Source organism: Phocoena sinus, chromosome 8, assembly GCF_008692025.1.
Source record: "Phocoena sinus isolate mPhoSin1 chromosome 8, mPhoSin1.pri, whole genome shotgun sequence".
Taxonomy (NCBI): domain Eukaryota; kingdom Metazoa; phylum Chordata; class Mammalia; order Artiodactyla; family Phocoenidae; genus Phocoena; species Phocoena sinus.
In genome coordinates, this window is record NC_045770.1 from 84,218,578 (window position 1) to 84,351,946 (window position 133,369).

At 44.3% G+C, this 133,369-nt stretch overlaps 1 protein-coding gene, 1 long non-coding RNA gene and 1 other non-coding gene across 11 annotated transcripts; 1 reads left to right on the forward strand and 2 right to left on the reverse strand.

The window, feature by feature from the left end:
* Window positions 1-15,955: 15,955 nt before the first annotated feature.
* On the reverse strand, window positions 15,956-68,229 carry WT1 (WT1 transcription factor). 7 transcript variants are annotated; one of them, XM_032639525.1, is made up of 10 exons: window positions 67,290-68,185; window positions 61,483-61,605; window positions 60,936-61,038; window positions 50,966-51,043; window positions 42,858-42,932; window positions 29,986-30,082; window positions 27,431-27,581; window positions 23,609-23,698; window positions 22,903-22,995; window positions 15,956-20,339 (listed from the first exon to the last, which is right to left on the reverse strand). In XM_032639525.1, the coding sequence occupies exons 1-10, from the start codon at window positions 67,732-67,734 to the stop codon at window positions 20,218-20,220; spliced, it is 1,377 nt and encodes a 458-aa protein (XP_032495416.1). In that variant the 5' UTR covers window positions 67,735-68,185; the 3' UTR covers window positions 15,956-20,217. The 7 variants fall into 7 exon arrangements, with proteins under 7 accessions (XP_032495416.1, XP_032495419.1, XP_032495418.1 ...); XM_032639528.1 differs by lacking the exons at window positions 42,858-42,932; window positions 67,290-68,185 and adding exons at window positions 49,866-49,916; window positions 63,379-63,608 and having other exon boundaries at window positions 22,912-22,995; XM_032639527.1 differs by lacking the exons at window positions 42,858-42,932; window positions 67,290-68,185 and adding exons at window positions 49,866-49,916; window positions 63,379-63,602.
* LOC116757606 lies at window positions 68,110-120,051 on the forward strand. Of its 3 annotated transcripts, none has more exons than XR_004351031.1 (5): window positions 68,110-68,432; window positions 74,839-74,881; window positions 98,575-98,692; window positions 109,385-109,547; window positions 118,525-120,051. It is a non-coding gene; the product is annotated as an uncharacterized LOC116757606 (long non-coding RNA). The 3 variants fall into 3 exon arrangements; XR_004351030.1 differs by lacking the exon at window positions 118,525-120,051 and adding an exon at window positions 94,615-94,741 and having other exon boundaries at window positions 109,385-109,514; XR_004351032.1 differs by lacking the exons at window positions 74,839-74,881; window positions 118,525-120,051 and having other exon boundaries at window positions 109,385-109,514.
* Window positions 94,609-94,712, reverse strand: LOC116758895. The gene has a single exon (XR_004351279.1). It is a non-coding gene; the product is annotated as a small nucleolar RNA U13 (small nucleolar RNA).
* Window positions 120,052-133,369: the final 13,318 nt, after the last annotated feature.

Here is a 133,369-nt window from a genome sequence, read left to right on the forward strand (position 1 = left end):
AGAGGGTATTGGGACTATTATCCAATAGCTCATTCATGACTGCCCCCATCTTCCATCCCTAGAGTGCTTTCCAGCCTACACAGTACAGCCCCATGAATTAGTTATCTAATTTGAACCTCACAGTATATCAGTGAGCACCAGATGAGTGTCCCCACTTGACAAATTAGGAAACTGAGGCTTGGAGAGACTAAGGAATTTTCACCAAGTGCGCTCATCTCATTAGTGGAAGAGAAGGCACTTGAAACCAAGTTTTCTGACCCCAAGTCCAATGTTCTTTCCCCTCCACTAGGTGAAATCAGGCAAGTCACCACAAACAAAGCACAGTCCAGCACTGAACCGGAAAGCATCCCTGGGCATGATCTGTGTTTTTCCTGGACACAGCAAAGGAAGCAATCCTTTGCCCCCCAGACAAGGATAATAATAGCTAGCTACATGGTTCTTACTCTGTATCAGACACTTCATGAATATTACCTCTCCTGATTCTCAAAACTATCCTAAATAGAAAGTACCATTACTCACTTTATTAATGAAGAGACTGAGGCTCAGAGACATCAGATGACTTGTCCATAGTCACAGACTAAAAGTGGCGGCGTCAGGACTTCATCCAAGCTATGGGACTCTTAACCACACACTTGCCTCCCGCTCCCAGTGGGCTTGTTCCTCAGTTCATTTGTCAGGCCACCCACCCCAGGCCTGACGCCCTCAGGACCTTTGCTTGGTAGCAGTTTACTTGATTGAATCGAGCAGAATGCTTCCACCTCATCTGTTAACACCCCTTCAGCAGTGGCGCGTTAGGGCCCTTAAACCAGCAACACAAAATCCTCTCTTTCTGCAGAATTGGTCTTTCAGATCAGTCCATGAGGACACAGAGACAGATTCCTCAAACAGAGTCTCACTCGGCAGCATAATAAATAAATGTCCTGAAAAGGGTCAGGGGAAAAGATTTGCTGCCGTTTTGCTGGGCATCTGGGGAGTGAAACACAAGCAATTCAAATACATTTTTTATTTCCACTCATTGCCTTTGTCAAGAACCTCCATATTGCATAACGCCAGATGGATTAGGGTTGTTTTTTTTTAATAGTTCCATGTTTAAGTGAAATAAGACACCTCCTCCCACCTCCCCCTGATAAAAAGAAACACCACATACAAAGAAAGAGGAAAGGCAACAACCTAAGCCTCTGCTGTTGACAAATGCCACGGAAGAAAACTTCCTTTTGTCCGATACACTGTTTCAGAAAAGAAACATTTTTTCTGAAGGAAATAAATGCAAAGTTGATACAATTTTGGTGGAGAGAAGTAAACTTGCAATGGATTGCCCCCAGAAAAATGTGCTGATAGTGAAGGCGGGATTTAAGATTTTGGAGAGGGTTTATGCCAAAAAGAGAAAGCAGTCCCTTTGCCTGTGACCTGGAAGTCTCAGCTCTTCGAGCCCGGGAGTTCAGCTTCGGGTTTTGGTGTTCTCCTTGAAGACTCGGGATGATAGCTGGTGTCTCTGAGGATACAACTTGAATGAATTCCCGGGATAATGACCCGGCCTCCTGTGATTTACTAACATCACCGCTGCACAGCCGCCCCATCAGGGCCCGTTAATCCTTTAATGGTCCCTGCAGTGTGTCCAGGGCTGCGCCGAAAATTCCACAGCCCTCCCTGGAACACTGAGGGGAACTGAATGCCCTCTCCCCTCCCCTCCACATCTCCCCAGCCTCACCCCTTATCTTATCAGGTAGCTAATTCCCACAAATTATTGTGTGATTCAGGCAGAAAAATGAAACTGCTCTCAAATCATAAATTTGTCACTTTCTGGACAGCTGCTAAGTCAAGAAAATCTTGACCAAGTGGCGCTTAGTCGTTGTTCTGGACAATTAAGACCCATCAGTGCATTTGGTAAGCTCTCTCTCAAAGCAATGTTTATTGATGGGTTGGAAGAAAACCGTTTATATAGAGATTTAACATGGTATCCACTCTTGAGTGGAGTGTAATCCTTCATCACGGGCAATGGGACTCCAGCATATTGACCCAGGTAGAAAGGTCTCTGTGGCCCACAGCATCCCATCACTGTGGCCATCCTCGGGCCCAGTACTTGCCTTGAGATGAGCAATACCCAGGCTTCCTAGATCTGCTCAGTGTTGAGAGTAACTAACCGGGACTCTCAGAGAAAGCCCGTGGGGTCCCACGAGAACTGAGCCTCAGAGAGAACACCGAGGAACTTTTCTTCTAGGTTGTATATACAAATCTGCCTATTTCTCACCAGCTCCACCACTACCAGCCTGTCCAAGCCACCTCTCTCGGGCTGTGGCAGGAGCCTCCTTACAGATCTTCATCCTTACCCCACTTTGGTCTGTTCCCCATACAGAAGAGTGAGGGATCTTTTAAATTTTTTTTTTATCGAGTTAAAATTCACATAAAATGAAATTAAACATTTAAAAGTGCAGAATGCAGTGGCTTTTAGTGCATTTACCATGTTGTACAACCATCACCTCTATCTAGTTCTAAAACATTTCATCATCCCCAAAGGAAACCCGTACCTAGTAGGCAGGCACTCCGCATTCTCTCCTCCCCCCACCCCTGGCAGCTGCTAACCTGCTTTCTTTTTCTATATATTTGCCCATGCTGGACATTTCGTTTAAATGGAATCATACAATATGTGACCTTTTTTGTCCTACTTCTTTCACTTAGCATGCTTTCATGTCCCACTCATGTTACACCGTGTGTTCTTTTTAATAGTTGAATAATATTATATTTTCTGGATAGACCACATTTTGTTTATCCATTGATTAGTTGATGGACATTTGGTTGTTTCCACCCTTTGACTACTGTGAACAGTGCTGCTGTGAACATTCTCCTACAAGTTTTTGTTTGAACACCTGTTTCCAATATTTTTGGTATATACCTTGGATTGGAATTGCTGGGTCACGATCCTTTTAGTTTTTAAGTCAGATCATGTTACTCTTCTGCTCAAAACTCTCCAATGGCTTCCCGGCCAGAATGAAAACAAAAATCTTTACAATTCCCTGCAAGCTCCCTCCGTGATCTGGCTCCTGCAACTTCTCATCCATTAGTTGCCCACTTGGCCCCAACAAACTGGCCTCCTTACCGGCCCTCAAGTACATGATGATGCCCCACCCCAGGCCTCTGCACTTGGCTGTTTTGCCTGGAACACTCTCTTCCCTCACCTCCCTCGGATCTCTTTCCAAATAACGACCCTATTTAAAATGGAACACCTATCCCCTTTACCCTGATTTGCTCTTCTTCACCTGACCTAGGAAATATGCATTTGGGTTAGTTGTTGATGTTTTTTCTATTTCCCCCAATAGAATGTAAGCGCCATAGGAGCAGAATTTTTTGTTTTGTTCACTGACATTCCTGGTGTCTGGAACAGAGCCTGCACGGGCTAAAATCAACTAGCCTGACCCACCAGCAGAGTGCTTTTCATATCAAGCTGTCGTGTCTCTTTATCTCCAATTACAGCACGTGACATCAGTTCAATCTTTATGCACGTATCAGATTTTTTTAAAGGTCCAACACAAGTAAATTAGGCAGCGCATGCAAACAGAAGTATTCTACATACATTAGCTCAAATGATCTTGACAAGAAGCCCACGTGTTAGCCTAGTTCATAGGCTTCTTGTAAAGAGGTTAAGTAACTTGCTCGGGGTTACACAGCTAGCAAGAGAAAGAGCAACGATTTACACCCAGCAGAGTGCTTGCTCTTAAGCACTACCTATATAATCTTGCTATTTGAATGCATTGAACTAATGAATGAACACACAAAAAATATTAGGCTTAGCGATCCAAATTTTCATTTCAAAAATCAAAAAAATAGGCTTAAATCACTTGCTGTGGTATGGGATATTAAAATATATTTTCTTTGACAGCTAAGAAAGAGTTTTGCATTGTGGCGGGATAGTTACTTAAGCCATAACAGAGTTGACTTTTGCAGATATGTGAAAGCAAGAAGCACAGACATCAAGCCATGGAGTGGTTCATTCATTTGATGGATGCATGTGGTGGGTTTGAATTTCAACCCACACATTCAAGAGCATAAGAAATATAACTTTCTTTTCTTAGAATGGAACTTAATTCCTATACGTCAAACTCCCACATCACTGAGGTCTAATCTTGGTCAACGTTAAAAGTTCTAGCCTATGTTTCAGGGGACTCACTGCCAAAGCATGGAAGGTGGTCTTTCTGCTGTTCCAGGAATCTGTGTGTGTAGGTACCCGCTGAGACGCTTCTCCTGTCTGCCTGGCCCCTCCAGGCCTGGAGGGCATCGGATCTTCAGCTGGGCTGCCTAGGGTGCTCCTCTACCCTGACTACCTAAGACACATCACTCAGCCACGCCCTCCTGGGGGCTTGCCTTCTCCCTTCTCAAGCCGCATTTTCTTTTTCCACCTCCTCCTACCTCAAGGGATGCTTTTCTGGTCTTCAAGAGAAATCTCTCCTTCTTTTAAATCTTGGTAATTTCTTCTTAGAGTCATTCCCTTCATGACTTTTTGGCAAATACAAATATAAAAATACATAAAAATTCAAAAGCAGGACGAGCTGGCCACTTCTTCTTGTCATACCTATTTCCCGAGGAAAAGAGCCCAGGGACTAGTTGCTACAGTAGGAAGAGGGAGAGCAGAAGGCTAGGAGAAAAATAAAGAGGATAATATTCCCAAAATGGCATCCTGCCACATGTTACTGAGTACATACCATGAGCCAGTCACTGTTCTAGGTGCTAGTGATATAGAGGGAACAAAATCTGCACAGAGGTTGTGTTTGTTTTCTATTGCTGTTACAGGAAATTACCACAAACGTAGTGGCTTAAAACAGCATAAATATTTTTATATTATACTTCTGAAGATCAGCTGTCCAAAATGGTCCTCACTAGGCTAAAATCAAGGCATCCTCAGGGCTGCATTCCTTCTGGGAGCTCTAGGGGAAAATCTGCTTCTGTGCCATTCACAGCTTCTAGAGGCTGCCCCTTGGCTCATGGCCCTACATCGCTCTGAGCTTTGCTTCCTTTATCGTATCTCCTTTTCTGATTCAGACTCTCCCGTCTCTTTTCCTATTTATATGTAAGGTTCACCTCAAAAATCCATTTTAATCTCCTCATTTAAAAATCCTGGGCTTCCCTGGTGGCGCAGTGGTTAAGAATCCGCCTGCCAATGCAGGAGACACGGGTTCGAGCCCTGGTCCAGGAAGATCCCACATGCCGCGGAGCAACTGAGCCTGTGCACCACAACTACTGAGCCTGCACTCTAGAGCCCGCCAGCCACAACTACTGAAGGCTGCACGCCTAGAGCCCATGCCCCGCAACAAGAGAAGCCACCGCAGTGAAAAGCACGTGCACCGCAATGAAGAGTAGACCCCGCTCGGCGCAACTACAGAATGCCTGCGCACAGCAACGAAGACCCAACGCAACCAATAATAAATACATACATACATACATAAAAAAAAAAAAAAAAAAAAATCCTTAACTTAGAGCTTCCCCGGTGGTGCAGTGGTTGAGAGTCCGCCTGCCGATGCAGGGGACATGGGTTCGTACCCCGGTCCGGGAAGATCCCACATGCCGCGGAGCGGCTGGTCCCGTGAGCCATGGCCGCTGAGCCTGTGCCTCCGGAGCCTGTGCTCCGCAACGGGAGAGGCCACAACAGTGAGAGGCCCGCGTACCACACACACACAAAAATCCTTAACTTAATCACATCAGCAAAATGCCTTTTGCAAGGAAACGTATTCATAGGTTCTAGGGATTGAGACATCTTTGGGGAGCCATTATTCTGCCTACCATAGGACGTTTAAAGTCTAGCATGGCATGGTAAGTGCAATAATAGGAGAAATGTGGGATTGTGTGAGGGGTCACAGGGGTAGCAGGCTTGGGGATCAGGGAATGCTTCTCTGTTTAGGCTGAGACCTGGAGGATGAATAAGAGGGGTTTGGGAGAAATGGGAAGAGGAAGCTATAGAGGGAGGGATTCAAACAAAATTTAGAACAAAAGCTCAAAGGTGAGAGAGAATAAAGTAGATTGTTGGAGCTATGAGTTTTGGGGCAAGGTAAGGTTCAGGTGTTCAAAGCCCTGGTAAACCCCTGGGAAGTTTAGGCTTTATCCTAAGGGAACCAGGTGATGAGGTGAGATGACTTGCATTTTACACAAGTCCCTCTTGGCTGCTGAGCCAGTAGAGATTACAGGGAGCAAGACTGATGACGGAGAGAACAATTATGAGGTTGTTTTGCTAATCCAGAGACAGATGATGGGGTTGGGGGCTGGGGACAAGTGGGAGCAGTGGAGAGAGGTTTAGATTTAGATTTAGGGCATCATGATTGATTGGATGTCGGATGGGGGCATAAAGAAGGAGGAGTCCAGGATGACCCCCAGGTTTCTGGCTGGAGCCACGTTGGAGCCACTGAGGGGGAGAAGGAGGAGGGTTGGGGAGGAAGGTGATGGGTTGCATTGTGAACATGTTGATTTGCTGATACCTGTGGGAGATCCAAGTGGAGATGCCTCGGAATCAGCTGTGTCATTGGATGGTGGGGACTAAACGATCTATGGAAAGCACTTAGCCCAGTGCCTGGCACATAGTTAAGTGCTTAATAAATATGAAGTGTTGTTACTATTTTTTAGTTTTATATTCCGGTCTGGGCTATGCTTCAATAAACCATGCTCTGGGAGCCATCAGAGGGTGGGGTGGGGGGGACAAAAAGAAGGCAAATAAATGAGAGGAGAGCAAGGAAAAGGGTTATTCCATAGCTGTATCCGTGTCCATGCTCTTATTCCGAATCCCTTGGATTAACAGATAAAGGATGGCAGTTTGCCTGCTGAAGTGGGGTTATCCATTAGCACTAGCCAAATACAGAGAAAGCAAAACTACCCTGAGTGCACTTTCAGGAATTTGCTGATATCCCCTGGAGGAGGCAGGAGGGAAACTTGGGTCCATTGCTAGGATTAACTCCAGGCTGGTTTGTTTTTGATGGGGAGCTGGGTGGGCGTCAGAGGTGGGGTGGCCCTTTCTCGGCAATATCATCAGCAGTGACAAAAGCAATGAGTTGATTCTTTTCTTCACTCTGATTTCAATCTCATGTCGTCATCAGAGAGAGTTCTCCGTCTACACATGTGGGCACACAAGTACTTGTAAGAACACTGGGGCAAATTCTCCTAGGGTTTTAATATGAATACTTGCCCCTCAGAGAGAGGAATTAATTTTCCTGGGCAAAAGTACCATTTGGTACAAGGGAAAGTTTTGATTTATGAGGCACCAGAGGCAATTTATTTCCTTTAAATATTATCATTATGAACATAGCTACTTCATAAGAGAAAAATGGAATGCAAGGGACATTTACCTCTAAATAGTTACAGCATTTCAAATTCCTGTCCTGTCTTCATTGTCAATAGGATAACTTTGAAAGTTGTGAGCACAAGGTCAGACAATGCAATGAGAAATGTCCAGGATCCAGCTGGGTGTTGTTTCAATATCTTTTATTTGTTGTTGGACTCCAACACTGGAAAAATATTAAAAGAATGCAGGATTCTACCAAGTTTAGAGGTCTTTAAAACTAGACCAGAGACATTTAAATATCTTAAGAATCAAAGAAATGCAAAATCCAGTCAAGTGAAGTAACAGATTGGGAGGTATACAGACTTCTGAAAGTAGAGACAAGGGTTAGGCATTGTGTGACCTGAATCCAGGGGAGCCTGAGATACAGGACCAAAAATAAAGCTCACTGGGTCCTATCGGTCTCATGGAAAGTTCTGTAGTGAGCATCCAGGCTCAAACATACCAAAGGCAACCCCAAAAGTGTTTGGGATAATGAAATTGTTTCCTTGGAGGGTAAAAGCTTCCTTAATTCAAAAACTAGGGGGACTTTGAATACTTAAGTATAGACATGGCAAGAGAATCAAACAAAAAATACCAATATTTTTGGGTTAAGACATCTGTATGTATTTGGTGTTTAAAGTGTAATGCTTAAGAGAATTTGTTCTATCAAATTTGTATTTCAGATACAAGGCACAAATAAAATCCATTCTAGTGAATTTTCTTATATTTTCAGCTGCTGGACTCATTTTCTCTCACTAATCTTTCTTGGGTGCTTTCCTGAGATCAACGAGCTATATAATTATGTAATCTACAAATAAGTGATATTTTGGATATATTTTCCTGTGCATCTTCCTCGATGAAGTATCTGTTCAAAACTTTTCTATTTTTGTATTTTGTGTTATGCCATTATCTCTTGTCTCTATATATCCTTGAATAGTCATCGCCAGTGTTGCCAATTCCTGTTAAATAGCAGTGGTAACAAGGGACGTCCTTCATTATGAAAGAGAATTTCTTGGGTTCTTCTACTTTGGCTTTTGCATTTAATTTTTTAAAAATATTATGGAAATTTTCAGCATGTACAACGGTAGAGAGAGAAGTACACTAAACCGCCATGTACTCAACAACCAGCCTCAACAATCTTTACCACATCTCCATTCTTATTTTATCTACTGACCCTACTCCAAACATTCTTTTCCCTTCCTGCTCCAAAAAGATGATGGGGCAAACTGGAGTATTTTTTTAACTGAGGTAAAATCAATGAAATGTATTGATTTTAAGTGTACAATTTGCTGACTTTTGATAAATGTATAACCCACATAATCAAAAGCTCAATAAAGATATAGAACATTCCTATCACCCTAGAATTTCCCTTATGCCCTCTTCCCCACTCTCCATAGGCAACCACAGTTCTGGTTTCTATCTATGAGTAATTTTGCCTTTTCTTGAACTTCATATAAAAGGAATCATGCAGTACATTCTCTTTTATTTCTGGCTTCTTTCATTCAAAATTTTTTGAGATTCATCCATTTTGCTGCACTGATCATTCATTCTTTTTTTAATTACCAAATAGCATTCCACTGTATGAATGTACCCAATTTATCTATTTATCCCTTCTCCTATTGATGAATCAACAGGAATCAAGAGGACAGATTCCATTTACTGAAAGTTACCAGGCATTGTGAGAAAGTTACCAGGCATTGTGAGACCATTGTCCTTCCATGGTCTCTTTCATTTAATTTCTCAAACAACTCTTTGAAGTCTTGTTCCAATTTACTTCCTCTCAGCTCCAAATTCACCCTTCAGTACCTGCTTTGCAATGATAGACGGGATTCTTGATGTATTTCTTCTTCACACTGAGCACAGTGTTAAGCTTTGTCAGTAGAGGGCAGTGGAGAGACATTACGGGAGGAAGAAGTTTTCCTGGTTTTGATGTGCTGTTTTGCCTTGCTTGTCGCTCTGTGCACCTGCCCATGCACGTGTGGAGACGTCTAGTGGTGTTCTAGCCCACCCAGGGTGCCTAGCTCCTCCGCAACCTTGAGCCCTGTCCGGAGCCCAGTGACCACCTTGCTCTGGCCTTCCTGATGCAAGCACTCCAAGTGTTCCCCAGGCTCCCCAATCCCCTGTACATCTGCCCACCAGCCTCTGCTGGCCTGTGCCCTGGACGACTGTTTACCATGGCCTCCCAACATCAACACCATGAATTCCAGGCCAAGTGTCACCTGCCAGGAAGTAGACTCCCAACACCCTACTTCTCTTTGCCCACCCACCTTGGCTCACCTGTACGTGTGCTGTTTCCTACTGCCTGGCCACTGGAACAGCTCTGGGCCAAACAACCCAGCAGACCAGGTGGGCTCCACTCATACCTCCTCCAACGGAGTCTGAACCTCAGCCACAGGAAGGCCGTGTTTGTCTTTCCTTGGGTGGTTGCCCTCAGCCCTGGGGTCCCCTTTAGGATTCTCTTTATATCTTTGTAATTAAGCACCTATCTGAGTTTAATACGTCTTTAGATTAAACCACCCCTGTTCAAATCACTACGTGGTTTCTGTCTCCTGATTGGACCCAGACTGATACAGGCCAGTTCTATTATTATTTCCTTTTGGAAGATAAGAGAATGAGATTGAGAGAAGCTGCGTGATTGCTCAGGATCACATGAGGAGTACAGCGGCAGAGCTGGATACAAACTCGGGACTGTGGGCTCTAAAGCCTTGGATTTTCACCAGTCTGCTCCACTAACTAGGAGTCAGTGTAAAGATACCACACGAGACAGAGCGATGGGCTCACCTCCCCTCACCCCCTCCTTTCCCAGGCTTATATGTCCTGGGTGTTTCAGATTAAAACAAGGGCGAAAAATGCAAAAACGAGACCAGCTCCTAGAGGAAGATTTTCAAGAGTCAAGAATGTCATCTCGAGCTAATGGCCAAAATAAACACACAAGAATAGAAAAGGGAAAAAAAAATCTACTTAAAAATCACTTTTACACACTTTACACATGGTCAATATTCTTCTCCAAATACATTTGTTTTGAGGCTATTTGATTTTTGCCAATTTCCCCAGCTTTGTCTTATCTGCTAAAATGCCTCATTTTGCTAAAGAGAGCTGAAACCTCAGTTTCAGGTCTCGTCTGTATTTGTATTTGGCTCAAGGCAGCCAGATTCCTGGATGATGTATGTCCCATAAGCTCTCAGGGACTCTGGTCCCCACTGGGGTTGTGCTCAGAGGCAGTGTGCAACAGCTTCCATATTCCTGGAAATGAAGCCTCAGCACTTGCCAATTTCCACGGTATAAACACTCCCAATTCAAGCTACTAATGTTTTGACAACCAGCTTGCAAAAGTCCTACATATGTTAACAGCTGGCTCTCACAAGGCAGTGGAAGCCAGCTCCATGCACCACTGGGTAGCCAGCTCTGAGGATATACCATCTTGAAAAAGCAGGAGTCTTCTTGGACATGGCCCACTGCCTTCCTTCCCCACTATGGTTCCAGGTGTACCAAGATATTCCCAGTCCTTTTAATTCTTACAGTTCCTTCTGCCTGCGGTGTTCTTCCCCTTCTTTTCCTTCTAAGAAAGGAAGGAATGCATCCTTCACGTCCAGGCTGAAAAATATTGTCTGGTAAGCCTTCCCTAGCCTCTTCAGGCAAAGCTCATTCTCGATCCTTTGCCCACACCTGCATTATTTGCTTAAATTTCTGCTTCTCCTACTAGACTGTGAGGTCCCTTGGGGAGACGGCCATGCTTGCTTCATCTCTGAACTAGGAGCCAGACACATAGGAGGCTCACGATATATGACTGCTAAATGAATGAAGTTGTTGAAATGTCCCTGTCTCCGGAAGGCCCATAAAAGCAGTTCTACTGGTAGTGGTTGGACAACAGTGGCTAGCAGGGCATGTCTTTTCTCTAGCTGTGGGCAGGAAGTGCCCACTGCAGGGTAAGAGCTCCTTCTGACCAATGTCAGCTCCGAAGGGATGTTCTGGGAAGACCCAAGCCACTACAGTTGGCCTTAAACTTTTTGGCAATCACAAAAAGGCGGCGGATGAGGTAGATGTGAAGGCAAGAACTTGATCCTTCTCTTAAGCTCCCCCCAAACCTATAAGCCTTCCACAAGGATGGACTGTGTCCTCTAAGATGTCCCCTCAGGACTGACACAAGAACCCCAGAGTCAGAAGGAAGAGCTAGACCGACCCTCTCAAACTGGGAATTTCCAACCTGCAAGAGAGAAGTGGAGGGAGGGAATGAAGAGGGAGAGAGTGAGAGGGGAAGGATAAAGAATAAGAATGACCACAGAGAGTAGTAACATTCCCTATATACACAGGTGATAAGAGCGGATAACAGCAATGACAACATTAAGAAAATAAAAACACTGCTGTCAAAATTTTAGACCAACTAACACAGAACTAAATAGGCAATAACTCGGGCTGATAAAAAGCAACAGGGCATCAACCACATAAACACCCGGCCACTTCAATGCTTCTGTCTGTATTATGATGACACTGGTTTGTTGACACCACACCCGTCCCCATGACCCCAGGCACCAGGAGTGGTGCCTGACTCACGGAGGAGGGAAGTTGTGCGGGGTTGATGCTGACGAGGAGCTTTTTGGGAAAGACAAGTTATCCTTGACTGGTTGCAGATGGCCCAGTGAAAAATGAAGTCTGCCAGCGGAGGCTGCCTTTATCAGCTGGAGAGGTTCAGCAGGGACGAGACTTCCCCATCCCCGGTCTGCCTGAACGAGCCTCCGGTTTCAGCACCATATCACAGGCTGTCCTAATGAATTCTTCTGACGGGCTGGAGCCTGCACGTATCTGCTTCTAGGACTGCATCCTGGCAGGCTGGGGCGTGGTACGGAACTCGCCTGGTGTTTGCATTCCGCCTCATGGAGTTGGCAAGGAATGCTTGCCACGGGGAAAGAGCTGTCAGATTCACCAGGACTGAATGCCCTGCCTAAACCGGCCATCCTGCCACTATCCTGGGCTCCCCTCACTGACTTTCAGTGGGCAGGGGGGTGCCCAGGAAAGGCCAAGAGGCTGCCCAGGGCATGCCAAGCCAGACACCCAGTGGGTGCCCACAGTGTCAAAGACAAAATTATAAGAACAAGCTGCTGTTTATTAACTAACTTCCCATTATGTGCCGAGCCCCACACCAAGGCACTTTGCCACGTTTATCCTGTACAACTGTCCCATGAGGTCAGTGTTACATTCCCACCTTAGAGATGAGCAAACTAAGGTTTCAGTCCAGCTGTCCAGAGTCATGGGGCTGGTTAAGTGGCAGATCTGGGGAATGAAACTGAGTTTCATCTATCCACACAGCCTGTAGTCCTAAAAGGACTAGTGTGGAGGAAAATAGGCAAAATGAAACAAATACCTGGAGATTCTGCAATAGCAGGTCAGATAAACCTGTCCTTTTTCATCCAGGTTTAGTAGCACCGTGATGACCATAGTAAAATATTGATAAAATATGAATCTATCATTGGGGTTTGAAAAAACCCACACACTATAAATTCGTCTCAGAACCCAAAACCAGGAGTTTTTAATTGCCGCTGCTTTTGGTTATTTGAGCTATTGTCCTCCTCATTCAGTATACCAACCAAGGAGTGCGGAGCCAGCAAGGTGTTTCCGAAGACCCTCAGTCCCGCCCCCAGACTGAGACCCACAGCTCTCCCAGTTCCTCGATACTGTACCTCTTGCTGACACACTCCATGTTTCGTACCTGAGCCAAGGCCTCTGAATACTTTCTTCCTCTCCTCTCACTTGGGAAGTTGAAACCAGCAGCAGGCATTTTGATGGGTTCAGAGAGGACCTTTATACGAAAGATGCCTCACGACACCTGGGCATGAGCCTGACGTCTGATGAGGGGGGGTCCCAGCTATCCCTGTTTGATAGCCGCCAGCTGGCCAGGGTGACTGACAGGTGGCGAGGTGACCTTGTGTCCCAGTCCCTTCAGTCTCCTGGAGGATCACAGAGACAACTGTGGGGCAAGTGCAGCTGGGCAGTTGCTGACTACCTGCCCCTCCTGGCTTTGCCCAGCGCGGCCCATGTCTCCTCTCTGCAGTGCAGCGGGCCACGGCTTGCTGGTGGGGTGGCCCAGGGCCAGTGCGGGCGAGAACCCAGGGACAGGCTCTGCCTCAGTCCTCCTTGAATGGCTTTGCCCTGCTCGATGCACAACTGGCTACCCTACCTGAGCGTGTGGACTAAGCCCCTGCGGCATCCCCTTCCGTGGAGGTGAACAGTGGTGTTAATCTGAGCAAAAGCTGAGGTCCAAGTGTTTCAGGCCTCATGGTCAGCCTGTATCCCGTTGCTGGGATGCTCTCGCCTCCTGGAGGGCATGCCCACCCCAAGGCCTCTTTCAACAATCCTCATGCTTTGCTTTGGGCCCTTCTAGACCGCTCCTGTTAGAGGTGAATGGAGGGACTCGCCAGGGGCAGGATCAGCAAGCTGAACCATTGTATCTTGCCACTAGCGGTCGAAATTTACTAGACACTTACAGGTGGGGGGAGGATCTTCCAAGATTCACAGCTCCTCAGCTGCTTCTCCCAGGGCCCAGGAGTCTCTGTCTAAAAAAGTGGCAGCTTGTCTCCATGTGACAGCATCAGGAATCTTCCTCAGAACGTGCTTTGTGCTGCGCACCCAGCGAACTCAAAGGTGTCTTCATCAGGAGTCTACGAGAAGGGATGAACTCTGCCTCACTCGGCCTGCTGCTAGGAGGAGGGCAGGTGCGGCCTCCCTGGATTTCTTCCCCCATGAGACCTTTGTAACCCTTACCAAGGATCACTGTGCCCCTTCTCCCCTGCCAGGGGAGAAGGTCTGCCGCAGTGGGGACTGGAAGGGAGGCTGTGCCCATGGTGAGTGATAAAGGCCACTGAGATGGATCATTATATTTTTAGACCTCAGAAAAATTAGGACAAGAGACATCTGTGACAGGCTCCCTGGCCTTCTTCCTTTGGATGGTGAGGGCCCAGAGACATCTTAGAAAAATGGAGGCTGCCCGCGGAGACAAGGGGATAATCCTACCCATGGGACCCGTCGGGAGCTTCCCTCACCTCCACCGTCACTAGACACCAGTAGCTTTCTCCTGCACCCGCTCCCTCTGACACCGAGCTCCTGGGAAAGCAGGATGCTGCTTTTAAAAAGTATTTGTTGACCTTGAACTTTTAGATGTGTTTCTCAATTTTCCCCTTTTATCACTGTCCAGCTAACATTATACTAGGTCATTTAAGTTCTGGTGTTTAATATAAAATATTGAATGAAAACATACTTTACGGGCTTCCCTGGTGGCGCAGTGGTTGGGAGTCCGCCTGCCGATGCAGGGGACACGGGTTCGTGCCCTGGTCCGGGAAGATCCCACGTGCCGCAGAGCAGCTGGGCCCGTGAGCCATGGCCGCTGAGCCTGCACGTCTGGAGCCTGTGCTCCGCAACGGGAGGGGCTGCAACAGTGAGAGGCCCGCATACCGCAAAAAGAAACAAAAACCATACTTTACGAACAGGCTCTGCAACTGGAAACGGGAGGAGGGAACATTTTGCCAATCATGCCTATTCTTCCTCTGGACACCTGGCAAACACTCCTAGTATCCGAACAAGCTGGTGGGCAAGAAGGCGCCACTGTTGCCTTCTCTCGGCATTCCTGTTCCTCCTCCAGACCAACATGCCCTGAGACGAGGAGGATAAATACTGTAAAATGAAGGGGTTGAGAGTGTGGGCTCTGAGTCAGAGCTGGGTTTGAATCTCTGCCATACGTGAGCTGTGAGACCCTGTGTGAGCTACTGTGTAGGGCCTCAGTTTCTTTATCTGTAAACTGGGAACATTCTCAATAAGAGAATGCATGTACAATGGCACTGGTCTGTACATAAAGGTCCGATAAATGGCCCCATTATTATCATTTGCATGTTAGCCCTTGAGCATCTCCCATTTGGGAAGGCCCTGGGTGCGTGTTAACAGAGCTGGGGTGGGTTCACATGGGGCGCCGGGCCCTGTCAGACAGAAGCCCCCTCTTCCTGACAGACCTCCCTGATATCCGCACTCCATCCCTCATCTGTCTCATCTTTCTTCGCAGAGTTGTCCCCGTCTTTCTACCCCTCCTTTCTGTCTCCTGGAGTCCAACTGCCTCCTCAGTGGCCCTCAGAATCCCTGCCGTGTCAGGCAATCCTTCTTGCCCACTGTCAACGTCAGTGCTCCCAGGATGCCGAGAAGGGGAGAAGCCACCTGCTTCAGCCAACCCACCTTCTACACTAATCTTAGCCCCTCCTCCTGGACCATCTCTCAATCCTCCCTGCTCCATAAAAATATCTTGTTAACTCCTAAACTCACATTTGCTAATTTGGTCTGCCTTAGCTGCTTGTATCTGAGATCTGTCTGAGACTCCCACCCATAGCTAGCTGATTTTCACAGTGTGCTTAAAGGCACTGACTTTCCTGCATCTACAACCTCAAAAGTTTGTGCTCATCCCCTCACGAGTCTCTGAAACAAAACTTTATTCAGGAGGTCCTGACTGCATATGGCTGTCTGCTGGCTGGTCGGGTGGATCTCCAGCCCTCTGAGAGATGACCCTTCCGATGCTGCCTGGCTCACTCTTTCCTTCTCAAGGCTGCTTGAAAGATGGAGAAAAGCCCAGAGCCCTCCACTGAAGCAGCTACTTTCTCAGTGTAAGAAATCAGACCATGTGGTCATCAACATTGTATCACTTACATTTATTTATTAAGTTTTGTGCGGATTTCAATCATTTGAAATACAATAAAATAGTCACTAGAAGCAAAGATCTGAATAAAAACGGCCAAGACCTTCATATTTTCTTGGGGATTTGTTTCCCTTACTGTAGTTCTTATACATTCACCCGTGAGAAGTTTCTATGAGCCACTCTGCCTGCTGCAAGCTTTTGAAGAAAAGTGCCCCTAGCTGGGAACTACTGTTCCATTTACACACACACACACACACACACACACACACACACACACACCACTACACCTGTTCCTGACATATCTGTTAGTCCAAAATCAGCGATGCAAACACCCTGCAGGGAGGACAGGGCTCTGGAAGACATTGCCTTTTTCCTTTTCCCTTTTCCCTTTGGTACCCAAAGAGCTAAGCAAGTGGCTCCTCGTAGGGATGAGACGTGGGGAATTCCTGCCTGGCTCACAGGGAGTACATCCGCTCCAAAGCCACGAGGTTTCAGTTTGTGGGTGCTGGAAAGCACGCCTCAGGGAGGGAGAGGCCTGCTGTGGAGATGTGACCTGAGTGAGGTGTGAGGACTGGATATGCAGGTGGGACCGTGTACCACCTTCTCCTTACCTGGGGGAGGGGGTCTCCCTTGCTTGGGGAAAGTCACTGACAGAGGACGGTCAGGCTGTTTTGGAAACAAAGCTCCTCATGGATGGACTCTCCTGCATACAGCTCTTCTGACTGCGTTCAGCGCCAATGTCCTGTCCCACAGCCCCGGGGCTCATCGCAGTGGGCCCCGGGCCATCTTCACGGCCGCTCTCTACAGGCGAAAAAGGTTCAGGACAGTCTCAGGAGTGTTAGGTGCAAAACTCATCAGTCACCTTATAGCAAGTATTTCTCGAGCTCAGCCGTTAGGTCTTTGTAAAGTGTCATCCACAGACCAGCAGGGTGGGCATCACCTGGGAGCTTGTTAGGAATGCAGTCTCAGGCCCCACCCCAGAACTTCAGAATAGGAGTCTGTGATTCAACAGACTCAGGGAATGTCTATCGATATTAAAGGTTGAGAAGTCCTCAAGGAAGTAACACAGGAAAGGAGACGATCCACTCCTCTAGAAGCTCACACATGGTTAGGAAGATACGACTTGTAGATATGAAACCATGGAGCAGAGCGCATGTCTATATCACCGAGCACGTTTTGGAAGAAAACTTGGATACAGAACACCTAGACCAAGTCCTGCCTCAGCCACTACTTTCACTGAGCCTCAGCTTCCTCATCTGTACAGTGGGAATAATACTTGTCCTGTCTACCTTATAGGTAGATGGTCCTAGGTGGGAAAGCATGATACCCATAAAAAATACTATTGAATGTTATGTACTCTAAGTGCTACAGAGGTGCCGGGGTGAGACAGCCTGGGAAGACCCACTGGGGGGCTGAAGGTGGCCTTTTAAAGATATTGGACCATACACTTTACTAAAGCAAGATGGAAAAATGTACATTTTGACCTTTGCACCTCATATAGACTCTAGCCTGAGCTACAGAGAGCTCCCTCTGACCAGCTTTCGTCCTGACAATCTGCTCGTGGTCAACTCCACGGGTCTCAAAACACACACTCAATGCCACTGGGTGTGTTACAAAAGGCACAAAGCAAATAGATGTGGTCTCTGTGGGGAGGCTGACAAGAGCCCTATTGCTGCAAACCTTAACCCTGGTTTGTAGTATATGGAAACGGATTTGTTTGTCATTTTGCATGAAGATGTCTGGACACTGCAAGAGGATGCGGGGGGGAGGGGGGAGGTAAAGGAAATTAGCATGAGTTCTCAGGTAATCATTTTCCTAGATGATGCCTATGAAGCCTTGGCGATGTATTAGATGCTTTCATGCTTTTCCCCCCACCATTTAATCCTCACTACGACCCTATCAGACAGATAGGGACAAAAAGTCCCCACTTCACAGATAAGGAAACTGAGGACTTAGGATCTGAATCCAGGTTGGTCTGCTTTCCAAAGCCCGTGACCTTAACTGCAAGCTAACCTGCTAAAGTAGCGTGAGAATCTCTGGGCTTCCTAGCGCAGATGAAACAATGTGACTGCTTTTGTTGTGAAACCTGGCTCGCTCTGACTCGCTGACGTTTGCCATGCTCGTCCTGAGCTTCTCCAGAGAAATGCCGTCTTCTGGCAGGAAAAGATAAAAACTGCTGATACAAATGAGTCACTACACTGGCTATAATTAACAGTGATGCAAGAGCCAGATGCTAACCAAGAGGGGCCTCAGGACCTGACTTTTAGGCAGCCCAAACTTTGAGCTGCACTTCAACGCAGAAAAGTCTCTGTTGTGAGCTGCTGTCTGCTGAAGATACATTTTAAATGAAGAAATGAAGCCTGGAATGCACGCAAGCTCCCAGATAACGGAGTTGAGAGGGGCGGCACCAAATTAATCTCCTTATTTACAACTGAAAAACCATCCACCAGAACCAGAAAGAGAGTTTATAGTTTATAGATAACGTAGATCTTTGCCTTTCACACTCGGCTGCCCTGGAAAGTCTTAAGCAGTTTCCAACCTGCTGAGCTAATTTATAGCAACGACGATTGTAAATTGGGTTGTCCTAGGTGTTCAGTTTATACTCTCCTGATTGCAGTGTATAGCAGTGAACTTTTCAAAAAAGACCAGTTATCATTTGCATCTCTCCGCTCTCTTTTGCTGACCTGGAGTAAGCAGTGATGCAATGAGAGCCCGATGAAAATGACTCTGAAAATACAATTCCCCCCGTGCCATCCACATGGCATGATGACAGGTGAAGGCGGTACTCCCTGGCTGCTTCTATGACCAGTAATTACCACCTGAGGTTCAACGGAGAGAAAGAACGAGTGGTCAGGACCTGGACAGACTTAAGCGGTCATTGATGTCAGCGTCAGCATCTTACCTGTTTAAAAGAGGCTCAACTGTCCTCAAGATTTGTACGCAATACAGCTGATAGAATCTTACCACTTTCCTTTTGAATAGACTTTAATTGAGAGCGAAGTGAAAAATGCAGGTTACATTTTTAGTGTTACTTAGTGTTATATGTTGGAAGATCAACACCAAAACAGTGATGCATCTAACATTTATACATTTCCTAACTTTAGTTGTCAAAGAGCAAATCATTATCAGATATATATATTTACACAATAATTTCAAGCAACAGTAAATAATAAACTCCCTCCCTTAAAAAACAGAAACAAAACACACACATACACCCAACCACCTTTAAACAATGGATTTCCTCACACTAGTAAGTCTCATTTTTTTTCACATATACGTGTAGACCCAAAGTTACTTAAGTTACTAAAGAACAGTCTTATCAGTGGAGATCCCGGACCAGCCCTTATTTTCTTTTAGAGTCACTTTAATTTTTTACAACTTGAAGCCACATAACCAGTGTGGTCTGTATACTCTTAAGGACACCCCAAATGATAAAAATGAATTCCACTTCCTTTGTGTGAGGAGATAAGTACATCTCTGAAGATGCATACGATTACAACTCAGAAAAGTCAAAAAGAAACACGAAAACAAAATCTCAGATCCTCAAGCACGGTTTCTTAAGAGCATTGTGCTAATGTTACACTGAATTAACTGAATGATAAAAGATTCTTTTAGATATCTCTGCAGAGGTACTGGTTAGCTCTGATTCTTTTTTCAGCGGCTTGAAATGCTTGAGTTTTAAAAGTTGCCTGGTGGCGCTACATCCTGCTTTCCAGGTTAGCGGCCTGCCTAAGCTCCGGAATGTCGGACGGGACTCACCCCCAGTGCCTCGCCCTCTGATTTATTTCTTGCTGTTGCTGTTAGTAAATGGAAACCATGACAAAGTTTACATTAGCAGACACATCCACATGCCCTGGCCTATAAATACTCTATGATGGAAAAAGGTACAACGACGCCATTCCCCATGAAAATGAGCATAAAGGGAGAAGGGGCAGGGGGGAACATTACCATCAACGGCTCTTCTTAACAGTGGAAAATCCAGACCAAATGGCAATGGGCTTTTCACTAACTGGACGCTGACAGCCACTTCTCCAGAGCCTTATGAGTCAACTAAAAGTCGGCTAAGTAGAGACCAACTCCTCTGGGCAAACCTGGTAGGATCCAGTAGTACAGGCATCTTTCTCAGAGGCTGGATGAAGAAGATCAGCCTCCATTTCCTTCTTAGAGAGGCGAGTGAGGAGGACTGCTAAAGTCAGCTTTGAAAGTAGTTCACACACTGTCCTGCCCGAGACACAGAGCGGTGCCTGGCGTGGACCCCTCAAAGCGCCAGCTGGAGTTTGCTTATGTTTCTCTGGTGCATGTTGTGATGGCGGACTAATTCGTCTGACCGGGCAAACTTTTTCTGACAACTGGGCCACCGACAGCTGAAGGGCTTTTCACCTGTTGACACAATGGCCAGTCAGAGACACTTGCGGTGGAGAGATGGGGCGCAAGTTCAAGCATCAAAGGCCCAAATTAAATCATCACGAGACACCCACTCCAGATTCTCTCTAACTCTTTCCCTAAGCTAACAAATCGGGCCCATCTCACAGGCAGCCTTGAAGTGGCAGCACCTCTGGGGCCTTAAGGATTAAAATACTGTGACAATTATAAAGTGTCATTGAGTCAGAAGACTTGGGAAATGGGAGAGAAAGAAGGAGTCTAGTTAATGGAAATGTCTGGGCAATTCATATTTAATTAAGGGGGAAAAACATTTGGTAAAACCCCTGCCATTAGACTGTTTTGTGAACTGTGTAAATGTTTCCCCTTTGCTGTTTAAGGAGGGAATTGAGCTTAATTGGGAGGCAAGGGCCTCAGGATCATCACCCTGGATATTGTTGATTGACGGCCACCCAGTAGCAGAGCTGTGACTGTAGCTTTAATATCTCTGTCTGTAGAGATATTCTGGATGGGCTGGGTGTTTTTTAAATAAATCACTGACATCAGTGCACACGGTATTTGCTTCTTTCACCTTAAAGGGTTACTCAGCATAATACCCATTATACAGAAGATTCTAACTGAGGCACGGTTTTGAGATTTTTAACAAGCTTGCCAAAAAATTGAGGCTTCTCCACCTAAGGAGGCCTCAGAAGATCCTTCCAAGCCTCATTTTGGATAGGGAAGATAACCAGCATTTATGAATGCCTAATACGTGCCAAGCCTTGTGCTGGGATATCACACACACACATATATACATACATATATATTCAAATATATATATATACATACATATATACACACACACACACACATATATATATAATTTCATGTACTCCTTACAGCAGCCTGTAAGGCTGGCATTATTATCCCCACTCTACAGATGAAGCTGGACCTCTGGTGAGGGCAGACCCAGGCAAGACTTAAATCCAGGTCTGTCTGATTCCAAAGCCCACACATGTTGCTGCAACATACCTCAATGCATTGGACCTCGACATAATGGAAATACAGCCATAGCTTTATCCTAAGTAAAAACGTTGCAGGAGCCTATTCCCGTACCACCTGGGGATGTTCTCAGGATATGGCTAGTCCCACGTTGCTTTCTCTGAGAACTAGTGGATGGGGCAAGCACTGAGAAATGTCCCAGGAGAGGCGCTGTTCCAGGGTCAGAACTGGAAGCCAGTCAAATAGAGCATTAAACAATCTGCTGGTGACATAGATCACTTTGTACATATACAGATATGCACCGGGTAGGGGGCAGGGTACAAGCGATGATAACTCTTTCCCACCAAGTTATGAGCTCAGGACGAAGGCAAAGAAGTGACACCAAAGGCACGTGAGTAACGGAATGAGATGCCCATCCCACCAACTCTGGGGCACAGGTGCCTTGACTGTCAGTACGTACAGCCTGTTGGGGCTGAGAATCCAGGACTCCACAGGGGCTCATGACCTCCCATTTCCCTCACCTCCTACTCACTGTTCCTCTGCTCTTTCTGATCTGGTTCCTGTCCGCCCCCCCACCTCCAACTGCCAGCCATGCTGTCAAAGAACACCTCCTGATGGACAAATCCTAACCTCTCCTCCTGCCAGTCATCATTCTCCTCAGTCTCTCAATGGAATTCAACTCTGCTGACCTTGGGTCTCTTCTTTATTCTCTATCCTCCCTGGGCTGCAAGGTGAACCCAGGCTCTTTCCCCAACAAAGAAGGCAGTGGGTAGGTGGGCTGGGAGAAAACAGAACTGGGTTTGCTACTTACTAGCTTTGGGACTTTAGACAAAGTCATTTTATCACGTGCTTCAGCCTCCTCATCTGTAAAATGGGGATAAAACGTGCCTACCCTCCTCTTCTTCCAAGGATGTTGCGAAGATAAAATGAGATAACCTAAGCATTGGCCCTCCCTCCAAAGCTAGAAAACACACAACAAAGATGGTGTTATTTTCATTACAAATCACACCAGCCTTGTGGAGAAGCAAAAACTTCCAGCAGCCAGTGAATTAATGTCCTATTCCCCTCTCTATTCTAGTACAAAGGAAATAATACCCACACGCTGATATGGGTCTGGCAGAAACCATGACTGCTCCTGCAACACTAACTTTTAGCAGAGCAAAGATTCAGTCCTCTGAAAATAGTGCTGTGAAACGCAAACTTTCAGGAAAATAAGTGTTTGGCTTGCTAGAATTTTTGCTGTTTTTCTGTAAGGTTGATTATCCTATCAAACTGAGTTGATAAAAATGTGATGCAACAAATTGGGAACAGCAGGGACCTAGCTTATCTCTTCACTTCATTCTGGACACTCAAGAAAAGAGTTCTTTTCACATCTCTTATGCTCTGTGTCCCCGACCCTCATTCCTTCTTAAACAATGTTGCTATTTAAAGATAGCCATGCGCTGTGCTTTCTCTCCACTGAATCTAAACCTGCTTAGAACTTTTACACTTGTTTCCTCCAGTCTCTCTCATCACAAGCAACTCCATTCAACAGTAGTTTAAAAAAATAATGAAAAATAAATGTGAAGAAAAGTTTACGCACTTGTTTTACCTGTATGAGTCCTGGTGTGGGTCTTCAGATGGTCAGACCGGGAGAACTTTCGCTGACAAGTTTTACACTGGAATGGTTTCACACCTAAACGGACAGAGAAGGTCTAGCCGTGGCCCTAACCATGTGGGGCAAAGCAAGGCCCACGAGTCCTGCTTCCCGGTGGCCCGAGGAGCCAGGCATCTCCAGCCACGCCTATAGTATCTGCCTCGCCCTCAGATTTCCCCAGTACCCCAGGCCCAGCAGGAACCACCTGATTCTACACAGTAATCTTTGAAGACCTGTGGTCTTGGGAACAACTACGGTTTAACCACAAACGTCCAGCTTCTCACCAAGTTCTCAGCTGTGTCTGAGACTGAAAAAGTGAATCACACACTACAAATGGGATTTTGCTCTCCACCACCCATGTTCTTTACTGACACTCAGTGTATCAACAGCAAATTGCTAATGGGAATATCATGGCTCTGTGGTTTTCAGGGGAAATATGGGATGTTTCTTTTTCTTTCCTTTCTTCTTCTTCTTTCCCCCACCCTTTAAGGGAAGGTAAATCCCCAGAGATTAGGGGGGGAAAAATTATTGGAGAAACTAAACAAACAAATGGCTGACCCTCTCACATCCATATTGAACAATAAAGAGAATCACAAAATCAACCATGACCCGAGGGAACACACTGCCAGCAACGAGAAGGGAGCCTACAAACCTGTGTGTCTCCTTTGGTGTCTTTTGAGCTGGTCTGAACGAGAAAACCTTCGCTCACAGTCCTTGAAGTCACACTGGTATGGCTTCTCACCTGGGGGAAGACACATATTCCGTTTGAAAATGATACTGGAAATGAAGATCTCATTAGAGGCAACTTCTCTTACTGGGACTGAAGGGATCCCAAAATGCTGAAGGCACTTGGGTGGAAGGTTTCAGGGATGGGCTGCCAACCGCAGTGTGAGATTAAAGGCCCGCCTACACATACACTCATGGGCAGGAGGCATAGAAGGGGGTTGCGTGAATAAGGATGCGTTAGAAGTGAACGGAGGGGGACTTCCCTGGTGGCGCAGTGGTTAAGAATCTACCTGCCAATGCAGGGGACGTGGGTTCGATCCCTGGTTCGGGAAAATCCCACATGCCGCGGAGCAACTAAGCCCGGGTGCCATAACTACTGAGCTCGCGTGCTACAACTACTGAAGCCTGAGCACCTAGAGCCCATGCTCCGCAACAAGAGAATCCACGGCAGTGAGAAACCCGCGTACCGCAACAAAGAGTAGCCCCCACTCACTGCAGCTAGAGAAAGCCTGCGCACGGCAACACAAGACCCAACGCAGCCAAAAATAAATAAATTTAAAAAAAGAAGTGAAGGGAATTCAGGTTCTGGAGTCTGACACTGGGGTCACATCCAGCTCTTCCACTTAAAGTGCTGGTTGAAGTACCATTTCCTCACTGTGAAGTGGAGCCAATAATCCGACAACTTCCAAGGATTTATAAGCAGATTACAGCAGACCCTCCACATAAGGGTCTTAGGCCAGTGCCTAGCACAGAGACAGTGCTCAGAAAGTACTGGTAGAGAATATTTCAACAAATAATAGACCAAAGCAGTCTTAAGTCCTAGGCTGAGTCTGAGGCAGAATTCTGGGATAGATGTGCCTCGGAGCCAGCCCCGTGAAGTAAGTGTTTTATGTTTTATGGCCTGAAGATGTGGTGTTCTCTGCTACTGACTTCCCATTCCTGAGTCAGGCATAAACAGCTGCATGGTTGTGAGGTGCTCAAGTTAAACCAGGAGCCAGAGCCTTTAGAGTTTTCGGTATCCCTTTACCCAAGAGAAGTCAGGAGTGGGATTACACAACCTCCTGCCTCAGAATGGAGAAGCCTCACCCCTGTCGTCACTGGAGAAAGTTCAGCCAAATCCTGGGGACTGCGCCCTCTGAATGCACTGAGTGACCCTGGGCCATCCCACCTTCTTATGAGAATTCTGAGTCACCAGCATTCTGGGATGGAGAGCAAGCCCTCCCAGGATCAGCCGGCTCTTTCTGTTGCTGGGCAGTGCCTGGTTACCCTTCTGGCCTCATGACCCCCTCTGTTTCCCTGATTAATCTATATTCCTGCTATACAGAGCTCACCATTCCCAAAAACTGCCTTGTACTTTGCTCACACTAAACATCCTCCATCCCTATCTCCGGATTCCTAACCCATCAAAAACTCTACTGCACGTCCCTCACAAACGCCGCTTTCTCTGCGATGCCTTCTTGGAAACTTCATGTTCACACAGAAAGCCCTTCCTTCCCTCATCACAGAACTTATTACAGAATGTCTAACATGGGGCCGTGTCCAGGTCGAGTTCTGCCGCGAGCTGGAAAATCCTGAGGGCAGGAGCCTTTCCTTAACTTTCTATTGATATCCAGCCCAGCAACTTAAGCTTCACCTCTTCAACCTGGGAAAAGCAACACTCCTGTTCAGTCTCATGTCTTTTCTCTGCCTTTCTGCTTCTGCTCATCCTTTACTTCCTCTGCCCAACCTTGCCAACCCTTTGATGGTTAACCCAAGCCCTTCCTCCTCCAAGAAACGAACGACGCTCACTCGAGCAAGTCTTCTCAGCACCTCCAGATTCACACACTCTGTGTCCCTTTTCATTTGTGTATGTCTTGGCTCCAAAACAGACCACAGACTCTTTGAGAAGAGGGCCTGTGACTTGGAGTTGAAAGTCATGAGTTTAAGTCCCGCTTCCCTATATCCTACCACCGGATAATTGTGCGTGAGGATTAAATGAAATAATGCATGTAGAGAATTTGGCACATAGAAAGTATTTAATATAAAAATACTTAACATAATAGTCTGTACTATTATTATAAATAAATACAAAAAGATGGCACTCTTTTAAGAAGGGGACTTCAGCGTTGTTAAATACCCCGCCCTTTTTGCGGTACGTGGGCCTCTCACTGTTGTGGCCTCTCCCGTTGCAGAGCACAGGCTCCAGACGCGCAGGCTCAGCGGCCATGGCTCACGGGCCCAGCTGCTCCGCGGCATGTGGGAATCTTCCCGGACCGGGGCACGAACCCGCATCCCCTGCAACGGCAGGCGGACTCTCAACCACTGTGCCACCAGGGAAGCCCAAGGAAGCGTTTCTTAAAGGTTCCAGCGGGTCTGGGGGTCATGATTATCTTTTTCTTAAAGGTTCCAGCGGGTCTGGGTCATGACTATCTTGCCCACTGCCTTCCCTTCCCACAGACATCTAACCCTCACTGTTTTCTAAGTGCCTCTTTCCCATTAAAATTTCTACAACCACATTAACTTCAATGTATTACATCCGTCTAGGCAGAACTTTACCTTATCATTTGCCTTATAATCTTAACAGATAGTTTTCAAATGATCCCATTTGGGGAAGTATGTAAAAATATAACATGCAACTAGTTCTCTCATCTTCAGCTCCAAAGCAAGTGGTTTACTGAGGGCAAACTCAGGTCTATGCCAGAATTGCATCCTCCAGACGCAATGGCTTAGCAAAGACCAATGGTCTAAAGAGATCTGAATGCAGCTCACTTTCTTCTCCAGCTTCTCCAAAGCAAAGTCCACAGTAACAATAAAATAATAATGGTAATCATAACAATGTAGCTTCCCTTCTGTCATGGAAAGAATGGTAGCAACTCCCCAGCAGGAAAGCCTGTGCTTTGCCCGGCTTTTCTGTAGGGGAGACCTAGCCACACTCCTACCTAGTGCCCACAAGGCCAGGAGCAGACATTTGTGAAATGGCTGTTCACATTCAAGGCAGCCAACAACAGCACATGGCCAATTCTCTCTTTCCCAGAGGCAGACCCCTTGACCTGTGGGAAAATCCAGTTTTCTTTAAAACATCATCAAAAATCATCATCCCTTTTTTTAAAGATTAAAAACAAAAATTAAACCTACAAGCCATTTTCCCATTCCTATCTGGTTGGTTATTACTAACCCAAGCAGTTAAGTTCTTCTTTGGACTATCTTTTCCTAAGTCTCGTGATGACCTTGCATATCAAGTTCTCAGAATCATCTGATTACCAAGCTCCCAGGCTAGCTCCTCTCCCTTAAAAGATACTAATAGAATTATAAAAGTAACACTATCATCTATTCAGACCTATTAACATAGGAACTGTATGTTTCACATCTCTAACTCCTATAATTCAATTTGATTTTAGAAGTTAATCTAGTCTCAACCATTGTATAAGGTAGGTGAGGTAAGTGAAATTTGAAGAACAGTTAGGTAACTTGCTCAAGGTCACACCACCTGGTGGTGAAGCCAGAATTCAAACACAGGTCTCTTTAATTCTGTGGGATTCTCTCTCCACCTACTCTGCTCTACCCTTCTTTAATAAAGGATGGACAATCAGGATACAAAATGACCTGGCATCCTTTTCCCATCACCTGGGCCAGATCTTTGAAAGCAGCACCTACTTTCCATCCCAGAAATCACCTGTGTCCCAGCAGCGCAGGAGCCAGGAGCAGGGGCTCCTGGGCCACCGCTGCCCAAAGGCCACCAGAGCCAAGGCTGGACAGTGGACGCACTTACCAGTGTGCTTCCGGCTGTGCATCTGTAAGTGAGACAGCTTAAAATATCTCTTATTGCAGCCCGGGTAAGCACACATGAAGGGGCGTTTCTCACTGGTCTCAGATGCCGACCGAACAAGAGTCGGGGCTACTCCGGGCACTCGCCGCACGTCCTGCAAGCAGAGTGTAAGAGAAACGGAGGTTTTAAGGCACATGTGAACATTCACGTTGGTCCCAAGGAAAGTGAGCGTTGAAGTATTCCCAAAGAAGGGATGGCGGATGTGAGGCCTAAGCCACTCCCCGCCACACCCGAGGCGCCCGCAGCAGATGTCACTAATGGGTGAGAGAGCAGTATATTCTACAATGCAGTGCTCTAACATCATCATGGCTATCAACCAGAACGGGAACTTGAAATAAAATCTGTTTGGTGCTGCTGATCTGGAGCATCTGGAAAAGAAACGCTGGTGACTGGAAGAGCTCCCAATCCATCCTGTCTCTCAGCTTCTCCTCTTGAGGCAGTGAGGTCTGGAAGTCCAAAGCTCCAGGTTCTATTCTATTCCCTCCCTGGCCACATGACCTTGGGTCCAATCTGCAATGGGTTGGGAAGTCCTTAGTAGAGAAAAACAAAGGATGTTAAATGAACCCCCAACTAAGCAGACCTTCCACATATGAGTAAATGACAAGGAAGAAGGAGCTCCTGGGATATGGAGGTTCTGTCTGCGAGGGGAGCTGAAACTCCAGGAGGGCCATGGTGTAGCCAGGGCAATCCTTTACTAGAGACACTCAGAAACCCTGTGTCCGCCTTGCATCCACTCCACGTGTCCATCTCAGGGCATTCTTCTGATCCCCCTTACCTTGTGTGAGTGAGTGTGTGCATGGCCGGTCCTCCATGAAAAGGAGCTACAGGGAAACAGTGAGGCAAAAGCCCCTTAGGCTCCTGGGACCAATGAGTCATAGACAGGAACAGTGTTAAGTGCCTGAGGGATCACTGTATCCCTTGTGCTCTCACAGATGTGCAGTCAAGGCCCAAGAGCACGGCCATAGTTTGTGTTAAGACCTGGAAACACTTCTGAGCTTAACGCACTCCTGCCCTGTGCACTTCCCACACCACCCCCAAGCTCCTGTTTGCGTTCCTATTTCACACTGCCTTGCACCGTGAGATCTTTTTGAAGAAAACGTACAGTAGTCTCATATAGCTCTGCTATTGATGGGCGACACAGTGCCTAAAGGCAAAATGTGGCCTAAGTTTAAACGGTGAGCCAGCTGTGTCCGATTGGTCTACTCTAGCAGAAAATGAACACCCGACTGGTCTGGAGTGTATCAGAGGCCATGACAGCGAGTCTGACAAACTGCGCTTGGTGGAAAGGAAGGCAAAAGGAGCTTTTTACATTTCCTTTAATTCATCCTGAAGGCAGCACACACGGCAATAGGCTATAAATCTGAGTTGTCAATGTCAGTCCTGGTGGAAGAGAGTCTGACGGTACTTGTCTAATTTCCATCTGATTTCCATCATATTTCTGTAACCCTTGCCTTTATTCCCACCATTGGAAGGCCTGAGATGAGGGAGCACGCTGTTCTATCACCATGATGCTTCTGGAAACATTAATCAGGACATCTCAGAGCGCTTGCCCCACACATCACGTGAGGACTTGGCCCACACACAATTTGTTTCTAGTGTGCTGACTAGGCCGGTGAAAGTATCTCAGCCGTTCCTCATGTTGCAGACACGGAGTCACATGCCACAGTCACAAACACAGACCCTTGGTAGCTGCGCGTGGTTCTGAGCAACGAAAAGAGGCTCCCTGGAGGTGGCCTTCCCTCGAGTTTCCTGAATTCTCAGAAAACGTCAGCCTTTTTACTTTACTTTCTTTACTCTCCCTTAGAACCGCACAACACACAAAGTGAACCCTAATGTAAACTATGGACTTCAGTTAATAATGGATCAATATTGGCTCATCATTGTAACAAATGTACCACCAATACAAGATGTTAATAACAGGGGAGACCAAGGGATGGGGTGAGGGGTGGATATGGGAACTCTCTGTACTTTCTGTTTTTCCTTAAACCTAAAAACTGCTCGAAAAAAATGAATCCTATCTTTAAAAGAAAGCCCACGTATAAAACTTAGCACAATGCCTGGCATATAGAAAGTGTCCAGCCATACATGGTGCTGTTATTATTGTTATTATTAGCAATGATAGACTCTAACTTTGGGCACTTTACGTTGCAGACCAAGTCTCCTTACAAGTCAAGAGTCCAGGTCATTAATTCAAGCTCATTTACCCCCCGATACAAGATGTGCGCGGCCCACCCGGGAGAAGGTGAGTTAAGGCAGTGAAGGAGGAAGGTAAGGGGTTCTGCAGGAAGCATCCTGGTCTGAGTCAGGGAGGCGGCCACGTCCAAACTGGCCTCTGGAGAGGAGGAGGCCCCTAACCTGCCCCAGTGGAAGAGGAGGGGGTCCCTGCTGTCACAGGAGCCTACAATTAGGAACAGACTTACCAGGGCCAAACGGCCTTCAGCAAGGAAGTGAAAGACTGTTGGGAAGGAAAGAGGCATCTGGGGCCCCTGCATACTCACCTGAATGCCCCTGAAGACGCCGTGGGTGTGTATCCTGTACTGGGCACCACAGAGGATGGGAGTGGTGTGGTTATCACTATCGTACCCCGTGCCGTGGCTGCAAACACAAAGAAGGGAGAACAAGACTCAGGCTGGTTCACAGGCACCCTTTGGAAACGCACATCTGCAGCGGAAGGAATGTTCTTTAAAAGCTCCTGGGACGATATGGTTGGTTTCTGTCTTCCTCCACTGGGGCTGCTTTGGCAACAGGGCTCTGTGAAAGGCGGGGTTGCTCAATCCTCGGGTCACCCTCACACTCAGATTCTCAAGGGCACACCACCTGGGTCTATGCCTCTCTCAAACAAGCGGGGGAAAGTCACAGTGCAGGATTTCATCCGCAGCAAATTGTTTACCATCAAAACGGGGCTGACAGCTGTGAATATCTCAGGAATGAGCAGATGCCTCAAGTTTCACATTGAGTGCAAGGAATTTTTGTCGGCACCTCATGACTCAGTTTTTACCAGATAGCACCAACTAAGTGATGACACTTACAAGAAGAGATGTCACATCCTCAGAAGTGGGGATTACACATCTGTGGCTCTGCTCCACTTAACCCACAGATCAGTTTTCCAGATCAGCTTAACTCTTTGCAGCCAACCCGTACCTAGGTGGACAGTGCATAGGTTATCTTCCTCCTTCCTTCCTCTGACCAGTCCTCTAGTCAGAGCTCATTTGACCTTGGACTACTATCAAGAGCTGAGGGATGGAGAAGGTTGAAAAGAACACCTTGGAAGGGGCGGATGTTCTGCTCTAAAAGTATTCTCCCCTTCGGGTACAAGCTGATCTTTGTTCTGCAGTTATCTTACTTCCAGATGAGGCAGAGAGAGGGTTCCAGCCCACATGAGCAGCACAGTATAATCGTATCTAGACTCACCACGGGGAGCTTTTATGAAACGCCTCTGTAAAATGGTACAGCTGCTTGGACAATGTCTGGAAGTTCCTCAAAAGGTTAGACATAAAGTTATCATATGGCCCAAAAATTCTACTTCTAGGTATATTCCCAGAAGAAATGAAGATATATTTCTCCACAAAAACTTGTATACATTGTTTATTGGCGGCATTATTCACAACAGCCAAAAAGTGGAATCAACCCAAACGTCCATTGGCTGACGGTGGATAAAGAAAATATAGTATATTCCTAAAATGGAATATTATTTGACAATAAAAGGAATGAAGTACTGGTACACGACAAGGACAAACCTTGAAAACATTATGCTAAGAGAAAGAAGTCCGTCACAAAGGACCACCTGTTGTGTGACTCTCTTTATAAGAAGCGTACAGAACAGGCAAATTTATAGAGACAGAAAGTAGATGGGTGGTTGGTTGCCTAGGACTGAGGATTTTGAGGGGAAATGGAGAGTGACTGGTAAAAATGTCCTCAAATTGTGGTACTGGTCATACAACTGTGTGAATATACTAAAACCATTGAACTGTACACTGCAAATGGGTGAATGGTATAGTATGTGAAATATATAAAGCCGCTTAAAAAATTACCTTGGGGGTGGGGGAGGGATAAATTGAGAGACTGAGACTGACATATACACACTACTATATATAAAACAGATAACTGATAAGGACCTACAGTGTAACACAGCGAACTCTTCCCAGTTTTCTGTAATGACCTGTATGGGAAAAGAATCTAAAAAAGATTATATACGTATATGCATAACTGATACACTTTGCTGTACAGCAGAAAGTAACGCAACGTTGTAAATCAACTATACTCTAGGGCTTCCCTGGGGAGCAGTGGTTGAGAGTCCGCCTGCCGATGCAGGGGACGCGGGTTCGTGCCCCGGTCCGGGAGGATCCCACATGCCACGGAGCGGCTGGGCCCGTGAGCCATGGCCGCTGAGCCTGCGCGTCCAGAGCCTGTGCTCCGCAACGGGAGAGGCCGCAACAGTGGGAGGCCCATGAACTGCAAAAAAAATAAAGAATGGTGCTGCCAGATTTTGCCTCAGAGGCTGTGAAGAGATGCTGCCTTTGCTTGGTTTAGCCTTCTGCATGGAGCCAAAACGTGACTCACATGTTTTGTAGGGCTGAGGGATTTTTAGGCACCCGACGATAGAAGTCTGACTTATTTAAAGTTCCACCATCAAAGAGGAAGAACTTGGAATCTCCTGTATTGGGAGCTAATCTCTGGATGTTATCTGGATTCTTGGAGCGGGGTGGGGACAGGACATAGGAAATAGACTTCTCTCAGGATACTTGTCCCAGTAAATGAGGTGTTGCACCGCTCAAAGGGGATGTCATAATCCTCACAGCCAGATGCAACCAACAAACAAAAGAAGCAACAAGACTGTACCTACCAAATACGCCACTAGATTCTTCTACCAGGTCCGTGAACAAGAAAACCAGCCAGGTCCCTGCTTATCGGCTCTTGTGTCTCCATAAGACAAACTCACCAGTGCAATTCCACCCAGTAGAAACCCTGCAACAGCACACTCTTCCCAGCGTGGTCTGCCTAAAACACTGAGTACAACCCGTGGGCATTCAGTATGGTAATAACTCTCTTTGGGTAAGTAAAGGAAAGCAAGTCAGGGGACTCGGAACCATAGATTAATAAAGGCAGAAAAATCATCTACCCTGACCCCCATTCAACGCTTCTCCAGCTCATCCTCATGAGCTGGACAACAGGACTGGTGACTAGTTTTGAAGGCAGCCCACTCCACTTGGGGAGAGCTCTAATTGTTAGGAAAGGGCTTTCTAAACTGAGCAGAAATCTGCCTCCTCATTTCTGTCTTCTGGAGAACCAGAGAGTATTACTAATTTACAGCCGTCTCTGTGTATCTCCTCCACTGTATGGTAAACTTGGCCTTGAAGACAGACAGACTGACTTGCTCCCCTCTGTATCCTCTCAACTTTGTGACTGAAGTAAGGTGCGTAGTCCTGAAAAATTCCCAGAGATGGACTGAATCTAACTCCTCTTCCACATGACAATCCTTCAGGTACCTGAAGACAGCTCTCCAGACTACAGAGCGGTGGCTCTCACAACTACAGTGTGAACCGGCATCTAATTTCCATGCTTTCCAGGTCATCCTCTTCTTCATCCCCTTCATTTTATGAAGTCCCTCTCAAAGTGTAGGCTTAGGATGGACCCCGGTACCCGTGAACAGTATTTAAATAAGGGACTGAGAAAGGAGGATCACAAGAGTCTTTAGAGGGACTTCGCCAGTGGCGCAGTGGTTAAGAACCCACCCGCCAATGCAGGGGACATGGGTTCCATCCCTGGTCCAGGAAGATCCCACATGTCACGGAGCAACTAAGCCCATGAGCCACAACTACTGAGCCTGCACTCTAAAGCCCGTGGGCCACAACTACTGAAGCCCGAGCGCCCTAGAGCCCGTGCTCTGCAACAAGAGAAGCCACCACAATGAGAAGCCCACGCACTGCAACGACGAGCAGCCCCTGCTCGCTGCAACTAAAGAAAGCCCACACGCAGCAACAAAGACCCAAAGCAGCCAAAAATAAAATTTTTTAAAAAGTCTTTAGAAACAGAGAAATAACATAAATACCTAACACTGGAGAGTATATGCCTTACCCAAAGAGATTCCATTCCGAATTTTTCAAAATCAGTATGCTAGTCAATACAATGTGTTGTGCCCACAGGCTGCCAGAGCTCAATCCCTGGGCAGAGGGTCTGGGGCTTCCCTTCTCAACCTGGACAGAGTACTGCTAACACATCTAAGAGCACACGCCGTCTTAGCACTCAGGTCAGAGTGGTCTTCCTTAGTCAAATAAAATCTCCAACTCCCACCCTAGCACAAACCACAATTAAGGCAGGTATTCCAACCTTGAACTTGAAGGCGTGATTTTTGTTTTTTAACTGCAATTCAGGACTACACATTTATCCTTCAAATCCCATTCTATTTCTTTTAGCAAGCTATCCTCAACTATTGAAATCTCTTTGATTTGGCTTCCAAAGCATTTGCTTTCCATCCCATTTCATGTTATCTCAACATTTGAAAAGCATCTTTTCTGTTTTCACAAGAGGAAAAACTCTTCCTTGCTGTTGTTGGGAACTATTATATTAACAGTATGTATAGTTATTCTCTGGTATCCAAGGCAGTGATAAGATCCTAGAAGGTCTCGCCATAGGGCAACCTGAGGGAAGCCATCATAAAGAATCTGGTCATTTAGATGGGGTCCAGTCCAACAGAGCATAAGCAGGAATTAATCTGAGACAGAAAAGCTCAGGAAGATGGCAGCTGCCGTTGGGTCAATAGCTATTGTTAAGACCCAGCTGCGAGCTTAAATGGTGAAGTGAAACAAAGCTTTACCCCCAAAGAGATCAGACTTTAAAAGTTCCAATAAGTATGCTGTGGATGAACCAAATAGGAGTGAAGGTAGGATTCCTAGAGGTCTGAAACCATTAAAGGGCAAGGAGCTATCAGCCTAGAGAAGAGACTTCTGGGGCCAATGATACACCCTTCAAATAAAGGAATCACAGAGCCCCGGATAGTTGTGGGGTAAAAATTGGTCATGACCCAGAGACAAGGGTGTTATCATTCATGAAGCTGATATCAGAAAGCAGATTCTAGAGGACAGCATGAATCCCACCAGACCAAGCAGTTGAGAGACCCCGTATCTCCCTTAGGGTAGAAATGCATGCAGTGACTGGGTCTACCTTCCAAGCCAGGTAATGAGGGGAAAGTAAAGGAACCTTGGCACTACACACAGAAAGGCACATGCACCAAGCCTGAGTGAGGCTGGAATTTCTTAGGGAAAAAAATTGGTACTTTATAAAAAGTTTTCATGTTTTTCTGTTCTGTTGCCTCATAAATTTCTCTTTGACAGATAAGATAATGGACTTGGCTGAATGACAGGGGAAATGGATTTGTTGACTCTTCGGCCAAGATAATCAGGGAGAGCACAATGGGGTACAGTTAGGTGTAATGAGGGCAGCCATGGGTCCAGCAGGTGGGGAGAAGAGCCAGTGGTAACATGAGGAGGCTGAGTAATGCAACTGCTGCTTCCTTCGTGGCCCGGAGCACTGCGTGAGAAGCCACTCACCAGCTCGATAAAGATACTTAAGACAGATCCTTTGGTTTTATTGTTCAACTAGGCACAAAGCGTACAAAGCGTTCATTTAAGCACTTGGCTCTTAATGATCTTATCCACAAGGACATCAAAAAATAACTAAGCTATATGGGGAGCAAAAGTTAACTTTCAGATGTCTTTTTGCAATAAAGATCCATTACATTAGTGACCTTCCACTGAGACTAGTAATTCTAGAATAGACTTGAGCACTGCCTTGCATATGATTAACATACTTTCGTTCTTTTTTTTTTTACATCTTTATTGGAGTATAATTGCTTTACAATGGTGTGTTAGTTTCTGCTTTATAACAAAGTGAATCAGTTATACATATACATATGTTCCCATATCTCTTCCCTCTGGCGTCTCCCTCCCTCCCACCCTCCCTATCCCACCCTTCTAGGTGGTCACAAGGCACCGAGCTGATCTCCCTGTGCTATGCAGCTGCTTCCCACTAGCTATCTACCTTACGTTTGGTAGTGTATATATGTCCATGTCTCTCTCTCGCTTTGTCACAGCTTACCCTTCCCCCTCCCCATATCCTCAAGTCCATCCTCTAGTAGGTCTGTGTCTTTATTCCTGTCTTACCCCTAGGTTCTTCATGACATTTTTTTTCTTAAATTCCATATATATGTGTTAGCATACGGTATTTGTCTTTCTCTTTCTGACTTACTTCACTCTGTATGACAGACTCTAGGTCTATCCACCTCATTACAAATAGCTCAATTTCGTTTCTTTTATACGTTCTTAATCTCTCTTTTCTTCCCCATGTGCTTTCCAAAATCCAGCTTAATAGCTTTACCAACAACTCATGCTACTCTCACTGCTCTATGGGTTCCAGAATCTACTGGGTTTTTTTTTTCCCCTACTTTAAGATATTTGCCTCATTTAAGACTAAAACTAAGACAAAAGTCTAATTCTCCGTGAATTTCCAGATTATTGGCCAAGGGTCAATAATTTTGCTAAACTGGTCAGAATACAGATTTGGGTTTTTTTCCTTAAAGCAATGTCACAAACTCAGGTACCTACAGGGACCAAGTAAGTGAGAAAAATAAATGACAAAGGCCCTGGAGAGAAAGATGGCACCGAACTGGCAGGGACAGCCACCCCACCCCCTGCTCAAAGGAGGCAGCCAGGACCCCACTCTACCAGCCAAGTGCTGTCGATCACATAAACTCTGTTGTCAGATCTTTCCAGTCTCCAGAAAAGTCAGAAATCAGGACTTTTATATGAGATCACCTGAGTTTTAAATTCTGGCAAATTATTGAAATTTTAAAGAATCACTGTCAGGTCAAACAAAACGTACCCCTGGCCTAAGGGCCACCAATTTGCAACCTCTGCTTTAAAGGTTGAGCAGTGAAGTTTAAGCCGCGAACTGGAAAATTCCACCTGGATTCTGTTGCTTCCTCCTACATGGCAACAAAGTGGAGGTGGGGATGTGCCTGATTCTTTGAGAACTGAGTATTAGAATCTTCCAAACCCTTGAAAGCTTGAAAGGATGCTGTACTTGAACAGCAGGAATGGTCAGCGTTGCTAGAGCAAAATCCGTAAGTTACCATCTACAGGGGTCAGCGGTTTACCTCTAAAATGTCACTGGTCCATTTGAAAGTAGGCTTAAGCACTGAGGTTACAGATAGAAAAATGCAGTTGCTGTGCAGTAAGTTGAAGTGTATCTATTTTCTATAGTTACTGTAACAAATTACCACAAATTTGGTGGCTTAATAGGACACAAATTTATGCTCTTACAATTCTGGAGACCAGAAGTCTAAAATCAGCCTCACTGCTCTAAAGTCCAGGTGTTGGCAGGGCTATTTTCTTCTGGAGGCCGAGGGGAGAATCTCTTTCATTGCCTTTTTCAGTTTCTAGAACTAACCTGCATTCCTTGGCCCCTTCCTCACTTCACTACATCACTCTGACCTCTTGCTCCCTGCATCACATCTCCTACTTGTCTTCTAGAGTCAAAATCTCCCTCTGCCTTCCTTTTTTTTTTGCGGTACGCAGGCCTCTCACTGTTGTGGCCTCTCCCGTTGTGGAGCACAGGCTCCGGACGCGCAGGCTCAGCGGCCATGGCTCACGGGCCCAGCTGCTCCGCGGCACGTGGGATCTTCCCAGACCGGGGCACAAACCCGTGTCCCCTGCATCGGCAGGCGGACTCTCAACCACTGCGCCACCAGGGAAGCCCTGCCTTCCTTTTATAAGGACCCTTATTATACTTAGGACCCACTCAGATGTTTAGTATATCTCCCCATCTCAAGATCCTTAACTTAGTCACATTTGCAAAGTCCCTTTTTGCCATATAAGGCAACATTCGCAGGTTCCAAGGATGAGGACTTGGATATCCTTGGGGGTCATTATTCAGCCACCAAAGGAACTGGATTTATTTGGTTTCTTCCAGATACATTTGCCAGAGCTAAATTAACCTGGATCCTTTATCTCCAGATTAATCTGCAAAACTAGTCTGAAAGAACATGGGTTCTGCATCTGAAGGCGTGTGTTCCAGGCCCACTTCCATCATTTATTTGCTCTGTGGTCATGGGTGAGTCATCTAAACCCTCTGTGACTGAGATTCATCCTCTACAAAATGAAGCAATGACCTATTTTATACATTTGTTTGAAAACCAAAGAGCTAAGCTATATGGGGAGCAAAAGTTAAATATCACTCAGTAACTTTACCCTAACAAAATGTTCAGGTTGGGCTTCCCTGGTGGCGCAGTGGTTGAGAGTCCGCCTGCTGATGCAGCGGACGCGGGTTCGTGCCCCAGTCTGGGAAGATCCCACATGCCGTGGAGCGGCTGGTCCTGTGAGCCATGGCTGCTGAGCCTGCGCGTCCAGAGCCTGTGCTCCGCAACGGGAGAGGCCACAACAGTAAGAGGCCCGCGTACCACAAAAAACAAAGAAAGTTCAGGTCTATGGTTATACGCATTAGGTGACTAACAACCACAGAAATTATTTCTTGTATGCTTCTTATAAGCCTGGTGATTGAGATCTATAAAACATATACTTTTATCCTTATCACAACACTAGAAGTCATTAAGGATATCACTCTAGACAAATGACTTAGCCTCCCTGGCCTCAGCTTCACGTAAAATGAGAAAAACAGTACCCTCGCCATTAGACTGTTATAAGGTCAAATGAGGTTAGGTAAGTAAAGCACAATGCTTGTTACATGGTATGCCCTCAATAAATGTTACTCAATAGTATTATCCCCATTTTACAGCAAAGAATACTGAGGTTTAAGGAGAGATTGAGTTATTTGCCTAAAGTCAGATAGATGGCAAGTGGCAGAAATGGGGTTTGCGTCCAGGTCAGTGTAGCTCTTCTTCCTTTGAAACCAGCTAGACAATTCTGGTGGTGCAAGCCCATCCTGGGTTCACTTCTATCAGCATGACACTTGAATAATTCCCAGCTCTTTTCTCTAGGGGTGTGAATGAAATTAGCTACATGTGGAGGTTTGAAAAATGCAGTAGGAGTGGGTAGGACAGGAGGATGGGGGCCGGGAGGAGGAGCAAGTTCAAAATATGCACTCAGCATACTTCAGCTTCTGCTCAGAGGCACAATATTTATTTGGTATAAGAGAGCGCCAGGTAAACTGCAGGAAGTGGCCTGCTTATGTGCGATAGAGCAGTTGAAACTGAGGACAATTTTTACAAGAAAATTTCTTTCTACCTAACTGGGAAAATAAACTAAGCAGAAGCAGTTATCAGCAAAGCGTACATCTCACCACATCATTTCTGGCAGTGGCATGGATGGTACATTTTCCTAAACAGCTTGAAAATGCATTAAAATGTATCTTGAGAAAGTGTGCTCTTCCTAGACAGCTTTAAAATACATAAACATGTGACCTTAGAAAGTTTGTAAAAAGAGAAAAATGTCCCTCATCTAACACAAATTATGAGCCCTATTCATGCTAAAAACTTGTACATTGAGGTTCGGCCCAGAAAAAACTTAATGTTTAAAGAGTAGCTTCTTTAGAAATGATTAATTTTGAGATTTCACAGGCACGAGAAGATTAATAAAAAGGAATTGAGGTTTTACACATGAGGAAAACCAGAGCTGCCCTGAAATCCCTTATCAACAGAAGAGGTTTTTTTTTGTTTGTTTTTTTTTTAAAAAGAGACTTTTGAGGGCAACTAGCATTTGATAAGAATATTCAAAAAGGGGAAACTACCACCTGTGATTTCTCTCTCCCACCTCTAACCCTTGGCCAGGTGGGCATCCCCCCTTCTTCACCTCTGTCTTCTCACCTCTGCAGAATTAATCAGATTTAAACAGAAGCACATGGGAAAACTTCATACTCTTGTGTATCCAGAAAATGGAATTTACCCATCAACCCTTCTTCTCTCTCCACCTTTGCTACTCAGGCTTATATATGAGATGCTTAGGTGCCTGATTCCTTTTGGTGTTGAAAATACACTTTGCTGCCTGCCTTGAGAACCATCATCCCTGTCTAGGGTGTCAGTTTTGAGGGAAAAGATCAATGGAACCATGTTTAAAAAGTGTGCTTCCTTAAAGTTTAAACACAAGAGATGAGACTGAACACACCACCACTCCTCAATTATTCTTGCTAAAAAAAAAAAAAGGAACCCAAATCTAATCAAGCCTCCAGATCTAACTACTTACTTATAGGAAATACAGGGCATGGACATCCAAAGTCAAAAGACTATAAGAGGAAGGGATCTGCCAAATCCTGACTGTGAGATATTCTACTGACCAATTGACCTGCCATCTTCAACAAATCATAACATGAGAAAAAAAGAGGAAGTGGGGGCGGGGAGGGCAGTTGCAGCATAAAAGAGACTTAAGAGAGGACAATCAACAAAATAAAAACCAACAAAACAATAAGCCCCTGCGCAAATGCTCACCGTGCGCAAGGATGAGCCAGAGACAGCCGGACTTGAACCGTTCAGTTCTAGAGGCCTTAGAGTCAAGAAGTCCCCGCGGAAGCCTCAGTGGTCACATCAGAATGCTTGGGTTTAAAGCTTTACTTTAAAGCAAATGTAATTTCCCTACAGCCAGAGTAATTTCAAAACTCACTTTCATATCCATTTATAAAATCTGACTTGGGAAAATGAATAGATATAGAATTATCTTTTTGTACATATTCAGAGCTGGTGTCGACCTAGCACAACTACCTCTAGTTCAATACAAATGCTATGTTATTCTCTTGCCTGAGTGTTATGGTTTACAGGCAATATTTAAATAAAATTCTGCACAAATATTATCAGCAATGCCATCGAGCCATCCTCTTTTCTTTGTGTGATTTAATCGTTTATAGTGGAAGCACAACAAATCAGTGTATATAAATATATGTGATGTATAATGTATACATACATGGATGCATAATACAACACATAAATACATAAGATAATACATATAAAGTATATATCAATACAAACAACAAAGGATTACTCTGCTACTGAGAACATAAAGGGAAAGGCTGAAAGATGCAGTTTCTTTTACTAATCCAGCATAGAAAGTAGAATCTAAAAATGAAACGACCAAGATAAATTTGACTGAGTTTAAAAAAAACACAATATCTGTAATCTGATAACTTATGAGTATAAAATTTCCTCAGTAGTCTACAGAAAACAATCAGCCATATTTTTACTTGAAATATTTACTCTCCTCCTGTCCTCAGGTGTTTCATTTCAGTTCAGACCTCAAGAAAAAGACAAGTTTTTTACTTTTAATTTAAATATATTTTATGTCACTTTTCATTAAAAATTATACTATGGTAATAATTCTAACTATTGTACTTTTTAATGAACACTTTTCCCATGAGCATTAGAAAGAAGGCTCCTCCCGCCCACTCCATCCTTCATTTATTTTCTATCCAGGTCTTGTACATCCCTGCAGCATCCAGCTCCACATCATATCTGGAGGGGAAGAGGACTCACCCCACTTTCACTAACTCTGACTTTTTAAATTCTCTACTGAGTATCTTTTTTTCTTTTTGCTCACCATCCTCTGGTAACACAGCCTCTTCTCCTTTCAGGGAACCACCTCTCTCTAATCCCACCCTCAGGCTCCAGGGGTGAGTACATGCCTATGGCCTGGCCAATCAGACCACTGCATTCTCTAGCTACCCAATCCAGGCCAATCAGAGGCTTCCCTGGGTCTTTTGGTGGAGAAGAACCAATAGGGAGGCAGTCTTCTTGTGAAGCTGCAGGTGCCAAAAAATAGCTATTTTTGCCACAGTGAAGAGAGCCTGTCTGAGAGGACAGCCAGCACAGAGGAGAGCAAAGACAAGGGACAATGAAATAGTGTTCTAAAGACACTGTCTCAGCCCCTGAATCCATACATGGGTTTTTTTTTTTTTTTTTTTTTTCATACATGGGGTTTTAAAACACAATACAATAAGCCGCTAAATTCCCTCTTTGACCTATGCCAGTTACAACTAGGGTTCTGCCACTTGCTGTAGAAAAAGTCCTGATAATACATAATCTAACAGTTATCTAGAAGTAATTGGATTTATTTTTCAGCAAATATATCAAAACACAATACCTATAAGTGAGTACTGCAAAAGGTCCCTTCAAAGTATTACCTTTTGGGTACTCTGCTCAATGTTAGGTGGCAGCCTGGATGGGAGGGGAGTTTGGGGGAGAATGGATACATGCATACGTATGGCTGAGTCCCTTGGCTGTGCACCTGAAACTATCACAACATTGTTAATTGGCTATACTATAATAAAAATTAAAAGTTAAAAAAGTAAATAAATAAAAATAGCCCTCCATCCACATTTCATGATAGACACAAAACTCAGAGAAATGACATCAAGAAAAAGGTAAAAAATTAAAATTAATGTATTCATTTAAAAAAATATATTACCTTTTGGAAGATGCTCACTTGTTCCAACCATGCTAGCTATTATTGCTAAAACTTGTTTGTATTCCTCTTTAGAAAGTTTCTTTATAGTCACAGCTCATATGTTTTCACTTCCACGCAGCCTAGTCATTAGCTACTATTTAATAGGGAATACAGGCTTAGTGGTTAATAGCCTGATAACAACGCTTGTATAAATCAGCCATTATGAACCATCAAGCTTTCCTCACGACTTGAAATGGTATACAAACCTCCTCCAACTGACTTTTTTCTCTTATTTCACACTCAGAGCAGAGCTGGAAGCTATTTTAAATCTAGTTTCCCATAACAGTTTGGGGAGAATACAGCTCCCCTCCAAAAATAAAACTCCACGCTATTTACTGGCTCCTACTGCTGGGAAGAATATTTTTAGGCATGACTTCCCTTCCTACTTCAACACATACAAACATAGGAACGCATGTCCTCCTAGATCACCTCATCAGACCATATGAAATATCTGGATCTCCCCTTACATGCATCTGGTATTGAAGTGCTACTTCATCAGAATCCCAGTTTCATCTAACTCACTGGGTTCTATAATATCAATGCTTTGGCTCTATGGCCAGAGGCGCTGCTAGATTCACCCCAGGAACAGCTGTCCCAAATTCACGATAGACAAATTCTACACAGGGAAAATGAGCAGGATATTTTCAGCCTGGTCTCAAAGGCTTCCACCCAGCTTGCTCACACTCTCCTAAATCTGAAAATTTTTACTCAACCATTCTCAATTACTTAAAAAAAAAAAAAAAAGTCCTCCCTAAAACCCCAGAATCAAGCACAGTGCTCTTAAGACTAAGCCCTTTTCTGCTTCTCCAGTTGAAATGGAGGTTTGTACATGTGAAGGGCACGTGCATAATCATCTCTACCAAAGGCACAACCTTTTGGCTGACATTAGTAACACAACAAAGTATTTCAACGTGAAGAAACAAAAGAAATACCTTGTAATACATTCACAGGAATCACAGGCACTCTCAAAGAGATTTATGAAGCCAGAGGCATTACTGTTAAAATTCCTGAAAAGGAGAAATTCAAAATAGAGACATCTGACATACAAGACTTGAAAAAGAGTTGAGAAATGCCATTCATGTTCTTGAAGAAAGGACTAGCAATTTTTCAAAGGTCAAAATTCTCCAAAATTAATTTTTAAACCTGATGTATTTCATTCAAAATTCCAATTAAGAGTTTTAAAAAATAAACTTGTTACTTTAGAATGGGTCTTTATTTCTAAAGATAATATAGACAGTTGTCAATGTACTCTGCACTGGTTCCTCTATTCTTTTTTTTTTTTTTTTTGCGGTACGCGGGCCTCTCACTGCTGTGGCCTCTCCAGTTGCAGAGCACAGGCTCAGGACGCGCAGACTCAGCGGCCATGGCTCACGGGCCCAGCCGCTCCGCGACATGTGGGATCCTCCCAGACCGGGGCACAAACCCGTGTCCCCTGCATCAGCAGGCGGACTCTCAACCACTGTTGTCACCAGGGAAGCCCTGTTTCCTCTATTCTTAACATCTCACATTATTAGTACGGTGTATTTGTCACAATTAATGAACCAATATTGATAAAGACTTTCTTTGAAATTAACAAAATGAATCTAAAGTTCATCTTGAAGAATAAACAAGAGATAATAGCCAGAAATAGGTTGAAAAAAGAAATACAATGCTAGGAAAATTTCCTATCAGGTATTTAAACAGACTATAAAATTATAGCAAAGAAAACAGTCTGATGCTTGACAAAAAGAGCCGGACTGATCAAAAGAAGAGAATAACGAGTCTAGAAATGGATCCAAGGAATCTGATAGGATTCAAGAATTGATAAAGGTAATATACGAAGTTAATGAGAAAAGGATGGATTATTCAAAGCAGTTTGGGGATCCTGGCTAGTCATCTAGAAACAAATCAAGGTGGAATCCAATTGCAAAATAAATTCAGAATAAATTAAATGTTTAAGTGTTAAGAAGTCAATCAAAAAATATACCAAAATACAATAAGTAAATTTTTTTAAAATGAGGGGACTCCCCTGGTGGTGCAGTGGTTAAGAATCCACCTGCCAATGCAGGGGACATGGATTCCATCCCTGGTCCGGGAAGATCCCACATGCCGCGGAGCAATGAAGGCCATGCACCACAACTACTAAGCCTGCCCTCTAGAGCCCCTGAGCCACAACTACTGAGCCCGCGAGCCACAACTACTGAGCCTGTGTGCCACAACTACCGAAGCCCGCGTGCGTAGAGCCTGTGCTCCACAACAAGAGAAGCCACCGCAATGAGAAGACCACGCACCACAACGAAGAGTAGCCCTCGCTCGCTGCAACTAGAGAAAGCATGCACGCACTAACGAAGACCCAACGCAGCCAAAAATAAAATTTTTTTTAAAAATGGGATTGGAGAAATCTTTTCTATATAAAAGCCAAAAACTTGTAACTATGAAACATAAACTGATAATTTTTACTATGAAAACAAAAATTTCTGACAGAAAAAAAACCATTAATAGTTAAAATACAAACCAGATAAAACATTTGCAGTACATATGACAAGCAAAGGGTTAATATCCTTAGAAACAAAGATCTCTTGTAAACCAATTTACTAATAGATGAACTATCCCAGCTCCTAGCTAACCAACCCCAGTTGCCCACGGAGCCTCTTCTCTCTCAAGGACCCTGTTCCAGCAATTCTATCCCCTCCCATCATTAATTTTTTTCCCTCTTCTTGAACATTCTCAACAGCAAACATGCAGGTACTTCCATCTAAATATAAATAAATCAAAGCAATAAAAAACCACCTTCTCCTGACCCTCTTTCCCCGTTGAGCTAGAACCCCATTTCTTTGCTCCCTTTTGCTGCAAAACTCCACGGAAGTGTGTTAACTTAATACAATGTCTCCAGCTTATCTCCTCCTATGATCTCTTAAACCCATCTCTACTAGGCTTTTGCCCTTTCCCTCTAATCTTTTCAGAGGCAACTACAGTTAATAGTTCAGTAAATGTTTCCAGAATTTCTTCTCTGCAGATACAAATATACCCCAATACGTTTAAAAACTAGTTATCTCTGTATGGTGAGATAACAGATGACTTTTCTTTTTTTCCTTTATAAAGTTTTGGTACTGTCTGAATTTTTTTAATATATAAGCCTGTGTTACTTTTATAATCAAGGGGAAAAAAGTTGTTTTCATTTTGATAAAGTCACTATCTTAGCCTTAAGAACACTACATCTGTGGCTTTGCTTTTAAAATGAAGAGTTAGAAATAAAACTAGAATAAATGAAATTGTTCACTTTTAAGAGGGAAAAAAACCCTACTAAAAATAAGCAGTAACCCCTCATTCCAGAGATGTATTTATTTGGATGACTTTTTATGAGTGCAGCTTCTATATTGATGTCTTTCTAGCTAGAGGTTATGATTTTTTTCCTTGGATAGATGACGGAGAAGGATAAATGGTGAGCAGAGGGTCTCAGAAGGGCCTAGGATGGGATCACAGAATGAGAGGTCCAAAAGGCACCTTGAAGTCATGAAAGAGATTCTCTACTCATCTGATATACCTTCTCGCCCTCCAACACACACACACACACACACACACACACACCCCTTTATCAACAGACTGGAGCCCTCATTAACCCCTCCCTGCACCGAGTCCACCATGATCCTCCTTCCCAGCTTGACCCCCTTCATCACCACCTTCCTTTGCTATCTTTCCTGCTTGGCTTCTTTCTTCTGACCTGAACAAACCTGTTATTCATCCTCCCGTTTATGAGATAAAACTAATTCCTTGCTTTAAAACAGAACAGTTAGAAACACAGTGTGGAGATGGTAAGTCTATAAAGCCCAAAATACTTTTTAAAGTGAAGTATTTTTAAGAGGTTGAGAATATTTTCAAAAACACTCCCATGAAGGTCGAAACACAGAACTCTGCAATGGCCTATAGAAGTGCATTTGCTGAATTAGATCTAAGCTGAAGCCAATCATTTGTTATAAAAAAGAAAAGGACACAAATGTATACCTATGCATGGAAAAAGGTCTGAAAGCGTATGCAACATTATAGTAATAGTAGTTTCATCTGGGCCACTGGGGGGAGTGTTAATTTCCTTTCCTATAAAGTTGTAGTTTCTAACTGTTCTATAATTTATACATATTACTTACATAATAAAAAAATTAAATACATGAATTGAACATAAGCCCAAAGAGAAAAGAAGGGGAAAGACAAAAAGCTAGGGAGGGGAAAGTAGCAACAGGGAAGTGGCAGAGAAACCGCTGAATTAGTCCACGTTGAGAGGTACAGGGCAGACAGCTCTAAATCACAGTCCTCATCTTTATCCTGCAAACCCAGGAGAGTCCCCTGCTTTGTTCTGGTAAGTATGGCTAACAGACTCTAGCCAAGTCCAACACAGTTGAAATGCATAAATGTAACCATATAGAAGAAGAAATTAACAGCTTCATCCTGGGAGTGGAGGAGTACCCTCAGGAATGCTGGTATTCCCAGAGCTGCTTCTCTCCACCTTTGTGTTTGCATCACAAGTTCCAGGAGCCCCTGAAAAGCAAGCTATCCATTTTCAAGAAGTAAATCTCTTGGACGAATACCTTCTGTTCACTGGCTGGAGAGGAAAGGTGCTGGGCTGTGTATTGGAACTCCAGCTATCTCTTCTGGCACAGGTTCTCAGGGATGAGACCATGTCTAGTGAGGATTTTCTCCAGATTCGACAGCCTTGGCCCTACCAAAACACGCAGCTTTGTTTTCACCATACATCACTCAACCTGAGTCTTTCGTTTTTCCTTTCAAGCATCCACAGGTCAAATACTGTGTGTTCCCAATGGTCTGAACTTCTTGGACCAGCAAAGGGACATTCATTTTGCTCAGCACTCCTTTCACATTTCTATTGTGTTCGATTTCCCACTCCCCCTACCCAAGTCCCCAGAGAATAACTTCTTCCTTGTTTTAATAACCTGGACCGCAGTCAAGGTTGATGTGTTTCTCCATTTTGCAGGATATTTTCTTCAGAAGAGACAAAACAGAGGCTGACAGAGTAGCAGGGCTTGGGAGCAGCGTTAGGAAATCAGCAGGCGTTAGGAACACACAGAAAATGATTCTAAAGAAATACAAAGCAGACAGCAATGCGAGGCACCGTACACAGAATTATTCATAAAGGTGGACTAGTGCTTAGAAAGATGACCCACTTAGAAAATATAATTTCATTTGTTGGTAAGGAAAAGGGTCAGAGTTAAGAAAGTGGCTTCATAAAGTACCTTCTCTTTGACTTAAACTGAAACACAATATTCTCCCATTTGAGGTCATAAAAGTAGCTCTGATCCCTATGGGCACGCAGAGATTAGAAAATGAGTAAAGGGAGGAGGAGAGAGGAGTAAATCACTGGTAAGATTCCCTCCTCACCACCCCGTTTCATGTTTTCATCTCGTCTTGCCCATGTCCCCCCTACAATCCTATCCCCAACCAGTATAATAACACTGCTCCCCAACATCTAACGAAAGATGTCTCTGTGGACTTGCTTAAGCAAGGAAACAAGCTCACTCTTTTTTTAAAAAGTAAAATTCTCAAGGAAAGACGATGTGAACAAATATTTAGTGGGCGTTAGTGGGAGGCACATGATCTTTTAATAAAAATGTTATAATGCCTCTTTTTTATGAGTGATTTAGAAACTATATCCTTTTTCTCCAAAACATGACTCAAACCTCCAGTATTCATGTTACAGATCTACCTTGTCACCATGATTTTTCTTACTACTGATTTCAGATAGTGTCCAGACACTAGTAACAGATACATGCAAAAACACAGTTATTTCTCTTTGTCTTTCTTCATGGAATATCTTTTCGCAAATGTATTTTCCGTATTAACAGCCTTTTCATACCATGGCAAAGGAAAGCAAATATGGTACAGAGAATAAAGATACCTACCCAGATTATGCACCCCCTGGGGAAAAACCACTTTCTACTGGGATATCAGCTTCAACTGAATCCAGTTCTCAGCTGTTCATGGCCTTGGAGGAAAGAGCTAAGGAGTTGCTATTTTTAGGGCTAAGAGAGGCAAACCGCGTGGGTCATGATGTATTAGTGAGCTGTAAAATCAATCTACACATCTCAACCAGCATTTTTTTAAATGATATGGAATAAAGTAGAAAGCATCAGTATGCACAGCATGTAATAAGTATTGTTTTGTGAAAACTTCTGTGTGTGTGGGTACATCTGATCTCAGTGTGAAAAGGTATTTCTAACCGTGGTCGCAGTCTAGAAAGTTTAAGAAACTCTAATCTAGGGCCCAGATACTGGAGTCAGACAGAAGTGGGTTCCAACGTGGCTCTGACCCTTACTTGCTAAGTGAACTTGGTTAGGTGGCTTAACCTCTCAAGCTTCCTCATGTGGAAGATGGGTGTGAACATAATACCCTAGGATTGTCATGAGATCAAAAGAGGAGAGGTATATAAAGCCCTTCACACCCTGCCCAGTAATGTTAACATCCATCTTCAGGTAAATGTTCAGCTCACACTCAGAAGCAAACATTTAGTTGACTTACAAAAGAGAGAAAAACACAGTGTGAGAGAAGATATTAGGAAAGTAGACAATTGTAATGTTTTGCTCTCCAAAGAGTTACTCTTCTATAGGACTGTCTACTGGAGGAGTCCTTGATGCTTTTTATACAACTCTCTGGATAGAGAATTCAAGAAATACATTTTAATTTCAGGAATCCTTTTCCAAAATGTAAGCACCAGATCAATGAAAACACTTCTAGTTTTTGTTTCTTACACAGGATTGAACAAAACAAATTATTTGTATTTTGTGCTTCATCTTTATAACATAGCTTCTGACTCCCTAGCAGGTGACTAATATCACGTGTCTAAAGATCTTAAAAGGTACCAAAATTATCTCACCTGTGGAAAGACCCAGATTCAAATACATGCCAAGATTCCTTATATGTAATTTTCGTAATTAAGTAAATAAACTAACCCTGTACTCCAGCATGAAGAAATTTAAAAAACTGAAAACACACCACTCACTCCACAATCATGTTCTATCTATTCTTGGCATGTAGTTTGGGGAGAGTTACTGAATTCTGATTACAGTAGAGAGAAGAAAAGCAAGGGATCCAGAAAGAAAGGTTGGGACCACGAAACATAGGACAAGTTTTGAGTAGGTGTAAAGATACAGTCCTAAAACTGTCAGCAGCCCCTTGGATGGAAGTGGGGAGAGAAAAAAATCCAAGTCCATAGCAGGCTTTTTTACTTTTGGGTCTAGAGAGACGAAGTGGAGATTTGGTTAAAATAGAAAAATTGGGGGCTGGGGGTGGAAAGAAGGATCTAATAGTGAGTCTTAGAAGATGAAAAACAACTTCACTAATCACTGAAGGATGATCCAACAAACAGGACTGAACCAACAAAAGAAAGATGAGAAGAGGAAGGCTGGTTTTGGTGTTTAAGCAGAGAAAATAAAATCAAAAGAAACAGTTACAGAAATGTCCTAGGGTGCAGGCTCTAAGGCTGGGGAAAACACAGATGTTTAGGAATTTTTAAAAGTTTTTGCAGAAAGTCTGGCCATAGACTTGGGGTAAAAATTAAGTTCTCCCTGAGAGATTTAAAGGTAAATAGAGAAAAGGCAAGTTAAGTATGGCTGAAAGATTTGACCGATCTAACAGGAATATGTGTAATGCCACAAATTTAATATTTTTTTTGAAACGTTCACCAGGAAATGAGCAGGGTTGCTACAGCATCATTTAAAAAATTTGTTTTCAGGGGTATGTTGATGAGAAATGTCACCACCTCCATTTTTACCCACAGTATATCTACAATAAATAAGAGCAGGCAGAGAGAGACAGAGGGAAAAAATGAATAGATTCTTCCCATCCCTGTGCACCAACTGCTACCCTGATTACCCATCCTAACTCCTGCATCACCCCAGGTGCCAGTCAACAAGGCCTATGTCATTTGCTTTGCCATCATCGCATTGTCCACTCACTTGCTCTGCCCTTCTGTCCATTTCACTGAGCTGGAGCTCCCAGCAGCAACTCTAGAAGAGAAGAAGAGGTGGGGAATGGGGACTGGAGCATGCGTGGCTCTAGCAAGCCCCCCAGATCCCACAGTCCAATGAGAAGCCACTAAATACACAGAGATGTAAAGCCAGCTGTCTAGTCAAGAGTGCTGAACTGAGGATTCGATCCCACTGGGGCTGATAGAGTCGGGGTGTGGAAGGCATCACAGGGAGGCTGGAAAGAGCCTTTGCTTTGGAATCAGATCTGGATTTGGAATCCCAGCTCTACCACATAGTATGATGTGAACTTGGGAAGTTACTTAATTCTCTGAGCTTGACTGACTTATTTGGAAAACAGGATAACAGTACCTAGGCATCAATGCCATCAGGAAGATTAGATGAGGTGACCTAGACGAGTACCTGACACACCACAGGCGCTTCATGACTGTCACATCCTACTGCCCACCAACTCAGATTTGAAACTAGAAGTGAGTTCTTTTACCGTTTAAAGCAAGTCCCACCTGCTTTGTTTTTTCAGTTCCAGGTGCAAAGCATTGCCCCTACCTACGTTTGATTGCTATGTTCTCCCTACTCTGGTTGTGTATCGAGTGTGATAAAAGCCTGTTCAGGCAACCAGGTGTGAACACATCTGACTTTGGATGGTCCAAATCGTCTTCACTCAAATAGAAGTTTGGATCCTGGACTTTGTAAACTCTAAGCATTTCTTGATAAGAGAATGTAATGATTAACCTCTGTGATATCACTAGCAAAACACAAATATTAAACAAGTTTGAATGGACAAAAGTTCGAAGAACTCTAAAACATTCAATAAGGAAAGGCCATATTAAATTTCCCCAGTATTCTCAACCCCCTTGTTCTAGACAAGAACATCCCCTGTTTATATTCCTAAAAATTTAATACTGAACACCACTGACCACCTGGGAGAGGGAGGAAAGCATCTTAATTCTACAGACGGCCATGCCTATTCTTCTAAAACTGTACTCTCTTCATATGGTATAGGGACCTTTAAAATGGTTCAAACAAGTGTAAGTTACTGTTGAAGGGAAATGGAGTAGAGAAGACCTTACCCCTTTAATGTGGCTCCTAAGTTCATCTGATTCCAGGTCATGCATTCAAGTTGGGAGGTCATTTGGTATAAATTGTCACTGTTAGAGAAAAGCATCCAGAGTTAGAAATGCATAATACAAAAGACACATACACATGCAACTGTTTCTCCAAAAAGCAATCCACTTTTAACTTTCCTTTACAATGAAAGCCTCCACATTTTCCAGAATGACAGAATACAGGAGTCTGAAATGATTTTCATTTCATCCCACTGATCTCTGCACGTCGTTCACTCCACACACAGCGGAAAGGATGTGAGAATAATTTGGAAGCCTTTAAAAAACCTTAGTAGAGCACACACTGAAGTTTCTAAAGAGGTATTAAACCTCTGAAGGGAAGAGGCTGAAGGGAGTGAAACTTTGAAAGGCAACACAGGCTGGATAGCTCAACATTAAAGTTAAAAGCCTGGAGCTGAAAGTAAAAAGACAGCAGATTAATTATTCGTGAAAAGGCCGTTAAGTTGTTTTAATCAAAAGGATAAGTATCGTGTGGATTATAAGGGCCTGAAAAGCCAAAGAGTGATGGGTGACGGATGGTCTAATACTCAAGGATGTGACAAGCGACAGAAAGAGGATGATAAACTCTAGATACAACTGAAGGAATCATTCTCTATAAATTGTAGAGTCACAGAGTGTTTTTTTTAAAGCCCCCAACTCAGTTCTAGATTATATGAGGGAAAACAATGGCTGATCATTTACATTAATACCCCAAAGGAAAAATATCCCACCATATAAACCAACCAAAAGTTTTTCTTTCCCTTTTTTTTTGCACATACAACTCTTAAAAATATCATTATTACATATGCTTTAAAACACATCTCTAAATGCATTATAGAAGAGCTATCACATCTATTTCCCAAAACAACACCCTTCTCAAAGTATCCCGCATGCACAACTCATGAACAACTTTATTATATGCTTTTATGTTTATTAATTTATTAATTTTATATTTATCTCCTTCCTAAAAAACTAGCACATAACTCAATTACCAGAAATCTCCTGAGTAACCAAGCTCAACTAGGAATAAATGTAGTTCTGAACCGAAATGGTTAATTATGAAATTTGAGACCCAAGAGATTAATGGTTTGTCTGGGAACGCTTGGTCTAAACACATTACAGAAGAACATTTCCACTCCACCTTCATGGCAGAAGGGAAAGAAGGTAAGAAGCTTTCAGTATGTAATGTATGATACCAGATTGCAAATTCTGGACAATATCCACCTTGTCACGGCATTCCTTTGGACCGCTTCATCCATCGGGCAGAGGTAACACCAAAGTTTAATTAAGAGGTTTTGTAAGGCCAGCCAAACTGGGGACTTGTGGAGGGGTGAGGGAAATTACAGTATTTATCCCTTGGAATAAATGAACACCATGCTCTCTCTCAGCATAGCTTGATAAATCATGGTGGAGTCCATCTGCCTCTCATACAATCACTGAAAATTATTTGGAATTCTTCAGTGGTGGGTACACAGGATAAGGAGGAAATCAGATTCCAGGAGGGAATTTTACGTATGAAATGTGAAGTGACTTCAAACTCGAAGTACGTGTAGTTTCATTAGTCAGTGCATATCTGGACCCCATCATTCATCCCTGTGTCTGACTGGCTATTATGCTACCACAATATCCTACATATCAATGAAAAAAAAAATGATTAGTTTCTCCTGCAGCTTCCCTGTTCACAGCAGTGGCCGGTGCTGGTCTGTGCCACTACATTTCGCAATTCCACGAATTCTTGCTGTAAGGCCAGTGTAATTAATTCCTGAAGGACCCCAATTTTTATTAGAAGTGCCAGCCTGCTGCATTTAACATGGGAGAGTTTCTTGAACTTTCTTTGGGCTGACAGTTCATTAATAAGCGGCCTCCTCCACAATCTCTACTGGTTTTTGTTCTCCTGCGCCTTTTCATCAGGCAATCCATTTATTAATCTTGCCATTAATCTCAGCCAACAGGCATTGTATTCCCCAGGCAGCTCTCTATTTTTGTCACTGATTTTTAAAAAATTGTTCACCAACTAAAATCACTCAGCCCCAGTTGACAATTTTCCTAGGTCCTATTGGGATGTGGGATCTTTCTGAAATTATTTCCTCCTTGCCCAAGACTAAGAACACTGTAATTTTCAAGAGGTCTGAGAAGCAAGATGAGTGACAGAAGTTTACACACATGGGTCAATGAGTCCCAAATATCTAACTTTATGATTTACGAATTTTCTCACAGACTTAAAGAATAGTCCAGCAGATTCCTAAAGAGAAAATAATTTTAAGGACATTTTCTTGGCCCCCAGAAAGAAAACCTTCTAAAATACAGAATCTATGTCCTATATATGTATCTTCCTAGTGGGTGCTTGATAAATACTCTACCACACTGCCCAGTATGGTAGCCACTAGTCAGACATGGCTATTGAGCACTTGAAATATGGAGAGTACCACACGTTGAAATAAGATTTGGGCTTTTGAGGTTAAATAGAATATTTTAAAAATTAATTTCCTGTTTCTTATTTTTTTTAATGTGGCTATTAGAAAATTTCAAATTACATAGATGACTTGCATTATGTTTCTATCGAACAGTGCTACTCGGTAAATGTTAAGACCTTGAGCATATCAGTTCAGTTCTCTGCACCTCAGTTTTCTCATCTGTTAAATGGGAATATTAATCTCAATCAGTCTAACTTTACCAGGATGTTGTGAGGCTCTAATACTGGCTCTTTCAAGACTACACAGATAATATATTTTAACTTTTTCTAATCCATCAAATTTTGTATAGTACATTCACACATCACCAACACTCCTCACAACAATTGTGAGGCAGGTGTAATTATGATCCCCATTTATCGGAGGAGGACGGGGGCTCAGAGAAGTGCCTAGTGCTGACTTGCCTGATGCCCCCACCTCTACCCTGCTAGGCCCCTTTAAAGGCTTCCTGGCATTATTTGACCTCTGAACCTTGTCCTCTCACTACCATTTAAATGATAGTAAAAATAATATAGTAATACAAACAGGAGTCTGGAGGCGAAACAGCACATATTCAAGGGAGCATCGTGACCTTCTCTGTCTCCAAGATGTGGTGCCCAACCGCATCCTCTTCACCTGATTAAGAACAGTGTGCCAAGATCCCAGTAGGACCCTCACTTCGGTTTCAGTGGTCCTGATAGCTCAGCTTGCAAATCCTCATAAGGGGAGAGAAGGTGGAAAGGGCCAATGGGGAAGGACTTTCAGAAAATCCCCAAGCAAAAACCAAACAAATAACAACAACCACCAAGTAGGTTTCCTGAGGCTGGCCATAGGATCAGAGCACAATCTTAAACCACATCCTGCCTTCTGTTGGCGGCAACTCCTCAGCGGCTCAGTCAGTCGGCTTGGCTGGCACCATCTTTCAGCTGGATGGCAGTGACAGTAATGACAATAGCTGCTGCTGGGAGAGGATAAAATGCAAATTTGAACTAAAAATACTGGTCCCAAGCATGCTCAAAATATGATCTCTCTGGGCAGTTGGTCAACACCCAGCTCTCATCATGAAAATCCATGAAAAGAGGCAGCACCAGTAGAGGAAAATGTGACCCCTGGCAAATAAAGCATCTAATTACTAAATAACCACTGTAGGTGTCGACCACCTCATTCCCAGAGGAGATCAGATAAGCCGCAGTGGTCATGTAGGCATTTCAGCTCCCCATCTAACTCTGTCTGTTTGGAAGTGAACTCTGAAATTGCTGGCTGCCAAAATATATTCCAAAAGTCATGGTGTCTTTTATATTTTTAAGTAGATCTTTAAACAGAAAAAGTCACTGGTTTCCTATGTAAGAAATGTTTGAAGTTGGAAGCAAGGGAGAGAGGAAAGAAACTTCTATAACTGGGATTAATGCAAGTTGGAGTGAAATAAAAGGAAGTCAGTCCTAGCAAAAAGGGGAACTTAAAAGGAAATCAGTAGTAGATCATATAGAGTTTGCTTTGGCCTGGACTGCAGTATTACTGAGTTCTTGACCTCTGCACAAAAAGAAAGGAAGAGAAAAGCTCTCGGCTATTATCTGGACCAGAACTCCCCCACTCTTCAAATGCATGTGTAATTCAAGTACATTTTCATCTTTAAGTGTGTTTAAGTATATCCAGCAGAACAAAGTAGAAAAGTCCTTATTACCACTGGAATGGAACTGTTGAACCTGATTAAGACTGGAGCTACCTCTGCCAGATGGTTGCTGGCTGGCAAACCAGCAACTTGCTAGAAGAAAAGTATTTCCCGAGATCAAGGGAAAAAATTCCTAATAAGAAAAAGGCACATGTAACTGGCATCTGTGAACAGAATTCATGACGTTTCCAGGGTTTGCTGTAATAGCTCTGCCCCACGCCTCTACCTGACGACCCAACGCTCATGCACAGAGGCTGCAGCCAAACTTCCACGCAGACTCCTGCGTTCTTCCCTCCAAGGCGCCACGGAGGCTGCCTGTTCAGAAATTTCTGCCCAGCAGGCCATGGTGAATAATCATTTTACAGTCAATCTCTTGGTATTGTAATTTCTCTCTAGCTCACCAGTTAACCAAAGAAAAACCCACAGGGGATTCCACTTCTATTAATAAACACTTGGTCAGCACAAATGTTGCAGGAATAATTGAAACTAGATTTTTCCCGCTCCCTGGAGACAAGTCCAATTCAAGCCTTTCTTTGGCTTTGATAACACTGCCCACCACCCTGGAAACCATTTCAGACTTTCTGCCTTCATGCCTACCTATATGGGAAACAAATATCAGTATTGTCTTAAACGAAACTTGGACACCATGTACAATGTTTGTAGACGACACGTATGAAGAGGCATTATTAATTATGATTTTATTTCTTCGGTGACAGATGTCCTCTGATTTAATTCTACATTGAAGGCTAACCTAAATGGTAGATCATGTACTTCCCACTGACCGGATTCCCCAGAAGCTCTATGGCTGCTAAGGAAGCTTCTCTCACATGGAAGACAGTCTACCGGTAACAGGCTCCACTGTCAACTTCATCATTGGATTGAATTGTCAACATTCAATTAAAAATATTCAAATTAGCAATGACTGCTTCTGAATTGGAATAGTTTTACCTGCTAGGGGGCCAAAGGAAACATGCATTCTCATTTAAATTAGTAGCACAGTTGCTAAAAATGAATATGTAAACCTAGTAAGAGTGCAAAAAGAAAAGGAAACTAGAATGTCTAAAAAAAAGTGTATGGGGGAATATTTTTCAAACACAGGGCACAGAACTCCTTTTCAAAGTAGCTGTGAGAATCAACCTGTGAAATGGGCATGGTCAGGGACTGTGGGCTCCAAGGAGCTCAGCAGGCTGACGGAGAGAGGGGGACTTGTGGAAGAGGATCCAAGGGAAGTGAGCAGGGAAGGCCCAGCTAGCTGCCTGTTCTAGGTCAAAATCAGGGGAAAACTGTGCTTAGTGTGGTCGGACTTCACTACTTTTTCCCCTCAGGGTAGCATGGGGTCCCTCCTTCCCTGGGACCTTGCCTCTGAGCAAGCACAGACCAGGGTGGCCCTGGAAGCTGTCGCTCCCCCTGGGTCTGGATGGAAGGGAGAAAGGTCTCTGCCACTTCTGCCTGTTTCTTTAGGAGCCTGGACTGAACTTCAGTAGTTCACGCCCAGTGAGTGGTAAAGGGAAAGCTGGAGGAGTCTGGAGCTTGACAGACAGCTGCTTTGTGAGTTAAGACTTCAGGATTAAGTTCAAGTTGGCTCCTACAATACTCACCAACGAAAATACCGCCTCTGATCCACTGAGCGATTTCAATTGAAAACTATGGGTAAAACTAATGGATAACGGGGTTTCTTTCACAAATGTGAGGAATAAAGACCTTCCTCTAGCAAGACCTAAGGCAGATGCCACGTTTGGAAAGGAATGGCACTTAACCATCAGGAGAGGCAGCAGGGTGCAGAGGGTGGGAAGATGGATTCTGGAGCCTCACACTTGCTCTGTCCCTTACTGTGTCACACTGGGCAAATTCACCTCCAGGGCTTCAGTTTCCTCCTCTGTAAAATGGGGGTGATAACCTATTGCCTACCTCAAAGAGTTTCAGATTAAATGTAAATAAGTCAATACTTGTGAAGCGCTCAAAATGGTTTCTGGAAGTAGTAAGTTTATATAAGCATTTGTTCTTACCATTTATTAGCAAAGGTGCTGGCACAGACTGTATAAGGGGAATATTCCAGGTGGAGGACACTAAGTGACTTGGAATCCCTCAGCGATTCAGAGCACACATGAGCTTTGAAGGCAGAGAGACTAAGAATCAAATCTTGGTTCTGATTCTCACTCGCTGTGTAACTTGAGCAAGTTACTTGGAGTCTCTGAACCTATCACCTCTTCAGTAGAGTGCGGATTACCATACCAACCTCGTAGGTAATCAGAAGAACTAAATGAGTAAACTGAGTGAAGCACGCAGCGCAGTGCCCAGCAGCACACAATATGCAGTGAAGCCTAGTGATTACGTAATAAGGGCCATGATTGCTGGGCTCCAGAAGGGCTGAAATCTGTTCCAGAATTCTTTAGACAAAATTCTACCCACTCTCAATACGGTGGGGAGAGAGTATGGAGAAAACTATCTCCTAACACTTCCCGTAAGTTGATTGGGGTGTCATTTTCTATTCACTACTAATCACATCTGTGTAAAGCTGTAACTCCTCCGATCTGTAACCTGAAAGAGAGGAGAGAATCACTTTACAGTTCTCTCAGAATAGGGAGAGAATTTTGAGAATTTCCTCAAAGCAAATTCACATTGTGCAGTGCTTATTTAATGTCAGCGTATGTACCATTACCTTTAGGTCATGTGGGAAGGGAGACTAAATCCAAGAATGGGGAGACAGAAGCTTTGGAAGGGCAGGGCAAAGAAGCTGGGCAGGCTGCCTTAGGGGGTCAAGTGCAACAAGTCAAACAAAATACAGGCAAGCCTTTCACAGGAGGTCCCAGGTTTAGACAGAAAAGGGAACAGAGCCAGGGATCAGAAGAACCACTGAATATCTAAAAGTTTAGCCGTTAAGTGGTTAAAGTTTAGTTGTACTTCCTATGCTTTTTCAAACACTGTGTTCACAAAAGCATTTAAATATCCTTCAAACATTTTTAGGAGTAGGGAAGAAGGAAATGACATAACCGTAATGGTAGTAATGTTGATGCACAGATCCAGTTTTAAAACATCCCTACAAATGTCCATCCATCATTACTGCAGGGCAAGTACCTGATCTTTGAAAAGTGATTAGAAATGCTGTCAATTTAGAGTGGGTGGAGCTTCAAAGACTCAGCACAAACTTCAAGGAAGCAAACTTTTCCTATGGGGTCACAAATTTTTTTTCAGGAGATATTACTTAAGAGATTTTCCTGTAACAAGAGAAAATGGTATTTTTATGACATTCATATAAAAATGAGCAAAGAAGTTCCAATTATGTAGAAAGAAGAAAGGGATAAACAAATATCTCTGAAAGATGAACCTGACAAAATTGATTTATACAGTGGCCAGTTAGAAGATGGATTAGAAAATGTGAAATTTTTATGTATAAAATGCAATCCAAGTGATTTTTCCTGCTTCCATAGTAACCACTAATTCAGCCCTAAGTCAAAATCCACCACAGGGACTCAGTTTGGAGAACTGCTGCTAAGACAGAAGTCGTGATCACTTTATCCCCTACTCATTTTTAGGCTGTTCAGTCCCTTCTTAGGGACCCACAGGGTGGATCTAGGCTTGAAGAGGGGAGAGTAAGAAATGTGTGTAACTGTGTCACTACTGAACCAGACTCCAAAGCCTCGCAGTCCCCAACCTCCAAGCAGGTAACCGGACCCATCTAAATAGCACCCATTCCAGCATCAAGGTCTTCCTCTCTGCTTGGGGTGAGGCATCAGCCAGGAGCCAAGGGAGAATGACTGGGTCAAGGTCATCTCACTGGGAGCCATTCCATCTGTTCCCCCAATGGCTAGAATAAGAGCAATGCTACTCTGGCAATAGGCAGGAGCAGCTCCTTAAAAAGGATGGCAATGACCCTACCACCTCAGTTTTGCTTGGAGAGGGGGTTCACAACAGAGATTTCAGATCCTGTACCTATTCCAGTGAGTTGACCCACCAAGGGAAGGTGCAAAGATGGCTGCTCGGGACAGATCACTGGGCCTGAGGTGCCAAAGAACAGAACTGGGTTCTAACTAGAGAGGGAGAAAAGGAGGGTGAGAAGGTGTGACCATTCAATACCTCTATCTGGGCAAAATGCATGTCTTTCCCCCCCCACCTCTAAAATTAAAAAAAAAAAAGGCAGGGGGAGTAGGGAGGAAAAAAAGTTATCCTGAATCCAAGATCAGATTAGATATGCCGGATTTCCCGATCAAAAAGAAAGGTTTCCAAAATGTGTGTACTGTAGGCGTACAGAAGTAGACGGGCTCCACCCTGTCCCTCCCCGGTATGGGAGAATCAGACCAGTCCTAGGCTCGGTTTCATAAACACGTCGGAACATTGGCATGAGCCGCCTGCGGGCTCAGGAGCGAACATTCCTTCCCCTCCTCCACCTGTGGGGCTGCAGGTCCCCCAGGCGCGGCCATTCCTTCCACCAATCTCCCAGGGCAGACGCTTTTCCTTCCTTTATTACCTCACTACCTCCTTCCCTTGACGTCAGCCCCGGGTCTTCCAACAGAGGGGAGGGAGGATGGAGATGAGTCTGGGGTAGTCGGTATCAGGATCCCCGCAGCACCGGGTGGGGGGTAGGGATGGAATATGAGGTAATGCGCGCCCAATCCCCGGCATCCAAGGCCGCGATCTGCCACTTCCCTCCCTCCGCCCCACCATCCCGCCCAGCTCCAGCCGGTATAGTTACTAGGCAACCCTATCGGTGACGCGGGATGCCGGCCAAGTTCACCCAAAGTTGAAGAGTAAATTTGGGGGAGAGAAGGTGGAGGGTGGAGCAAGAACCTAGAGAAGGCACGAGGAGCTGGAAAAGAGTCTGCAAGGAAAAGAAGCTGGTCTTCGGCCTCACGGGAACAGGGAGAAGGGCGGGCGCGGGCTGGAGCGGTCTCCCCGCAGGTACCGCTGCCGCCCGACCACAGTCCCGCACACAGTCCGGGGTAGCTGGGCGCTGGGGACGACGCCCACAGAGTGGTGCTGCAGCCCGAGACTCTGAGGGACAGGGGTGGGGAGAAGGCTGTGGCCCGAGTGTACGCGCCCTCGAATTCGTCCCAGAGAAGGCTGGCGGATGTGGCCAGTGCGCGAGGAGTGAGAAGAAACGAGTGGGAGTGGACCCCGTGTTTAATCTTTGATCCCGAGGAAGCTGAAGTCCTCCCAGCAAAGAGCCCTTTTAAAAAATACTCCTCAATATCGGCTCGGTGCTTTGTGACCGCCTGGAGGGGTGGGATAGGGAGGGTGGGAGGGAGGGAGACGCAAGAGGGAAGAGATACGGGAACATATGTATATGTGTAACTGATTCACTTTGCTATAAAGCAGAAACTAACACACCATTGTAAAGCAATTATACCCCAATAAAGATGTTAAAAAAAAATACTCCTCAAAGCGCCGCTCTTTCTTCTTCATCGCCAAACAGTAATCGCCCTCATTTATATTCCAAGTAAGAACACGGTGTGTAGGGGGGACTTCCCTGGCGGTCCAGTGATTAAGACTCCGCGCTTCCACTGCAGGGGACGCGGGTTCGAGCCCTAGTCGCGGAGCTAAGATCCCGCATATCGGGCGGCGCGACCAAACGCAAAAAACCAACGTACACACACAAAGTAAGAACGCCGGGAGACGGGGAAAGCTATTTCTTTCAAATAGAAGCCAGGAGAGGGGCTTTCACATGCTTTTTGGAGACGAGTGGGCTAAAGGTGTACTTTGCCTCCAGGACCCTGCACGGCCGCATCCGGGCTGCCCCGCGTCGGACGTTCCCGTGCCCGCGGGCTCGAGCGCCCCCTCCGAGGTCGCGAGGACCTAGATGAGGTGCCGAGCGCCTTCCTACCTGCTGTAGGGCGTCCTCAGCAGCAGGGCCTGGCTGCCTGTGCAGCTGTCGGTGGGCGTGTGGCAGCCGTAGACTGGGGGCGGCACGGAGTACTGCTGTTCACCTGCAGAGAGCCAGGAGAGCGGGGTGAGAGCAGCACACCAAGGGCTGGGGGTGCGAGGCCGCGGTCAAGGGCTGGGGCAGAGCGTCCTGAGCTGGGCTCCCAGGCTGCGCTGGGGACACTGGGGCCTGGATGCCGGGGCGTGCAGAGAGACGGCCTACAGGCCACAGCGAGCTAAGCCTCTCACTTCACATTCCCTTAGCAGTCACGGCACAGAGCACCGAAAAGACCCTCTGGACATTCGCGGTCTCGGCTGAGCGGAGTTAACATACTTGGGGTGGGGGGAAACAATCTTTTCTTTTGAGTGAGATTAGGCTAATTATTTCTAAAATTCTTTTAGCTATCCTCTCCTCCCTTCCCCAATTTGCTGTGGGCTGGAAATTCCTGGGGAGTGAGGGGTAGCATGGAAGAAGGGGAGAAAGACCCCACATCATTCCCTCCTCTTACCCAGCGAGCCCTGCTGGCCCATGGGATCCTCGTGCTTGAAGGAGTGATTGGGGAACTGTGCCGCGTGATGCGAGGGCGTGTGACCGTAGCTGGGCGTCCCGTCAAAGGTGACCGTGCTGTATCCTGCGGGCGCGGCCAAGAGAGAAAGAGCGTCGGCGGGGAGTCAGGGACCGTGTGTCTGAACCAGAACCCGGGCGAGGAGCGCCCAGCCCCTCATTTGGATCCCGCTGCCTCAGCCCCCAAGGCTTGCAGCGAGAAGCCAGGCCCAATGTGACCTCGCGACAGGCTCCCCGTCCTTTCCCGAGTAAAACCCAGGCCTCCCCACCATTTCCCAATTTATTTACGCCCTTGTCTTTCACGGTGTCCGCCGCTTCTGCACCGAACACCTCGCAAGTATGAAAGCCGACAACCGCTCGGCGGAGAAAGTTGTTCTCTCCCCAAAACTGGGCAGCGCGGGCGACCGAAATGAATCTGCTCGCCTGACCCGGCGCTGACTCGCAGCCGTAAATCAGAGGCCCGCGCACCAACTTTCATTTATTACTCGGGGCCAGTTAAACGGCATGGGCTTTAAATGGGGAGAGTAATTACAGAGTAATGTTATCTGTCTGAGGCTGTGCGACCCGACACCATTGACACCCAAGGCCCTCGGGAAAGCTGGTGAGGGGGAAAAAGAAGGGGCCTTTCAAGTTGGGCCCACGGGCCTCGACCCTGCGCCCTCCTCCTTCCTACCTCGGACCCACCTCGCGCCCAGCGGGTCGGACTGTGACCACCATTGCCGGGGCGGACTTCCTCGCGCACCAGTCCAGGAAGCCTGTTTGTTTCAGTGTGCCTGAGACTCTACCTCCCTTTCCCTCCATGGTATGCACTGGTCTTCTGCCTCAGTTTCCCTGCCGAGAAACCGAGGGCAATACCGCCCGTATTCTTCCCCAGCTCTCCGAAAGTGAGGGGGAAAAAAAACCCAAAAACGTGTTAGTTGAGAAACGTAGTCTCCTTCTGTGACTATTGTCACTAAATTACTTTAAACATTTACCCCACTAGCTTCCGCAAAACTGTAGCTGCCTCTGGGGAAAAAGTATCCTCCAGCTAAGATAAAGATCAGTTCTGAGCCCTGAACCCGATGGTGGGGTCCCTGACTATGCGCAGGCTCAGTAGTCTCTGGCCTGAGGTCCTGACCAAGTGACTAATCAGATTGGTCCAGACGCTCACATCGGCTCCCTGCAGGGCCACTGGGCCGGACCCAGTCCCCCCACCCTCAGCCCCGCCTCTGGGCACTGAGCTGAGTCTCCAAACCCCCGCTCAATTCTTGGGAGTGGGATAAGTCAAATGAACCCCATTCCCCCACTCTTGCCCCAGACATGGTCAAGACTCTACAACAGGTGTCCAGTGAAGACTCAGATTGAACAGTGAAAGGTGGCCATTACCCACATCTTTCAAATACACATCTCCCCCCCAAAAAAACAAAACCCGACCTTCTACAGTCCACTTCGGGGAATGTGGTGTGTCAGTGTGGGAGGGAGGGTTTGAACAGGTCTTCATTACCGGATTGTACAGGGCAGTCCAAGTCTCACGCACCAATAGGCGCCACAGGTTGACAACTTGAGAAGCCACCAGCTTTTATAATTTACATGACCCCAGAGGCCTCCATTTCTGGCCTGCTAAGTGGGCAAAGATAACCCCCGCCCCGTTAGCTGTCAGGAGTGGGTGAGCACGCTTGGGCTTCCAGGCACTTCATTTTGGGAGCAGAGGCCAGGCTGTGTTTAAGGCCTACCAGTCTGCTGACAAACGAAATTTGGCTCCAAGCACCCAGTTTTGCAGAGGGAAGGCCGAATTTTCAAAGACCGTTTTTTAAATAAAGAGGAGAAACAGAAGCAATAAAGAAGTTGTCTCTAGACGAACCCTTCTCCATTCCTGAGCCGATGAGAAGGCAGTGGCCCGGGCACCGTGCTGTCCTCGGAGGCGGGCTCCGCAACCTTCGGTGCGCGGCTAGGGCCACGGGTTGCGGGCTGCAGCCCCTGCGCCGGCCGCGTCGCCTCCGCGCCCCGCGAGGCTCCCAAGGACCCGTCCCAGACCGGACACCGGACCGCTGGGCAGAGGCTGGCCTCCAACCCCCTCTCGCAGTCCCCCTCCCCGGAGAGGGGATGGGCTTCAGTGAAAGGGCCCTCAGAGAGGAGGGAGAGCTCTTTAAATTAGAAACTTATCGGATGCGGAACTGATCAGAGCGTGCTGTCCCGGGGCCTAGCGCTGAGCCAGGCGCGGAGGGCGCGGGGGCGTAGGCCGGGGGAGGGACAGCTGCCGGCAGAAAGGGGCAGCGTGTTCAAAGGCTCCTTGTACAGGCCTTAGAGGGAGAGGCTCGAGGGGCCAAGGTAGCGCCTTTCCCACGATTAGTCTCGGCCGGGGAAGGGAATGCAACCTTGACCGCGGGGAGAGGCGAGACACGCTGTGCGCCTCTCTCCCCCGCCCGACGCAGCGGAGGAGCCCGGGAACCGCCTGGCCGGGCCAGGCCCCGCGGGAGCTGAGGGATGAAGTGGACAGCAGGCTCAGTCAGGAAGGTGGTCCCAAGGCTGAAAATCATGACTCCGCAGCTGCCGCAGCATACGGGGAAATTTGTCCCGCAACGAAATACCCTCTCCAATGCGACCCAAGGGGGGCGCCCTTGGCCCTAGGGCTGAGCTGGTGTCCCCACGTGACACTAGGGTGGCCCGGTGATAACAAGGCCTCCTGTAGGTATAGGGTGCTGCGCGCCAGCCGGTCTGGGGGAATCGGGCAGACTGTCAAGCAGTCTTTGTCTTCCTTTCCCAAACCCTGCACTTAGTCTAGGGCTATCGAAGTCCTCGCCCTTCTTGTGCCCCGGCAAATACCCGACCCCTCACACAGACTACAGTGGGTTGGGTGCCCATCCAGCAGGGAAGAGAAAATCCATCTCAACAGCGGGGCCTAGATCCCTGGGAAAGGAGGTAGAAATAACCTAGAATGGTCTGGGTTTGAGTCCAAGTTCTGCCACAGAGAGATCTCCTGCACACATTATCTCTTAGAGCCTAGATTTCCTCATCCAAAAATAAGGGGCTCCTCCAGTGTCACGCTGTGAGCTTCCTGAAAGGCTGAGGCACTTTAATTGTCTTAACATTCGATCCCCAGTGCCTGGCACAGAGTAGGTGCTCAATAAATGTTTCCTGAATTGATATTTAGAAGCAAGATTAGAATACCAGCTATAATATTTAAGCAATTGGAAAAAAATGAGGTGTGATACCTTGGGGTGGGGGGAGGTTCAAGAGTGCCAGCAATTGTCCCCACCCCTGGGCCACTGCTAGGTTGCCCTGCCTGGGGACAGGGATCTCGAAGCTTGATTCCTCTCCGCCTCGGCCTGCTGATGGCCATTGCCACACTTTGGGGAAGGAATTGATGCCCTTGCTTTCCCCTGGTTAAGCCTCCTGCCAAGACTCTACATTGCTGGGAGAGCTGCAGGAAGCCCAGAAATCGAGAGAATAAATCTGAAATCTCAGGGCCCCAGGGCCCACTCTGGTTGCCAATGCCAGGGTTGAGGCACAAGTGGCTTCTGACATCCGACCCCAGCTCCCAGCTGCTGACTGAGTCCCAAGGACTGGTCAAGTGTGATCCCTTTATGTTTTGATTACAAGAGAGAACCTAAGCCCGAAGAAGACAGGAACCCGCTTACAGGCTGTGGCCTGGATCTGGGGCCGCCTCTCTACTGGGCTATTTCCCAGGATGGGGAGGGGGGACTCCTTTACCTGCTAGTCGGTCTCCAGCTCCCAAGCCCCTTTTCTCTTTAACATCCTGGGCCTATCCTCTAGAAAAGAATTGGGATTTTTCCTTTAAGCATATTGCCCACTGGCTAGGATGCCCACAGTCTCACTCCTGAGGCTGAGTTGATGAAATTCTTGGCACCAGCACCCTGTAGAAGGATGGACCCAGGGATCCAATCAAAGCCACAGAGTCCAGGTTCCAAAACCCCCAACAGAACCTAGATGGTTTCAAATAAATGATAATGGTAGTATTTTGCACAGGGGGTACTTAGATCAAATAGCTTCTCAGGTGTCTTCAGATAGCAAGCATCCACACAGAGACTCACTCATGTCACACACCTGCCTGCCAGTCTTGCCGTTTCTGGTCCAACCAAGTTTACATGGCTGCTGCCTTCTGTGTTTAGAACCCCTGCGGGGGGAGGGTCGGGGTTCTGCTTCTGTGGCATAGAACTTCAAACCTGAGCCAAACACCAGGTTGCCCATGTTGGCTCTCCTCTTACAGATGGGGAAACTGAGACCTGGAGATTTGCCAGAGGTAACACCAGCCTGCTAATTAGAGGTGGTACGATCAGAGGAAAAGAATCTGTAATAGTCACTGAGCTGTTCCAATACTCCCTGAGTTCGAAACACTAATTTCCTTTAGGAAAGACCTAGAATGGAGGGACCCCATGGATGGGCTTGAGGTTCTTCCACAGAACATGGATCCCAGGTTCCCCGAACGAAAAGAGGAGGGTGGTTTCGGTTTCGCCAGGGCTTCGGGTGGGCTAGGTGCTCAGGGCTGGGGTAAGATACGAACAGCCTAGAAATACGGCTTTACAATGTGCGTTAGAAGGCGGGAAGAACAGGGCCCTTCTTCTGAGCCTCGGGAGCCGCAGCACCTCCTGCAAACAGTACACACTCTGCTCCTCCTAGCCCACGCATTCTAGAAACATCCCAGTCCCTAGGCCCGAGGGAATTTTTGCTCTAGGAAAAGCATCCACGCCTTTTTTTTAAAGCATTTCCTAAAATATCAAATCAACCCGAACTGGTTTAGGTTCCCAACAGCGCACAAGTCTAATTAGAATAAACTTAGAAACGAAAATACAAAGGTTTGGCATGATTGGTTCCATGCTGGTCCCTGAGAAAGAGAAGTGAGAGGGCGCCGGCGCGGGATGAGAAAACCACCGGCTGTGTCCCTCGATGTACAATGACTGAAAAGGGAAAATAAACCTGTCCTTGTTCTAACCTCCTAGTCTTGCAAAAATTTTTCTCCAGCTAAGTCCCGTGTTCAACGACGAGGATGCGCCAGAGGCGGGCTGGAAGGAAGGCCGACGCTCGGGCCTCATTCCACTGCCTGTGGTAGGACCCGGTCCCGCAGAGATTGGAATCAGATAAACGGGGTTCTCTTCCAGCCCTGGAGCCCGCGTGGCCGCCACCTGAGCTGAAACCCAGGAGAGATCCACTTATACACTACCATGCGCTGGAGCCACAGGCGAACACGGACACGGGTCCAGGAAAGCCACTATTGTCTCTATCTCATTCATTTACTCATTCTAGTGCTCCAAGGTGCTTACTGTGCCCCCCTTAGGTCTAGAGTGGCTCCTGGACATTTTGGCGTGGCAGAGGCAGCAAAGGCTGCTCACCCTGCGCTGGTCCTACTCTGAATCCAGGGTCTAAAAAGTCCAATGCCTGGCGACAGTTTGGTGGTGCCTTGAGCGACAAAACCTCTTCCCGAGGCAGAGCCAGGCATTGCACCGGTTCCCGCTTCCCACTCCCACGGGGAATAGTTTTAGAATCTCCCGAGGTCCGAGGGGCCCCAGATGACCTCCCGGCTCATGCGAAGAGTCCGGTTCCCCGCTCTGGAGGATGTCAGGGACCCATGCCCTGGACTCCCTCTCCTTGCCCTCCTCTCCCCCAGCTGCTGCTTCTTCTACCCTCACAGTCCTTGGGGAGGCAGCCGAGTAAGAGCTGTGGCCAGGTAAGGGGTAGGACAGGGGAGTGCCCGCGCGCAGCCACAGCCCCGTCGCCACCGCCCCGCATGTAGGGGGCGCTCCCCAGTCTGCTTACCCTGGTTGCGAATAGCGGGCTGGCTCTCGAGGCAGCTGGGCAGGTAGGGCGCGTTGGGGAACATCCTGGCCTGGCCGGACGACGCCTGGCTGGGCGGAGGAGGACCGAAGGGTCCGTAGCGACAGGCTCCAGCCGTGCCGGTGAACTGGCCCGAAAAGTGGACGGTGAAGGCGCTCAAGCACTGCTCCTCGTGCGGCTCCGCGCCACCCCAGCTCGGCTCCTGTTTGATGAACGAGTGAGGCGGCGGCGGCGGGGGTGGTGGCGGCGGAGCAGGCGGCGGCGCAGGACCGCCCAAGGAACCGTAAGCCGAGGCGCCCGGGGGAGCAAAGTCCAGCACCGGCGCCCACTGCGCCGCGCCGCTCACGGGCAGGGCGCAACCGCCGCCACCACCCAGCGAGGGTACCGCCGGCAGCAGCGCGTTCAGGTCCCGCACGTCGGAGCCCATTTGCTGTGGCTCAACCCCGGACGCTCCGCGGCCCCACCGGCTTTGCAGACGCTCGGCGCTCGATTCCGCCGCGCCTAACTTGGCCCAGATGCTTTCCGGACCCTGGATCCCCGTTTGCTCGGTCTGCTGAAGGCACCCAGACCCGGAGCGGAGCGTGTGCTTAGACGCTGGCTCCGGGGCACACGTGGATGCCGGCTCTTGCGGCAGGGGGAAGTCCAGGATCGCGGCGAGGAGGCGGCGGGGCCCCGGCTCCTGGGCTGCAGTCCCGGCTATGGGTGGGTGGGTGGGTGAATGAGTGGGAGGGAGGGCGGGAAGGGGGGAGCGGATAGGCGGTCGAGTTGCGAGAGCCCCCGGGTGTGGGCGCTGCCTTGAACTCCTTACCCCAGCTGCCTGGCTACCCCCAGCTTCCCAAAGCTCAAATAAGAGGGGCCGGCGGCGGGGGAGGAGGAGGAGTCAGGAGTCTCGGCGGCTCCATTCACACCGCAGCCCTAGCAGATTAGGCAGGGCGCTCGACTCCTTGGGGGCGTCCTCGCAGTGGGGGTGGGGGGCGGGCCCGAGGGAGCGTCCCTCTCGGAGACACCCTCCTCTCCTACCCACCACGCGCTCTCCGCAGGCCTGTAGGACACAATCCTCCCCCCACCTCCCCTTCTCGGCCTTCGCGAGTGTGGGCGCCTTGGGGCACTGGCGAGCCTCTCCAGGTGAGCACTGAATGTCCCCTCTGCATCCTTGTGTGATGGGGGTAGGGAAGAGGTTGTTAATCAGGGAGGGCGGGTTGGAGGGAGGGGCAGGGGGCTCCACGAGGGCGGGAACTTCAGGATAACGCAGAGAACTTTACCGGACTTCAAAGAGGCGGCGGCTCTTGCTTCTAGAGCCGTCAGACTGGACTGGTGGTCATAATCTTGGGGTCACTGGGGAGCGGGGTGGCTTTTTGTGGATTCCAGAGGCCAGACTCAGGCGAACGTGGGTCATCTGGAGGTTGCACCATTTGTGATAAACGGGGCGTATATCCACCGTCTGGTAGTTGGCGACACGGTGAGGTTTGCGCCCAGAGAAGGGCGGTTGCCGCCTACCTAAAATCGGTGTCAGCGGCACTTAATCTTCCTTACTCGTGAGGAGTACCTAACTCTTCTACGGGGAAACCGGGAAAACAAAACGGCGGCTAGTTTGGGAGGAAAGAAAACCCTTAGGGAAATGCCCAGATTCCGGTCGTAGGATCCAGGCGCCGAGTTTGGAGGTTAGCGGGTGGGGAAGATTTAAGATACGAAGTCCTTGGGGCGAGGTTGGCTCTTGGAGCCGCTCCTGCTGAGCTCTGCCTCCACTCACTCCAGTCGGGAGTACCATTCTGCATGCGTAGTGACAGATCAGGAGGCGCAAGCCAGGGTACGCGGACGGAAGAGAGCCTCCAGCGGCCCAAGGTCCAAGGCAGGGTTCTTACTGTTCAGAGCTCCCAGCGCCTGGCATCGCCAAATCAGATTCCTCCCTCCACCCATTCATTCTTTGGGAGCCCCGCGTCCCAGAGCAGGTGCTTGAGGTTTTGTTTTGTTTCTTTTGGTTCTTCCAAAAGAGTCGGCTTCTATCGGGAAACAGACCCTAGGCTAGAAGAGCCGTGAACCTGAATGGGAGTGCGCTTCAGGGGCGCGTGGAAACGCCCAGGAGGCAGCGGCGACGGCGCAGCCTGGTACTGCCAGGAGCGCCGGGCGGGAAGCGGCCTGTTTCCGCCTGGCCTCTGACACGAGGCTGGCCGGGGATGGGGCCCGAAGCTTTTCAGCCAAGCCCATGTGAAGCAACAATCAAAGTAGTTGCAGTTTTATAAAGAAGCCGGAAGTTTTAAAGCCTTGATTTACTCACAATTTCTTACGCGTTGGTTTTAGTTAATTTCCACTAAGTAAACGGTAGCCAGGAGTTCTCGCTGCGGACCAGAAGCGTGTGCCAGCTCAAAACCTACACGCTAAGTGCATTTCCCTCCTCTTGGGGTCGCTTGTCTTGGAGGCGCAGGAAACCGTGAGGGCAAAGGTCAGGAACAGGCAGGCTCTACCCGTTTGATCGCCGGACCGCTTTCACGGTGGTGGACACTTCTCTGCGCTACTTTGGTGCCTGACTTTGCGAAGTCTTCACTCAGAAACTTTTTCTTTCTTTTTCTTTTTAAAAAAAGAAGTGAAAAGGCACTCGAGGCCAGCTGCTTCTCCCCTACACTCCCTGTGGGCCGCCCACTCCTCGCCCGCATGTCCCATCTCTAAACCTGCGCGGGGCTCCAGGGCTGGGCAGAGGACAGGCGCTTTTCGTATTTTGGGTGGAGAAAAGCCCAGCGAGATAAAACTTCTCAGGCCAAGTTGTCCCTAGGACGTCCCAGACCACTGTCTCACACCCTTCACTTTTATTTCTACTTCGAAGTCGTTTTTCTTAACTAGGACTCACTCAAGCGCTACGAGGAAAGGCGAGCCCTTTATGAAAGCCCGGGATTTCCACTTCTAAGTGAAAAAGGTCGAGATTGTTTCTTTTTTAATCCTTCTTTGCAATTTTGGGGGGGAGGGTATTTGGAGGAAGGTGGCTTGATTGTGAGCTTTTGCGGTTTTGAATCCCAGATAGGGCAAGGGCTCTTAACTCTCTGAGTTAAAAAAAAATTTTTTTTTGTTTTTTTTTTTTGCCTGGGGGTGGGGTGAGAGGAAAGGAGGGGGCTAGCAAATTTAGCACTCCTCTCTCACCCGCCATTTGTTGCCTGAGAACTCTTTTTTTTTTTTAGATGTTGGGGGTAGGAGTTTATTAATTACTTTATTTATTTTTGCTGTGTTGGGTCTGAGTTTCTGTGCGAGGGCTTTCTCTAGTTGTGGCAAGCAGGGCCACTCTTCATCGCGGTGCGCGGGCCTCTCACTGTCGCGGCCTCTCTTGTTGCGGAGCACAGGCTCCAGATGCGCAGGCTCAGTAGTTGTAGCTCACGGGCCTAGTTGCTCCGCGGCATGTGGGATCCTCCCAGACCAGGGCTCGAACCCGTGTCCCCTGCATTAGCAGGCAGATCCTCAACCACTGCGCCACCAGGGAAGCCCCCGCCTGAGAACTCTTGAGGGAGGGAAGAGCAGTGGTGCGATCCCCATTTCAACCCTGGGGTACCCCCTCTCCCAGACCTTGTAGTCCGAAGCGGTGGGAGGAGTTCTCTGCAACCCTCAGGGCAGAGAAGTAAGTGCTGCGCGCCCGAAGCCGAAGCCAGAGGGCCTCACCCGAGACGAGGTCTTTGAACGCCCCTAGCCCGTGCCTATGCCCGGGAGCCCTGGTGCCCCGGGGCCAACCCTGGGGAACCCGCACACTGCTGCGCTCACGGGGTGCCCTACGCTCCCCACTTGTTCCTCCACTAGGTGACGTTCTCTGCGGGAGCTCTGCAGTTACCCAGGCGGACGCGCCCGCTCTGCTGGCCTCGGTGCCCTGAGCTGGGCAGAGGGGGAGACAGTCTGGCCGGGAAGAAGGTCCAACCTCCGCCCGCCCCAGCAGGTAGAGCGCGCTCTGCTGTACCTCCTGTGGCTCGAGACCGGCCCAAGGTCCCAGGGATCTGAGGGCTGAGGAGAACTGGCCGCTCCTTTCTCTCAATCACCTTCCCACCCCCGATAGCACTGAGACCTGTGGCAGAGGATGTGGTCTGAATCACCGATTGGCAGAGCTGGAAATTAAACTCCTTGTTCTACAGAAAAGGAAACTGAGGCCCAGGCAGAGGGAGGAAAGGCAGCTGTGGAGTGCACTGGTTAAGAGCAAGAGATTGGTGGCCAGAGAAAGGAATCTCAGCTCCACTAGGTAACCAGCAGCTGTGCAACGATGGACGAGCTCCGCAGCCGCTGCGAGTCTCAGTTTCCTTATTGGTCACATGGAATAATGGGATATTAGTACCCACCTCAAGGGGTCCTGAGGATTAGACGGAAGAGAGTGTTGGCCTATGCCCTCAATGTAAGTTACAATTTTTGTTACTATTTTTCAAGGACACGTAACTAATTAGTGGCAAAACCGAGCTGAACCCTGGTCTCTCTGGGCTTAACCCACCACACCTCTGCTTCTTTAGAGCTAATGGAATGGAGAGTAAAGGAAAGGAGGAGGAGAGGCGCTGGAAACCCATGTAGCTTTGTATCACTGGTAAAGTTCATCCTGGCCTGGAAGGGGCTTAATTATTGCAAGCTTTAAAAATGGATGCTGAGTGGGAGGGGGCAGTGAGGTCCTCTATCCCCCGCCCCCCACTTTGACCCCGGCGCCGTCAACTGCATCTGACCGAGAGCCCAGGCCGGCCCTGCAGCCGCGGCCCCAGGGACCAGCGCGTACTCCCGAGCCGCGCTCCGGGCGTCACCCCGCGGGCGCCGACAACTGAATAAACACACCGTAGCGCTGCGATCTGTCAAGGGCTGGGGCCGCCTGCCCGCGCCCGGGGCCGTAGACAGCAAAAAGGAGTGCTGGGCCGCCCGGGAGAAACCTGCGCTCGATTAGCGCCTCGCGCAGAGGCCAGTGTCCGAGCTCCACGCTCCCGACCGCTGCTCCTCTCCTCCCCGCCGCCTCCAGCTCTTAGCATTCTGCCTACCTCGGGCCGCTGGGCAGCCGCTTAGGCTGGTTTCCATCCCCGTGCAGGTGGTAGAAATCCCAGTTTCATTTATCTAAATTAAAAAAAAAAAAAGTAAGAGAAGGGCTTTTGGTATAGTCTACCCCCGGCTTCCTCTGTTCGTTTGAAAATTAACTCTACTTTTTGGCCAATCCCCCATCTACGGTTCAAACTCAGTTGGTTTGGGGGCCAGGACCGGTGCGCACTAGCAGGTGCGCAGAGCAAAACTCCCCCTTTCCCCCAGCTCGCAGTGCCTAGAGCGGTCAGGGTTACCCGCCTGTTCTGATGCCACCGCGAGATGGTCCCCGAGCTCCGAGAGAGTCCCCAAAGAAAGGATTGCGCAGCGCTGCCTCTATTATTATACCGTAAATCTTTTTAAATTCTGGAACTAATTATATAGAGGATATGTCTCAATTTGTTCTGCATTAATGCCACAGTGGGGATGGAGGCCGGGCTGTGGCCAGAGCAGATACGCAGGCCCATGAAATTGATGAGCTGAGAGTTGCTTCCAGTCCTGAGCGCACCATCTGGAATTCCAGTCTGAGGTTACAATTAGAACTACTGACCCCAGATTCAACTTTGCAAACAACAGGAGAAAAAAATGGGAAAAGAAAGAACCAAGAGGAAAAAAAACAAAAAAAACCCACGAACTTATTCTGCACCTGTTAAAAAAAAAAATCCTCGCACAACCTTAAAATCTTCCCATCTTAGAATATTCTTTCCAAGTATTTCTTTTGTGTTTTTTAAACCTATAAAAGATAATGGAATATATTTTATAGATTGGATTTTATCTTATCCCCTTTCCCTCTCCCGAGTGCACTCAGCTTAATAGTTGTCAGTTTTTCCTCAGTGTTGGATTTAATTATGTAGGACCAAAACATTCCTCAGTAAATTAGCTTGCTAAATATTGTTCCTTTTGTGATTCTGCCTTTGAGAACCAGCTTAATTACTGAAATCTATCTGGATCTAGGAACTTTTTTTTTCTTTTTGACCGTTGCTCCACCTTAACTGTAATCAGAGATGTTACTGCATGTTGTAATTTTATTCGTGTTCTAAATCGGTTGTGCCAGTTTCTTCTTTCTTTAGTTGCATGCTGCTTTATTTTCCTCTCACTTTGACCCCCTGAAGAAAACGAAGGACCAGGCAGTACTGGGGAATCTGTTAAATTTATTAGCATAAATGCTTAGACAAAACGAGATATAAATCATTCAGATGTATTAAGCCATAAAGTATCCCAATGAAGTCAGTCCCTTGCCAGGGTCCTGGTGTATAAATGTTCATATAAAACAAGGTATCAGTATTATCTTTCAAACTGAATATATGTTGTAAAAATATCCAAATGTTAAGTTAGGAATATGGGGGCAGTGGCAGGGCAGGAAGGGAATATTCTTTAGCGCAGCCTATTAGCATTGTAGTGCTCAGAAAGTGTGGCAGAAAGGAAAAATCTGAACAGTTTGCATTTGGAATATTCAGTAAACAGTTTTTTTAAGGATATATTTGACTGAAAGCACAGGAATGAGGAAGGAAGAGATAAATAAAGAACAAAAGTCATTGCTTTCTATAGAATGCATTTTTTTTTCCTCCGAAGGTCAATTTAGCTTCAAAAAAAAAAAAAATCTGCTCAGAAAAGCACTGGCTCTTCATACAGATAACGGATGAGCCATTAGTGAAGAGCCACCTGGGCCTTCATCTGGTAACCCGGATATGCAGCTGGTCGACAGGAGAAGGATGTGTATTCACTGGAGGTGGACTGGGAGAAGAGGGGTTGGGGGAGTGAGGAAGGGGAATTGCCAGAATTCCTAGCAGAGGTTTACTAAGACAAAAATCAGATAAAATGTTTCAGGAGCAATGGCTCACGTAGCTCATAACTGCAGCTCTTCGTAAATCTTGGCAAATCAGGGCTTTTTTTTTTTTACCTTTTAGAAATGATTACTCAGAAGCTTTTTTTTTTTTAAATCAAGGAGTCAACCAGAGAAAGGGAATAGTCCCCCTTTTTTTTTCCAGCAGGATCATCTTTACCCTTTCATTTCCATTCATTCATTGGCCATGCAGCAACTATTCATTGGCACGTCCTATGTGCCAGGCATTGTGGCAGGGACAGAGAATACAGCAGCGTGGGGACAGGCTCTGCCATGCTCCCATGGATCTTACATTCCAGTAGGAATGACAGACAAACTACAAGAAACAAGTCAGGTGCTTTCAGATAGTGGTTAACTGCTGAAGGAACAAGGAGGTCTGCTGGTCTGAGAATGGCTTAAGGCGAGATGGGGATGGGAACAACATACTACCCTCACTTCATTCCGCCCTCAACCCTCACTGCCACATTTTAATGTATTTAGTAAGTATCCCACCCTACAGTCGAGATGCAGGGAAAGTTTGAAGGATTTGGAATGCTTGGTCTAGATAAGTCTCTGCCTACAAGGCAGCTGAACTTTTCAGTGGGGCAGCTGTTCAGGTAAAGCTGGATTAAAATTACCAGCACGAGCTGAGTGACTGAAAGTGACTTAAACTCTGAAAAACTTGATTTTCTCCTCTTCAAGGTAACAATAATGGCGCCTATTCAAGTTGCAAGAACTAGATAAGGTAAGGCATGTACATTTTTTAGCCCATGGAAAGCACTTAATAAATGGTGGCTGTTATCTATATTAACATACAGTCTGGTTTTGGTTTGGTTTTGGTTTGGTTTGGTTTTTGCTTCTAATTAACTGATGAGTTCTAGACTTAGAGTTGATATTGGTGTGAGTTAAGAAAAGGTTAAAAAAAAAAAAAAAGAAAGAAAAGGTAACAATCTTTGCTCTTTTTGTGTCAGGGAGAAGGGCAGGAAGGGAAGCCCTTTGCACAAGAGTCTGACCTCAAGCAAGGATGTTGCCACCTCAAAGTAAATTGAAATCATTTTGTCCTACGGCCGGGCCCCGAAATGGGAAATACGTGGCTTTTGCTTCAAAATCAACTTCTTTCCTTTCAGTACAGAAGGCTCTAGGCTAACGTCAGCTTGAAAAGTTTAGGATTGCCTTCTTCCTCATAGTCACATTTCAGGTGTGCAGCCAGGTCCAGAATAAAGAATTAAAGAATCCTGGGCTAGCTACAAAAACACCTGGGCTCAAGTCCTGTCTCTGCCAGTGACCATGGCCTTGGGGAAATAAGTTAAGCTCTTGGTTTTTCATTACCCTTATCTGGAAAAGGAGGAGGATGATAGCAATGAAGTAAAGTGTGCAGAGTGATCTGAAAACTGTAAAGTGCTGGGCAATGCACGGAACCATCAGGATGATCTGTAACATGGGAACTAACAGTGGAAAGGGATACTCTTGGGAGCACTGGGGTACGTGGCTTGCTCTCATGCTTCTTCATTTGTAAAGTGGGCATAGGGCTTTCCTCTTGGGCTTGTGAGAATTAAATGAGATACATGAACAATACTTGGCATAGAGCGTGTGCTACGTGGGTGTTGCTGTTGCTTTTATTGTTACCCTTCTCTGGTCATTTTTCTGGGCTCAGAGGTGGGCCTTAAGTTTTCACACCAACAACTTCTTTTTCTGGAAGCACAGACTAGTATAAATAATTTGGCTTATGGATAAGACGGCTGGGGCTTAAATCCTCCTCAGCTACTTATTTTCTGTATGACTTTGGGTGACTTCCTTATTCTGAGTCTTAATTTTCATAACTGTAAAATGAGGCTAATAATACCTTCACCTCACAGAGTTGTTTTGATAACAAATTAAGACAACAGGTGTAAAGTACCTGCATGGCGCCTGGCATGTAGTCGGAAATCAGTAAATGGTAGTAATTAAAAATTTAATTTGTATAATCAGAGAATATTAGCTGACTTCAAACAACAGATCGGCTATCAAGAACGTGAATTACAGCATGATTCTGGGCACACAGAGAAACGAATTACCATCTTCTATTAAACTACCCCGTGCCACATTGAAATCTCACTCTTTCATATATGAACAGCTTTGCAATCAAGACATTGACAAGGTTTCCTTTATGACTGTGAGCCTGTTAGAAGTTAGAATCCTATTTATTTCCACTGGTTTCTTTGCAGAATATCTTGCATATATCAAGGATTTTGGCAATCCCATGCCCTTTCAAAATAAGCAGGAAACTGTTTTCAGCCAATGGAGAGAAAAAGCAGTTTGACTGTCTTCCTGGAGTGGCCACATAGCATTTATTAATAGCTCTGTAAACAGGCTTGAACATAGTATGAGCTGGCTGCTCAACATATTACAAAAGTTTATGGAGAAGTTGCTTAGGAAAAACAAGATAGAGTCATTAGAAATCTGATACTGGTCAATAGTGCATTTATTCCAAGTCTCCATAAATCACAGACAAACGAAACTTCTATTGTGATCACTGTTCCAGATCTAAAGGGTCCCTGTCTCCCCTTTGGTAGAAATTAAATACGTTTAAGAACGCCTAAGGTTTTTTCTCTGCCGATACAGAGGCTAATTACAAAATTTTCCAAGAGATAATAAATATCTAACTCTAATCAACAGATTGACACACGATAAATAAGAAGCACATAACTTTGACTATTTAGGGCACGCGTTTATCTTTAATTATCCCCAAACTGGGAATAGAGTTAACTGTTGTTATCTGCTATATTTATCTATTTCTAGAGTGACACCACATTTTGATTTTGCCCAGGAAAGCCTCAGTTTAAGCTGTTGTCCCAGCTTAATTATTATTTTCCCTTTATTCCCAAAAGCATCCTAGTTTTGATGGTAAATGATAAGGATTCCATTTGCTTAAATTTTTATTTTATAAAAAAGATTTAAGAAAGCTGTTACAACAAAGGTGAAAGACAAGAGTTAAGTGGAACTAGTGAGAAGGAAAGGTTGGCTTAATATTAGAAATGAAAGGATGAGGATAGCTCCTGTAACTGAACATAAATCTTAGTTCTAAGCTTCCTGATGGCCAAGTCAAAAAGGGAAAATAAAAGTAGTTACATATCTCTCTTTATGCAATAGAAGGAAGAAACCCAGTGTTTCAGAAGAGACAAACTTTTCTAGCACTAAACTTTAAGAGGAACTTACCTCACTGGCTTTTCTGTAAGGGTCATCAGCAATGGTTAGTAACTTCAACAATAATGTTTCAAAAGCTGCAGAGACACTCTGGTGGTTTCTCATTTCAACTCAGTGGTGTAGTATTAAAATTATAGTTCTATAAAGCTTTTTCTAAGAGGGGAGAGGCAATAACATACTCCTATTAAAGTTTTCTGAGGATCTAACCTGATTCAAATTAACCTTCTGTGTTAATTTTCAAAAACTCCCAACTGATAATTTTGAAAAACATCTTTTATTTGTTAATCATCAGATAACTTTGAACATGAACCAAAACACTACTAAAGACCTGACCGTTGTTCTTCAGAATCTGTGATCTGATTTGGGGAGAACTGTAGTGCAGCGGTTAACTGAAGTGATTTGTGCCCACTCCCCCCTGGGGGGGGGGGTACATCTGGCAATGTCTACAGACATCTGTGATTGTCACAACTCTGTGGGAGTAGGAGGCGGGTGCTACTGGCATCTAGTGGGTGGAAGCCAGGGATGCTTCTGAACAGTCTTTAAAGCACAGGGCAGTCCGCCCCCCGACAACAAAGAATTATCTAGCCTAAAATATCAATCGTGCTGAGGTTGAGAAACCCTTCTCTAGAGTATTATCAGTAGAAGAGACCATTATTTCTAGCTGGGGTAAAAAGGAAAACGTTTCATGGAAGAGGGGCCCTTGAACTAGATTCCCCCACCCCACCCCTGAGGAGCTGGAGGATGCCTCTCCCCAGGCTCAGGAAATGGTGGGAACAGAAACAAGCAGGTAAGAAGAGGTAAGACGTGTTGTAGGGATGCCATCCACAAAGGGAATTGTGGGTCAACTAACTTAACTAGAAAAGAGGGAGAATCCATGTGGAGCAAGTAAGAGAGAAAGCCAGAGAATACACGCAAATTTAGGGCAAAGAGTTTCTGTTCTGATGTTATGTTCCAAGATCCCTAAATATTGCTAGCGTTTCTTAAAAACCACACAAATCAAGGCAGCATAAACTTTTATGTTCACAAAGCTCATCTTCAGAATACTGGCTTGGGGTGTGTATAAGGATAGGCACATGTTTTGCTTCCTCTCCCCCACATCATTTTCACCACTTCCATATTAGAGATTCCTTGGAACTCAGTTTTATATATCACATTAAATTTTTAAAAATGGGTGCCTGCTTAAAAATACAACCTATCAAAGCACAGAAAATTCTGAACCGCTGCTGTACTTGATAAACATTGTAGGAATCGCCATTAAGAAATATTATTCTGACCTAGTTTGCCATGTCACGCTGCAGATTGTCCTTTTCTTGAATCGTGGAACGATTTGTGAGAAAAGACCACGAAGCTGGGTCCCTCGATATTAGCCATCTCACCCCTCAAAGTTCAGCCAGGAGCGGGACAAAACCCTCCTCACTGTGTTGACATGTTTATTTCTGGCCTAAGAAAATATTGCTGTTGCCCAATTTCGTTTTCCAGTCCATTCACTTGCCTGAAGTCATATATTTTATTCTTTCCTTTGATGATCTACAGATAAATTAGCATGATCCACTAAGGTCTGCCAACATATATGCGTTACTGGAGAAATCTGAGATGTTGAAAGATGATTGCACTTTATTGTATCCCAATACTTTCTTCTTAAGGACCAAATAAATAGCATCAGCTAGTTTATATACCTGACATGTTTATTGAAGTATTCCCGCTGAGTACTTCCCATTGTCATGTGTTCTCACACATTGTTTTCACAAATTGTGTTTTGAAAGAAGTCAAGGGAAATTCAGGCCAGAGAAACAAGATGTTATCTTTTGTAAAGGATGAGCCTACTCTAATGGAAGAGGATAATCCATTCAGAGGTTTGGAAAGCCAGTGTCCTCCAGTGGGTGTGATAAATCCACAGGATCTGAATCCAGGATTTTGCACTGGGACCTTGAAGTCGGCAGGAACAATTTAATCGTGTTCCAAATAAACACAGTGTATCATTATTATTATTATTGGAGAAGCATGAACATCTGTTAGGTCAATTTAGCCCCATTTCCTTAAGGCAATTGAATTCACTGAACACAGTTCTAATTATGTCTGTCACAGATAGATCTAAAATGGTTCTGTAATGCCATAACTGCTCCTTGATCATCTCTGTGTTTGAGACCAGGTTTAAAAAAGAAAACAATTCACCTGCTCATCTCAGATGGGTCACTTGCATGGAGAATCCCATAGAGACTTCAGTTACCTTGTGGATTCTATCAACAGAACCATTTTCAACAGATGAGAATATTTGAGACAGCTGGACTTTTTCACGTTGCACGTGCTTTAAGTAATCATTTGGGGCAAGAGGAATCCAAATATCACTTACTAAGTAAGAAGTTCTTCACCATGTCCTTTTCCTAACTCAATATGGTGCCTTCCCAGGTACCACTCATTTCACACAAGATACATAAGATAAATTCTCTCCGAGGCGAAGCAGCAGTTTTGCAGCAGGTTACAGCTGTAAGGGACTTTAAAAAGCTTCTAGTCCTACCCCTTGTTTTTCAGACAAGACATTACATTATTTACCCAAGATTACACAACTAGGTAGTGGCAGAGCTGTCCCTAAAGCAAGGCTGGTGGAGGGTAAGAACCATCTTTGTATAATAGCACTCACTCTTCTACACTTACTGTGTACCTGTTACAGACCCAGCAACTGAATTAGAGATACATAGTCCTTGCTCTCAACTTGCTCACAGTCTGGCTGTGCTGTAGGACTTGGTCACAATGGAAGCAGCATGTGGAATTTGTGCTATAAGTATCCTTGTAACAGCCCTCACTTAGACCCAGTCCAAGAATGCTCTGTATGGTGATCAGGGAAACTAAAGGCCACTTCATCAGGTTTTAGAGAGAGGGCCTCTTGTGGCTCTGCAAAATAATTAGCTAACCACAGTATTGTTAATATGAGGAAAGCATCAGTGTACTTTACAGAGGACTCAACAAGATACCTAAGATGCTGACAGCATCTTTTCGCTTGAATTAGTCAATGATGCCTCATAGAGGTTTAGCAACAAGGATACCCCAAGGGGGAGCTCTTCTGGTTTGGAACTGAATTGAAGTGACTGGATGATCAAACCCAAAAGCACAAGCCTCTTTCAGAGCTGCATTTAGTAGTGCGGTCAAAGGGAGATAACCAGAAAGCCACAAAGAAACCATTAATTCTCTCCACGGTATATTTTGTTGTTGCCTTTTTAAGCTGATGAAATCCTGATAGCATTTGGGACGGGGACCGCGGGTGGGGGTGGGAGGATGGAGTGTTACACAATGTGCAAACATCACAGACATTTACCAAAGATCAAGTTCCAAGATGTAAAACAAAATAAAACAAAAAAAGATTTTCTCCTAATTTGAATCCCAAAGGACCTGAAAAGCATTGCAAACGTGTCCAGTAAGGCATCAAAAATCCCAAAGAGTGATCACTCCCTTGGTTGTTTTAATGTATTTTTGTCCACAAATGAGAGAAGTTTTCTAAACTGCTGCACTGGCTTACTTTGAAAGGTCTCTGGAACAAAAGTACTTTGGGTGACCCTAGGATACCTGGCAACAGTAACTAAGGATGTGGATGAGGCTAAGAAAGATAAAAACAGATGATGCACTTTTTGATGTCAGACCTGAAATATTGTATAATTAAAACGGAATAAAATGCTGAAGCTTAGAAACAAAGAAATAATCCCATCAGGGAAGTTAGCAAGCTTATTTAAGAGAATGTTGAATATGATTTCTTTAAAGGGTACTATAAAATCACTCTTATGCTCCCCAGATGGCCCTGTGGGTGACTTCTTTATGTAATTAGATTCAGCACTCCCCCTCCTTCCCTCCTTTTTCCCTCCTCCTTCTCTTCTTTGCATAATAGTTATTATTATCAGCCATTATTTATTAAGTGCCTAGGCGCTCTCATGCATTCTATTTCTCATTTTAATTAGCAGTTATTATCACCATGTGCAAGATGAGAAAATAGATGCCAGTAGGTTTGGGTTGTCCACTGTTGGCCATCTAGAAGGTGGTGAAGCCGGAGCAACAGTCATCATTTCTGTACAATGTAGCTTCTGAATTCTGGAAGGAAGTGACGGGGTTAAACCTCAGGGATCCACTTCGGCCCCAGCCCTTGACAGAGAGCTTATCCTCAGAATCAGACTTATTGTCCTGCCCAGTTATGACAAGATCCACGGGCCAAAGTAAAATCAAACTGCTTCTGCCACAGGATCTGCTTCCACCACAAAGTGTCAACTAAAGTCTAACCCACCCACTTCCTGTTTATATCAAATTCTGGCATACCCTAGTCATACAATGGCTGTGTCCCTGAAATTACTTTTTTTGTTAAATACGTGAATATCATGTCAATGTACTGTGGGGGAGTTACAAAAAGAATGTGCTATTTCAAGGAATCCCAAGGTGATTTTTTTTCTCCCCTGAATAATAATTCTCTCTCTCCCTCTCTCCAGACTTTTTACATGCCAGGATGGGATGGGGAACAGAGGTGGAATGTAGGAGCACACCCATATTGTGTCTAAATAAAGCAGGAGGCAGCTGTACTGAAGAATCCACTCAGGTTTTTAACAAGGTGGCTCTCAAAAGATCTCAGAGCTAGGCTATTTCTGGTGGTCACAGGAAGAAGGAAGTGCACCTCTATACACCTAGAAGCTCATATGTACATATAGCTGTTTCCGTGAGGGTGCATTCACAAGCTCGCACATGCACATATGCACATTTCTAACATTTACAGGCCTGGGCTTTCTCATTTTTACCTCTACTGAAAAAGCAGCTTCCATTCATACCTCCTCTCCCTTCCACACCCCCCTTCACACAAACAATCCGCAAGTCTTGAGCTAAAGGAGTATTGCAAATTTAGAAAGGAAGATGGCTTCTTAGGGGCAACTTCCAATTACACTAAAAGACAGAACTCCATCAAAGTTGACTTTACGGAGGTTCTCATATGTCGGTAGGAGAGCGGGGTTAAGTATCCCAGGCAGGAAGTCAAGCCCTCAAAAGCTAACATAGCTCAGCCCGGCTGAGCACCTTAGGAAGATAACCAGGGATCCTCAGCCAGGTATTTGGGATCACAACTCCTCTGAGAAATGCATCGTGGTTTCAGTTTCCCCTTTATCTCTTGCAAAGAACACTGTGATCACCAACAGAAGGATGGTGGGCCGAACTCGGAGCCAGCTGCTGGAGGATGCCCCACCCTGCCCCTTCAGGGTCCGCCCCTAAAAGCAAGAACAGCCCTCTCAACCCAAACCACGCTTCAGGGCTGGGCACGAGGCTTCCCCACTTAGTTCATTTTCCTTGGGCATCCCTTCAGGATTCACAAATGAGGCTTTGAGGCTTATGAGGGTGGCATCCCTGCCCTTTGAGTCATTTGGCCCCTTCGAAGAATGGGCAGATCTTGGCAGGCTAAGAACGGCACAAGGATAATAATTAATAATAATAACTACCTTTTATTGAGTGCTCGTTAAATGACTGGGACTGAGATACATTTTCTCCTGGATTATTTCCTTTTGATCCTCGCAGAAACTCTGGGAGGAAAGTCACATAAACATCCCCATTTTATCTGTGAGGAAAGAGAGGACAAAAGAGCTTGTCATGTGTCCAAAGTCCCACAGGTACAAAGTGGCAGAGCTGGAATACATGTCCAGGTTGATATGATACTGAAACCTTTCATCATAACTGTACTGCCTTCAAGGAGTGAGGGAAACCATATACTGGTCATCCAGGCATCTGCGTAGGTCAGGGTCCTGCAGGAAACAAGTGAGTGACACACTCACATGGGGTAATTGAGGAATGTTTAGTCAAGGGTCTATATTAAGAGATATGGGTGGGACTTCCCTGGTGGTCCAATGGTTAAGAATCCATCTTGCAATACAGGGGACGCCGGTTTGATCCCTGGTCAGGGAACTAAGGTCCCGTGTGCCAGGGCAACTAAGCCCACGCACGGCAACTACTGACCCTGCGTGCTCTGGAGCCCACACACCACGACTAGAGAGAAGCCCACGCACTGCAACGAACAGCCCATGTGCCGCAACTAAGACCTGATGCAGCCAGTAAATAAATATTAAAAAAAAAAAAAGTTATGGGCAGGGTTAAGGGAAACCAACAAGGGGTGGTGAAGACCCCTGACCCTAGTCACTGCAGGGATCCTGTTACCTTCCCTGGGACTGAGAGAGAGGCAAGCAAAGGAAGTAGTTCCCAGAGCCCAGAGAGAGGAACTGAAGTTGTTGGAGAGAGTGGAGAGGCCCACCTTTCAGGAATGCTGACCTCGGGTAAGGAAGTCAACCTGAGCTGACTTGGCAGGGAGGGAGCCAGGGGACAAACAGCCTGACCTCACCTTCTTTCTCCCTCCAAGTTCTGCCAGTATTTCCCATTGGCCAAATCCTACGGGAAGTGGAAGATAAGAGAGCCCATGGCTGCAATCGATTCAGGTCAGCCTCCTGGGGCCCAGGGTCGGGTGAAGAAAGGTAGAGATGGACTTGGAGGGGGCTTGTATGTCCGAAAATAACTTTATTTCTAGCCTTTTCTTGACTGACATTTGGCTGGCTATATAGGTTGGAAATCATTTTCCCTTGGAATTTTGAAGACATTGCTCTTTGCTTTTTAGCTTCTAGCATTGCTTTTGAGAAATCCAAAGCCATCTGATTCTTGCGCCCATATGTGAAATAAACTTCTTCTCTCAGGAGTTGATAGGATCTTTTCTTCAGGAATTCCTGAAACTGCCCAATTCAATTCCCAATAACCTTTGTTAAAAAGAATCTATCTATTAAATAAATTATCCCACCAATTTCAGAATGAGAATTTATAGAGACAGAAGAAACAACTTACCCATTTTCATAGAAATCCCTTTTCCCTTAAGTAGCATTTAAAGCCCAATCTAACATAGGTATTGAATTTTAAATTCAGTTTTAAAATACATTCTCTGGGCAAGTGATGTAAGAGATGGGGAGAGAAAAATTCATGATAGTGGGAGCATCCAAAAATCATAGTATTTCTATTCAGCATCTAAAAATGCCTCAGTTATCCTATCCTCACATGAAAATTGCTGCTGAATGAGATAGGCCTAGGTTAGCACTGAGCTGTGTGTGTCTTTTCAATAATAACTTGGGGCCTCAGACTCTCCAAAATGCAGACTTATCAGACATTTCTCTTAGAAAAATGATGTTTTATTCTTAATGATCTTACTATTTTACGAGAAGATATTATAGCTGGGAGAAGAGATTGCCCGGTTTTAGAAACCACCATCCGATAAATTGTTGCCCAGTGCAGAACAACTGGTGACGAAAATTTCTTTTGTGGGTTGTAGTCCCCCGATGGAACCAAAGTTGGTTGGCATGAGATGATTTCCACAGTCAGTTGAACACCAAAGATGAGACCGGCTCTTGGCCACAAACCAGACTGCAGAGTCAGTAAGACCTGCCTCCATCAACCCAAGGCTGCTCTGACTTTTGATTTTTTTAACAATAGAAATGAAACTGCCACAGGGAGGAGAGAGAACAATGGTGTTTTGACAAATGAAACAAAGATAGAGCTTGGCTGACCATTCAGGTCAGAAAGAAAATGAAGGTACAGGAAGACCGATGTTGGTTGACCTCCTTGCCAAGAAGCAAACATTCTGTGGGAGGTTTCCACCCACTTGATGAACAGGCTCAACGGTGGCCTTTTGGATTTGGCAATTTTGTTGGCTATTTTCTGGCAAAAGAGCACTTTTTTTTTTTTGTGGTACGCAGGCCTACTCACTGTTGTGGCCTCTCCCGTTGCGGAGCACAGGCTCTGGACGCGCAGGCTCAGCGGCCATGGCTCACGGGCCCAGCCGCTGCGCGGCGTGTGGGATCTTCCTGGACCGGGGCATAAACCCACATCCCCTGCATCGGCAGGCGGACTCTCAACCACTGCGCCACCAGGGAAGCCCACAAAAGAGCACTTTTTCTAGGATTTCAGATAGAATGAGAGTAAGAAATGCATGGTTAACACATATAGACGTAGTATCCTTGAGACCTAAGGAAGGAGGAACTGGCAAGAGCTTAGAATCACTGGAAAATGTTGTTGTCCTATTTCCTTAGAGATCTTCTAGAGTAGTTCAGATGGAGTTCTGGCCTGTGGAAGGGGTGAAGCTAAGAAACCTCTAGTTGCCCTTGCTAGACTTGTAATCCTCAAAAAATGGAAATTAGGAAGCATTTATTCATGACCTTGAAAACGTGTTTATAAAAGCATATTATAATGTATCAGTAAAATGAGCTGAGAAGAGGGTTTATGAGAAAGTTCATGTGAGAAATGCAGCTATTAACACACATGCCATTCCCCACCTTGACCCCAGCAGGAATGTGTAAATGGTGACATATGGAATGTAAGCATCTGTTGAGATGTTTCATAAATCTGCCTGGCAACGGGCATCACAAGGCCCTGGGTGAGAACAGGCCCCAGGAAGGGAGAGATGGTGAATGTCGCATCTCATTTTAGGCTACTAATCAGCCCAGAATTTGACAATCAAAAATTTCCAGATAATTCTCTTTAATCATATTGATTATTTTCTGACAAGGTGACACTTTTTCATGGGACCCGCTTCAGGAATAAGTCAAATGTTCATCCATCCATCCATCCATCCACCCAGGAAATACCTATCGAGGGCCTTCAGCATGGAAGGCAGCGTACTAGGTACTGCAGGTACAGTGGAGGACAAGAGAGACACTGCCATGCCACTGCAGAACCTACTGCATGTGGGAAAACAGATATTAAACAAATAATAACACAAATAATTTTATAATTAGTTTGGATAACTGCTATAAAGGAAAATAACAGCTTATACTTGTAGTACACTCTTCCAAACTTTCTACATAGATTATCTCCTTTAATCCTCATAATACTCTGCGATAGAAGCTATTGCTAGTCTCACTTTAGAGATGAGGAAACAGAGGCATGGAGGTCTGCATGTCCTGCCCAAGGTCTCACAGCTAATGAGTGGTGGGCACTCCTTGGGAGTCAGGCAGTTGAGTCCAGGCCTCAAGTTCCTGACACTACACCCTTTTTTAGGACCTGGGTGGGGAAGGGGTGCTGATTTAGATTGCAGGTTAAAGAAAATTTTCTTTCAGTATATGATTTTAGGCCTAGCCCAAGGATAATTAGAGATTAATTGGGCACAAGAAGGTAACAAGGGTATTCCAGAATTAGGGAATGAGATGTCAAAAGGCCCTGAGGCAGAAGGGGTTGGTCTTGGAGGCCGGGGTGACTGGAGGGGTGGGGGGCAGGGGTGGTGAAATGTAAGGCTGGAGACGTGGGCAAGGGTTAGAGCGCTTGGGACCTTGTATATCCTGCTGAGAATCTTGAACCATATCCTGAGCAGAGGGAGAGCTCCTGAAAGACCTGGTATTGCTCCAGACCCAACTGCTACAGCTGGGAGAAGAGAGGAGTTCTCCCCATGGAAGTGTGAGGCTGTTGCTAGGCTAGAAACTCGCCCTTCCTTCCCACTGTCTTCTGTAGGAGTAAACGGATGCTGCACACTTCCGTTCTTATCAGACCGCTGTCCTCTGGTGCAGTTAAAAGACAGCAATGTCAAGAAACAACTCATGCTTTGGACTTAATGTTTGTGTCCCGATAGCAACAACATTAACAGCAACAATTCCTGTATCAAAATCCTAATCCCCAGCGTGATGGTATTAGGAGGTGGAGACGTTGGGAGGTAATTAGGTCATGAGGGCAGAGTTCTCACAGATGCGATTAGTGCCCTTATAAGAAGAGGCCAGAGGAACTTCCCTGGTAGCACAGTGGTTAAGCATCTGCCTGCCAATGCAGGGGACATGGGTTCAAGCCCGGGTCTGGGAAGATCCCACACGCCGTGGAGCAAATAAGCCCGCGTGCCACAACTACTGAGCCTACGCTCTAGAGCCCGCGAGCTATAGCTACTGAGCCCGTGAGCCACAGCTACTGAGCCCCACGCCTGGAGCCCATGCTCTGCAACAAGAGAAGCCACTGCAATGAGAAGCCTGCATATCTCTACACAGCCAAAAATAAATAAATAGATAAATGAAAAGAAAAAGAAAATTTTAAAAAAATTAAAAAAAAAAAAGAAGAGGCCAGAGAACTAGCTTACTGTCTTTTCACTGTGTGAGAAGTCAGCGGTTTGCATCCTGGAAGAGGGCTCTCACCACAACCAGACCCTGCTGGCACCCTGATCTCAGACTTCCAGCCTCCAGAACTATGAGCGGTAAGTTTCTGTTGTTTATAAGCCACAGTCTATGGTAAATTGTTATAGCAGCCCAAACTGGTTAAGACAACGGGCAGATCTAAAAATCCATTCAGCACTGAGTTCTGCTTAATATTTTTTTTCTTCTTTTTTCTCTTTTTCTGGCCACACTGCAACAGCTTGTGGGATCTTAGCTCCCCGACCAGGGATTGAACCCGGGCCCTGGCAGTGGGAGCTCAGAGTTCTAACCACTGGACCACCAGGGAATTCCCAGGTCTGTTGAATATTAACCTCAGTTTACCACCATTAATTTTGGCATTGCCCAGATGTCGGACCCCATTAAGATTTCTTAAAAGATTTCCTCCAAAAAAAAAAAAATGGCATCCCAAAGATGTCCACCACCTAAGCCGTGGCACCTGTGCCTGTTACCTTGCATGCAAGGAGGCTTCGTAGATGTGATTAAAGATCTTGATATGAGGAGATTATCTTGGATTGTCCAGGTGGGCCCAATGTAATCACAAGAGTCCTTTTAAAAGTGGAAGAGGGCTTCCCTGGTGGCGCAGTGGTTGAGAGTCCGCCTGCCAATGCAGGGGACACAGGTTCGTGCCCCGGTCCGGGAGGATCCCACATGCCGCGGAGCGGCTAAGCCCGTGAGCCATGGTCACTGAGCCTGCGCGCCCGGAGCCTGTGCTCTGCAGCGGGAGAGGCCACAACAGTGAGAGGCCTGCGTATGGCAAAAAAAAAAAAAAAAAAAAAAAAGTGGAAGAGGGAGACAGGAGGGTCAGAGACAAAGAAAAGATGTAAGGACAGAAGCAGAGTGAGAGTGATGCAATTCCTGGATTGGGGCCACAAACCAGGGAATGTAGGCAGCCTCTGGAAGCTGGAAAAGGCAAGGAATGGATTCTCCTAGAAAGAAGCTCCAGAGACGAATGCAGTCCAGCCCACACCTTGAGTCCAATGAGACCCATTTGGGATTTCTGATCTCCATAACTATTAGATAATAAATCTGTGTTGTTTAAGCCACTAAATTTGTGATAATCTGTTATGGTAGGAAACCAATACACTCCCTACTCCAGCCACGACTTGGCTCAGGACAGACATTTCTAATCCCTCACAGTTTCCTACTGGGCCCAGATGCAGCCTCGTGATGTTTCTCAACCCAGCAGTCCAGGCAGTTACTCCCGATCAGCCAGTAGAAGGCAACTCACTTGCCATCCCATGGGGTCTGTACAGAAATTTACACCCGATTGTGACCCCTCCGCCATTGCCATATATGTAAATATTAATTACTTGGATATTTCTTTTTCTTTTTCTTTTTTTTTTTTTTTTTTGGCGGTACGCGGGCCTCTCACTGCTGTGGCCTCTCCCGTTGTGGAGCACAGGCTCTGGATGACAAAGTTAGAAGCCTTATAATGCTCTGCTAAAACAGCATGAAATAAATCCTTATTTTGCTTTTCTGCTCTCATAACCCTCCATCTTTTCCTACTGTGATATCTCTTTCCTTTCTTCACATAATAAAGAAACATCATAAAAATAAAAACCAGGCCAAAAGGAGTCACCAAGTTTAGGAGTATGAACTATTTGGCAATATATAGCAAAAACAGGAGAATTCTGTCTGGATTTTGGCTTTTTGGTGCCCATATGTGAAGAAAGTATTATATTTGGGCAGAAAGAGGGGGTGTATGACAGGAAAGGAAGAAAAATTAAATAGAATTAAGATGTCTGAATTGATTTTTAAATACATGAGTTAGCATAAGCAAGTGAGGTTTTTATTTTTAATGCCTGTAATGAAGTTGGGCTGGGGTGTAGGCAACAGATGGAGAAGAGGAACCAGGCCCATGGTGGCTGTGAAGGTATGTGATGGGGCCGGGGGCTGAGTGATGTGGAACAGGGAGGCATCCTGGAGATGGAGTCAGGAGAGATGGTTTCCAGCCTCTTGCCACCAATGTGCACTTGAGCGTGGTGCCGACCGCACAAGGATTCTATGGGATAGCGCTTGTGTTCATGGGCTCTGTAAAGTTGTAGGAAACTGTAGGGAAGAAGTCCTCAGGAGAAGCCCATCTTGCTGCCACGTGAGATGCGTCTAGCATCGCACTGGCCCCACCAGCTCAAGGGTGGCTAGAAGGAACCGCCTTCCCCCAAAAAGACCTTCACGCCCTTCTGCCTTTGCCCTCCCAAAGTGACTCCCATTAAAGATGGAATGTTTCTGAGCTGGTGGGCCAGGAACTGCTGACCGGTGGAGTTTATTTCTGCATGAAACAAAACACGCCCACCCCTTGTTTTTCCTCCTGCCTGAATCTAAGACTTGGCTGTGCTCAGCAGAAGGGAGGCGGGAAAGGCACACTTGAAACTGTAGCGAGCACCTGAGCAGACCGAATCCAATTTTGGATACAAATGTCAAGGAAAGGCCGCCTTAGCTTCTGCTCTTTGTTTACTGAGGCGCGATGTGATGCTCCATTGAAAGGCCTGCTGATTTCACCTGCGCAGGTTTGATAATGATACAGTACAGGGAGCGGGAGGAACGATGACCTCCCTGAGGATGCTTGGAAAGGCACAGCCAGGCTGCTCCGTGCTCACTGGGACAGCGGGCAAGAACCTGGGAGCTTCTCAGGTCCCAGCCTGGCCACGAGTAAGCTACGTGGACTCTTCCCGCAGCTTTGGTTTGATCTTCCTGGTCCATAAAATAAAGGGACTGGACTAGATGACCCCTAATATCTTTTCTTTCTGATGTTTTATGATTCTGGCATCTGGAGCATTTACAGATGCTGGCAAGGAATGCCAGCAAAGAGTGTAGGCTAAAATTTGGCCTAACCATTTGGGAGGGTAATTCAGCATTAGCTTTCAGATTTTTTGATGTATACCCTTTGGCCCAGAAGAATCAATTCTTAGGATTTATCCTCTGGAAATACTAGCATAAAGATGAAAACATGGATGTTTATAACTGCAAAACATCAGAAACAACTTACGTGCCCATTAGTAGGGAAGTGGTTAAATAAATCTACTACACAACTGTTATAAAAAAATGCAGATCCATACGTCCTGAAAAGGAAAAATATCCAAAATATAATTTTAACTGAAAAAAATTAGATTGAGTAAAATATGTAGCATGATTTTTCTGAAATGAAACCCAGATATGTGTAATATACGTATATTGTTTAATTATACATTTGTATATATATATGTGCATAGAGAAAATGTCAAGAAGTTTCCACGCCAAACTTACATTAGCGGTTCCCTCTAGAGCTGCACGGCCCAATATGGTAGTCACTAGCCACATGTGGCTACTGGGTACTTGAAATGTGGTGCAACTGAGGAATCAGATTTTTAAAATTTATTTAATTTTAATTACTTCATATTTAACTTAAAAACCGGTACTTCATTCAGTTATTGGAAAAATTTTAAGTACGTTTGCAGCAACTTGGATATGAGTCTACTTTTTCAACTTTATGTTTTAGGAATCTCAATATAGATCAAGGTTTTTCAATGAAGATTTAGCATCCAAATTGAGAGATGTTGTAAGTGTAGAACAGATACCAGATTTAGAAGACTTGGTACAAAAAATAATGGAAAATATCTCAATAATAATTTTGTAACTCATGAATAATTTGATAATGTTGATTACATGTTGAAGTAACAGCATTTGGGGTACGTTAGGTTAAATAAAACGTATAATTAAAATTAATTTCACCTGTTCCTTTTCACTTTTTTAATGTGGCTACTAAAAAATTTTTAATTGTATGTGTGGCTCACATTTAATTTCTATTGGACAGTGCTGCTTTGGGGAGTGGATAGAGGAGAGAACTAGGCTTTAACTTTTTACTTGATATACTTTTGTATTGTTTGATTTTGTTACAGTAAGCCTCAGTAACTTCCATAATTTATAAAGAGTTAAAAAAAATTAAAAGTTAACTTCTAGGATACAGTTTGGTATATAAAGAAAGTTATTGAGAAAATACTTCTAATTTGTTTCTTTGGAGTTGGAGTGTCAGGGTCTGAAATAAATATTTTGCCATCAGCTTATTAGAAAATGGAACTCTCACTGTGGTGTCTCTGTGATTTACCAGCATCTTCTAATTGCCTGACTCTTTTCTGGATGACTGCTATCCTCAGCAAGGATACCTTTGCCTGACAACCATCCCAGCTGTGACGGAAAAGGACTGTTTCTCTGAGAGCAGGAGTTAAGCCCAGGAGGGTTAGAAAAAAAAGAGAAATAACCCTTAAAATAATCGCCCTTCTTCTCTCCTGCTCCCTCCTCCCGTATCAAGATTTCCCAAGGCTTTGGGGATCTCGAGTTCTAGGCTGAACTTCCTACCTCACTAAATGACAAGGCCAGGATGTTAATGTTCCCCACACAGACACGTCTGCATTATACATAAAGATGTCTGTGTTACACATAAACACGTTATGGCTGTAACAATATCACTTTCAAAGGAGCGCTAATCCGCTGAAGTCATCGAGTTAGAAAACATTTGCTTCTCCATGTCTTGTGTCTGAACTGTGTGTGAGAGAGAAAGTAGGAAGGAGGGAGGGAGGAAAGGATGGAGTAAAGAGAAGGAGAATGTACTTTGTAAAACCCTACTTTGTAAAGATAGTTTTTAAAACTATCCCACCATTTATTATGGTGTCACTCGCTTACACTGTTTAGTCTCTGTTTAAAAAGTTGATTCTAATCTTTTCTGTACAAACTTACAGATACACAGATAACCCCAATCAACATTTTGGGTATGAAGCTGTTGGGCTTGAATGGATGTCACAAGGTGACTTGGGTGGAGAAAAAAATCAGCTGTGGTTCTCATAAAGCTCAGGGAATTGATAACTCAATGCTTCCCTAAAACCCTCTACTACCCATATCATAGCTCATGTCTCCCTAGATCATATTTGCCTAAATCATATTTGTCTTCCTTGCTAGGCACCTCTAACCCCAGCACCTAGCACAAGATCTGGCAAATACTAAGCTCTTAATAAAAATCTGTTGATTGACAGAATGAAGAAGTGAATGGACCTACCATTCAAGGGTCAGCCATTATCTAAAACATTTATAAAATTAGAGTTCCAGCTCAAAAATGAACTTGTAAAATTTTCCATCTTATTAACACTGTATTTATTAAATGCCTATTATGAGCTAAAAGCTGACTAAACAAAGCCAGCTTTTAAAACACACACACACACACACACACACACACACACGGTCTGTGCCCTGGTGTAGTTTACAACCTGGGGAGAAGGGGGAGACAGGGGTTAGGCATAAATAAAAAATTACAGATGGTAATAGGTGCTTCCAAGGATACAATCAGGGATGGTGATAGAGGATAAAGGAGGGAGCTATACCAATTTAGCCAAGGCTATTTGTCTCTTCTCTGAGTAAGTGATATTTAAGCTAAAGCATGGGGGATGAGAAGGCATCAACTATTAAACTATTAAATAAGCAAATTTGGGAAAGGGAGGTACGGGAGAGAGGAGAGAGCCTTCCATATACCCAGGAGCGGTGTCTGCTTCTTAGGTGACTCACTGCCCAATGTGCTATGAAATTCAAACTTGACTTGATTCATTTGGGTTTTAGAGCCCATGCTAATTCGCATGCCTGGCTGGGTGTCAGTGTCCGTAGGAACCCATGTGTTCAGAGTGTAAAGAGGGTGATTTCCCTTATGTGAAGGGCAATGTAATTATGAGGGAATGTTCTGAGAGTGGGCTAGGGGGTGGCCAGCAGCAGGCCGGTGAATCTCGTTCACTTCTCTTCAGAGTTGTCTGGTGCCCCCTCACGTTAGCTTCCGTATTTCAGATGAGCTCTGTCGATTCAATTTCTCCTTTAAATATATTTTTTTGTTGTCACTAGTTACATGTGGAGGGCGTTCTGAGGATTCACAAAGGAGAAGATTCTTACTTTTTATCTTATACTCCTTATCCCTTTTGAATATTTTTTAACTATGAGTTTTTATAATTTATAAAACTTAAATAAAATTGTAAACTACATACACAGTTCTGTTTAACATGTTTGTTTAACATGACACTTTGTGACCATTGCTAGGAATTAGTTTTTTCTTTTTTTCTTTTTCTGATTACTAAGGCCATAAAAGCTCGATATTTGGAAAACTCAGGAAAAAATAAAAGATAATTTGTCATAACTGAATGACCCAGAGATTACCACTAACATTCTCTTGGTATACAAAAGTCCCCCTTATTCAAGGTTTCACTTTCCACGGTTTCAGTTACCCATGGTCAACCACAGACCAAAATTATTAATGGAAAATTCCAGAAATATGCAATTCATAAGTTTTCAATTCTGAGTAGCCTAATGAAATTGCGTGTGGAGCTCCAATGCGCCCTGGAGGTGAATCATCTCTTTGTCCATCGAATCCTGCCCCTTCGTCACTAGCTGTCTTGGTCATCAGTTCAACTGTCAGGTATCACAGAGTGCCTATGTTCCAGAACCCTTATTTTACTTAATAATGCCCCCAAAGCTCATTAGAGTAGAGATGCTGGCAATCCGGATATGCCAGGGCATAGCCATAAAGTGCTTCCTTTAAGTCAAAAGGTGAAAGTTCTCGACTTAATTTGTAAAGAAAAAGAATCACGTGCTGAGGTTGCTAAGATCTACAGTACGAACAAATCTATCCAGGAAATTGTGAAGGAAGAAAAAGAATTTGTGCTAGTTTTGCTGTTGTACCTCAAACTGAAAAACTTACGGCCACAGTGAGTGATAAGTGCTGAGTTAAGATAGAAAAAGCATTAAATTTGTACAGTGAGATATTTTGAGAGAGAGAGGCCATATTCACATAACTTTTATTACAGTATATTGTTATAATTATTCTATTTTGTTGTTAGTTATTGTCGTTAATATCTTATTGTGCCAAATTAAACTTTACCACAGGTATGTATGTACAGGAAAAAACATAGTATACATAGGGTCCAATACTATTCATGGTTTCAGGCATCCAGTTGGGAGTCCCGGAACATATCCCCATGGATTAAGGGGGACTACTGTATTTCTTTCCCAATGACTTTTAAAAATAGGATCAAATTCTACTTGTTAATTTATAACCAACTTTTTTTCTTTTCTTTCTTTTTTTCCCCTTTTCTTCTTTTTTTTTTTTTCTCTTTTTTTGTGTCAGACGGGTAACATGCCGGTGTCATAACAAGGTTTGAGGGAGGCACATGTCACACAACCTCATGAACACCCAGTCATCACGCTCAGGAACTACAAAAGGATCTATAACTGGTTTTTTAAACTCGATATAGGTAGGCACCTTTCTATGGCAATAAATGTCGAGCTTCTGAATGGATGTATCATAATTTAACCAATTCTCTTGTGATGAGCATTTAGGTTGCAATTTTCACCACATAATTATCTTTTAATCTAAGCTTTCTGTGAAATTTTTTGTGTCTGTCACCATCCTGGGGTTTTACCTGATTCCTCAAAATTCAACAAACAGCAGAGATACTTACTTGGTAATTAAGAAATAAGATTTCCTTTGCAAGTATGTAGTCAAGTACTTCACGCCAGGTTCCACTGGGTGCAAACTTGATCTATGAAAATCTAGACTGACCAAATCAACTTCAGGATTGTTTCTTAACTTCACTAAACAATTTAAATAGCAAGTTTCACCTCTTTCACTCAAAATACCCTTTCAAAAAGTATCAGCTTCAATCAGCTATCCTTCAATTATAAATAAATACATAAATAAAAATTTTAAAAAGTATCAGCTTCTCATGAGGTTAGCAGTGAAGGGTAGGGAGGGGTGCCTCTGAAATAGCTAATGCTGTGTTTTAAGACTAGCTCATGCCTTCTGTGTAGTGGGGGGGACACGGGTGGAGGGGGAGTACTAATGGAGGCCGCTGCTCTGATCACAGCTGTTACCAACTGACCTGACAAGTCAGGCAGGTGAGGGGAGTGGTACAAGAGGCAGAATTCCAGGTGCCCAGGAATCAGAAATGGGTAGGCTGAAAGGATTCTAGCCATGGAAGCCGCCACATGGCAGGACTTGAAAAAGGGATCCTCAACTGATTTCTCTCCAACAAAACAGAAGAGCAGCCAGGGCTGGACCGTCTTCATGCCAGATCAGCCTGTCCATGTCCAAGCCAGCAAATACACAGAGATCCATTCCAGCCTCGAACCTGACGTTCCCCTTAGTTACAATCCTGTGATTTCCAAAAAGACTATTTTCTGTTTCTATTCAGCTTATAGCAACCTGCTCTCTTACATAGCTTCTTTATCTGGTGGGGCAATTACAGCCTGTGACTAACAGCTGCAGTTCATAAACATGAGTTTCACTGTTCGGGTCAGTAGTTCTCAGTCTTTTCTGAATGGCAACTCCCCCAGCTGATCTTGGCGTGAAGAGAGGCACCTTCCATCAGCACTCTGGTTGGTACTTGATAGTGCAGTTTACTGTTGGAGGGTTCTGTTTCCCCATTATAAAAGAGGTGACGTTTTTATTAAAGTTACAAGTGCTTGCATCTAATACCAAATGGATTTCTGGATTTCAGTTTTACTAGTGATTTTAACTTTCCTCATTGAGTTTTTCCTTATATTCCAAATGGTCTAAAATAGGCCTGTCTTTCTTTTATATTTAGGAAAAAATGCCCTTTCAAAAAGTAATTCATAACTATAAAAATTTTAGGAAAAAATCTGTAGGATCTAGGGCTTCACGAAGTGTTCTAAGACATGACACCAAAAGCACAATTCATAAAAGAAAAAAAATCTATAAATTACACTTCATCAAAGAGGATGAAAAGACAAGCTATTAACTGGGAAAAAATATTATTTGCAATGACTGCACATTGGCATCTCAGAGGATGGGAAGCCCATCTATTGAGCCCTTAGGATGTGCCAGGCCCTGGACCAAATGTTTATCAATCCATTTCAATCTCACAGCAATTCTATCAGGCAGGAGCGGTTACTATTCCCATGTTAAAATGCAGAGGCAGAGGCTGGAAGAGTTTTAGGGTCCAATCCAAGATCCTATCACCATTGAGGGGCATGGCCAGGATTCAATCCAGACCTGTTCACCACCCAAGTTCGCTCTGATCCTGGACTCTGGAGCCAGACTTCCTGGGTTCAAATCCTGCGTCCCTACTTGGTAGCTATTTGACTTTGCCTCCATTTCCCCAACTGTAAAATGGGATTAATAATAATACCTACCTCATAAGGTTGTCATAAAAATTAAAAACATGAATCTGTCTACGGCCTAAGAGCTATGTGCCTGGCACGTAGCAAGGGCCATGTGAGTGATCACTATTGTTGTGGTGTTGTCAGTATTCTACTGACTCTTAAAAATAGGATGGAGAGACAGGAGAAAAGCAAATGACCCAAAGAGACACCATTTCATGTTGCCTCAAGGGATTTCTCCTAGCCGAGTAACACAAGATGTACCGCCTCCAGGCCGCTGCTCCCAGCCTCAGGCCTTTCAGCAAAGTGAAACCGCCGGCGTTTCCAAAGCCAAATTCTTCAGGGTAGCATTAAGTCTTTGTCTTATCAGGAAAGGAGTTGGGGTGGGGGAGGACAACTCTTCCCTTTAAGAGCAGCAGTGGATTTCCTTTGAAGAAACTTGCCTTTTACAAGTATTTATTTAGGAGTATCCAGTGATCAGTGATCTTATTTTGTGTATCTCTGCTGCCACAACATACCATGGACTGTCAGCATCCTCTTTACTACAAGAAATACAGTCCTTAGTGCCTTTAAATCTAATCAGATTAGAGAAACAATTCAGAAAACACATCTTTAAGATTCTCGTCCTCTAGAACAACTCTAGGTACCTAAAGTTACCAAAAGATAACAAGAGGCATTACCTGCCTGACAGTGACTGGTTTCAAAACTGAAGAGCGGGCTTCCCTGGTGGCGCAGTGGTCGAGAGTCAGCCTGCCGATGCAGGGGACACGGGTTCGTGCCCCAATCCGGGAGGATCCCACATGCCGCGGAGCGGCTGGGCCCGTAAGCCATGGCCGCTGAGCCTGCGCGTCCGGAGTAAGAGGCCCTCGTACTGCAAAAAAAAAAAAAAAAAAAAAATGAAGAGCACCTGGAGTTGAGGCTTTCTTAACTCCTCCAAATTGGTCATGATTATCATGCAAATGATGGCTTCAGTCAGGACCAGGGTTCAGTTTTCAACCCGTCAACAGCCCTATGAAAGACTTCCCTTTGAGAGGCCCTGAGGTTGCCTTTTGAGATGGGTGGGCCTCACAGAGCTCAGGGGACTACAAATAGAGAACCCTCTGGGCACAGCAGTAAGAATGTTACTACTGGCGTAGGACCCTATGCCAGGTTTATAGCTCCGAGTCCCTTATGCAAACTCCAGGTTATTATAGCCTTCAGGAAGGACACGGTTTACAGCTGATCTAGTTTAGGAAGGAGACCTCTCACCAGAATCCCTGAGTACAAGGAACACCTGATTTGGGGGAAAAAAATCGACCCCAGGACTGGTGTCCCAGAAGAGTCCCCTTAGAATCCCCAGGATTTTGTTTTCATCTCTATAAAGTATCGTAAGTCTTTAGAATTTGTAAACTTATCTTAATATGATTTTATCAGCATCCTTTATCCTATACACTAATAGAAGGCACGATCCTCCATGCCACAGTCACCTTGTTGCACTCTTCATTTCATGATGAAGAAACTGAAGCCCAGAGTCACACAGCATTGTAATAATAAAGGCCCGGAACCCAAGACTGCTGACCTCACTCCAGTTCTCTACCCTCTGAGCTACCCTGCCAAAATGACAATTTAAAGAATGACTTCCTAAACAGATTATTCCTTCTCTCTTTCACAATACCATTGGGTCGCCTCCCTGCAGATAATTCTCTCCATAAGCCAATTCAAACACTCTGAAGCATGTCTCATCATGAACTAGAGCTTCTGCTGGGATGGGGAAAGAGGATTCAGTGGGTTTTTTTGAGGGGGACAGAGGGCACTGAACTCTCTAAAAGACCCAGCAGAACAATCCTGATGATTCAGAATGACTAGAGAATAGTCTTTCTGATTATCTAGTGGTTTTGTTCACATTTATGGAATGAATGTATATGTGGAACATTGAAATATAATTCCAGCAATTCTACTGAATTTAATTCAATCTTTCTTTCCCTAGTATGTCAAGATCATAATGAATATGGATTACCACTCTGGAGAATTCAACTGATGAAGACAGGGGTTGGCAACCTTCCCTTTGGTGTATTTTTGGTAAATTGCTGACCCTGATGTAGAAGGTAAGGTTGACCAAGCTGGTTCCTCTCTCTCTCTCTCTCCTTTAAAAGTAAATCCCTCATATCGGTTTGCTTATCTTTCACTTATCCCTTTCTCATAAAAATATCTTGAGGAATGTACACACACACCCAAGTCTAGTTATTTGATCTCTGGTTGACTGGAACATAGTTACCCAATCAGTAGGACCATCACACAGAGGATATGTCTTAAACTGTTCCCTTGAATTCTCAATTAACAAGACTGAAGACCTGCCATGGGGCACTTGATTCTTTTTACTTCATTTAGGAACAAGAATGCTGAAGCCAAGAGGCAGAAACCAGCCAACTGACACAACACAACTAGACACAGAACATCTTAGTGGTGGGTTCAAGAAAAATGAGGTCAATTAAAAAATTTTTTAATTCAATGTCCAATTACAATTTAATACATTTTTTGAGCAGGCAACAAATTAAAACACAAAGAACAGTAAGCAGAGAAACATGTCAGGTAAATTACAAAACAGAGGCTTTTTAGTGAAACTATTTTTTAACTTACTGCTTTTCAACTCAAGATAATATTTTTAAATTTTCAAGTTATTTGTAAAGTCACAAATCAAGATTTATCTACATTCATGTCCAAAAGGCTTGGTCCTCTGGGGAGAAGTATTCCTTGCTCTTTCTTCAAGTACTTATTAACACCTTTTACTTGTCAGGAATTATGCCAGATATGGAGGCTACGAAGGACTGAGACACACCCCCCATCCTGCGGGGACTGACACGGAGACTAAATGCTCAAACGTTTTCTCACCCTCACCATCATTTTCCTTCTTACAGTGCCACCAATCTGAATTTTATAATAATCATACGGTTTCTCTATAGGGTTCTGTACACTCAGTAATGATCCTTAATTCAATTCACCCAACCTCTCAAAACTCCTGCTGTGCTTTCTTTTTCCTTTCTTTTTTTTATATATATTTTTAAAATTTTTATTTTTGGCTGTGTTGGGTCTTCATTGCTGCGTGCAGGCTTTCTCTAGTTGCAGCAAGTGGGGTCTACTCTGTTTCAGTGCATGGTCTTCTTATTGTGGTGGCTTCTCTCCTTGTGGAGCACAGGCTCTAGGCATGCAGGCTTCAGTAGTTGTGGCACGTGAGCTCAGTAGTTGTGGCACGTAGGCTCAGTAGTTGTGGCACACCGGTTTAGTTGTTCCACGGCATGTGGGATCTTCCCGGACCAGGGCTCGAACCTGTGTCCCCTGCATCAGCAGGTGGATTCTTAACCACTGCTCCACCAGAGAAGCCCTCTTTTTCCTTTCTTTAACTTGTTTTTTTCCTGGGTTCTTTCTTCGGTGTCAGCTGTCGCTCTGACACAATGAAGAGCTAAACGGAGAAGGGTCTGATTCCCCACACTGGGCTCACGGGTAAGGGTTTTGTTATGTACTATCTTTCCCAAATTTGCTCTAGCCCATTTATCCTTAGATTGTTTCCTTTCATATTAATAAACCATCATTATTATTTGCTGAAGCATTATTTGTTAATGTGGGGAAAAACACAGCGGTTACCTATATCTCCACCCATAGAAATGGGGCTAAATAAACTATGGTATATCCATATAAAGGAGCCCTCTCCATGCTTTAAAAAAAATGAGAGGTCTCTAAAAAAGTTGAACTCCTAAAAGCAGAGTTTAAAACGGTGGTTGAAGGAAATGCGGAGATACTCATCAAGGGGTACAAAGGTTCAGTTATGCATGATGCATAAGTTCTGGAGAGCTAATGGACAGCATAGTGACTCTGGTTACTAATACTGTACTGTATTCTTGAAATTTACTGAGAGGGTAGAGCTTTTTACCACATACAAAAATGTAACTATTTAAGGTAATGGATATGTTAATTAGCTTGATTTTGGTAACCATGTCACAATGTGTGTGTATGTATATATATATATATATATATATATATATATACCAAGTCATCAGGTGGAGCACCTCAAATATATACAATTCTTATTCATCAAGTATATCTCAATAAAGCTGGGGGCAGGGAATAAGAGGTCTGTATGAGCAAGTATCTATGATACATTGTAAAGTTAAACAAATAGGCAAGTTGCAAAATTCTATGTGTTATGAGACCCCATTTAAAAACACATATGTGACTCCATACGACATGCATCTGAAATACACACACACATAGTATTTAAATGGAAAACATTTTAGGGGACACAGAGTGCATGTCTGGGAGCTAGGGGAGTTTAGTGAGTGAGTTAGGGGAGGAGCAAATGAAAGAGGGAATGTCACTTTCTCATTCTACACTTCTCTATTATTTTGACAACGAATAGATATACTTTTGTAATAACTAAATAAATAAATAGAAAGGAGATATGTATTCTTTTCCTAGACATTTTAAAACTATATATTCTTCTAGAATCGCATAGCTGTTGAGTTTTCATTCCTTTTGATGATACACTTATCTCCTCCTTTATAGCTTCAGGGAATTAAGGCCCCAGGTGGACCAGTGTGTGCCCTTGCTTCCCTATCTGCCCCATCTGCAGGTTCTCCAGCCCCTGGGATAATGAGCTGTTCACAACTACTTGCACCTTCCAGGCCACCTGCCAGCTTTGTAACCATTCTGCACTTGTCTTTTGCAACCAATGTCATTTTAAAGCTTCAGAGTGCATCTCCTGCAGACCTCTGGAACATTCCTGGGGTAGACAGGGTGTTAGCAATATTCCTTTGGGCTCAGCAGAGTGAACAATCTGCCCTCCGTATCCGCGGATGGGAAACCTCTGGATACCTCCAGCTGACTCTTCACTGTCATACGCCGTTTTATATCAGGGACTTGAGCATCTGCAGATTTTGGTATCTGCGGGGGCTCCTGGAGCCAATTCCCCGCAGATACCGAGGGACAACGGTATTTCATTCAGGTTTATCATACACTGTTCCTGGAAATCTTGGTCACATCATAGATAGACTTGGCCCTGGAAAATCTATCCACCAGTCCCTGAAAGCAAGTCAGAGAGGTATTATTCTCATCTCACAGACCGGGAAACTGAGGCATCAAAGATTGACTGGGGCTGCCTAGACCACATGGCAGGTTAAAGGTGATGAGGTGTTGTGGAAAGGGTATTGGGATTAAAACCTAGCGTCCCAAGTTCAACTTCTTGCCACATTATATTTTCTTTAAGCAAAAGTTGAACTCCCTGAGCCCCAGTTTCCTTATCAGTAAAATAAGAATTGTAATACTTGCTTCCCAGAGTAGTGCTGTTACATGAGAATATATACAATTGCATTTTGTAAAGTACATATTATATATATATATATATATATATATATAATAGGAGTACAACAACCAGGAAATTATGTATGAATAGTTACATCTTTGTGGCTGTATATCCAACTAGATTTTTGTTTGTTTAGTTTTCTTTTGCCCAAAGTAGAAATTTAAAATTTTCTTTGAAGCATCTTAGAAGCCATTCCTTTACCTTGAATAGTCTTGTTCTTTAAATTCAAGTGTCTTTTTATACCCGAAGCATTTCTCCAGATGGGTTTTAAAAGGGGCACAAAAGTATCAGTTCCACAAAGAAGGCAACAGCACTACCAGAATGCCTTGCCAAACTGCATAGCACTCTGAAAGCAGATTAAAGTTGTTTCAAACGCTTCAAAGAGAAGGAAAACTCTAATCCCCCTAGGCTTCCTTTAAATCCATATTCCTTAATTTCAGAAAATTTCCCAAGTCTTTTAAAAGGCCCAACTATCATTTTACAGTTTGGAAATAGTAATGGAGAACCTTTCCCAATTTTTTAGAACGTTCTTGTTTCCTTTAAAAAGGGCTCAGTAAAGCTGGGTCTCTCTCATAAAGGAACTGGCCCAAGTGGAAGACAGCCTGACTGGCTTGAGGGGAGTGGGTGCAGCCATCCCCAGGGCCCTGCGCCTGGAGTCTATGGCTTACGGTTACCGGAGAATTCCTTATAGAAGCAGAGTCGGGCATTCTCCCTGTTATTTCTGGGCAAGATTTGAATGTCTGTCATTGTGGGAAGAACGCCCAGTCTCCTCACTATGTAACACTGAAGGGAAGAAAGTTTCCAAATGAGAAGAAAAACAAGCCCCGCTGCAATAGAGGCAAGCAGGACCATTTTCACTGCTTTGGAAAAACTGCTCTTCTTAAGCCATCTTCACCCGCCCAGAGAGGCAAACTGTTTTCCTAAAACACTTTTCCTGATTCTTCCCTGGCTGACCTATGAAAACAGTTATAAGAGCCCCAGTTACAACAATGAGTATTTATTGAGATTAACATGTACCAAGCACTGTGCTAAAGGTCCCACTGGCTGTATTTCATTAAATCTGCTCAGTAGCCTTGAAGCAGATACTATAATTAGCCCCATTATACAGATGAGAAAGGTGAGATATAAAGAGATAACTAAGCAGTCAAATGACACACAGCTACTTAAGTGGTTGAGCAGGGACATAAAAGCAGATCTTTCTGACTCCGAAGTCCAGGTTTAACCAGAGTAACGCACTGCCTAAATACAGTCCCAAGGCAGTGCAGGGACGGGTCCATGTTGTACACGTCTGTTCTACCTCAACTCTGGAGTTATTTTAATTACCAATAGCTGGCCTGTGTCCCAGCTAACTGTGCTAAGTGGTTTACGTGCCTGGTCTCATTTAATGCTTCCCAGAGATTTAAATGGTATAAACTACCCTGATACTTTCTGCCTCTCCTGTCAGTCTCTCTTCTTTTCTCCTTTTCTCCTGTTTCTCTCTCCCTCTTCAGCTCTGAGCCATTGAGTGCTTGGGTTGCGTTTTCACCTTGCCTTCAGCCTGGCTTAAAATGTAGACTACGTAGTGAGGAGAGAGATAGGTGCATCTTTTCAGGTGCCTTCCGCTTTAGTTTGAGGGCAAGTTACAAGTGCCCGTCTGCTCTACAACTTCAGGACACCTCCCTGTGGATAGTGCCAGAACGGTGACCTCAGGCCACAGCTTGAACACCGATTGCAAGTAATCCAGCTCCAGAGGTGATAGAGTGACCTCTCTTTAAAAAGGAGATTAAAATAGCTAAGAAACAACACTTAGCTTAGTGCTCTGAAAGGTTGGCATCCTTCCAGGATAGACTTATGTACTTTTTGTACTTGGAGGAAAAAAAAGAGATGGGATTTGATCCAAGAATGGTCCTCCAAACGAGAGAAATATGGAGCAAGCAGCTGGAGCAGAGTGGCCAAGTGGTACCACCAGCTGCAGGCCCATTAATTAACATTCCCTGGTATGTAGCAGCTCCAGTGACCTTGATTCTTGTTGAATTCACAGAGATAACTTTTACAGAGCCTCTACTTTTCTCACTGCAGTATATTTATCCAAGGAGTACCTTGCATATTTCCCCCATCTCTCTGAGCAGTAAATTTATTCTAATTACAAAGAGATATAGTAAAAGCCTGATTGAACGCTTGGCAGTTTATAGAGATTTATTTCTGGGGCTTAAGGGGGGTTTTTAGAGTGTGTGACTAGAGTGGGGTTGAGGGGAGCTGAGGAAAGGAGCCCAAGAGAAAAATGTAGATTTAATGGACCTATAAAATGACCCTGCGGTAGATAAATGCTTGTTCCAGAGAAGCTTAAACAGCCTGACCCAAACCAGGGTCTGTGACAGCCAGTCCGACACAAGGTGTCTGAAGCGTTGCATATTTCTCTTTGGGTTTTCAGGTTTCCATATGAAATTTGTTATTCCCCAGGCAGAGGTGAGAGAGCATGGAAATCTGTTTTCCAGAGGGAAGAGAGCATATTTAACTACAAATTTCTAAGTACTCAAAGCTATGAAAAGAGGAAAAAGTAAACCTCCAGCACCTGCCCTTAAAATCACTTTGCCTTTTCTCTAACTCTCTTGAAGCTCAATTCTGAATTTTAAGCCTAGGATCCTGGAAGGCAGATCATGAGAGCCTGCCCTTTGTACCAGGATTTCTGCATAAGAACCAGCAGCCTTCCAAAGCCCAGTTATCCCAGGCACTTCCAGCTCATAATGAGACAGAGGGACACTATCGTCTAACTGAGCCTTCTGTTTAGAATAGGCTTTGCATGCACACACTGCTGAACTTTTCCACGAAATCCTTCTAGGCTTTTGATCCCATGAGTGACATTCATCTTTTTTGCAGCTGCTTTGCAAATTTTGCTGAGGATGAATTTTAGGGCTTTCAACTGTTAAATTTGTTATACTGTAAATCTAACCACTACTAAAATGGAGACATTTGTTCTGGGGGAAAAAGCAACACAGAAAAGGGTCTAAAGTAGACACTAGGGGGGAGGTAGTTTGGAGAGTGAATGCACTGGTCTCTCTGGCCAGAGGCTAAGTGGGGATTGGGTCACTGTTTCTTGGGGTTCCCTTGAACCCCAAGCTTGAATAATGCAATAGCATCAATTATTTTACCAGCAAAGTGAGTTTATTCATTAATGCCAGAGGAATTGCAACCCGGGATACGGAATTATGGAAGACCACAGGCAAACCCAGGGAACGAGGAAGGGAAACTAGCTTTTATAGGGAAAAGGCGAGACTTGGGAGGACCTGTAATAACCAAGGAGCCATTGGAGGAAGCTGGGAATCCAAAGTATGGAGGCTTCTCATTGGTTGGACTGCTACAGCCTCGGATTGGCTGGGCTGTCCTTCAGGGAGAGGAGTTTTCTTCTTCCTGTTGGTTTGCGAAGTAGGCAACAGGTTCCTGTGGGAGATGCAGCAGAGGTGTAGGGGTAGTCCCTTCCGGTCTGGAGTAATTGAAGATGCATGGAGGGCGCAAGAGCTCCCCCTACAGGCCTGTGCTGACTCTATTTTAGCTGCGGCTTCTTTTAATTCCGCACCCGCCCGTTTTCTCTTTTTAGGAACTGGCATAAGGAGACCTTAGGAAAAAAATTTTAACTTTTTGATTGTTTAACACTCATACAGAGAAAACATTTTACCATGTTGTTTTAAAGCTAACACCCAAGTCAAGAAGCTTTTATCAGAGCTATCAGAGCTTTTATGGGAATCACTTCTTTGCTTTTTTAAATAATTATTTTAGCACCTAAATGTGCATCTACATAGAATAGAGCTTAATTTTGTGTGTTGGAACTTTATAAATGGAATTCATGCCTTGTTCTTTTGTGTTTGGCTTCTTTTTGCTCAACCTCCTGTTTGTAAGAGTCATCCGGGTTGTGTGTAGCTGTAGTTCATATTTATTACAGCACACTTTTTATCTACCCACGTACTGTTGGTGAACATTCTGGTTATTTCTAGTTTGGGGATGTTGATAATGAAGCTGTTGGGAGCATTCTTGTGCATATACACAGGGAGCATGGGAATTTGCTCAGCTTGCCTGGTTGATATCAAACAATTCAATTTGAACACATCTTGAATCACGGCTTGTCCTAGTTTTAAAGGCAAAATGGGCAAGATCTGTCACTTGTTCATTCAATAAACACAAACCAAACTTCTACTGTAGGAATAGAAAATATAAGACACAGGCTGCCTGTCCTCTCTTCTGTGCTCAGAGCAGACATTACTAGTTCATAAGAGTGTGATTTCCTGTTACATCTGGATGTGGCTTCAAAATCGTTTGCAACGTGGTCCTCAAGGCAGCCACTGCTAAAGATTAGAGATGAGGGGTGTGATGGTTAATTTTCTGTGTCAACTTGGTTAGGCCACAGTACCCAGATATTTGGTCAACATTATTCTAGATGTTTCTGTGAAGGTATTGTTTTAATTGAGATTAACACTTAAATACTTGAGTAAAGCAGATAGCCCTTTATAACGTGAGTGTGTTTCTGCCACGGAGTTGACGTCCTCAGTAGAAAAAAGACTGACCTTTCCCAAGGAAGAGGGAATTCTACCACCAGACTGCCTTTGGACTCAAACTGCACCTCTTCCCTGGGTCTCTAGCCTACGGCCTACCACCCCTGCAGATTTTGGACTTGCCAGCCTCCACAATCATGTGAGCCAATTCCTTGCAATTTCTCTCTGTGTATCTATAGACATCTTTTTGGTTCTCTCTGGAGAACACTGACTAATACCGGTGACATACTATTTCCATAGGGTTGCCTGGTGGCACAGGAACAGAAAGCCTCTCGAGCTAATTTAAATAAAGGAGATTTACTGTTGATAGAGTGGAACTTCTTAGCATCAAATACCAGGAAATACTTTTAATATTCAGGATTACCCCCTCAAAACCAATTCATTATAACACTACTTATGTCTGAGATATTTTCCAAAATAAAATTGCAGTGGGTGTCCCAGTTTTTGAGTGTCATCAGTTGCTGTCAGCCAATGAGATCTAGAGCAAAGAAGCCATTCTGAGTGTTAACACACGGTACCGCAGCTGCTTCCGTTTGGTGAGCTGAGTTGAAAGCGTCCTGGTGTGTATGTTATTTATTCTGCTCTGGGCTCCCTTTCTGCCATTGCTTTTGTGTTCTGGCAAACAGTATGACTCAGACTGGCTGACCAAAGGAGCATAGGTGATAATATTGGACCTACTGTAAAGAAAAGGAAGAGTATCGTGCTAGATGTTAGAACACAGGTTTTCCAGAGGCTATAGATTCTCCAAGTTGGGAGGTCCGCTTATAAATAATACTTATATTACAAAGTGCTAAGTTCTGTAACAGCGAGGTGTACACGTGTAATGGAAGTAAAATAACCATAGGTTGGGGCATCGAAGGGTGGGTAGAAGCTCACCAGAAGAAAGGGTGTAGAGAGGAAAAGGAAAAGGAAACATTAGCAAAGGTATGGGGCGATGAGAGAACACATACTACTCCTTGACTCCCTGGCTACAGCAGCACCTTCCTTTTGTGTTTTGATTTCTCCCAAGGAGAAACAGTGAGACTCCATGAGAGAACTTCAGGTGCTCTGGTGAACTTCAGGTGAACTTCAAGCCTCCTGTTATTTTCCACATCTATAGGGAATGTGTCCACATGTTTTGAAGCCAGGGAAAATATTACTTTACAGTAAACAGAGAAAAGGTTTAGAGGAGGTTAGAAAATGGAAAACTGGAGCACAGAGTCAGTGATAAGAAGACAGTTTTATATGGCACATAGCAATTGCTTCTGGAGTCATTAGGAGTAATATTTATAATCAGGATAAGCTAATGCTTTGGATGAGTTCCTGTGATTCTTCTGTTTCTGAGAAGCCAGATTACCTCTGGCTCCTGCAGACCTGCAAGAGACTTGTCCTCACATGGAAGAGACCTGAGAGTAGGAATGACATTCAAAATATTTAACCAGTGGATAGTAGATACCCGACCAGTTGGAAACGACTGGGATGGCTGGACCCAGTGCATATAGGCTGAACTCCAGCCCTCTCTTAGGGACCATTAAACACAACACTTGTTTCACTGAAGAGACTGAAGGATTTACCTGAGACCATGTGGTGGTGGCAGAGCTAGGAGTGGAACCCAAGCCTTCTGTGTTCACCCTCTACCTACGCTGCAGCTGTGGCCTCAAAGCCCTGGTAAGGCAAGTGGGGCGTCCTGTTGGTTTACCATAGATTCTACTCACACCCAAGGCTGTCCATGGGGAGGATACAGCTCTTACCCTGTTCATGAGTAACATGCTGAAAATTCTTTATCCATTAGTAAATAAATACCTCCTGTTTATTTGTAAATATAGCTTATTTGCAAATACAGTGTATTACATAACATACTATAAAGGATTCAGGAAAATAGTCAGTTAAAAAGAAAGCTGCCTGGGCTTCCCTGGTGGCGCAGTGGTTGAGAGTCCGCCTGCCGATGCAGGGGACACGGGTTCATACCCCAGTCCGGGAAGATCCCACATGCCGCGGAGCGGCTGGGCCCGTGAGGCATGGCCACTGAGCCTGCGTGTCCGGAGCCTGTGCTCTGCAACGGAAGAGGCCGCGACAGTGAGAGGCCCGCGTATCGCAAAAAAAAAAAAAAAAAAAAAAAATTTACTGAACACCTACCAGCTGCCAAGGCCTGCTCTAGGAGCTGATAAGTAGCGATGTGCAAGAGGTCAAACCCCTGCCGTCTGTTCCAGGCTGGGCAGGTACACCTGGGGCCCAGGAGGGGCTCTGGTGCGGCTGGGATTGGGCCTCCCTGGGAGCACGAACAGCCCCTCCCCACTAGATGCTGCCCATCCAGGCACCGCCAGGAGGCAGGGGCTATACCCCCTCTAGACGACTTTGCACTCTTTCCTGACAGGGAATTTCTTCTCCCAGACTCATCACTTCTCAGAGACATCTTCCCTTTGCCCTCTTTCTCCAGAACTCACTTCGTAGTCCCTCAAGGTACAAAACTTTTTTTTATAGAAAATAAATGCTACATTTATTTCTTGTTATCACACAAATGTATCAGAATCCTCAGAACAAAATGATTTGTATTTAATCCAATCAAGTTTTTTTAAATTGTGGTAAAAAGCACATAACATAAAATTTACCATCTTAACCATTTTTAATTGAAGTATATTATTATATTATAATATTCTTTTTAATTCTTTATGTTTGAGACCTTCATAATAATATTTTTAAAAATTAGTTACCAAATCTATATAAGAACATAAGAATGTTTATAATATTAGGTGAAAAAAGCATGTAGAAATTGTTAGTGATGTTCACTGATATTTTCAGTTCTCTTCCTTCCTAAGCACTTCCTTGGAGTTAGGTGTGGCCCTAGGACTTGCCTTGGCTAATTAAAAGTGAATGAAACTGATGTGTGTCACTTCCAGATGGAAGCCCTTAACAGCCACTGTATTTTCTCTCCCCTATTACAGCACTGATGTTCTTCCAATAGTCAAAGCTCCAACAGCCTGAATCCCTGAGTAAGAATCACACAGAGCAGAGGCCCTGCTGACCTGGGATGGACGTGTAGCATAAATGAGAAATAAACCTTTGTTTTTCCAAGCCACTGGAGGTAGTTTCTTGCTGCAGCATAAGGTAACCCATTCTGACTGGTTCAAAGCAGGAGGTAGCTTCTGGCAGTATAGATAACTAGATACTCAGAAGGCCTTCCAACTACAAAAGAACTGGATTACTGTTTTGGCCATGGGGCTTGCGGGATCTCAGTTCCCCAACCAGGTACTGAACCCGGGCCACGGCGTGAAAGCACAGAGTCCTAACAACTGGACCACGAGGGAATTCCCTGGATCACTTTTTAAATGGACTGTTGGGCTTGTAAGTAGTAAAGTAATTGTCTAGGACAGCTCTTACCCTCAAATATGAGCTGAAACCAGAACTGGGAGCCAAGAGTGCTAAAAAAATAAGAAAACTGGGTTGTCCTAAGGGCCAGTGCCATTGTAGCACAGTATGAACTCTAAAGCATCAGAAAGTGGGGAAGCCAAAGGTCTGACGCTTCTGCATTAGGCCAGGACACTCCAAAAGGGGTGAAGTGTCTCAGGTTGGTGTTTTCCTTCTGCTCCCAACAGAAGCAAATACAAATCTTCACAGTAGGCCATTAAGAGCCATCAAATTTGAGTTCAAATCCAAGATCACTAAGCACAGAAGGAGGCAAACCACCAAGAGAGAGTGAGTTGATGGAAAAACAAGCATCTAGTTTAGACCCCAAGAACTTTGGATATATATTTTCATTTATAAAAGTGTACAGAGCAATTATTAAGCGCTAGACACTATTGTAAAGTGTTTTTTTCCAATTTTAACTTATTTAATTCCCATAACAACTCTATAAAGCAAGTACTATTGTCATCCCCTTTTTATAAAGGAAAAAAACTGAGGGACAGAGAGATTAAGTAATTTGTTCCAGGTCAACATTTCTTAAGTGGTAGAACTACAATTTGGATTCAGGCAGTTGGTTCTAGAGTATGCACTCTTCATCTCTACATTTTGTTGACTTTCTAACATAGAATGTCTATGTGTGACAGATTTAAAGAAATAAGGAGGACTTCCCTGGTGGCACAGTGGTTAAGAATCCTCCTGCCAATGCAGGGGACACGGGTTTGAGCTCTGGTCCGGGAAGATCCCACATGCCACAGAGCAACTAAGCCCGTGCGCCACAACTACTGAAGCCCTTGCACCTAGAGCCCGTGCTCCGCAACAAGAGAAACCACTGCAATGAAAGTCCACGCACCTCAACAAAGAGTAACCCCCACTCGCCGCAACTAGAGAAAGCCCCATGCACAGCAATGAAGACCCAACGCAGCCAAAAATAAATAAAATAAATTTTTTTTAAAAAAAGGAGTGGAATACCAAAGATAACCAAGCGAAAAAGGACCATCAAAGGATGAGCAGGTAGATTTGAAAAAGAATAAAAAAGAGACAAAAATAAAATGGTTGAAAATAAACATTTAATAAACATGTTAAATGTCTGAAGAGATACTTAGTGAATTAAAGAAATATCTGAAGAAAACATCCAGAATGTAGCTCAGGAAAAAAAGGAAGTGGAAAATATGAAGAGAAATTTAAGATATGGAAGATAGAATGAGAGCTTCTGATATAAATTTAATTGGAGGTTTGGAAGTAGAGGATAGAGAGAATGGAAGATACATAATATCTGTAGCTGAGAGTTTTTCAGAACCGATGGAAAGACCTAAGTCCACAGATCTAGGAAATACAGCACATCCCTGGAAAGATAAATGAACAAGAAATTTATGCTTTAGACATGTTACAGGGAAACTGGAGAACCCCAAAGACACTGAGAAAACCTTAAAAGCAGCCTGAGAGAAAAGAAAGATCACCTGCAAAGGACTAACAATTAGACTGTCAGGCTTATCAAGAGTAATTGTGGATGCAGGGAGTCTGTGAAATAATTATTCAAAGTGTTGAAGGGAAATAACTATCCATTGCACATCCAGAAAAGCTACACTTCATAAATAAGAGTAAAATAAAGTCATTTTCAGCTAAACAAAGTCAGCAGACATTTACTAAAGGAGTTCACATCCATCTTTCAAGATTCATCTCAAATGCTGTTTCTTCCATGGAACTCTGACCTTTGAATCCCCATAGCATTTTATTTGAGGCTTTCTCATGACACTTCCCAAATTCAGACATAGTCTGAAGTTATTTGTGCCTTTTCATAACATGCTGTCACCCCTGCCACCCGCTCTTACCCCCACGCCCACCACCAATATAACGCCCCAGGAACTCTTTGGTGTCTAACTCACTTTAACTCTTTGTATAGCTCGTATCATGATACTTGCATGAAGTATAGGTGCATGATAAGTATTTGCTGAAGCTACTGGTCAGCCTTCTCCTATGGACCATCAGTTCAAAACTATGCTCCCTTCAAAGGGGTTTTATGAAACTGGTATAGAGAGTCTTACTTACAGAGCAGAAATAGAGACACAGACCTAGAAACAAACGTACAGATACCAAGGGGGAAAGGGGGTGTTGGGAGAATTGGAGATTGGAATTGACATATATACACTATATGTATACAATAGATACTAATGAGAACCTACTGTATAGCACAGGGGACTCTACTCAGTGCTCTGTGGTGACCTAAATGAGAAGGAAATCCAAAAAAGAGGGGCTATTTGTATACATATAGCTGATTCACTTTGCTGTACAGTATAAACTAGCACAATATTGTAAAGAAACTATACTCCAATAAAAAAAAAAGGGGGGGGGAGCGTTATGGCCAAACCCTCTTCCAAATGCTGAGATCCACAGTTTAATTGTTTTAAGCCTACATTTCCCCCAATTTTTTGCCCACAGAACAACTCCTTCCACTCTTTACTCCATGAATATCCCAAGAGACTGGTGTTTCTAAGAATACCTTTTGCAAAAATACTGCAGAAGGCAATAACTTATTTGAGTCTCCAAGGCCTGAAGTCAACATCTTGGATCCTGGTTCTATTCACAGCTAATCATATAATTAGTTCTAAGTCATTTATCCTCAGGTTCCTTATTTGTGACATCATTAGCAGGTGACCCCTTCTAACTCTAAAATTCTATGAATTAAAGGGCATTGCCTTAGATCCTTTTTGACCCACCTCCTAGAGTAATGGAAATAAAATCAAAAATAAACAAATGGGACCTAATGAAACTTAAAAGCTTTTGCACAGCAAAGGAAACCATAAACAAGATGAAAAGTCAACCCACAGAATGGGAGAAAATATTTGCAAAGAAGCAACTGACAAAGGATTAATCTCCAGAATATACAAGCAGCTCAATATCAAAAAAACAAACAACCCAATCCAAAAATGGGAAGAAGACCTAAATAGTCATTTCTCCAAAGAAGATATACAGATTGCCAACAAACACGTGAAAGGATGCTCAACATCACTAATCATTGGAGAAATGCAAGTCAAAACCACAGTGAGGTATCACCTCACACCGGTCAGAATGGCCATCATCAAAAAATCTACAAGCATAAATGCTGGAGCGGGTGTTGGAGAAGAGGGAACCCTCTTGCACTGTTGTGGGAATGTAAATTGATACAGCCACTATGGAGAACAGTATGGAGGTTCCTTAAAAAACTAAAATAGAACTACCATATGACCCAGCAATCCACTACTGGGCATATACCCTGAGAAAACTATAATTCAGAAAGAGACATGTACCACAATGTTCACTGCAGCACTATTTACAATAGCCAGGACATGGAAGCAACCTAAATGTCACATCAACAGAGGAATGGATAAAGATGTGGCACATGTATACAATGGGAATATTACTCAGCCATAAAAAGGAACGAAATTGAGTTATTTGTAGTGAGGTGGATGGACCTAGAGTCTGTCATACAGAGAGAGGTAAGTCAGAAAGAGAAAAACAGATACCGTATGCTAACAACACATATATGGAATCTAAAGAAACGGTACTGATGAACCTAGTGGCATGGGCAGGAACAAGACACAGACGTAGAGAATGGACCTGAGGACTCAGGGTGGAAGGGGAAGCTGGGATGAAGTAAGAGAGCGGCATGGACATATATACACTACCAAATGTAAAATAGATAGCTAGTGGGAAGCAACCACATAGCACAGGGAGATCAGCTCCGTGCTTTGTGACCACCTAGAGGGGTGGGATAGGGAGGGTGGGAGGGAGGCTGAAGGGGGAGGGAATATGGGGATATATGTATACATATAGCTGATTCACTTTGTTGTACAGCAGAAACTAACCCAACAATGTAAAGCAATTATAAAAAAATAAAGTGCATTGCCTCTTATAGTCAATCAGTCAGTCATTCTACACATACTAAGTTCCTACTGTATGGCAGTGTGCAAAATCCTGGGCATAGCATGGTGAACAAGATAGGCATAGTCACTGCTTTCATGGAGCTACAAGTTGAGAATGATTTTTCTAGAGCTCACTATTAGAACAGTGACTTCCAGAATCAAATGTCTTCTAGTTAAAAATGGGGAATTTACTGTTTCATGTATTATGTGTATCAGGTCGTGGCGTAAACCTTTAGAATCTAAACGTATGGTCTAACTAGGCTTATGATTCTATTTCACCCAGGAGCTCCATTGTAAGCATCGAGAATTGAACACGTCAAAGATTGAAAACTAAGTGTATCTAGTTTTTAATCTTCATCTTTAACTTTCCTTGTAATGGCTCAGTCCTCTAGTTTAAAAAGCATATTTTGATCATACAGCATCAACTCAGCACTTTTGTGAGTAGACACTGTTCTAAGCACTTTATACCTCATACAGCTGGTGAAACTAGGCTTTGACCCCAGGAAGTATGGATTTGCAGTCTCTGTGCTCTGAACCTTAACTCGAAACTGCCACTATTCCTAATCATCAAACACTGTTCAGTAGGTTTTCTGCTGGAAATGTAAGGGTTAACGTCTCTGAAGAGCTGAACAATCATATGGGATTTTTAAATGTCTAACTCCAGCCAGGTAGTGTACTGAAGGGGTAATGAAAAATTAAAGCTTTTTTTTTTTCTTTTTGACTGAGCACTAATCTTCGTGGTTATGGATGTATCCATATGCCAGAGGATATTGAGATAATAAGTTAACATAAATTGGTGATACAGCTTTAAAACTGACAGCTCCGTGTGTCTGATATGTTTTCTGAAAGTATTTTAAGATAAGACTCCACTCTCAATCTAAAATTCTGTCTTCAAAGACTGCTAGCACGCAACAGTATTTGTCACTGTGTCAATTATATAGAGAAAAAACTACAGTGCTAGGAGTAGAGGACAGTTTTCATCATAAAACAGTAAAATAACAAAATAGAATCAATGAAATGCGAACCACGCAATGTCAGTGAGAATTCTTGGCATTTAGTTTTCGAAGCCATTCTGCATGGAAATGAATAAAATATAAACACAGTACTTTATCTAGGATATGACAAGAAACTTCAAGATTGTAGTGTGCATTAAGATAACATTCCAAACCTATCCTTTCAAGTTTTCAGCCAAGAATTTGTTTTTATAATTTCTTTGCAGTTGGCAAACAGCTAGCCTCTACTTGAGAATATCAATTTTCATGCTTATGGTCCCAATCCCATTGTGTGTAACTGTTAACTTGCTATGTGACCTTGACTAAATCACTCCCCGCCACCCCAACCCAAATGGAGGAGTGGGATCTCTCAGGCCCCTTCTGGTTTTAAAATTCTGTAGTTCTAGCCTATGGATCATGACATAAACACCATAAAAAATGCTTGCTAGAAGATTGGATTTTTAAAAATTTGTGCTATTTAAGCATTTTCAAATGACCGCTCTTATAGCCAGCTGTACAGACCATAAACCACGGCAGTCAGTTCCTATGGGTGATTTACTTGGTTTTGATGCTGGTTAGCAGCAGCTGTGCTGTCTCAAGTCACCAGGCACCTTCTGTAGTTCACAGAAACAGTCCATCCACATGCTTCCCGAACTCCCCAACACGGACGGGGTCTGAGAGATTCTGGGCAAAAGAAGTAGGATCACAACCGCCATGGGCCATCAGATGACCTTGAACACCCTCCAAAGATGGAGGCAGTGTGGACCCCTTGATCCACTGCTTAGATCCCCACCTCGAGACTGAAGTGCTTATGCCCCCAGCTGCTGGGAGCGTTGGCTGCCGCTGGTTCTTCAGCGGAGACCCTCTCTGGAGATAGCCTTTGGCTGAAGAGAGCTGCTTTGCCCAAACCCACACCCCTGTTGGGGGCAGGCTACATACAAGGACTGCAGATTCCACTAACAGGCCAACCCCTTGCCCCAGTGGGGTCCAACTCTGAAGGGCCAGGCCAGTGGTGGAGCTCTGTTAGAGTGGCCTTTCATCCTGTAGGGTGATGCACATGTGCTGCATCACAGAGCATCTTCTCCCTTGGCCCACAGGTGTTGCCCCCGAGCACTCCCCTTAAGCTTCCGGCACCAAGATCTCTGTCTCGGAGTCGGCGCCAGGAATCAGAACCTGCCACAGAGACTTACAGACCTGAGTTCGAATTATATCTGCTTAACTCTGGGTCCAGGAGTAAATGTCCTCTCCAGTGAAATGGAATAATAACTACTCGTAGAATTGTTTATTATATGAATATGAGGAAGTGAATCCAAAGCACGTAGTGGATGATTAGTAGCAACAATTTAACATTTATCAAGCAGTTATTATATGTCCGGTGCTGTTTTATGACTTCACCGCATAAGAACTCTATGAGAAAGGTAGTATCCCTATTGTACAGATGAGACAGCTGTGGCACAGAGAAGTTAAATAATTTCTCTAACGTTACACAGCTAATAAAAGTCAAGAATTCAAACCCACGCTGCTTGACTGCAGAAATAGCATTCTTAGCTTAAAAACTCTGCTGCTTCCCACTGAGAAAGGAAAATTGTTTAAATATTTGGATGGATGGTACACAAAAGCCTAGTAATGTCACCTGATTCCGGAAGTATCTTTAAAAACAAAACAGTTAGAAAACATTTACAAAGAATTTCTGTACTCCTGAAAATTGTTTAAATATTTGGATGATGGTACACAAAAGCCTAGTAATGTCACCTGATTCCGGAAGTATCTTTAAAACAAAACAGTTAGAAAACATTTACAAAGAATTTCTGTACTCCTATTGTTTATATTTTTGTGTTGCTATAGATTGTTTATTTTTGCTTCAGATCAACCCTTTTTCATCAAGAGAATGGATGAAACAGTTGGAGGGTAGGAGACCTAATCTGATGTGATAGTGGTTGTTCCACAAGATAACTTTTTGCTATTTGTTTCTATTTTAATGAAACATGTGCTGAGTTTCTATTTTAATGAAATGTGCTAAGTACAAGGTCAAAGAATAAATAAGACAATGACATGTTTCATTATTAGGTAGTCATTTGTATACTAATAAGGTTTAGGTTGTATCATATTTTCCTGCAATTTAAAATATCTCCCTCACCTGGGTCCTTATAATGGAAGTACATTATAACAGAGAAGAGCGCTATGACAAAGACCCCTACTACGCCCCTTCTGACCCCTCGTTGGCAGTTTACACTTGTATTAACTTCAAAGTAGTTATCTGTTAGCATCCGATGGAAAGCATTTGTTTCACATTTCACTTATTATCCGAAGGAATTTATACCATAATTTTTATCTCAGGGGATAATGTGTTAACAGTGCTTGTTTGGATCCCTGTTATACTTTTAAGGTCAGGAAAGTCTCTTTTACTCTTTAAGGCACAAGTCTGTTAAAGTTTTTATGATTTGCCAACAAAGTGGTTTTTCATCTTCTGCTATTCGATAACTAAGGTATAAGAGAGTTCCTTCTACACCAAATAAATTAAACCTCTAAATAATTTATAGCTCCAGGTACATTTGCCAGACTAGCATAACTGAATAAAGCCAACAGATTAAATGTTCCCTTGGCAATCAACAAGGGTATGATATACAGCACCTGGGCTGCCCCATTGGGTCTCATTATTAAATCACAGGCAAGAGCTCAGAATCCCAGGGTCCCGAGTGACAGGTAGGAGCAGACTTTGGGCGGAGCTTTTGCTCCTCCCAGGTATCATAGCAGTCATTACTCCTGATCTTTGGAAGTGGAAAACTCTTAGTACAATGGAGATAGAGAAAGAGAAGGGTGGAGGCAGAGAGGAAGAGAGACAGACTGCATGTTTCAATGAAGAAAGACTCCAGTTACTTATATATCACTAAGTTGGGAATTCATCAACATAACACTGTGTTTTTGCACAATCTCAGAGCAAAAGTTAAGAAGAGTTAGGGAATATTTTGTATATGGGACCACCGTTTATCACTGTCAAGGGTCAGAACAAGAACCGGCTTCAAAAATAGACTACATTTCCCTCTTTCTACTCTCCAGGTTTTGACCAGCACCTGCCTTTGTGTAGGGAAGGAAGGTTTGGTTTCCAGAGCTGATGGCAATGTTTCCAGAGAAACATTAGAACTCAGGATCTAGGGAGTTATGTGTAATATCCAGTCTACCTCTTGGAAAAGTTTTATGTGCCAGAAACCAGTCATCGGCTTTTTAACAAAGGGAATTTATTAATCAAAATGTGGTTTTAAATTTGCACATTTAATGATGGGAGGGTCCAGATGATCAGTAGAAAGATGAGGTGGGAGACAGCAAATATATATTTAGTCAGTGGAAAGCCCACTTTTAGATCCTATTCTCTGCACCAGGCAGACAAGCAGAGTACCACTTAAAACAGCAGCAATGTCAACAACTTCTCTCCCCTCTTGAAAGGACTTATGGAAATCTAAGTGCCATAAGGAAAATACGGAAGGTAGAACTAAGCTTGTACTTCTTAACTATTGTTGGCACAGCTTCTCTGAAGACGAACGGTATAGAGGAAAAGAAAAAACCAAAACATTCCCAGTGTATTGTATACTGACACCTCTAGCAATTACCTGATGTCTGGTCCTGTGATAGCCCCTTTGGGATGGGGGAGAATCGGAGGGAGCAAGGATAAGGGGAGTGGGGCAATGATTTAGAGCACCTAAACTCCTAAGTATCTGAATTTAAAGTAAAACCATTAAATTGGGTTCATTGCTGAATTCTCATGGGGTACACTAATTTTTCATTTTCATTTAGGAAGAAAGGGTGAAAGAGAAGCTTCCCATGCTTGGTTTATGAACGTGGCCTTGAAAATGTCCACAGAACTATTGTTGTCTTGTTGAGTCTGCAGCCAGGAAGGCAGAAATCACTGCAGCAAAGCAGGTGTGAACGTCCCCCTACTTCAGAGGCAGCTCTCTTTGAAGCTGGAAAATCAAGGACGCTGGTACCTTCAAGGAAACAAGGATATAATTATCACAACACCCAATTGGCCCGTGACCTTCCATTCCTCAGGCCTGCCCTACTCCCTTCACTGGCACCAGCCCAGGTCCTCACAGACTGAGCTCTGTCCCAGATCGCTCAGCCCAAGGAGCAGCCCACTCCCTCACCCTTTGAAAGTGTTCTTAATCTCTTTCTACTGCGCTGCTCTTGCTGACATAAATCCGCCAGCCCAGGGGGGCCTCTGAGCCCCCCACAGAGGGAGGCCCTTCAGGCCAAGTGGAGTCTAAGCAGCGAAGGCGTAGAATTTATGCTTCCTCTCACCTGTGCCGTCTGTCTGTGGCCTCTACTGCAGGCTGTTTTTGAAGGTTTGACCAGAACCTCCCAGCTCCCTGCCAAGTCTGCCATCATCACCTCAGTCACAGAAGCAGACTTCTCAAGGCCACTAGAAGCTACTAACAGGGACTCTCAACTTCATTATTATATTTGAAATGTTGAGAGCCAAAGCCTAATAAAATAAGTTCAGAAAAACAAAAAGAGCTATAAATTATCATTTGAAAGTAGTGGCTAAAGAACTCATGTACTCAAAATACCTGGGGGCTATTTCTCAACTACAGCAATAATCCAGTATTTGGTTTCGTGTGAAAGGCTTGGCTGTGTTCTCTTAGCACGGATTCTTTTCTGCTTCTATGATCAAGTGTCTAGAATCAAAAGTTACACAACAGACACTCTCTACCCAACTTTTTCACACACACACATGCACACGCACACACACACACACACACACACACATACTCCCCACCCAGCCTTAGTCCTAAAGGGTCCACTGAATTGTACTAATCCTTTTTGACCGCAAGGAATTATCCTGCATTATCACCAATCAATATTCATTGCATATTTACCTTTTATTTATTTTAGGATATGAGTAAAATTCTATTTCCTTCATTTCACAAAGACTACCTATGTTAAACTGATATATTAATGGAAAAACATAATAATGGAAGCATTACTTCCTGTAAAATCAGAAATAAACTAGGGATGCCCATATCACAGTTATCATTATACTATATTTTGGAAATTCTAGACCAGTGGGTCTCAGCTGGTGGTAATTTTGCTTCCCAGAGGATATTTGACAACGTCAGGAGCCATTTTTGGTTGTCACAACTTTGGGAAAGCTGTTGGTATCTAGTGGGTAGAGGCCAGGGATTCTGTTAAGCATCCTACAATGCACAGCCCTCACAGGAAAGAATTCTCCAGCCTAAAGTATCAATAGTGCTGAGTTTGAGAAACCTTGTTCTATACAATGCAAAAAACATAAATAAGAGAAATAAAGTTTAGAAAATAACTAATTTTCATTAATGGAAAATAACAAGTATCACCTAGAAAAGCAAATAAGAAACAATTAAACATTATTAAAATTTATAAAATAATAAATAACATAGCTGGGTAAAATATTTTCAATTGCGTGAGAGACTAAGAGTCTTTAAATTTTCCTATGGGTCTATTTATCCATTCTACAAAAATTTTCTGAGAACAAAAGGATTAGTTTATAAAAAAATACTCAAGAGGTATGAGAACACTTTTGCATTTCAAAACTATGGAAACAACTAAGAAATTTTAATAATCTAGCCTATAATACTGTAATACAAAACATTATAGGAAACCTAAGTAGACATATCTTCCCAAACCATAAGTTGGACTTGAGGACTCTTTTAATAAATTTATTTATTTGGCTGTGTTGGGTCTTCATTTCTGTGTGAGGGCTTTCTCCAGTTGCGGCGAGCGGGGGCCACTCTTCATCGCAGTGCGCGGGCCTCTCACTGTCGTGTCCTCTCTTGTTGCGGAGCACAGGCTCCAGACGCGCAGGCTCAGTAGCTGTGGCTCACGGGCCCAGTTGCTCCGCAGCATGTGGAATCTTCCCGACCAGGGCTCGAACCTGCATCCCCTGCACTGGCAGGCAGACTCTCAACCACTGCGCCACCAGGGAAACCCCCTAGGACTTTTTTAAAAGGTTACCTGAAGCACCAAAAAATTATTTTGGGGCAGTGAAAACACACACACACACACACACACACACACACACACACACACACATACACATAAATGCCCCTTTGGCAGATAAGAGCTTTCCCAGTGTTTCTAAATAGGGACAGTATTCAAATGCATCATGGAAATCAAGGTCATCTATAACAATAGGTTATTATGATTCAGCAGATCATATTGTAGGTAGATGTAAGTTTCTTGAGAGAAGGGCCCATATCTTACTGATTTTTCCATCTCTGTAATTGACACATATCAGGAACCCAATAAATACTTGTGAATTAATGAAATAAAGAAAATATAAGCAGAGATGATCTTTGAACTCGAGCAGTTGTAATTCGGCATCTAAGAATACACATCTGAAAGGTTAAATGAAGAGTCAACATTTTAAGAGAAAGTTTTGCCTCATGTTACAGCTATATTATATAAACATAGGGTGAGCCAGCAAGAATCAACCAGTGATGTTCTACTGAGAACAGTAAACCCAAGTTTTAAATGTTGAAGACTTGAAAGAATCTATAAATATCTACACGATATACCTAAGTATATCGAAAATTTCCTTCACCTTTCAGTTCGTTTTCATAATAAGCCTTCAAAATTTGAGGGGAAGGAAGGGAGGAAAGAAGCAAAGGAAGGCCAGATGAAAAGTAAAAATAAGGAAATAATCAAAAGCCTTCCCTTTATCCCTTCCATGCAATCTCACAGCCATTCCCTAGAATCCTTGGTCCTGAATGTTTAATAACGAGTGTTCCATAGTTTCAAGGGGAGGAAGGCCCCACAATCCAGTTTAATATAAGGTCATTTGAAATGCTGTAGTGGGACAGGTTCATGGTCCAGGAAGCCTCAGACAGTTTCACCAGGGAACATATTCCAGAAGGTCATTGTTCTCTTTGATATAAACGTCAAAGATTAGGGACAAGAAAAATAATAGTTACTGTTCACTGAGCGCTTGCTCTGTGCCAGACATCTTCCTAAGGATGTGTTACATTTTTCTGGGCTAACCTTCATAACAGCCCTCATCTTCCCATGAGGAGACAGATGTTTTGGAGGTAACACGAGCAGGCCACCATGAGCTGGCAGAGCCACGATGGGAATCAACACCTGTAAACCTCCAAACCCAGGCTCATAAGTACCACACTGTAGATGTCACCACAGCATCACATTTCCCTCAGTAACCCGCTCTTCATGGATTAGTCATAAAAGCTTCAAGTCAGCAAGCATTTGGTGGGAAAATACATAAAGGAAGCACATGCCCTTGGCTAGAAGGACGTGCCATCTTCTTGAAAAGATGTGACAGGAAACAGGCAGCCAAAAGTAGCAACTGTACAGAGTGCTAAAGGAAAGTTCCAGCACATGTCAAGATGGATGCTATAGGCAAAAACACGTGGATGACCAGCGAGCAGAAAGATGAATCACCATATGGCATTAGTAGGGAAAGTCTCACTGAGAAACCGAGTTATGATGGGACTCTCACAGGATTTGGACAGAGAGAAGAAGAAGCAAATGTTGTTCGGGTCAGTTCATGCTCACCTGGCCTGCTAGACCAAATGGTGGCCAGGCTGCAGAGCACGGAGCAGTGCTTGGCCGAGAAAGAGTATTCAGGGTGACAGCTTATCAGACACATAAGCATGTCTGGAGTTTGATGAGCAAGTCGACATCCATGTGATCGGTATAACTGTTTGAGACTTGAGTCCCACTTTGCGTTCGTCATCTGCTAAGAGTGAATCTCAGTTCTGCCATTTACCAACTGTATGACCTTGGGGAAATTACTTATCCTCTCTGTGCCTCGATGTCCCCATCTGCAAAATGAGCATCATCATAGTATCTACCTTCTAAGATAGCTGTGGGTTGAACAGGTTAATCTATATCACGTGCATGGCACGGAGCCTGGCACGTGCAAGTGTGATGTGAGGGTTTGCTATTGTTCCTTTTCCATTTTCACCATTCTGCACCCAATTTTGCGGGGTGTTGAGGTGGGGTGGAGAAGAAAGGAAGGTTTCGCACAGCAATTCCTTCTCCTAATCACCTGATTTATTTTAAATGCCTCTTTTGGATATGGTCCAGCTTCTGAATATCTTTCCTGTGTTCTCCAGAATGGCACAGAGAAACTGTCAAGTTTGCTATGAAAACTGCACCTCTATAACAGCTTTGGGTTCCAATATTCATCTCTGGCCTCTTTTCCCATCAGCAGTGTATTGGGCTGATGTCTAACAGTTACAACTGGCAGCATGGGGTCCTCCACCATTCCTTCTATGTCATGTGCATTATTTCAGCAGACTTAGTAAGAACAAGGATGAGAGTAAGGAATCAAAAGAGGATGAAAGGTAAAGAAGAGAAGAGAAATAAAGTGAGAAAAAGAAGTTCCTTGTATTTCTAGCATTTGAAATGGCTTCTTGGCATTACTCAAATTGGGAGAAGGCAAGAAAGTAAATATTTATTGAAATTACTGGAAGCCAAGCATGGCCCCATATATTTCACACATTCAAAGAGATTAAGTATCTTGCTCGTACTTGCACAGCTGTTAAGTGGGAGAGCCCAGCTTGAGACCCAGCTCTACGTTTAATTGGACTCAGTAAATATTAATGGAGCAGTTGACAGGCCAGGCACTGTTCTAGGAACTGGGGACACCAGAGTGAAGAAAACAGATCAAAATCCCTGCCCTCATGGAGCTCACGGTCCACTGGGCAGACAGATGATAAACCAGACAGGCAAGTAAAACATAAAGTGTATTAGACAGCAATAAGCCTTATATAGGAAAAAAAATAAAATGGAAGAGGAGGATAGGTTGGGATGGGGAGGCTGTAATTTTGGAAAGGATCGTCGGGGAAGGTGTCACTAAGAAGGTGACAATTGAGCAAAGATATGGAGAAACCAAAAGTATGAGACAGGTGTGCATCTGGGGAGAGAACCTTCCAGGCTGGGGGAAGGGCAAGGGCAGAGGCTTTGAGGCAGGAGTGTGCCTGTGATGGTGTTGGAGGAACAGCCAAGACCCAGGGTGGTGGAAGTGAGGCGAAGGAGGAGGGGAGCAGGAGGGAACGCAGCCGGTGGCGGGGCAGAGCGCCTGTGTCTGCAAAAGCCCCAGCAGGGAAACCTTCTAGGGAGGTGAAAGTTAGCTGGAGGTTTCTTTTCTTTCTCTCTTTCTTTCTCCCTTTCTTTTTCTCTCTTTCTTTCTTTCTTTCTTTCTTTCTTTCTTTCTTTCTTTCTTTCTTTCTTTCTTTTTCTTTCTTTTCTTTCTTTCTTTCTCTCTCTCTCTCTCTTCCTTCCTTCTTTCTTTCCTTTCTTTCTCTCTCTCTCCCCCTTCCTCCCTTTCTTTCTTTCTTTCTCTCTTCCTTCCTTCCTTCCTTTCTTTCTTTCTCTCTCTCTCTTCCTTTCTTTCTCTCTCTTTCTTCCTTTCTTTCTCTCTCTTTCTTTCTTTCTTTCTTTCCCTCTCTCTTCCTTCCTTCTTTCCTTTCTTTCTCTCTCTCTTTCTTCCTCTGCACTGCACAGCTTGCTGGATGTTAGTTCCCCAACCAAGGATTGAACCCCTACCCTTGGCAGTAAAAACTCTCAGTCCTAACCACTGGACCATCAGGGAATTCCCAAAAGGTAGCTGGAGGTTTCTGACATGATCTGACTTGTACACCTAAACAGGCTCATCTTCTTGATGTGTTTGAAATAGACTGAAATGATCAGGATAAAACAAGGGGGAACAATGAAGGGGATATTGTAATAACCAGGAAAGAGATGGTCATAGCCAAGGAGTAGCAACGAGAGTAGTTAATTTAAAAGGGTCAAATTGGCTTGGATATATTTCAAAGGTATAGCCAATAGGATTTCCCTGCAGACTGGACAGGGGTATAAGAAAAACAAAGCAAAACAAAAGGCCAGGAGACAAGAGGGACCCCAAAGTTTTCTGCTCCAGCAAATAAAAGAATGGAATTGTCACTAATGGAGATGGAGAGAGAGGTTCAAGATGACTGTTAAAACATCAGGAGGGGTAGAGCAACCTGGGCTGCAGGTATAAATCGGTCTCAAAGCCCATGCTCTAGCTAATAGCTTAAGAACTTGGAATTTGGGGATTTGTACCTGTTTTGGGGGATGGGAGGAATAGTTTTCCAGAGTAATGAGAATGAAAAAATTACTGAGAAAATCTCAAAAAAATAAGTCATAGTTTGAGCTATGACTTTTTTTTTTTTTTTTTTTGCGGTACGTGGGCCTCTCACTGTTGTGGCCTCTCCCTTTGCGGAGCACAGGCTCTGGACACGCAGGCTCAGAGGCCATGGCTCACGGGCCTAGCCGCTCCGCGGCATGTGGGATCTTCCCGGACCGGGGCACGAACCCGCATCCCCTGCATCGGCAGGCAGACTCTCAACCACTGTGCCACCAGGGAAGCCCTGAGCTATGACTTTTAAAGTCCTGATCCACCCAAGCTTTTTCTGATTATCTGGGCCCTTTCCCACCCTCCCACCTCAAATAAAATCTGTATATGCCCAAGTTGGTTCTGGCCGTCACTCTCAATGGGAATGAATGGACCTTTCCACACTAAACTTTAGAGAAACAGTGGTTCTCTACTTGTTGACACTCTTTCGGGATGACCATGAACTCAGGCACCCTTTCCACTCTTCAGTTCGTCGGGCTACTGGCTGCCTTGCAGCTCTTGGCCATTTCAGAGTTTTTCTAGATTGACAAAGGAGGAAGGTGGCAGGTCAACTTAATCATTCAAATAACCCTGCAGTGTGTCAGGAGATTCATCAGTTTCCTTATCACTTGTGTTTTCTTATCTTGGTTATAAGTCAGGGTCACTGTGATTTTGCAGGACAGCATATGAAAGGGAAGACGCAATTGATCATTGTAGGAATAAAAGACTGAGCTAGACCCAAGAGTAGATGTCTTTTCTCATGAATGTAGAAAGTTTCACACGCTCGCATCCTTACTATTCATTGCTTGTGAGCTGGATCTGGGATTTGGATTCAACATTTATTGATCTCCTACACAACAGAGGTTAAGTGCCCCTGCCTGTGTTAACCTCATTTAATCCTCACAACACTGAGAGGTGGCATTACCTTATGTTACAGTCGGGGGAAATGAGGCTCAGAGAGGATGAGCAACTGGCCCAAGGCCACACTGCCTGTGAGTGGCAAGAGCCAGCCTTCCCACCCAGGTCTTTAGGGGCTCTTACTTCCAAGCCACATTTTTTTGCCTCATAATATAAGAAAATAATGAAAGATTCAAATGCAAAACAGTCTGTAAATCCAGTGTTAGTCAAAGATGACTTTTCTTCTCTTTGGAAAGGAATTATCCACGTAGAGAAATTTGACCTTTGAATATGGAAATTACACTCTTATTTGGCAGGAGAAAGTAGAAAAACACTTTATTCAATGCCTAAAAGATGTGATAACAAAGACAGGAATTTTCTTTTTTCCATTTGCTCAAAAGAGTAGCCAAATTCACAACTTAATGTAACATATTGTGTGTGTGTGTGTGTGTGTGTGTGTGTGTATGTGTGTGTAGAGAAAGAGAGAGAGAGAACACTAATAAATGCTTATTCTGGGTAGGTACTCCGTTAAGTGCTTTCCAAACGTGATTTCTCTGAATCTGCTCAATCCTAGTCCTATGCAGGGCCTTTGCACATGTTGTCCCTTCTGCTTGGAATGATCTTCCCCATTCTTCTCATGGCTGGCTTCTTTCTTCAGGTCTCGGCTTAAATGTCACCTCTTCAGGGAGTCCTTCCTTGACTACAAAATGTAAAGTTGGCCTCCTCTTTTCTTCTGCCCACAGCATCCTGCTCCTTTTCTTTTTTAGCACATATGATAATTTGTAATGACATGTTTATGTGTTTCACTTGCTCAGTGTCTGCCTTCCCATAGAAGCGGTGCCCCGTGAGGGTAAGATCCACATCTGTTTTGCTCACCACCGTATACTTGACGCCTGCTCAGAGGTTATTCATGGCAGGTACTCAATAAAGACTTGCTGAATGAAGGAATAAAGGAACAAAGTTAACACCAAGTTATTAGGCACTGACTCTGTACCTAACAAGGTGCGGGGAACATTTAGAAGCTTGCTGGATAAAGAAGACTGGGCTGAGATAGTAGGCGGCTGATAACCAGTTTAAGTCAGTGTAACACACAGGCTATAGGAATTCATACAAGGAAATGCTTCACTTGTTTCTAAACCATTTTCTAAGAATGGCTCATTGGATCTGAACTGTGCCCTGCATCCTAGGAGGAATGTGAACTGGAGAGAAATATCACTGAGCACAGGTCTCCGATTTTCTAAAGGGATCTAGGGCCAGGTACATAGGTTGATGTGGAGTCATTGTACCACTTTGCATGTGTTCACAGCCTCTTTTGCCTCACACCGTCCCTCAAAATCTGACTTGCTTCTTTGCCCAGAGAAAGAGGACCTGCAGTCCTTCAGTCTGAGGGGGCTTGTCCAAATCCCTAGAACAGCGGTTCACAAATATAAGTCATGTCTCCGGAAGAACCGTTCAAAATACTAAAATAGTGGGGGAAGAAAACAGCAAATCACTTTTGTGTTGAAAGAGAAACTTTTATACGTAAAATCTTGTAGGAGGCTTAAGAACAATTATAGGAAAAATAAAACAGATAATTCTACATGTTAACTGAATATTTTCCCCCCTGCAGATTGGAAAATGGCAACACGTATCTGATTTTACAAACAGAACATGTAGGGCTAGCTTAGGGTCCATCAGCGTTCCTAGGGCGTGCTGTCTTCAGATACGAAATTGGGTGTTTGCAGTGGGGGCTGGCATGGCATAAATATTTTCCAAGCCCTATTCAAACAGCAACTTCTATCTGCTACCATGCTATCAATTTTTCCAACAGTTGATTGCAAATTCACCTCATAAATCAATCTGTACAAGAGGTCAGAAGCCAACCACAGCCAATTAAAACCTCTCAGCAATAATTCATCCAAGATCTGAGTAAGGATTTTTTTTTTACAAGTCCTAGGAGGCTCTTGTTTATTCTAATCAGATCAGTAGAGGAAGAACTAAATTGGGTAGGACCCACATTTTTCTCTTATCCCAGGACACAAACTCAGATGTTTTTATAAGGAAAGGAAGAGGAAGAGGAGAAAGATATGAGGAAGGAGTGGGCTGAAGAATTTAGAATGCTTTCTCCACATAAAGGAGTGTTCCCGCGGCTCTCCCCAAGGCTTGACCTCCTCTGACTGCTTCCCCTGCTTGACATGGGGAGCTTGTATGCCAACCTATTTGGGGTCTGAGTCCTGTCAGTGCTGTGTGCGACAAATAAGTACAACTAACTACTATTTAGTGAGGGCCTGTGACACGTCAGACCCTGTGGGAGATTGAAATAAATTCAATATGTTTGTTGATTTTTAGGAGACTTTAGACTAAAGAGGATTAACCAGGTGTGAGAAACTGCTGGAAAAACTAGGAGACTATATAGCATGTACCATAAATATATAAACATATAACCACACACACATATTAATATACTGTAACTCTGCAACTTTAACTACACTTTCACTATAGAACTGTGTTGGAAGCTGAGTGAACTTGGACAAATGACACAGGTTTCTAAACTTCTGTTTCTCATCCGTTAAGTGGGTAATAATAGCAGTACCAACTCATTGGCGTGTGGTAGATTAAAGGAGAGATTTGCAAAGCGCTAGCATGCTCTCTGGGCCCCTGAGCACCCGCTCAGTGCTGGCTACGATTAAGAACGATGGTAGACTCTAGGCCTTGCTGAAGTGCTCCCTGCTTATCAGCTCGTTTGGTTTCAAGATGCTCCCTCCAGCCCCAGGTCTAGCCAGACTCTTGATTGATTACTCCCGGGGTCTGCGATGCCATCTGCTGGAGGTCAGGACTGAGGACGTGCAGGCTCCCCCAGGCCCATGGTCCACAGCCACCTGGACCTCCTCCTTGTGGCAGCACAGCCCAAGGGGCAGCCCTGCTCTGTCGGAGGGGCCCAGTGAGGCTCAGCCCTCTCCCGTCTGATCAGCAAGTCTCTCCTTTAATCCCGCTCTCAGACAGCCTCGCGCGCACAAGCAAACCTTCCAGCTCCTTTTTATAACAGAATGCTTTATTTTCTGATTATAAATGTAAAATAAACACTTACTATAATAATTTGAACAGATTCGAAGTGTATAAAGGAGAAAATTAATAGTCTCCCTCCACCCTCTTTACTCCCTACTCGCTATCCCCATCCTAAGGTAACAAATGGCAATCATTCTGTGAATATCCTCCCATGACTTGTAAATACATAAAAAATACCTTTGAAGTGTTTATACAAGCACATGCAATCACACAGACATGTGATAAATATTACATCTCCAATATCGCTTTCCTTTCCCCCACCGTGCAAAGTATTGTGACATCTTTCCCAGCCATTATTTAGGAACTCTAGACAAAACTGTGGGATCTTTACCTAAATTCTGCAGGACATTCAACAAAGTAAATAGAAATATCAGCTTTGTCTTCCTGGTGACTATCTTTTAGGTTTCATCCAAAGAGGTCCAAGTCTTTAGGTTCCAAAAACCTCTGGGATGAGGAAGCAAGTCAAAGAACTCATAACTTTTATTTCTCAGTAAAACTGGAGTATTTGTGGCCATTTATGGTCTGTTTCCCGTTCCTCAGAAGTTCTCTGTCTTCAGCTTTTTTCTAGGTTTGGAGATGTGTCCAAAGGAAAGCTGGAAGCAAGAGACACTGTCTCCCTCTCAGAGGTCTCTCTGTAACTACCCACACATGGTCCTAGCTGAGGATGAGGAAACGTGTGTGCTGTGCAAATTTTGCCCACTCTGTGGTTACCCTGTACAGAGAGACCCAGCCCTCAACCTCACCAGCCAGGAGTGCAGGGCCCTTCAGGAAAACACATCACAATAAACAGGGTATACCTGAGACATTTAGCTGTTGGAACAGTTGGCATTTTCATGAAACTGGCTGAGGCGAGTCCGAGAGTAGTTAGAAGTCACCTTTCTCATCAAGTCCTAGGTAATTCCTGAGAAAATGAACATGAAGCCAAACCCTGCCCCATACCCAGGACTCCAGAGAGACAGGAGGGAAGAGTAGAAGTTCACGATGGTGGTGGCCAACCCGACTGTCCTCTTCCCTTGCTCTGAACTCATCCCCAGCATCGTCGGCAGGGACAGGACCATCTAAAGGGATGGTTTAGATGAATCTCACCTCTTTGGGACAAGAAGCCAACACATCCTCTCATCCACCCTGTGTTGGGGCGAGAGCATGAAGAGAAGCAGCTGAGTGAATCCAGATAAGAGCTAAGAAAAAGTAGTGTATCTTGGGAGAGAAAAAGGTGCTCTGACACCAAGCTTAAGCCTCTAAATCCCGCTGAGCACCAACAAGGATAAGGAGGCTCCTTCCAGCTGGAAAGAGAACAGCCCTCATAGAGTTATTTATCACTGGCCCACCGTGTTTATTATTGTGAGAGCCAGAGAAAGTGACCACGTTAATGGCAGGTTAAAGGGAAATCAGAACACGGGATTTGTGAGACTCCTGGAACCTGATGGAGATTAGAAAGCAAAAGTCACACGGCGTGGAGACCCACCCTGATAGACACACATACACATTCCCTTATCACACTCTGTGAATGTGTTTACCATTGGACTCTGAGCTTCCTGAAATAGGGGTGATGGTTTATTCCGTGTACATCCTCTCTCAATCACCCTTTCACAGAAAATGAGATTTATGAAGCCGGAGCTCAATAAATATTTGTGAAATGAACTCTATCACTGAACAGAATCTTTTCTGATTGTCAGTGAAAACAACTTAACCTTCAGCTAACGCTATTCAGAGTCTGGTATATGAGGGACAAGACTAGCCAGGGCACGAGGAAGAGACAAGCTGAAGTTAAAAAAGATGCTGTTTCCCACCTTTGCAGTGGATTGAGTAGATCAGCTTTCACAAAAGGGATAACTCCATGTGTTAAAATACATTTTTTTTACTTTCTCACTAAAACTCTCTTAACATGGTGGTCAAATCCCTTCCATGTTTTCATTTTAGACATGAGCCTTAAGATATAAATATATATACCCCAGCACAGTGGCTGGTATATGCCTCCCCCCAAACCCCCCGACCAGTGCAGGTTTCCCTCTCCTTTCCCCTGTCCTGTGGACTTTAATTCATGGAAGTTGGAGTAAACTGAGGCAGATTCTTTCCTGAGAGCGCAATTAGGCAGGAAGAGGGAGGATGAGGGCCCAGGAGGACTATCAGTGAGAAACTGGGGAAAAGGTTCTGTTTTGGTGAACACTATAGTTTGCCTGCAAAAAAGTATACATGGGAACCAGGATGGACGTATTCAAGAAAAGTCCAGCTGATAGGGATCTAACTTAGACTCTCCTCAGAAATCCATTTCTACATTATACGTTGTAGTTTGTTCTAGCTCCTCATCTCTCCACTCTAAAGAAAGAAAACATGTTTACAGACTTTATGAAGAACCCCATGTTGACTTTCTCTGAACAGGACCTAGAAAAAAATTGACAATGGAAGGTGTCCCACAAAAGCTGATAACAGAAAGAAATGAAACCTTCCCCCAGTCCTCCAACCCCACCCCTTCTTTGAACAATGAAATTTAAATTATTTGGACATTTACATTATCCGTGGCCTATTATGGCATTTACGTAGAGGAAGCATGCAGATTCATAATGTTTAGTAATTAAATATGTTATTTTGTTTGAAAGTGCTTTAAATTCTACAAGGAGACAGAAAATGGAAAGTAGATTCCTCAGATTCTATAAAATAGTAGAATAATATATATATATATATATATATATATATATATATATATATATGAAAATGGTATTACAGGTAACTCTGCTTTATGGCCAACGTAAACTCTGATACGAGCGTTACTCAGTTTTTGAGAAGCCTTTGTCAAATTTGGCATTTCTCAAATTTGTGTAAGACTCCTTAGAAGTGCTTAATTGAAAAGCTACAGAATTAAGACAGAAAAGCCAAAGTGAGAATCTGAAGCCACTTTCCCCTCTGATTTAGTGTGATTCTGTTAATATTTTTTTCTTCTAAATTTTTCTTTCCCAGCCATGTTTTTCCAATGCCATCATTTTAGTTTCAAATACTATTGTAACTGTGTTTTTAGAATATCAACATTTTGCACTGACATTATAAATTAATTCTTTTATTCAATAAATATTGATTGAACTGCCAACACTGTACCTAGAACTGAGTTTTAAAAGATTAATAATATCTTTGAGTCTACCTTTTCCTATAGCCCTGCTTTTTAAGCCATAGTAATATTTCATATACCTTGTTTTATATGCCCTAAAAAATAAAACAAAACTAACCAGGATATAGAGGGAACTTAAAGTAGATTTCAAACACTACAAATGAATAACATAACTACACTAAAGGAGTGGGGATGAAAAAAGCTGAGTTAAGTAACCATGGAAAACAGTATCTCGACTGAATATTGTCAGGCCAAAGGCAACTACTGTATTCTATTTAGTAAACACGTGTTTCATTAAATGTTTACTAGAACAAATAAATAAATAGGTTGTAGATAATCACAGCCTGATTTCTCACTGTTGGTGAAAGACGTTGAAAATAAGGAAAGGGGAAAGGTTAAAATGAACGCTGTGGTGTTGAATTGAAATCCAACCTCTCAGTATAAACTCATAATATTATACATATGTATATGTGTACATACATACACCGACCAAAACATAAATATACATACAGAAATAGACATGGGTATAGATGGTATTGATGTGTATATATGAATGGTTTATAGATATACATATAATAATTTCCTAGCTGTCTGCTGAGAGGGCCTAGAAACCGTGGCACTCAGTCTCAGTGATCACATCTAGTGCCTAGATCTCGGTTTCTAAACATCATTCTCCAACCAGGGCTCCTTGGAGAAGTGGCAGGGCAGGGGCAGGGAAAACACAAGAGAGAAAATGCAAAGTCGCAAAATAATGTCCCTCAAGATATTTATTAGCTACAAAGGGAAAGACGGTCACTCTTCAGTGGAGAAGCTTTTCAGATACCACCTTATCCAAATGATCAAAGTTAAAATCACCAGTTATAAAATGTACTGACATCATGATCCCCTTGGTTTGAGAAGGACACCACATCATTTCTAGCCTTCTGGCCAAAAATTTATCACCTCACTCTCATCCTGAGAAAACATCAGAAATCTAAATTTAGAGATATTCTACAAAATGAGGGTTACTCCTCAAAAGTGTTAAGGTCATAAAAGATTTAGAAAACCTAACAAATTGCTACAGACTATAGGAGGTTAAGGAGAAATAACAACCAGATGCAATGTAGGGTGCTGGATAAGTTCCTGGAACAGAAAAAGAACACGGCGGGGGGGGGGGGGGGAATGGTGAAATTCGAATTGTATCGATGTTAATTTCCTGGGTTTGATAATTATGCTGTGGTTATGTAAGACATTGTTAACATTTGAGGAAGCTGGGGGAAGGGTATCTAGGAACTCTCTGCACTATTTTTGCAACTTTTTTGGTAAGCTTAAAACTAGTTAAAAACAAAAGTTTTTAAAAAGACGTAAAAAAAAATGTAAAGATATTTTTGCCCTCAAAGAGAACTTAATGGGAAATAATAGTGGAGGAGATTGGGGGTTAGGATGCTTCGCCTACATAGTGCATTGCTGCTTCTGACAGCTCCCCT

Bases quoted from the DNA above. Each gene is read 5' to 3' on its own strand.
- WT1 (XM_032639525.1), bottom strand. From the start codon at position 67,734: ATGGGCTCCGACGTGCGGGACCTGAACGCGCTGCTGCCGGCGGTACCC. The intron at 61,039-61,482 runs GTAAGAGGAGGG...GGCTCTCTGCAG, and splicing joins GGGCCAGCAGGGCTCGCTGG to GTGAACAGCAGTACTCCGTG. The intron at 20,340-22,902 runs GTGCGTAAACTT...TTGTGTCAACAG, and splicing joins GACTCATACAGGTAAAACAA to GTGAAAAGCCCTTCAGCTGT.